Source organism: Malaclemys terrapin, chromosome 4 (assembly GCF_027887155.1).
Source record: "Malaclemys terrapin pileata isolate rMalTer1 chromosome 4, rMalTer1.hap1, whole genome shotgun sequence".
In the NCBI taxonomy this organism is placed as follows: Eukaryota; Metazoa; Chordata; order Testudines; family Emydidae; genus Malaclemys; species Malaclemys terrapin.
This window is the reverse complement of record NC_071508.1, coordinates 59,210,235-59,331,716: the sequence shown is the minus strand read 5'-3', so window position 1 is coordinate 59,331,716 and position 121,482 is coordinate 59,210,235. Positions and strand designations below refer to the sequence as shown.

Here is a 121,482-nt window from a genome sequence, read left to right as displayed (position 1 = left end):
GTAGTCACCCATATCTCTCAAGCATGACAGGACTACAAATAGTCACTTAAATCTTACATAGCACTTTTCAACCATAAATCTCAAAGCACTTTACGAAGGTCAGTAGCGTTATCCCCATTTTACAGACAGGGAAATTGAGGCACAGAGTGGTGATGTGAATTGTCCAAGGTCACCCAGCAGGTCAGTGGCAAAGCAAGGAACAGAATCCAAGGTCTCAGCTCCCAGTCAAGCACCTTATCTACTGAATCACACCACTAGGTGTTTTCCAAACACAGAGGTAGACACTCCCACCACCAAAGAGCACACAGTCTTAGGGTCTCTCTACACTACGGGATTACTCCAAATTTACAGAATTCGATTTTTGGCAACCGATTGTATAAAGTCGAGCGCATGAAGCCACATTAATTCGGCGGTGTGCGTCCATGTACTGAGGCTAGCGTCGACTTCCGGAGTGTTGCACTGGGGGTAGCTATCCAATAGCTATCCCATAGTTCCTTCAGTCTCCCCCGCCCATTGGAATTCTGGGTTGAGATCGCAATGCTTTATGGGGCAAAAAACATTGTCGCTGGTGGTTCTGGATACAGCCTCACCTCTCCCTCCATGAAAGCAACGTCAGACAACCGTTTTGCGCCTTTTTTCCTGGGTGAACACTGTAGACGCCATACCACGGCAAGCATGGAGCCCGCTCAACTCAAGACAGCAGTTATGAACATTGTAAACACCTTGCGCATTATCGTGCAGTTTATGCTGAACCAGGACCTGAAAAACCAGGCGAGGAGGAGTGGGCGATGGCAGCGCAGTGACGAGAGTGATGAGGATATGGACACAGGATTCTCTCAAACTGCGGGCCCCGGCGCTTTGGAAATCATTTGTTAATGGGGCAGGTTCTAGCTGTGGAACACTGATTCTGGGCCCAGGAAACAAGCACAGACTGGTGGGACCACATAGTGTTGTAGGTGTGGGACAATTCCCAGTGGCTGCGAAACTTTCGCATGCATAAGGGCACTTTCATGGAACTTTGTGACTTGCTTTCCCTTGCCCTAAAGCGCCAGAATACCAAGATGAGAGCAGCCCTCACAGTTGAGAAGCGAGTGGCGATAGCCCTGTGGAAGCTTGCAACGCTAGACAGCTACTGGTCAGTCGGGAATCAATTTGGAGTGGGCAAATCTACTGTGGGGGCTGCTGTGATGCAAGTAGCCAAAGCAATCACTGAGCTGCTGCTACCAAAGGTAGTGACTTTGGCAAATGTGCAAGTCATAGCGGATGGCATTGCTGCAATAGGATTCCCTAACTGTGGTGGGGTGATAGATGGAACCCATATCCTTATCTTGGCACCAGGGCAGCCAGTACATAAACCACAAGGGGTACTTTTCAATGGTGCTGCAAGCACTGGTGGATCACAAGGGACGTTTCACCAACATCAACGTGGGATGGCCGGGTAGGATTCACGACGCTTGCATCTTCAGGAACACTAATCTGTTTAAATGGCTGCAGCAAGGGATTTACTTCCCAGACCAGAAAATAACCATTGGGGATGTTGAAATGCCTATAGTTATCCTTGGGGACCCAGCCTACCCCTTAATGCCATGGCTCATGAAGCCATACACAGGCAGCCTGGGCAGTAGTCAGGAGCTGTTCAACTACAGGCTGAGCAAGTGCAGAATGATGGTAGAATGTGCATTTGGATGTTTAAAGGGTCGCTGGCGCATGTTACTGACTCACTCAGACCTCAGCCAAACCAATATTCTCATTGTTATTGCTGCTTGCTGTGTGCTCCACAATCTCTATGAGAGTAAGGGGGGACCTTTATGGCGGGGTGGGAGGCGGAGGCAAAAAATCGCCTGGCCGCTGATTACACGCAGCCAGACACCAGGAAGCGCTGCGCATCAGAGAAGCTTTGAAAACCAGTTTCATGACTGACCAGGCTACGGTGTGAAAGTTCTGTTTGTTTCTCCTTGATGAAAACCCGCCTTCTTGATTGACTCATTCTCTGTAAGCAACCCACCCTCCCCCTTCAATCACAGCTTGCTTTCAAAGGAAATAACGTCACTATCATTTAAAAATCATGTATTCTTTATTAAATTGATTATAAAAAGAGGAAGAGAACTGACAAGGTAGCCCGGGTGGGGTTTGGGAGGAGGATAGGAGGGAGGGAAAAGGCCATTAAAAAAGTTCAAAATAATGACAGCCTTTTACTTGGGCTGTCCACTGGGGTGGAGTGGGAGGGTGCATGGAGCCTCCCCCCCGCGTTCTTACACGTCTGGGTAAGGAGGCTATGGAACATGGTGAGGGGGGAGGGCGGTTATACAGGGGCTGCAGCGGCACTCTGTGATCCTGCTGCTGTTCCTGAAGCTCGACCAGATGCTGGAGCATGTCAGTTTGCTCATGCAGCAGCCCCAACGTTGCATCCCGCCACTCTCATCTTGAGTGTCTCTCCTCTCCTCACGTTGGTCTCTCCTGTCCTCATGTTGGTCCCGCCTGTCCTCATGTTCACTGGCATCTTTTCTGTACTTTGATACCGTGTCCTTCCACTCATTCAGATGAGCTCTTTCATTGCGGGTCGATTCCATGATTTCAGAGAACATTTTGTCTCACGTCCGGGTTTTTTTTGCTGCCTTACCTGAGATAGCCTTCGAGACAGAGGAGGGAGGCTTGAAAAATTTGCAGCTGTGGGAGGGAGGGAAAAAAGGGAGAGAAATATTTAAAAAGATACATTTTACAGAACAATGCTTATACTCTTTCACGGTGAACACCACTATACACATTACATAGCACATGTGATTTCGGTACAAGGTCACATTTTGCATCTTAATATTGAGTGCCTGCAGCTTTGGTGTTAGAGATCACAGATGCAGGTCCGGGCAACAGAATTCAGCTTGCATGCGGCCATGGTAAGCCATTGTCTTTTGGCTTCTGCAGCCTTCCTAAAAGCAGCGCCCTCTTTTCCCACATAACAAGCAAAGCCCATTGAGTGCTGCAGTTTTCCTGTTAACGTGCAGCAGTAGAAACCAAAACTAACCCCCCTCCCATCCAATTCTCTGGGATGATCGCTTTACCCCTCCCCCCACCAGGTGGCTAGTATCAGGGAAGATCCCTGCTAGCCAAACCCGAAAAGCTCAGCACCAATGATCCCTTCCTTCCCCCACCCCTGCACTTGGCTAACTGCAGGGAAGGATTTCTTTTCAGCCACAGGCAAACAGCCCAGTGGGAACGGCCACATCTGTCCCCTTAATTAAATTCCCGTATTTCAACCAGGTTACCATGAACAATATCACTCTCCTGAGGATAACACAGCGAGATAAAGAACGGATGTTGCTTGAATGCCAGCAAACACCGGGACCATACGCTGCCAGGCTTTGTCATGCAATGATACCAGATTACTTGCTACTAGCATGGCGTGGTCAAGTGTCCTACCATGGAGGACGGAATAAGGCTGCACTGCCCAGAAATCTTCTGCAAAGGCTTTTGGAGTATCTCCAGGAGAGCTTCATGGAGATGTCCCTGGAGGATTTCCGCTCCATCCCCAGACACGTTAACAGACTTTTCCAGTAGCTGTACTGGCCGCGAATGCATCCCAAGTCCTCAGGGAAAATTAATCATTAAAAAACACTTGCTTTTAAACCATGTTTTATATTTACAAAAAGTACACTCACCAGAGGTCCCTTCCATGGCCTCATTGTCTGGGATACTGCCTTGGGAGTGTTGGGAGGGTACTTCAGTCAGGCTGAGAAAAAGATCCTGGCTGTTGGAGAGAACAGAGTGCTGTGTGCTCTCCGCAAGCTCGTCTTCCTCCTCCTCATCTTCCCCGTTCGCAGAATCCTCCGGCATGGCTGAGATTACCCCCTCCTCGGAATCCACCATCAGAGGTGGGGTATAGTGATAGCGGCCCCCCCCAGAATTGCATGCAGCTCAGCGTAGAAGCGGCATGTCTGCGGCTCTGCCCCGGACCTTCCCTTTGCTTCTTTGTTTTTTGATAGGCTTGTCTGAGCTCCTTGACTTTCACGCGGCACTGTAGTGAGTCCCTATTGTGGGCTCTCTCCATCATGCCCTTGGAGATTTTTTCAAATGTTTTGGCGTTTCGTCTTTTGGAACGTAGTTCTGCTAGCACAGAATCCTCTCCCCATATAGCTATCAAATCCAGTACCTCCCGAACGGTCCATGCTGGTTCTCTTTTTTGATTTTTGGACTGCATGGTTACCTGTGCTGATGAGCTCTGCGTGGTCACCTGTGCTCTCCACGCTGGGCAAACAGGAAATGAAATTCAAAAGTTTGCGGGCTTTTCCTGTCTACCTGGCCAGTGCATCTGACTTCAGATTGCTGTCCAGAACGATCACAATGGTGCACTGTGGGATAGATCCCGGAGGCCTATACCGTCAAATTGCGGCCACACTAACCCTAATTTGAAATGGCAATGTCAATTTTGGCACTACTCCCCTTGTCGGGGAGGAGTACAGAAATCAATATTAAGAGCCCTTTATGTCGAAGTAAATAGCTTCGTTGTGTGGACAGGTGCAGGGTTAATCCATGTTGCAGGCAGGGGAAGGTGGAAGCCTGTTGGAGGAATGGTGCAATCTCTGGTGCCAGGAGAATGGGAATGGCAGAGGCTGTGATGGTGGCTGCTGCCTGTCTAGATGCCCATGGAACTTGGAGGACGTGGGTGTCCAGGAGGAGAAGTCTGGAAAGGCCCTGTACTCCTGCCTACACACTGCTCCTGTAGCTGCCATGATTTCTCTAGCCACCAGGGAAAACAGGAGTAATAACTTATCTTGCAGCCACCTTCCTGCTTCTAGGTGCATGTAACTGGGTAAAAGTATTCAGAGCCTTGACACAGCACAGTACTATTAGTACCAGTTTTTGAGTAAAGTGCGTAACTGTGACACTACAACAGACTGTCCCCTCTCTCTCACAATAAACTGGCCTTCCTGGCTACTGAAAATATGGTGCAGGATTTGGAGATCATTAGAGGGCACAAACTCTAAGGCAGAGAGTCCCTCCCATAAGAAGGCCTTGCTGCCTCTCCCTGTCCCCCAGGAACAGTCGACCAGAGCAGTCCAATGGATTGCAGCTGCCACCAGGGGGCATAGTGAGGGGTGTTTTCAAAGGTAACTGGACCCTAAATCATTTAGGTCAGTGGTTCTCACTTTTTTTTTTTTTTGCAGACCATTTGAAAATTGCTGAGGGTCTCGGCAGACCATTGAATGATCTTTCCAAATGTTGTTTGGACTGTTAGCTAACTATTGTAAAGGGCTTTGGATAAAAGTGCTATATTAAAAAAATAACTTTTTCTTCTACAAATAAAAGTACACAACTCGTATTTTAATATCAGTAGTCTTACCTTTCTAATGCGATGTATGTTCCCTCTTTCCCCTGCTGCGGCAGCCCCCGAACTAGGGCTGGGAAGAAGGGGGTGTGTCTCCCCCACCATGGCAGCCACAGAGCTGGGGCTGGGAAGGAGGGCCGTCTCTCCCCGGCAGCCGCAGCCCTGGAGCTGGGGAAAGTTGCCTCTATCTCTGGCAGCCGCAGCCCTTCATGTCCCAAATTTCCCCCATCCCACTCTTCTCACCCCACTGCCCCCTATTCCCCCTCAAGGCCACCACCTCACCGTACATGTGCATCTTCTCCAGGGTCCAGGCACCTAATTAGTGGAGCCATGCCTGCGTCGCTCCACTAATTAGGTGGGTGGCCCTTTATTCTCTCGTGTGCTGCCACCCCGACACGCACTTCAGAGGGAATTATCTGTGGACCACCTGAATGGAACTCGTGGACCACAGTTTGATAACCCCTGATTTAGGTCTTCATAGATAATTATCAGCATCCTGAATTGCACCTGGAAGTGAACTGGAAACAAATGAAAGGCAGCAGAGCATGGAGCATCAATGGGATGTGCTCATGCCACCCTGCTCCACTTAGAGGCTGCCAGCCATGATCTTCACTCACTAAGCCTTCTGACTGGTATCCAATGATTGTGGCAAGCAGAATACCTTGCGATAGTCTAGCATGAAAGTGACAAAGCCATGCAGAACTGTGGCAAAGTCTTCATCAGGGGAGAAAGGGTTACATGTTCCAGGCCAGCTGAAGATGATTAAATCCCTTCAGACACTCCCCCTCCCCCCAGCCCAATAATTAAGAGTCCAGGAGCACGGAGTGCTCTCATAAGAGCTCAAGACTGTACCTCCCCAAGAAAAAACACATGACCACAGATCCTAGTGCTCTCCTCCCAACACAAGCAGAGCAGAGCTGCCTGCTGCTACTAGAGGCACAGCAGCTATGACTATGGCGCTATGCTGCAGAATTGCCTCCTATTAGCCCAGGCACAGCCAAGCTGTTTGCAGCTGCAAACGCTGAGCTATGGCAGTCTGGGTATTAAGTTAAGGGTATTATGATCTGGGAGTTGTGATGGGTCACAACGTCAACATGAATCAACAATGCAATTTGCAAAAAAAGCAAATGCAGTTTTGGGTTGCATTAACAGAGGCATAGCATGCAAGTCACTGTGGGAGAGGTGATAGTACCACTCTACTTGGTGCTGGTTAGGCCTCAGCTGGAGTACTGCATCCAGTTTTGGTCACCAATATACAGAAAGAATGTAGAGAAACTGGAAAGGATCCAGAGGTGAGCGACAAAGATGATCAAAAGGGCTGGAATGCAAGCCATGTGAGCAAAGGCTGAAGGAACTGGGTATATTTGGTTTTGAAAAGAGATTAAGGGGGAAACATGATAGTGGTCTTCAAATACTTGAAAGGCTGCCATAAAAAAGATGGAGAATAATTGTTCTTTCTTGACACACAGGGCAGGACAAGAGGCAATGGGTTCAAAACTATAGCATAGCAAATTTAGAGTAGGTCTCAGAAAACCTTCCTAACTGTCCATTGTCCTGCTGTTCTTACAGACTGCCTAGGCAAATCATGGAATTTTCTTCACTGGAAGTTTTCAAGAAGAGGCTGGATAGCCATCTGTCTTGGATGGTTTAGACACAACAAATCCTGCATCTTGGCAGGGGGTTAGAGTAGATGACCCTTGCGGTCCCTTCTAAGCCTATGGTTCTATGATCTAACTGGGACAAGAGCAAAACCCACTTCCAGGATGCGATTGAGCATTACTGTATTTATGCAAATTACTCTCTTGACCTACAACATCATTGATATTCTGTTCCTAGGCAGTTATAGAGTAAAAATGGACTACCAAGCCAAATTGTAACTGGAGATCTTCAGACTCCAATCCAGTTGTGACTCGAACAGGAATCTCCATCTCCAGTTGTGAAAGAAAATTTCATTGTTTCAGCTGCCACCAAGACCCTACTGGCAAGCTAAGGGCCCACTCCTGCATTCCTTGTGCACCTACATACCCACTAACTTCAGCGGGCATTTTTGGTACTCATGGAATAGAGGATCAGACTCTGTATGGGCATGTGACCCAATGGGAATTGTGGGTTCTGCCTATTTCAAAAGGGAGTGGGGTTCAACAAATTCAGAGACTCCAACAAAGCTGTGTCACTTCCAACTACGCTGAGGTGTACCTGAGAGCACAATTTAGCTTGACATACTTATTCATCCAGCTGCCCCGTTAATATAATTAGACTTAGTCATTTTCATTACATCGGAGTTAAGATGTAACTAAAGTGTCTTCATCCTTCTACATGTTTGCTTTGTTTTAAGTTCTGCCATGAGATGGCAGTGCAATACCATGGTGATTGATGTGATCTATATCTGACATCTTCAGACTGCCAAAGACGGGGAAGTGAACTAGTTAAAATAAATGTTTGCAGCACAACACTCCTCCCCCCCCCATATTTAATAAGTTCTTTAAAATACCCCCTGAACTTCCTTACTCTACTGCCTTTGATTAAGCTAGCTGGGAGACACCATTCAAACCAGACGGCAGAGTATGAAAATCTAGTTCATAATTCTCTTAATAGATTCTTCAAATTATTCCATTTTTCCCAATCTCATGTCCTATTAAAGGGCTATTACCTTCAAATTTCCCCCTCATTTAAATTGCCCACTGTGTGGGTACAATGTTTTAAATAGATTTTTAGGAGAATTTTAAATTGTTTTCATAACTGTAGAGAGACCAAGCAATTTGTGATGATACAATATAACCATAAAGCACGCTAACATTTCATAATGAATAACAGTAGCAACAGTTTATTGTACATTTCTTACTGTATGAACCCATGTCAATATATAGACTGATTGATTCAGATCCCTGGGCACAAGGGAGTGCAATTTACAAACCCCTTCACTCACATAGGCAAACAGCTGGAGGAAGGAACTGAGCTGGGTTTTCCTGCAGCTTAACGTTCTACAGTGTTCCATAGACCCGTGGAAGCTACCATGGAGATGTATGCAGCCCACTGCCTGGCTTTGCCAGCCAGCTCTCAACCTCCTGGAGAAAAGGGGTTTGCACAAATGCAACACACTCCAGGAGCACATTGCCTGCCAGCAGAACATAAGCAATGAATCAAGCTCTGTACAGTTTCCCCCATCAATGAAATGCAGCCCCTTCTGGGGAGGAACATGGCAGGCCTTAAGCCACAGGATATCCCACGCGACAGGTTTCAAGACAGGAAGGAAATAACAGCTTTCCAATTGAAATGGAGAGGTATTTAAGAAAAAGTGGAATATAATTACTGGGGCTCGCCAGAAAACAAAAATTCGGTTTTGTAAAAAAAAAAAAAAAACCTGAGGTTTCACAATTTATTTTTCACTTTTCTTTTTCTTTTGTTCTAATGACTTTTGAATTATTATTTCTTTTTGGCAAAACACATGGAGACAGACAGACTGTCGTAGACACACTCCACAACAGCCAATAGCCCAATGGTTAGAGCATTTGCGTGGGATGTGGGAGACCCAGGTTGAAGTCCCTGCTCTCAGTAAGGCAGAGCAGGGACTTGGCAGACCCAAACACCAGGCAATTGGCTATGCTAGGGTTTCTGGGTCCTATAAAAGATTAAGTCAAACCCATACATTTCTGCAAAAAGTTTCATTTTTGACAAATTGGCATTTTCCATTTTTAAAAATTCCCAACCAGCTCTAGTAGTTATCCAGACTGGAACTCAGACAGGACTCCCACATTAACTTGCAAGTAGACCTTCCCACAGGATCCTTCATGACTGAAAATGGCCAGGACTGTGGTTTTATGGCTCCTCCAGCAGCCTAATGGCTCCCCGGCACTGTGGTCAGCATTGGTTTAGTACTGAATCAGAGGAATGATTAGTATCTAATGAATTGCCAGCACCACCTCTTGTAACAACTGGATTTTACTGGGAGGTCCCCCATTCAAGTTCTGAATAGGCCTGTGCGTGCTTAGCACATATCTTATTCATGTTTGTATGGATTCAGGTTTGAAACAAAATGCAAAGACATCTAAAAGCAATCTGTATAGGTGAAAGATCTTGCAGTAAGAGGAGCATAGATGAATATTCACAAGTTATCCTATGGGACTTTATTGGCACGTGAAACAGACACATTTTTACTGAGCGCAGCATTATGTTGATAGCACAATATATGCTGCCAGTTCTACAAGAAAGTAACCAACAGATACCAACTTCCTGCAGAGAAACTGGCTAAAACCGCCAAACAACAGTATTTCTTACATTGAGGGCATACAATGCATCCCTTTTCCTCTAGGAAAGCGCCATAGCAATCCTCCAGAACACTGCAGCTCACAATCACTGCAGAATATCCTAGAGTTGTATGCCACTCCGTACCAGATCATAGTTCCAGAATATCACTAGCTGCACTGTTCCTTGTCCTAATGGAATATACATTGGGTGCATCACTAATTGTAAGGATTGCACAGCTTGCTTTCTTTTTCCTCCCCTCTGTTCTAGAGAGAAGCCATCAAAGGCAAAGCACTTAGTTTTCCTTCAGTAATATTATCACAACTGTTTACACCAATATAAATAATCAAGCAAACTTCTACACGCTCAAACGACTTCTCTTAGAAGGATGACAAGGAGGAAAAAAGACGGCTATAGTTATTTCTTTTTAAATACTTGGGAAGTGCTGAAATATTACAGTGATGCAATAGTCTAAACAGACAGGAGAGTGCCTTTGCATCCCCTGAATAGTAGCTTTCAGTGAGGCTCATATTAGCTCAATACCGCTCCCCAGTACCCAGCCCAAGTAATTGCTGGACACCGAGGAAGTCCACGTGCTGTGGGGGACAGAAGGGACGGGAACCATCTCCCCAGGGCTGGAGTTACAGGCGCCAACTTTCCGATGTGCCAAGGGATGCTCAATGCTCAACCCCGGCTCTGCCACATAGGTGACCAGATGTCCCGATTTTATAGGGACAGTCCTGATTTTTGGGTTTTTTTCATATATAGGATCCTATTACCCCCTCACCCCCTGTCCTGATTATTCGCACTTGCTGTCTGGTCACCCTACTGCCACAGGCCCTGCCCCCACTCCACCCCTGCCCACCCCCTCCACTGAGTGTGTTGTGTCCTCGCTCCTCCCCCATCCCCCCGCCCCCCCCCGGCCAGAGTAGGGTTTGGGAGAGCTGCACGGGCAGCTATGGGGAGCCTGGGTCCCTCCACCTGACCTGGGGGGAGGGGGGCAAGGATACTGGCAGGGGTCTGCTTTTGGCCCCACCCCACCTCAAGGGGGCAGGCTCCCCTGCCTCACTCCAGCTTTGCTGGGGGCAGGCCCTTGGGGGGGAGGGAAGGGGCCTTGAGGGGGTGCTGGCAGGGCCCACAGCCCCCCCCCACTTTTGGGAAGGCTCTGACACCCTTGCTTTAGCCCCTCAAGATATGTCTACACAGCCCATGGAAGTGAGCTTTCCAGGCTAGGTTGGCAAACTTGGCTTAGTGGGGTGTACACTAGTGATATAAAAACGTGCAGACAGTGCTTTGAAGCCATGGCTCAGGGGCTGGAGCTCGGGCTCTGAAGCATAGGAAAAGGGTGTGGGGAGGGGCTGCACCATTGTAGCACTTCAGTGTAGACGCTACCTATGACAATACAAAGGCTTCTCCCATCAATGTAGGTAATCCACCTCCCTGAGAGGCAGTAATAAGGTCAATGGAAGAATTCTTCCAGTGACCTAAAACGGTCTGCACTGGGGGTTAGGCCGGTATAGCTAGAGCTCTCAGGGACATGAAAAATATAGCTGTAGCTATACTCAAGTATATTCCTAGTGTAGACCAGGCCTCAGAATGGTCCATGGTTCTATTATACCAGCTATATCTTCTTGGTTCCTACCCCAGCATGAGGAGCTTCCCATAAGCATGGAGCTGCTAACGGCCATCCTCTGCCACCCCCACAAGAACTCCCTGGGGTACGGGCCTTCCTGGGTGAGAGGAGTTATGGCCAGGAGTTCCTAAACGGACTCTTCCCACTTGTAGGAACAGCCCATAGCTAACAAAGGCAGGAGGAAATTAGGCTGCTCTAACGTAGTTGGGGGCTGAACTAGCCCCAGCAGAGGACAGGCATAAAGGGAACATAAAACTATTTTTGCCCTCCCCTGCTCAGTCTCTGTGCTGAGTTCAGCATTGCTGAGAGGATGAATTTGCCTCCTCCCCCCCCACCATGCCTTTCCATTTTAAGCAAACTAAGAATCACATATGCAAGTGGGTTTGGGGAGTTTCTGGGCAAGTCTTGGTCAACTCTTTACTGCCTCCAGTGGAGGAGCAGATTGATCCATAGGCCGAAGCATTCACTTCATTTCAGGAGAGCTGAGTTTGGATTTTTAATTGAGTGACAGACTCAGGAGGCTCAGCCTCACCTCCAGTTACCCACATCACAAATAATCCTTCTAATTGCACACATCTGGCAGGTGATGTTTGAGAAACCCACACCTAGGACAAGGACATGGAACATGGTCAAGGGTGAGAAGTACTGGCAGAACCATATATGGGGATTTGCAGAACACTGTCCAGAGGAGGCCTCGCTGAAGCCAGAGATATTAGCCCCTCACTTTCATGAGCTGCCAGTTCACATAAAAAGCCTAAGAAAAAAAAGTAGTTGGGAAATAGGAATCCATCAGCAATACAGGCTTAAGTGCTTGAAGGGGAGGAAACAATAATGTCTGCCAATGGCCTATGGCTCCTTTTTCCTTATCTCCAGACTGAGACATGCCTCTCCTCCATTCTTTACTGAGAATTCCCTTTTGATCAACATGATGCAAAACCAAGTTGCCAGTTTTACTTATAAAGTCAATTACTTTTAGGAAATGTAACCTTTCTTCCTGTGTAGCAGGCTTGATGGAGGCTTGTGTTATGTGAAGGGCCCTTACAGGCAGGTAGTCTGGACATAAGGCAGTTGTGGCATCACAAAGCCTCTGCACCCCTCTAATTTAATCTGTGCAGGTTATGGGGTGGTTCCACCGACTATCAACAGGGGTCCAAAGGTGGACACTGCTGGCTAGTGAGAGGATGTGGCCAGGACACCCAGGCAGTGTGTGCTGATTTCACCCATCTCCCAGTGGTGCTCTTATAGAGCCCCTATTTTGTGTGTGCGTTCACACACACACACAAAGGTCAAAGGCCAATTGTCAGTGCAGTACAAACGGAGGGAGACAGGGTCACTGTCTATGTAGTCAAGACAAATAGTAACAGACAACATAAGCAAACTATGTGATCAAAGACTATTTCATGTCCTTCATGGTTTATTGATATTCTCAAAGTATTTTGAGTTCAGGACTGGTTTAGTTACAGATCCGAGACAACTTTCAAAAACAACGATTTTCAAGGACAAAACTCCAGTCACCTGTGAGTGCAGGGTACAAAGAAGCCTAATTTACCCTTGATCTTTGTGCAAACTTCCCATTGATAGCAATGCAATGTTGTTGTAGCCGTGTTGGTCCTAGGGTTTTAGAGAGACAAGGTGGGTGAGGTAATATCTTTTATTGGAACAACTGTTGGAGAGAGAAAGAGCGCAAATGCGCTGGTCTCTCTCACTAACAGAAGTTGGTCCAATAGAAGATACTATCTCACCCACCTTGACTCAGTGACAGCTATGGCGGTTTCCAAGAAGACTGAAGTAGTAAGTAGTCCTGTAGCACCCGTACTCCTAATACCAGGCAAACCCCTACGCTACTATTAAAAAAATGTCAGATCTACTGTGTCCATGAGGAGACAGGGCCTTCATTTTTAAGGGTTTCATCTGTAATAAATTATAAGGAATTCAGTTTGTCTAACTCAGATGGTTGAAGGACTGAGTAAATCCAGATAAAATTGGAATCTGTGGCTGTAGAGAGGCTAAGCATTTCAGACCTGTTGCTGAGAAGGGCAATGGCACCCCCTCTATAAACTGTATGGCTCAAGACTTCTCTTTTCTCACTACATTATTTTTAGGGTAATAACATTAAATACCTTCAAATACATCATTTAAAAGCATGATAGTGTTACTCATGCTTGTAATTCATTCTGAGGGTGGTATTTGCCATGCAGTTGCCTAATAGATCTTGGGTGGCTCAGCCCTCGCACCATGCTAGGGATGAGCAGCATATTCACTCCTAGGCCAGTGCACTGGGTACCATCGGGGCTGGGATCACATGACCCCAAACTGCAATCCAGTAGCACTAACTGCCACACAGATGGCGTGAAGAGGTTCCAGCCCTCAAGGCTGAAGTAGCAGTCACAGCAGGGAGTAGAGAGGCAGGCACTCTGTGTCCGGGTCAAAGGGGAGCATATCTCCTCCTCACCCCATCCCCCTGCGCATCACCTACAGATCATTATTACTTATTTGTATTTCAGTAGTGTCTTGAGGCCATATCCAACCTAGGCACTATATGGCTGCATATTGAGAGACAGCCCCTTCTTTAAAGAGCTACAGTCTAAATAGACAAGACAGACACCAGGTAGGAGGGGAAAACAGTAAAGTGACCAGCCCAAAACTCACACAGCAACTTAGTGGAAAAGCAGAGAATAGAATCCAGGCCTCCTGACTCCCAAGCAAGTGCCCTGTCCACTACCAGACCACACAGCTCTTCCTGAGCAGTTACATCAAGCCTAAACAGTATTGCCAACTCTCATGATTTTAAAATCGCCAGTCTCATGATATTCAGTGTTTAAGTCCCAGCTGCTAGAGTCAAGAGATTGCATATGAACATCGGCTTTAATTTAAAAACAAAACCTGTTTCTAGCCTTCACAGTTGCAGAGAAAAGCTTGAAAACATGAAGCAAGTGCTCTGAAACCAGAAGGTAAAGAAGCCAAAATTTATAATTAAAAAAAAAAAATCATAATTTTGGGGAGAGGGAGGCCAGGGAAGCTGACTCATGACTTTGTACTTCTTGTGGTTGGCAATACTGGTGAAGTGAATTTCACCTAAATGAATGGGGAGGAAAGTGTTCAGAAGAATTTTTAAACTGCAATAAAATTTTTTAAAAACAGTCTATTGACTCAACTTGTGACCTTGGGCAACTCACTAAAACCCTATCTAGCAAAATACTTAAGCACAAGTAGCAGCATTTGAGTCAATAACAGTACTCATATACTTAAAGTTAGCCACATTCTTAAATCTTTTACTGTACTGGGGCTCCAAGGCCTAATCCATGCCTGCTGATGACAGTGGAGATACTTTGACTCCAATAGGCATTTGGACTGGCTCCTTCACCTGTCTGGTTGTTTTCCAATCTATAAAATGGCTGTAATTATATTTCCCCATCTGGAAGGGGGGTTGTGAAGCTTTAGTTAATTAACATTTGTAAAGCACTTTGAGATCCTTGGAAGAAATGAGCTACAGCAATACAAAGTATCACTGGCATAATATTAGTTTAGTACCCCCACCAAAACACGCTTCTCAATGTAGGCCCAGATTCTGTACCATTAGCCTCAATAGGAGCAGGGTCAGGCCCAGAGGCTGTTTGCTAAGTTCCATCCTAAAAGGGACTCTGGCCACAGACTCCAGGGTTTGCCATGGAGATACTGACAGCTTCTTAACCACCAGGGTTGCAAGTGATGTTGCAGGTCTGTAAGTTACTTGGTACTAAGCATCACACTTTCTCTGCCTAGGGCAGGAGAAAAAGCAGGCCCAGTGCCAAGAGTTGGGTGTGCACAGTATTACTTTACAGTATGTAAAGGAGATAAGTAGGCATGTAGAACAAACAATTACACACAGAAGCTATCACAAATGAAACTAACATTCCTGAAAGAACTGCCCAGCAGTGATGGATCAGTGTCTGGAGTTGTAATTTGCCAGAACATAGTCACAGTATTTGCTTTTCAAAAAGCAAAGTGTACAATAACTATCAGGCCTTACCATCCGAAATGTTAGATAAGAGCAGCAAAGTTCTAAGACCAAAAGTCATCTGCACAATTCCTGTTTTTTAACCTTTCCCTCTGGTCCCCCCTACCCTATCTGTTCAGAACATGAATTCGTCAGTCCACAAGTTCAATTAAGCAGCAGCAGCAGCATCTGTGATGCTGTAATTAAAGCTGTGTCAGCACTTCCACTCTGAAACATCACTTTGCTGTGCTTTCAACTCTGCTGTAAAAATTAACTCCAGAACAAAGCTCAATACAAACAAATCTCAGTTGGGGAGACAAAAAATAAAATAGCTTTTCCACCAACATGCACAATTTGTCAGCTCCCATGTCTGTGTTCAGCTGAGTAATGAGATCCAAGTCTCATATATGGGATGTAAGTGAACGTATTGTTTTCCTCACCACTACCACCTTCCCTCCTCCTTAATCTCTTCTTGTTCATCTCTCATTCACGATCACCCCTTCAGCACACGTATATAAAGTTTTGTCTCTGTTAAAGCTTTCCATCTGAAAGTCCATTTACCATCTGTCAGCCATTCAAAATCCCGGATATACAAATGATGGTCCTGATTCTCCAATGTGCTCTGTGTTGTCAACTCCCACTTGCCGCTGAGGAGCAGAGGCCTCAAACCCTTATGCACATGAGCAATCATATTAAGTCAGTTGGGCTGCTCACAGAACTATTTGTATGAGTAACCATGTGAAGGATTAGGCCCTCCAGACATATTCAATTCTCAAGAAAGCTAAGTAGAGGTCTGCAAAAATACTCTAATTTGTCAGCGCCAGAGAATTTTTCTGCAGGTGCAGTAATTAACTTAACCCTTAAGTAAAAGTGAATCACTATCTTGGAGACCATAAATCAGTGTATAGTCCTGTGTATTTCATTTCTAGTATATCTATAATGCTAAGGTTGGAACAACAGTCCTTTAGTTTTCCAAAAAGTATAAGAAACATACTTCCTGTTGCATATTTTTCATTTGCTCACTTTTGGCTGTTAACAATTAGAACTTCACATGGAGAAAAAGTAGTGACACTGAAAAACTACATACGTATTTTGAAGGTCTGCAGGCAAACTACAGTAAATCCTGAAGATTAATTGCAATTCAAGATGCTAATTTTTACATTGCAATGCTTGTCTTTTCCAAAAATGTATCGCTGATAGCCACAACGTAGTAGTATTCACGGTTGATCAAGAAATACAGCTTTAAACCAGCCATAATTTGCCCTCAAAGAGCTATGTGGCTACATCACATTACAGGAAGTGCTATCAACTGTGTGGTAATTAATGTGAAAGAAATGGGTGGTTACATACAACATCTATTTTTTGTTTGTTTTAATTGTTTGCCTTCGAACTCCACAGTAGTGGATTATATATAAATGGTATGTGTCCCCTGGGGCCATATGACTGCAAGCCTCTGTTACTATAGAACATGCTAATTGCCAAGTAGCACAGATCTGGGCATTGTGTTTATTACAGTTTCCAATAAACAGCTCTAATCTTTACAGACATTTTTTCTTTTATTCATTCATATAGTAAAGACAGGACAGAGAAACCTTACAGTTTGATTGGCTAAGGCAGATGAGTAATTATGCATCATTCCTTCAAAGCACTACACATTTTTTCGCTAGTAATCTTACTAATTTCTATAGTCCCTATTGTTATGGCAGCCCCTTATAGGTTTACATTAAATACAGGCATGGCTACCTAGTATCTTAACATTATTATTTGTATTGTTGTGGTGCCTTGGGGTCCCAGTCCTGGAACAGGAACCCATTGTGGTAGGTGCTGTACAAACAGAAAATAAAAGATGGTCCTGGCCCTGAAGTGTTTCTGATCTAATATTACAGCACATGAGGTAGTCAAGGATGAAAAGCAGTTTCAGTTAGAACTGTCTGCACATATTCACCCATTTCAGCTGACACCTTGCAAGCTGTTCAGTATGCATAGAGCTCCACTGACTTCACGGGGGCTCTACATTGGAAGAGAAGGTTCGAGGTCTGGAGAAACAAGTATCGACCCTGCGTTGCATACGAGAAAATGAAGATTTCCTGGACAGACGTCAGGATACACTTCTACAGGCACAACGTTCTGAAGTATCGGAGCAGGTTGCGCAGAGGGGACTGAGGGATGGTGAAGAAAATTGGCAGCACGTGACCTCCAGAAGAAGAAAGAGGAGCGTCCATGTACCAGCAATGGAGATACAGGTGAGCAACCGTTTTCATGTTCTCTCCACAGATACTAATGCAGAGAGTGGAGTAGATGATACATCTCAGGGAAGGGAGCAGAAGGAGACTCCACCGATTGGAAGGCATGAGATGCACTGTCCTAGGGATGGGGGTTCCATGACCACTGCTCCCAAGAGAAGGAGGAGAGTGGTGGTGGTCGGGGACTCCCTCCTCAGGGGGGACTGAGTCATCTATCTGTCGCCCCGACCGAGAAAACCGAGAGGTCTGCTGCTTGCCAGGAGTTAAGATTCACGATGTGATGGAGAGACTACCGAGACTCATCAAGCCCTCGGATCGCTACCTCTTCCTGCTTCTCCACGTGGGCACCAATGATACTGCCAAGAATGACCTTGAGCGGATCACTGCAGACTATGTGACTCTGGGAAGAAGGATAAAGGAGTTTGAGGCACAAGTGGTGTTCTCGTCCATCCTCCCTGTGCAGGGAAAAGGCCTGGGTAGAGACCGTCGAATTGTGGAAGTCAACGAATGGTTACGCAGGTGGTGTCAGAGAGAAGGCTTTGGATTCTTCGACCATTGGATGGTGTTCCAAGAAGGAGTGCTAGGAAGAGACGGGCTCCACCTAACGAAGAGAGGGAAGAATATCTTCGCAAGCAGGCTGGCTAACCTAGTGAGGAAGGCTTTAAACTAGATTCACCGGGGGAAGGAGACTAAAGCCCTGAGGTAAGTGGGGAAATGGGATACCGGGAGGAAACACGAGCAGGAGAGGGCAAGAGGGGACGACTCCTGTCTCAGACTGAGAAAGCGGGACAATCAGCGACTTATCTTCAGTGACTATTAGGGTGACCAGACGTCCCGATTTTATCGGGACTGTCCCGATATTTGCTTCTTTGCCCCGCGTCCAGTGTCCTGATGTTCGGTCGGGACACTGGACAAAAAAAAGCACATTTGCCCTCCACTCCGGTGCTCATGCCCCCCCCCCCGCCCCAACTCTACCCCCTCCTTCCCCCACTGGATCCCTCCCCAAATCCCCGCCCTGGCCCCACCTCTTCCCCAAGCACGCAGCCCGCATTCCCCTCCCTCCCAGGCTTGCACCCCGCTGATCAGCTGTATGGCGGCTGCGCAAGCGCTGGAAGGAGGCCGCCGGACACCAGCGTGCGGTGCTGCATGGGATGTGAGGGGGATGGAGGAAGAAGATTAGGAGAAGTGATGGGTGGAGGGGGGATGGAGGAAGGAGGGTCGGGCATCTACCAGGAGCACGGGAGGAGAAGGAAAAGTTGCCGCGGCTGCTGGGGGCTAGCTGGGCATGGCCCGGGCTGCGTGCAGGGAGCAGCCAGGGCTGGATCTGGCCCGGGTGGGTGATGCGGCTGGAGACACGTGGCGGAGAGGGGCTGCGGGGGCAAGACTTGTCCCAGGTGGGGTGGCCGGCGGACAGGGGCGAGGAGCTGGCCGGGGTTCCTGGAACCCATAAAACTTCCCCGCTGCTGCCAGGGAGCCCTGCGCCTCTCCCACTCGGCTGCACTCCAGCGGCTCGCCCCACCGGGAAGGAGCCGCTGGAGCGCAGCCGAGCAGGAGAGGCGCGGGGCTCCCCGCTGGCAGCGGGACACGCCGCATTTGCCCTGGGCGGGAAGCTCCGCTGGGCCGGGAAAAGCCCTGGCTCCCGCCCTCTGCCCAGCCCGTAGCCCCGGGGAGCCGCTCGGGAGACCGGCCGCTGCTGTGGCTCGGCTATGCCAGTCCCGGCCCCCTGCACGCCTGCGCTGCGCCACCGCCGGGGTCCCCGGCTCCCATGCGCCACCGCCGGGGTCCCCGGCTCCCATGCACCGCCGCTGGCCCGCGCCGAGCCCCCGAGCTCCTGCAGCCACCTCCAGGGGAGAAACAGCTTTGTCCCCGCCCGGTCCCACTACAGGGCTCTGCCTCCTTGCACCCATCCAGCCTGTGCCCTGTCCGGGGCCCCGCCGGAGCCGTACGTCCTCGCCCACCTGGACTCCTGTGCTTCCCAGGCCTCCTCAGTCTCCCCCCGATGCCCTCTTTATCGCCAGCCCCCTCTGCATCGGGGCCACCTTTCGCCCTGGGGTTGGCAGCGCACGCAGCCGGGACGCTGTGTACGAACCGGCAGCACAGCTGCGGCCTTCTAATGCCCCCAGCCCCTGCGAAACTGCCTTTTTTTTTTTTTTTTTGCTCTGCCCCCGTGTCCCGATATTTCATCCCTGTGATCTGGTCACCCTAGTGCCTATACACAAATGCAAGAAGCCTGGGAAACAAACAGGGAGAACTGGAAGTCCTTGCACAGTCAAGGAACTATGATGTCATTGGAATAACAGAGACTTGGTGGGATAACTCACATGACTGGAGTATTGTCATAGATGGATATAAACTGTTCAGGAAGGACAGGCAGGGCAGAAAAGGTGGCGGTATTGCATTGTATGTAAGATAGGAGTATGACTGCTCAGAGCTCCGGTATGAAACTGCACAAAAACCTGAGAGTCTCTGGATTAAGTTTAGAAGTGTGAGCAACAAGGGGGATGTTGTGGTGGGAATCTGCTATAGACCACCAGACCAGGGGGATGAGGTGGACGAGGCTTTCTTCCGGCAACTAGCAGAAGTTACTAGATCGCAGGCCCTGGTTCTCATGGGAGACTTTAATCACCCTGATATCTGCTGGGAGAGCAATACAGCAGTGCACAGACAATCCAGGAAGTTTTTGGAAAGCGTAGGGGACAATTTCCTGGTACAAGTGCTGGAGAAACCAACTAGAGGCAGAGCTCTTCTAGACCTGCTGCTCATAAACCGGGAAGAATCAGTAGGGGGAAGCAAAAGTGGATGGGAACCTGGGAGGCAGTGACCATGAGATGGTCGAGTTCAGGATCCTGACACAAGGAAGAAAGGAAAGCAGCAGAATACGGACCCTGGACTTCAGAAAAGCAGACTGACTCCCTCAGGGAACTGATGGGCAGGATCTCCTGGGAGAATAACATGATGGGGAAAGGAGTCCAGGAGAGCTGGCTGTATTTTAAAGAATCCTTATTGAGGTTGCAGGAAAAAAACATCCCGATGTGTAGAAAGAACAGTAAATATAGCAGGCGACCAGCTTGGCTTAACAGTGAAATCCTTGCTGACCTTAAACACAAAAAAGAAGCTTACAAGAAGTGGAAGATTGGACAAATGGCCAGGGAGGAGTATAAAAATATTGCTCAGGCATGCAAGAGTGAAATCAGGAAAGCCAAATCACACTTGAAGTTGCAGCTAGCAAGAGATGTTAAGAGTAACAAGAAGGGTTTCTTCAAGTATGTTAGCAACAAGAAGAAAGTCAAGGAAAGTGTGGGCCCCTTACTGAATGAGGGAGGCAACCTAGTAACAGAGGATGTGGAAAAAGCTAATGTACTCAATGCTTTTTTTGCCTCTGTCTTCACGAACAAGGTCAGCTCCCAGATTGCTGCACTGGGCAGTACAGCATGGGGAGAAGGTGACCAGCCCTCTGTGGCGAAAGAAGTGGTTCGGGACTATTTAGAAAAATTGGACAAGCACAAGTCCATGGGGCCAGATGCGCTGCATCCGAGGGTGCTAAAGGAGTTGGCGAATGTGATTGCAGAGCCATTGGCCATTATCTTTGAAAACTCATGGCGATCAGGGGAGGTCTCGGATGACTGGAAAAAAGTTAATGTAGTGCCCATCTTTAAAAAAGGGAAGGAGGAGGATCTGGGGAACTACAGGCCAGTCAGCCTCACCTCAGTCCCTGGAAAAGTCAAGGAGCAGGTCCTCAAGGAATCAATTCTGAAGCACTTAGAGGAGAGGAAAGTGATCAGGAACAGTCAGCATGGATTCACCAAGGGCAAGTCATGCCTGACTAACCTAATTGCCTTCTATGAGGACATAACTGACTCTGTGGATGAGAGGAAAGCGTTATTCCTTGACTTTAGCAAAGCTTTTGATACGGTCTCCCACAGTATTCTTGCCAGCAAGTTAAAGAAGTATGGGTTGGATGAATGGATTATAAGGAGGATAGAAAGCTGGCTAGATCGTCGGGCTCAACTGGTAGTTATCAATGGCTCCATGTCTAATTGGCAGCCGGTTTCAAGTGGAGTGCCCCAGGGTTCGGTCCTGGGGCCGGTTTTGTTCAATACCTTCATTAATGATCTGGAGGATGGCGTGGACTGCACACTCAACAAGTTTTCAGATGACACTGAGATAAACTGGGAGGAGTGGTAGATATGCTGGAGGGTAGGGATAGGATACAGAGGGACCTAGACAAATTAGAGGATTGGGCCAAAAGAACCTGAGGAGGTTCAACAAGGACAAGTGCAGAGTCCTGCACTTAGGACGGAAGAATCCCATGCACTGTTACAGACTAGGGCTTGAATGGCTAGGAAGCAGTTCTGCAGAAAAGGACCTAGGGGTTACAGTGGACGAGAAGCTGGATATTCAACAGTGTGCCCTTGTTGCCAAGAAGGCTAACGACATTTTGGGCTGTATAAGTAGGGGCATTGCCAGCAGATCGAGGGACATGATCATTCCCCTCTATTCGACATTGGTGAGGCCTCATCTGGAGTAGTGTGTCCAGTTTTGGGCCCCACACTACAAGAAGGATGTGGAAAAATTGGAAAGAGTCCAGCGGAGGGCAACAACAATGATTAGGGGGCTGGAGCACATGACTTATGAAGAGAGGCTGAGGGAACTGGGATTGTTTAGTCTGCAGAAGAGAAGAATAAGGGGGACTTGATAGCTGCTTTCAACTACCTGAAAGGGGGTTCCAAAGAGGATGGATCTAGACTGTTCTCAGTGGTACCTGATGACAGAACAAGGAGTAATGGTCTCAAGTTGCAGTTGGGGAGGTTTAGGTTGGATATAAGGAAAAACTTTTTCACTAGGAGGGTGGTGAAGCACTGGAATGGGTTACCTAGGGAGGTGGTGGAATCTCCTTCCTTAGAGGTTTTTAAGGTCAGGCTTGACAAAGGCATGGCTGGGATGATTTAGTTGGGAATGGGTCCTGCTTTGAGCAGGGTGTTGGACTAGATGACCTCCTAAGGTCCCTTCCAACCCTGATATTCTATGATTCTATGATAGGTGCAGATGTCCACCCAAGCAGAACAGATTACCTGATCGGGGCCTAAATGCACACGTACAAGAGTTATGTGCGTGGCTTGCTATGTCAAAACGCTCATATTATCAGCCAACACACCAGTGTCATACCTTTCACTTCTTTGTCACACTCTTCAATAGCAAATTTTCATTTGTCACTTCTGGGCAGGTTTGAAAGTAAAGACTTGCAGACATGAATTCAAGAAAAGTAATTTTGAAGTGGTTATGGTGAGTGTGACGCTTTGTACCTCATGGGAACACCCTACACCACAATGTTCATCTTTATAAAATGATTGTGTGGTATCCAATACAAAGTTTGTCATGTTGGGTGTCTTCAGAAGGCTCATGATGCACTGAGCATGGTTTTAGTGATGTTATAGTAATTGTTACAGTAATGTTATTGTAAGGTTATAGATTGTAATTTCATGTATATAGTTATGAGGCTGAAAAATGTATCCTCATGGCTCAAAGCAAGCCCATGCAAAAAACTCTCGAAGAACAGAGAGGCACTTCACATCTCGTCAGGGCATGGATGGGACAAACCCAGCCCAGCCTCACAGGAACAATGGACACTGGCTTAGGCAGGAACAAAAGAATCTGTTAGTCGAGGGAGTCACCGCATTCCTTTGGTCAGTTTGGAACTGTGATGAGGTAATGCTCACCTGACTCTGAAAGGGGAGAGGGGGGCCAAAGCCAAGAGGAAAGAAAGGACATAATAAAAGGGGGAGAAGTTTGCCATGCTCTCTCTCTTCCACCCACATCTACAGACACCACCACCACCAAGCAACTGAAATGCTGATCAAAGGGGAGAGCCTGACTGAAAAATAATCAGCCAGCCTGTGGTGAGAAGTATCTAAGTTTTTAAGGACATTGAAAGTTTTAAAATCAGCTTAGAATGTGTTTTGCTTTTATTTCATTTGACCAAATCTGACTTCTTGTGCTTTGACTTATCACTTAAAATCTACCTTTATAGTTAATAAATCGGTTTGTTTATTCTACCTGAAGCAGTGCGTTTGGTTTGAAGTGTGTCAGAGGCTCCCCTTGGGATAACAAGCCTTTGTCTTTGTTAAATTGACGAACTTAGATAAGCTTGCAGCATCCATAACTGGACACTGCAAGACGGAGGTTCCTATTGTTGTTTCTGGGACCGGAGATATTGGCTAGTGTCATTCGCTTGCAAGTAGCTGGGAGCAGCTTACATGCCAAAGGCTGTGCGTGAACAATCCAGGAGTGGGGGTTCTCAGAGCAGAGTAAGGCCGGCTTCCAGAGTCAAGGATTGGAGTGGCCTAGCAGATCACCTGTCCAGATAACACCAGAGGGGAATGTCACAGTGAGAATTTCAGAAATGAGGTTGCTTTTTTAATTATCTGAGTGTTCAGTTGCCTCTCACATTCAGCTCAGAGGACATTGTTTTTACTGTCTGTGGACAGGCCCATTTTAGACAACCTATCCTATCTTGCCACTGCATATCTAGCTCATCCTCAGGGTGCCGGACAAGAAAAGGTTACTCATTAAACCTGGATGCCAAGCACCTGTGAAGCTACTCGGAGTGAAGGGAGCATCTGTGTTCAGATTCCCCCATTCTGAGTTATATGCCAATGTACAGATCATTGCTGGCACTGTGGGGACTAATTTCTTGCATTTCAACAAAAGTCCAACAAGCAAGAAATAGGATTTTTCCTACTTCCAAAATAAGTTAGAGCAATCTTACCATTTTAAACAAAAACAAAATGTGGATATTTGTCAGTATTGCCTCATTGCTCTGACATTGACTGGTTTTAATAATGCCCTGTAGTCCCAATACTTTTATGGTAAAGGTTAAAGTAAGGATATAATTAGAAGCAGGGTTATTTGACAAGTGTTTCCACCACCTAAAAATAAACAGAAAAAATAAATAAATAAATAGTGGAAGGTGCCTTTATATGCTACAGCTCTGTGTTTCAGTATTTCTGCTCTATCTATGAAGTCTGGTATTTGCCCACTTCAAAAGTATTTTTAGTTTACAAATTCATAGATTTAAATCACACTATTCCTTTCACATTAGCTCCAAACTAATACTGGACATTAGTTTCTAAAAATGATAGCTTAACGATGCTTTTTTTAAAAAAAAAAAGAATAATTCCTTTTCAGTATATATCTAATCCAAATTTGGATCATTACTAGAGAAGCGTTTATAGTACTCGATTGCACAAAATACATTCCGTCAGTAAAATACTCTCAGCAACCTGATTCTCTTTATAATTCCAAGTCACATTCTCTGCTACTTAGCCCATTGTATTTCCAGCCACAGGTTGCTTAGCATCCAGTATTTGCTCTGGAATGTAGAAGTCAGCATGAAAGAGTAACTAATGCATCCGGAAACTGACTTATTAGGCTAAGTGTAGCACATTCCTATTAAAAATGAATGGGCTTGGTTTTAAATGAGGGTCACAAACAGTAAAAATTACCTTGTAGGCTTCTTTTTCCAAATGAAATATTTAACAGAGGAAAACCACAGGTGTCCGTGTCAGAGAGATTCATTGTAGTTTAAAAACTGCAACTGCATATTAAAAACAAGTTAGATTAATTCGCTTGCTACTAAACCTGTGCACTTTAGGTAAGTGCATAGTTTAGAATGGTATTTGTTGTAGCTATGAAGGAAAGAGAAATCTTTCATTTGTTTCCAAGAACAATATTAGTCATATTCCTGCTCAACCAGAAAACCTAAACCATGTTTTATTTAGTTAATAATGTATCTCAGTCACTAAAATATTTACAACCAAAAATGTACTACCTTTTCAGCACAAAATGCCCAATGCTTGGCTCCCCAAATCAGCACAAAAGCCCCAATCTTTAATGTTGAGACAACAAGATTTCAAAAGCTGGCTGAAACAAAGTGCTCCAAAAGAATGCCAAACACAGATTCTGGTGGAGCAAGAGAAAGTAGCTCCAGAAATCTGGACCTTCCACTGAGAAAGTCCTATTGCTGAGAAATGATTAAACCAGAAACCGTGTAGAAGCATCCTGCAAAATGATGTGAGGGAGAATGGTGATCTCTCAGATAGCTGGGTCACAGATAATATAAAGGCTTAAAGTTGAGTGAAGAGCGGAGGCTTCCTTGGCATAAAGGCAGAAGATTACAGTTTGAAATCTCTCCATGGGTCCTCTACTACTGGATTATTTAGCGGGACTGGTATTCAAGTTTCCAGCTGAGAAGAGGTTACATTTAAAGCTTGAGACCCTGCGCAATGGGGAATTTTTGACACAGTGTGCCCTTTTTTTGTCAATTACACTGGTGAAACTCATGGACTTCAGTGGGGTTGCACAGTTTTAACTAACTGCAGAATATACATCACTGTACCGTAGTTATTTATTAGCCAGAAATTTACCACTACAGGTGTATATTGGTGCTTTACACAACACAAAAAGAGCAACTCCCTTAGCTAAACTGCTTAATGCCTATGTTAAACAAACAGGAGACAATAGGGGGTCTTGGGGCAAGAGAGGTTTGAAAGACAAAGCCATACAAAATGATGGGGTTATTTGGAAGGTTCACACCCACCCACATCATCCCAGGAAAGTTACACAGCATTGTTGTTTTTAATATATTTAAAACTATAGTTTAAGCACCTCCTTAAATAATTGGGTTTGTGAAGAGTCTTGAAAAAGGTGGAGGCATAGCAAATGGGTCTTGAAGTGTCACGCCTCCATCGAATCACAATAGGTGTTAAGTCCCCATGTACTAATATATCTAAAAACTTTATGAGAATCAGGAAATAGCCCCTTACTGTACACATACAAGAAAAGAAATTTGTGATTGCTTTATATCATCTATCTGACCTAGTTCCTCCCATACAAGAGTTGACTCTGCTGTGTATAATCCCTCCCCCACCCTTCTTGTATCATTCTCAAATACCACGGCCAGCCGGCCAAGCAGCCTCCCTTCAGGAAGCCCTCCAACTGTCAAGTTTCAAAGAAAACCTCCCAGAGGGGTAGGGGAACAGCAGCTGGAGTTGCCAGCAAGGACTGCAGTGCCCTATCATTAACACTTTAATACAGGCAAGACACCATCTGTTTCACTGCTTCTCCTCCCCTCAGTCCTGAAGCTGAAAGTATTTCTGTAGGATGGACAAAGTGGAAGAAGGGCCCATTGGGTTAGCAATGTTGGAGCACATTTGCTGATATACCTGGGCAGGGTAGGTAAGGGAACAGTTTTAGGGAAAATTAAAAATATACAAGAAATATACTTATCACATGTTTCTTATGGTGTCATTACTTCATTACTATTTCCTCTATATAGGGCAGGAACAACACCTTCCTGTGTATTTGTATAGCTCTGAGCACAATGAAGCTTTTAGGTGCTTCTATATAATACATGCAATAATAAAAGGAACACTGTCAAGATGTATCAGAGGGGTAGCCGTGTTAGTCTGGAACTGTAAAAAGCAACAAAGAGTCCTGTGGCACCTTATAGACTAACAGACATATTGGAGCATGTGCTTTCGTGGGTGAATACCCACTTTGTCAGACGCATGCACCACGAAAGCTTATGCTTCAATATGTCTGTTAGCCTATAATGGGCCACAGGACTCTGTCGCTTTTTACTGTCAAGATGGATAAGCTTCCCCTCATAACTTATCGAGTATCCACCTCACATGCTCACGATTTAACTCACTATTTGTCCTACCTAGAATGGGATCATCACACAATCCAGTCTTTGGGTTTTCATCTTTTTCTTTACCTTTCAAACTCAGTGAGATTTAGAACCTTTCACTAGTTTGAATCTGGATCATGGCTGAAGATTTGTAAATTGTTGCTTGCTGCTGTTACTTGCTCATGTGAAATTAACTGTAGTCTCAGTACAAGCCCTATGCACAAATATAAACACAAGCCATCACTGACAGGATCAGCAGAGAAGCTAAGGCACAAGTGAACATGAAAACAAAAGGGTTCAATATTTGTATCTTGGTCAGAGATGAGACATATTGGCAAGGCAGTGTAGGGAAGTTTGTGCAGTTGCCTATGATGTATCTGTTCTGTACAAAAATAGTTCTCTCTAGTTCTGGTACATTTCATGGAAGCTAAATTTACTTAAGAACCTGGAAAGCAATTCCACTACACTCCTGTTTGAAACTGACTACATTTATGACAACTAGACAACTCTCAGTCAAGATGGAATGATGTTCAATTCCCCTTCTACTGGCTAGACAAACTTAGAAATGAAAAAGAATATAAGAACATTAAAACAGCCATACTGGGTCAGACCAAGGTCCATCTAGCCCAGTATCCGGTCTTCTGACAGTGGCCAGTGCCAGGTGCCCCAGAAGGAATAAAGAGAACAGGTAACACTCCTCTACAGCCAAAATGCTTCTGAAATAAATGTAGTCAAACTTTACTAATTCTGGGTCACTGAGAACAAAAAGGATGCTTAAAATTGTTGATTGGCTCTAGTTTTCAAGATATGCTATTGGGTCAGTATATAAGACCCTTGACTTGGGAATGGCAGAGGACAAGTGAGTTATAAAGGGAAGGGATCTCAATTTAAACCAGAAATGACTAAAATACATCTTTGATTGGATCTATGAATAAACTTATGAGGGTTTGGACAGTACTTGCTTTTTAGGCAAAACAATGAATGATGCAATCTGAAGCTGGTATTGCATCATACATGATATGAATTACATCATGTTATTCCTAGAAGTCATGGATGATGCAATCGTAACAAAGCTTACATCACTCTGAACAAATTGCCCTATATCAGCTCTAGAAATCATACAGTGTCGTGCTCTCTTATTTGTCAGTGTTTGATTTTGCAAGGGGACACATTTCTGTTTAGCCAAAGTGAGCAGAGATGCCTCGTACTTGTGTGAACAGTGCAGATAACTTCTGCTATGTTTGTGGTGAAGTGGCTTTTGCATCACAAAAGTGCAGTATAACCACTATGGTTAAGAAAGCCTATCACCTTTATTTTGGCTGCAAAATTGGAGATCAGGACAAGAGGTGGGCCCCACACATATGCTGCAACACTTGTGCAACAAATCTTCGCCAGTGGTTGAACAGGAAAAGGAAATCTATGCCTTTTGCAGTGCCAATGATTTGGAGAGAGCCAACAGATCATACCAGCAATTGTTACTTCTGCATGGTGCCTCCAGTTGGGAAAGGTGTGTCAAAGAAGAAAAAGTGGACTGTGCGTTATCCAAACAGTCCATCAGCTATACGCCCAGTACACCACGGAGAAGGACTGCCGGTTCCTGATGCACCATAATCATTCTCACTTGAGTCAGACGAGGAAGAGGATGAAACTTCTGGTCCTGAACCATCAATGTCACAGGACCCACATTTTCTCCCATCATCCTCCTCTGAACCACACCTCATAACACAAGGTGAACTGAATGACCTCGTCAGGGATTTGGAACTACCCAAGAGTAAAGCAGAGCTGTTGGGCTCCAGACTACAGCAATGGAAGCTCCTGGCAGGTGATATTAGGGTTTCCATGTTCCGTGACCGTCAAAAGGATCTTGTCCCATTCTTCTTCATGGAAGGTGAGCTTGTAGCCTGCAACAACTTCGATGGTGTGATGGCAGCCCTCAACATAGTTCACGATCCAGATGAGTGGAGACTGTTAATTGATTCATCGAAGACTAGTTTTAAAGCTGTTTTACTGCATAATGGCAATGTTTTGTCATCAATTCCAGTTGGTCATGCAGTCCATATGAAGGAAACCCATGACAACGTGAAACAACTTTTGAGGTGCATAAACTATGACCAACATCAGTGGCAGCTTTGTGGCGATCTAAAGGTTGTTGCTCTCTTGCTTGGTCTGCAGACTGGATACATAAAGTACTGCTGTTTTCTCTGCAAATGAGATAGTCGTGCAAGAGATTCCCACTACATCAAGAAAGATTGGCCACTCCGACAGTCATTGGAGCCTGGGAGGAAAAGTGTTCAGCATCCACCACTTGTTGAATCAAGCAAGATTTTGTTACCACCCTTACACATCAAGCTGGGTCTGATGAAGAACTTTGTCAAGGCCATTGACAAAACACAAGCAGCTTTCAAGTACCTCCGTGGAAAATTCCCAAGGTTAAGTGAAGCTAAGATAAAGGAAGGTGTCTTTGTTGGTCCTCAGATTCGTGAACTTCGAGATGATGCATTTGACCATGCACTGCATGGCAAGGAAAAAAAGACTGCATGGAAAGCCTTCCAGTTAGTGGCAATAAATTTTCTCGGAAACAACCAGGCCAACAACTACAGGTTGTTGGTGGAAAACCTCCTCAAGGCATACAAAAGCCTTGGTTGCAACACGTCACTAAAGATACAAACTTCGGAGCTGTGAGCAACGAGCACGGCGAGCGATTTCACCAGGACATTGCAGCAATGGAGAAACGCTATCAGGGCAAATGGAGCCCATCAATGCTTGCAGACTATTGCTGGACAGTGACAAGAGATGCTCCATTTAATGAAAACAAGAGACAAGCCAAGAAGCGCCGAGTAGACACTGAATAGGACTAAACTATGTACATAATAGTTTTTTGCCTTTTGTTTCATAATCAATTTTATTTATATAACCCTTTTGCTGATTTTTAAAGTGTTACATAAACAGGACAGGTGAAATATTATGTAAAGCAACCTTAAACACATGAAGACCTAGGTTTACAATTTATGATTAAAAACCTATCTACACTATATATATATATATATATATATATATATATATATATATATATATATATATATATATATATATATATATTTATTAGAGAGAGAGAGAGAGAGAGAGATAAAATGTAAAAACTTAACTATCTTAGAAACAATAGCCAGTTGTTTTAATTGTCTTATTTGAATTCAGCACATCAAAAATACATAATAAATAGCACATTTTATCTCTGAAGCAGATGACTTCTCAAAAATTGTAGACCAGTGTAATCATCAAGTGATCCATCCCTTGTCATTCATTCCCAGCTTCTGGCAATTACATGCTTGTTGACCCCTTCAAAGAATTCTAGTAGATTGGTTAGGCATGATTTCCCTTTACAAAAACCATGTTGACTCTTCCAACAAATTATGTTTATCTATTTGTCTGACAATTTTGTTCTTTACTATATTTTCAACCAGTTTGCCTGGTACTGAATTCTGGCTTACTGGCCTGTAATTGCCGGGATCACTTCTGGAGCGCTTTTTTAAAAATTGGCATCACCTTAGCTATCCTCCAGTCATTTGGTACAGAAGCGGATTTAAATGATAGGTTACAAACTACAGTTAGTTCTACAATTTCACATTTGAGTTGCTTCAGAACTCTCGGGTGAATACCATCTGGTTCTGGTGTCTTATTACTGTTTAGTTTATCAATTTGTTCCAAAACCTCCTCTAGTAACACCTCAATCTTGAAAAAAGAACAGGAGTACTTGTGGCACCTTAGAGACTAACAAATTTATTTGAGCATAAGCTTTCGTGGGCTACAGCCCACTTCTTCGGATGCATAGAATGGAACATATATTGAGGAGATATACACACACACACACACACACACACACACACACACACACAGAGCATGAAAAGGTGGGAGTTGTCTTACCAACTCTGAGAGGCCAATTAAGTAAGAGGAAAAAACACTTTTGAAGTGATAATCAAGATAGCCCAGTACAGACAGTTTGATAAGAAGTGTGAGAATACTTACATGAGGAGATAGATTCAATGTTTGTACTGGCTCAGCCATTCCCAGTCTCTGTTCAAACCTAAGCTGATTGTATCTAGTTTGCATATCAATCTTGGACAGTTCCTCAGATTTGTCATCTAAACAGAATGGCTCAGGTTTGGGAATCTCACTCACATCTTCAGCCGTGAAGACCGATGCAAAGAATCCATTTAATTTCTCCGCAATGGCCTTATCGTCCTTGAGTGCTCTTTAACATCTTGATCATCCAGTGGCCCCATTGGTTGTTTAGCGGGCTTCTTGCTTCGGATGTACTTAGATTTTTTGCTATTATTTTTTTTTTGAGTCTTTGGCTAGCTGTTCTTCAAATTCTTTTTGGCCTTCCTAATTATATTTTTACACTTCATTTGCCAGAGAGTTTGTGCTTTTTATTTTCCTCAAGAATTGCCTTTGCTCTTGTGGGTTCCAGGACTAGCTGTTCCAATAAGCAGTCATTTAAGGGGTCAAGAAACTTCATCTCTGCATCCCGTCCTGAGGTGACACGTACCCAGTCAATATGGGGATAGCTGAAATCACCCATTATTATTTTTTTTTTTTATAGCCTCTCATCTCCCTGAGCATTTCACAGTCACTATCACCATCCTGGTCAGGTGGTCAGTAATGCATTTCATCTGTTATAGTCTTATTAGAGCATGGAATTACTATCCACAGAGATTCTATGGTACCGTTTGGTTCATTTAAGATTTTTACTTCATTTGATTCTTTCACATATAGTACCATCCCCCACCAGCATGACACTTTGTCCTTCCGATATATTTTGTACCCTGGTATTACTGTGCCCCATTAATTATCCTCATTTAACCAAGTTTCTGTGATGCCTATTACATCAATAGCCTCATTTAATATGAGGCACTCTAGTTCACCCATCTTAGATAATTTAGACTTCTAGCATTGGTATATAAGCACTTTAAAAACTTGTCACTTTTTAGCTATCCTCTATTACATGATGTAATTGAATGAGACTCTTTCATTTGACTTTTTCTCATCAGATCCTACCTGTATTTTTATCGTCTTCCATCTTCTCCTCTTTACTAGGAAATAGAGAATCTCCATTATAGATCTTCCCCTAAAGGATGCCTCTGTCCGAACTACATGCTCCTCTGCACCAGCCAGCTTTCCCCCAGTTCTTAGTTTAAAAACTGCTCTATGCTGGCACTTAAAATTAAAAAGGTCAATCTGGCTCCATTTTGATTTAATTTAATTTAGCATTTCAGAGAATGCTACCATGGAGGTCCTGGACCTCAAGTCATCTGGTCCACCCCTCTACCAATACAGGATGGTTCCTTCTATGCATTCTCTTTTGTTTCATAGTTATTTATGAGTTCCGAAGCAATAAAGCTTCCACCACTTTCCACAAGAGCCTTTAAATGTAATATTCTGCCTACCAGTAAGATGTTCCTAATATTTAGCCTGAATTGCCCCATTTTATAGTATCACCCATTACTGCCCTTGTACAGTAACTCCTTGCTTAACCTTGTAGTTATGTTCCTGAAAAATGCGACTAAGTGAAATGATGTTAAGTGAATCCAATTTCGCCATAAGAATTAATGTAAATGGTTAGGTTCCAGGGAAATTTTTTTTCACCAGACAAAAAAACTATATATTATATAGATATACACACAGTGTATGTTTTAAACAAGCAATTTAATACTGTTCACAGCTATGATGATTGTGAAGCTTGGTTGAGGTAGTGAAATTAGAGGGTGGAAGAGGGAGGGATATTTCCTAGGGAATGCCTTACTCCTAAATGATGAACTAGCACTCGGCAGAGCCCTCAAGGGTTAACACATTGTTGTTAATGTAGCCTCTCACACAAGGCAGCACGAACATGAGGGAGGGGAGACAGCATAGCAGACAGGGACAGACCCACCCCTTGTGTGTGGGAGAGAGAGAGATGCACACTGCCCCTTTAAGTAAGGTGACCCACTCTTAAGTGCACTGTCTTTTTAAGTGGATCGGGAAGTTGAGCTAGCAGCTGCTGCCCCAAGCTCGCTGTCTCTCCCTCCGTGTCCCCTCCTTGCTCTATATGGAGAAGGGGTAAGGGGGGGTGCAGGAGCAGGGGGACACCCTGACATTAGCCTCCCCCATTCCCAGCAAGCAGGAGTCTCTGAGAGCAGCTCCAAGGCAGAGGGCAGGAGCAGCACATGGCAGTGGGGGGAGGGACAGCTGAACTGCCAATTGATAGCCTGCTGGGCGGGCTGCAGCACATGGAACTTAGGGGAGTGGGGGAGTTGATAGGAGGGCTGCTGGTCCACCCTGGTTACAAGCCCCCACCAGCTAACTGCAACGGGCTGTTCTTCCTGCAAGCAGTGGACAAAGCTGGCAGCTGCCAGATAGCTCAGTGGTTTGAGCATTAGCCTGCTAAACTCAGGGTTGTGGTTCCCTCAAGGATTGAGCTCAATGAGGGAACTGGGGTTAAAACAAACAAAAAAAAAACCTCTCTGGGGATCGGTCCTGCTTTAAGCAGGGGGTTGGACTAGATGGTCTCCTGAGGTCCCTTCCAACCTTGATATTCTATTCTATGTTCCCTAATTGATCAGCAACGAAACAACCTTAACTGGGATGACTAAATGAGGAGTTACTATACCAATCTAAATATTTCCATCTTTCATATGCTTGTAGAGGACTGTTATACTCTCTGCCCCCTTCTCATCACTGCTTACTATATATTTAGCTTTTAATCTTTCCTTATAAAATCAGCCCTGCCCCACACTCCACTTTCTTGCATATTGGAAAAATGAATAAAGGAGAGAGCATGCAGTAAACTGCGAGCCCAGAACTAAACATTATATTCCAGGTGTAATCTCACTAGAGGCATACAGAAAGGGATTGTCTTAGCCAATTACATATTAATATAAGTTGCTGTCCAAAGATCTCTTGACATTACTACTTTCCAGGTTTATCACTCCAATTGATTACATGGGTGTAGGGGAAGTTTTGACCAGATGTATTGGCTTGTATTACCAAAATGAATAATTATTTCTTACTTGCATTCTCTCTCCTATCACTAATGCGCCGAACTAGGATCAAGGGGTCCCTTAGAGATTAAACAATGATACTTCAGGGTTTTTTATTTAATGCCTTACTTGTATCATAACATCAGCAAGTTTTGTACGTTACTGCAATCTTTTAGCTATTTTGCTTATTTTGCACGTGAAGTCCAGTGTACAGTGTCACTGAAGTACTATTAGGAAGATTTATACAGGTCAAGTCCAAACAAGTCAAGTCAACAATGCGTGTGGATGGGACGAAGCAGAGTAGATGGTTGCTATGTCTGTCATCCCTTTCCAGGGAGGCCAAGCACTCACCTAGCAATTCTAGAATATTACAATTCTAGATTTTGTGTCATCTTCAGTTTCACTTTTTTAAAGGGAGAGAGAGACTAGATTAAAACCCCAACATTGTTGGGGTTTTAGTTGTTGCTCGCTAGACTGCTATAGAATGTTCGCTATGATGGTCAGAGAAATGCCACATACTGCACTTTTTAAAAAATGTAAGTTTTTACTATCTGTATCTCTACAGTGCCTACCACAATGAAACCCAACAATAAAAATAAAAATGTTTTCATTTTGGGGAAAATCAGAGTGTCCTAATTACTGCCCTGAGAGGAACAGCCATTCAATTAGTAAGTGAAATTAAATGCCACTGTCAGCAGCCACCATACTAGAAGTTGATAGGATGCAACAGAATTAAGAGAAAAATCCCACACATTGCATTCAAATCACCCTTCGTCATGCTTTAAATTTTACTTCAGTACATTTCTAAACTAATCAGAACTTTTAACCTCAACAATTAGTCATTTTCATTTCCCACAGTAATGCACACAGTTAAAATTGCTCAAAGCTGTCATTGTTTCAGCCCCTCCATATCATGAAAAGACAAGATGGTAGTATAATTACTAATTATCTATCAATATGAGTTACAGTTCTGTTGAAGGGTAGAGAAAGCCAAAGAGACTGCCAACCTCATACCACAAAAAGTAACCAGATAGTGTTGGAGGGAAAATGGGTTTGAGCTTATAAATAAATCCTGAAAGTGGAAGCACAGTTAAAATTTACCTTGAGGGGACAGAGAAATAGAACTGTTGGTGAAGTTAACTAACCTTTTATTTATCCAGTCATCTGAAACAGACAAAAGAAAGAGCAAGCTTCTTCAAACAGACAAAGCCAAAGTAGATGCATTGCAAGAGGCACTATAATAAATTTAAGAAAAGCCTGAAGTTAAAAAGGAAAAAATGAGGCCCTATGAATCCAGTTCACACTCTCCCCTACCCACTACACTGCAGATTTGAAGCAGGAGTGGGTAATTCACACTTACACTGTTCACTGAGCTATTGCATAGCTTCTAGCAAGTCACAAGTACTGTGAACACTTTAATCTTTTCCATATTGAGCAAACATTTTTTAAAAGGACAGCATGAATAGAATATATTTTAAGCATTTGCTGGCATTTTTCTACAGCAGTGTCCTAGCTTTGTTTCTTTATTAAATTATCAGTTTGTCCCTCAGTATCATATGAAGTATGCAAATTTAGTGCTAGTTAATATTTTATCCACACCTCTCATCTCTCCTATATAAAAGGATACGTGTTTCCTTAGATCTGACATTTACTTCAGTTTGACATAACCATCCCTGTAAATTATTGTTAATACTAGATTAGGAATTTATGAAGGAAGGTTATCAAATTTGGTATATCGTTTATAGTTTCCTGCAATACCAATATTTTTCATTTCCTTTTGCATCGTTGTTCCAAAATCTGAGTCTTAGACACAGAGAGAGAGAGAGAGAGAGAGAGAGAGAGAGTGTGAGTGTGTGTGTGTGTGTCAAGAATTAACAAACAAGTCCAACCTATCATGCTTACCAGTGTAATCTTTCAAAGGGCAAGTGAAAACAGGCATGAATGTCGTGCCTTAGCCCTGGTGAGTTATGAACACTGTTTTTGTACAAAGCTAACAGCACTTCCTCCTGCATTCTCCTCAAAAGTTCCAGGTTTTCCGTCTCTGTGGTACAGTGATTGCAATTCACTCATGCAAAATTAAAGCCTACAGCTTATTGCAAAGCCACGGTGTACTGCACATTTGGTTGGAATAAACTTGTGGCGTTAACTAGTATTTCCTTAGGTTTCATATTTTAGGTATATTTTCCTCCTAACCTTCAACCCTTTTACCTGCAAAAGGAAGTATTCATGCACTCAGATATACAGAAATTAACATTACCAACAAAGAGATGGTGATAGTGAGTAACAAACTTCAATATACCCAAAAATTCCTAGCTATGCACTTGAGCAATACCTCATAAAAATCTTAGTCTGTGCTCCGTCCTCTTAAATAAAAAAACAACAGTATGAGAGATACAGAAAGTCTAGTTGGTAATGGTAAGAAAACACAAAATGCATATGTATCTACAAAGAGCTTATCAAGATAGTATAACCTTGAATTCTGTAAATTCTATTTTCAATTAAGTATTCCACACACTTTAACTCAAAACTTGAGAAATTCAGTATATGTAAAGATGCAATAAATATTATAAACGGCATATTTAAGGGATTTGTTTATTTTTGGTTTACAAACAAAGGCACCCAATGTTTCTATCGATGTCTTATAAAAGCTTACAGATTTAACATTTCTTTTAGAGTATCTGTTCCTATGGCAGAAAATCCCATTATAGGAAAAAGCACTTTTCCCTTGGTCCCATATTTTAAATACCAGTATACCCGTTTAATGACCATCTGTTTTCAGACTGCTCTTCCTCCTACTTAACATGTCAGATTTCACTGTTATTTAGTGAGTTACAGGACACATTAACCTTACGGTATCAAAATATAGATCCAGTATGTTCTCATTAATATTTATAGTTCTGGAAACAGAAAACTGCAAACATTAATATGAAAAAAAAAAAAGCAAAAATATAGTGTCCTATATGGAAAAAAGTGCCTTCAGATACAATTTTAATGGCGGATTCATGTGGAATGACAGAATAAATGTACTTAATATGATAAGTCACTATCATGAATTAAACAGGGTGACTGATGAATTTGTGTATGAAACAAAACTAGTAATCTACAGCTAATCATAGTCTCAATTATAAAGAAAAGCCTGGGGTTTTTAAATGGTTAAGTTTACATGGAAAAGATTAGAGATTCTTATGCTCAAAATGATGCAATTACTTCAGTCATTTATTCATTCAGTAGCAGAGATTCCTTTAAAGAGTGCTATGGACAAGAAAAATCAACTCAATGGCTTCATAGTTCTCAGTTGCTCAGTTTAAAGGAATTATCATTAAAGGAACTATGTAAAAAACAAGTTATGGTTACAGAGAGAAAAAGTTGTTTAACTATTAATTTCACAATCTTGATATATTTGGGCCTCTTTCCAAGTTCACCCACATACCAAGAACGGAAAAGGTGGGTCATTAGATTCCAGGCACTTTCTGCAGAAAATCTACATTTCATTAACAGTATATTTTCAAGTCCAATAACAGAAGATGCACAGGGAGGCAGCTATGACAAATACATTAGGAATATTACAGTTAAGTGTAACATTTCGAATCACAAAAGCCACAATTTATTGTAGTTTCAACCACTGTCTGAGGTCTCTCACACTTCATGGTGTGGTCCTAAACCATTATAGTTTTGTATCACTGTAAAGAATATACACACAAGTATCTTTAAAAGGAGGTAAGGTTTTAAGTACTTACTACAGAGTATTTAGCTTCAACAAAGGAAGCTGTTCTCTTTCCAAAATTAGATATACACCCATGTGAAATAAAGTGTTTTCCTTTCAAGTTAGCTTTTCATAAGAACAGCAAAATAAGCTCATTGCACACTTACTTCAAATGGGAAAAGAAACCAAATATGTATATATATTTTATGTAATTTTTGTATGATTAATTCAAAATTTACCTTTCCAGGCATATTCAAAGACACATACTGGATTTAAGTACAGCACAAACTGATCATTTTAATGGGAACATACCATGTAGGTGTGCAGGTCAGTGTGTCAAATAAAAGCAATGTTAAAAATGTTTTAAAATAGAATTGTAGGCAATTGATACACAAAGGGAAATTCATTAAGTGTTGCATTAAAATAGAATTCAGCTGTTTCTTGCAGTTATTCAATGCATATTCCTCCTGCTAAAACAAAATAGACATGCAGAAAAATAGATTTCTTCAATTTTAGCCAAGAGTTTGCTACTAAATATTGTAAACTTAAAAAATTCTTAATTTATTTAAGATGTGTAGGATTCCTCTTCTCCCTACCTCCCCAGTGAAATGCAGGTTTGTGTTGGATCATTTTTAATGTGTTTTTTGCAAGTACGTTAACTTCAATCCTTCACGTAGTAAGAGGATTTTGTTGAGATTATGATTATGGAAGATGGCATACTTTGCTAAACCATTTTTATCTGACGGAGAATATACAATTTGTCTTCGCCAACCAGAACTTAAATATTCTATGAATAATATAAATAGTAGCAAATAATATAGAAATTCCTCTGGAAGAGGTCATTCTTGAACTACTTGTGTAATTATTGTCTCTGTATTCCTGATCTAGCCATCATCTAGGGTGAAGAAATTCAACAGCTTGCATCTCTGTTCTTTTCACGGTTATTGTTCCTTTCCTTTTATTTCTTTTTTCAATAAAAGGACTGATTCTGCTTTCAGACATGCAAATGGTTTTCACTGACTTTAATGGGAGTTTCATGACAGTATATAAGGGCAGAATTAATCAGTGTGTGCATTTTGAAGACTAGATCAGACAACTAGCCTTTCAATTAAGAGAGATGCATTTCTTTTAATGAAGGAGTCTTCATCATATCCTTACAATCTTTGAGGAAGGAAGTGAGGGAAAGGTGATAAAAGTCAAGAACAGAACAACATAAGGAGCTATCAGTAATTTACAAAGATTCACAGTCACTCATATGGGCTTGTAAGGGGACAAAACTAACCTAGGATAATCTCAAATAAATAGGTCTACAAACTGAGTCAATATTTTGTTGTTCTTACTGAATGTGCCTATTTACAGTAAAAATTAAAATCAGAAGTTAATTGTTAAGGCAGATTTCAATCAAATGCATTCCAGAATTGCACAGTTATATTGGCCAATAATCCAAATGTTTCTGCCTAGGCCAAAGAGTTAAACTTGCCGTGGATACATTTTTGTTTGTAATACTAATACATCTGTCTAATGCCAATTTGATCCAGTATTCAACTGTTTTATTCTCTAAGTTTTTATCGAATACACAATTAAACATTACATATACTGTACTGTATATTTCACACTCTGGGTCTAAGAGGATTTCATGTTTTTACAAAAGATGAGATGACTAAGTACATTTTACAGGCTTTGTGCAGTTAGACCACCATATGCATAGATGTCCTAATGCTAAAATTCTTCTCTTCAGTATCTCATAGTACTGGATGCTCTAAAGTAGGAGAGGAACTTGTAACACAGACTAACCACGAAGTACCAGATGTTTCTCGCCATTTGTGATCTTGCAATAAAGATACGCCAGATCAGGATCACAAGGACTGTATTGAAGCCATAACGTATGTTCCTTAACCTGGGAAAGAATTAAAGAAATATAAAAACTGTAAGTGTTGAGAAAACACTGAGCTGTGCACATGAAAGATGCTATAGAAGTGCAACCTCTAATTTATTATGGAATTTAAGGCATTCCACGCTTCTCACACCCCAAGTTGCACTGTAGGCCAAATTAACTGAACGAAGGGGCAGCAGCTCATCTGCAGTCATCTCAGAGGGCTGGGACCAGACTTAATTATTGAGAAAGGGGCTTGGCAGGAACGGAGAGGAAAGCCACATAACTGGGTTAGTAACTGTACTACAGAATAAACTGAAATATAATATGCCAACAGTAAAGGGTACTTATCAAGCAAATTCAAGGCCAACACATGGTCGTTTTCCCATGTATTTTTTAGAAAGGACACTAATCCTTAGTTTCCAGAACATGCACCATTCATTTCTTTAATAGGTTTAGCATACACAGTACTGACTGACTGTGGCTGACAAAAAAAAAAAAAAAAAAAAAAAAAAAAAAAAGTTGTAGGTTTTTCAGCTATGGGAACCCTAGAACTCACCTACAACTTTAGACTTACTCCTTTCGAAGGCAGAATCTCAGACCATTTTAAACGCTTAAAAATATTTAATCTTCTTTGTAATACATCTCTGAAGGTAGGTAGTCTTCAGAGGTGTGAATCCAAGATGGTGGCCCTAAACCATGTAACAGGACTTTGTAGCTTCTCTAATCTGCTGTCATTCGGTTTTTGCTCTTTTTTTATTTAAAATAAGCACAATTAGTATGAGTATTGCAGACATAGCTCAAAAAACAAAATGCAGTCAAATAGACACAATAGAACTACTTCACTCTCTAGATCGGCTGAATCATTTGCCTGTTTGCAGCCTCTTTAAAAAAAAGTTATAACACTATTTGTATCATGTAAAAAGTGTTCTCTTGCTCCCTGACTGGCGAGAGATCTGTTCTTAAGGTAGACCGATGTAATTAAATTGATTCTTCTCTTTACAAAGCTGGATAAACTGCTTGGTGAATTTTAAAACTACTCTGTTGGCCAAACAGATCCTTCTTCACACCAAACAAAAACAAAAACAAAAAGACATTGTGACTCTTACAACTTTTAAGCACTGTAAAAGTTGCACTGAAATCTACATATCAAGAAGATTAAGTTTATGAATTTCCAGAGCGCACATCACTGTAACATCTGGACAAAAATATTTAAATGTTCTCATAATCAGCTGTGTAGGATTTACATATAAAGGTAGTGGGGATTACAATACAACTTTACACGTGGAGATACTATGGGACCTCTATAGTAACACAGAAGAAAAGTTACTGACAAAGGAAGCCATTCAGTTTGTGATAAACAAGTGTTGCTCAGTATCTGAATGTGAGATGCTGAAGATGGTCAAAGCTGCCTTAATGCAAGTGATTTAGTGGCTTTTTGTTTATTTTCACATAGTGGCCAATTCATCTAAGCGCCATAACTGTAGCTACTATATTACTGTGCTTCCAGACACTAGATGACACCAAGTTCTCGTCTCACTCTTCCTTAGTAACTGGCGGCAGAACTGCTCAATAGACAAAGCTCTGGTGATCTTTAACTGGCTCTTCTGCTGTGCAGCTCAGTCTTTTCTTTACCTTACTAGAGACAAGATATAGTAGCATAGGGTTACCATATCTAATAAATAAAAAAAGAGGACCCTCCACGGGCCCTGGCCCCACCCATTTCCCCACCCCTAGCCCCGCCCTAACTCCGCCCCCTCCTCCCTCCCACTCCTAGCCACGGGGAAAGGGCTGCCCCAGCACTACCGGCTTCAGGGTTTGCCGGGCAGCCCCCAGACCCTGCACCCCCGGCCGGCGCTTCCCCAGCGCAGCTGGAGCCCGGGAGGGGAAGCGCCCAGCCGGGGGCGCAGGGTCTGGAGGCTGCCCGGCAAACCGTGAAGCCGGTAGCGCTCGGGCTTTGGGCAGCCCCTATGCCTCCGGACCCTGCGCCCCCAGCCGGGCACTTCCCCTCCCGAGCTCCGGCGGCGCAGGGTCCGGAGGCACGGGGGCTGCCCGAAGCCGGTAGTGCTCGGGCAGCCCGGCTCTTAAACAGAGCCGAAGAGGAGCAGAGCCTCCAGCCGCGGCGGCTCTGCTCCTCCCCGACTCTTCGGCTCTGTTTAAGAGCCGTGCTGCCCGAGCGCTACCGGCTTCGGACAGCCCCGTGCCTCCGGACCCTGCGCCGCCGGAGCCCGGGAGGGGAAGTGCCCGGCTGGGGGCGCAGGGTCTGGACGCACAGGGGCTGCCCGAAGCCGGTAGCGCTCGGGCAGCCCGGCTCTTAAACAGAGCCGAAGAGTCGGGGAGGAGCAGAGACGCCATTTTCCCGGACATGTTCGGCTTTTTGGCAATTCCCCCTGGACGGGGGTTTGACTGCCGAAAAAGCCGGACATGTCTGGGAAAAAGAGGACGTATGATAACCCTATAGTAGCACAATGCTCCTCCCATTCTCTGCCAGAATGGCCAGAAAGGGTAAAAACGGTTTTACTGATTACAACCTGTGTAGAACTGGTATGTTCTGCATGCAGATTGGTCAGACCACTCAGAAATAAAGTAGGCCAACCTCTTTCATTCACTAAGTCCTAACAATTTCACATATTGAAAGGGGTAGAATTCATTGACTACCAAATTTGGACAGTAACCCAGTTGGCACTGTGAAAGCAGATGGAAGGAAGGATCCCAGCCAAAGCTCAGGTACCCAGGAAACAGAAATGAAATTGCTTTGCATGCCATTTTTTCCAAAGCTGGTATTTGCCCACCGACTGCAGTGCAGTTACTGTTTCATGTTATAGCCAAATGTGTCTCTCTTCATGACACTAAATCCAGGTCATTCTCTTACTCCCACACTGCCAAAGCCTATCCATTCTCCATCAAGGGAAACAGTTCTATGCAGTAGTAGTTTATCTGAAGGGCCAATCCTCTGCTAAGCCCCCACATCAGTCCTAGATTCAAGAAGTAGATTCCTTCAAACTCTAGGCAGCTGTATATGCCTAACCAGGCTCTCAGTCCGGACTGAACACCAGACCTGAGAAAAAGGACACTCCAGAGCCCAAACCTCTTTCAGCTCAGAAAGAAAGTTTAATATAGAAAAGTCTACCTCTGACTGAAGCATTCCTAATACTAAACTGGACAGAACAGTTCTCATGGCATTGCCCATTGTATGGAGGCATGGGGGGGGGGGGGGGCGATGTCAGGGGGGTGAGGTGGGAGAACAGAGGAGCTAAAACAGAAGGACTCAGCAGACAGCAGAACCAGTTCAGAGAGTGGCTCCTCTACTCCGAAGTGAGGGAATACAAGACAGACCCTTTCATTTCCACACAGAACCAGTCTTCCAAAGCATTACAACGAACTCTGAGAAGAATGGATTGATCACTTTGTCAGTCAGAGGGGGAATAGATTACTCTATTAGAATTATATTAATAAAGCATGATTAAGCCATAGTACAAGAAGGGACAGCAGTAGACAAGGAAAGAAAAAACAATATGCAGAAAGGGTAATATATGAAGAAAGAACTGAAATGCAAACCTACTTCTTCAAGTGTTTCCTAGCCGCAGGGAGACCAGACATTTCCTCATTCAATACATATTTCTTAGTTCCCATACAGTAGTTCTCCATGTATTCTGCCCAGTGTAACTGTCGAACATCAAAATTAAACACCTACATAAAAAGAGAACCTAATGGTTAAAACTTAAGAGAAAAAAATCATTAACTTTACACTTCAGTCTCATAACACAAGAACAAAAACTGACATGTCACGGTCAGATATCTCCATCACAAAATGACTGCAAGGAAATAATTGTGTCCTGTGCTTTCCCAAAAAAACCCAAAATCCAAAGATCTAGATTTTATTTTCTGGCTCTACCACAGGCTTAATGTGTGACCTTCAGCAAGACCGCTAATGACTCAGTGACTCATTTTTCCCATCTGGAAAATTTCTTAGAAGTGTGTTGCTTTGCTAGTTTGCTTGGTGTTACGGGGTTTGTGGGTATGTCTATATTGCAATTAAAAACCCCTGGCTGCCCATGCCAGCTGACTTGGGCTCACGGGGCTCAAGCTAACAGGTTGTTTAACTGTGATGCAGGCGTTCGGGCTGCAGCCTGGGCTCTAGGACCCTGCACATCTACCCAACAGTGAGCCCGAGTGTAGACAAACTGTCTAAGGAGGCCTAGGCATTTATACTATTGATTTCCATTGTGATGTGTTCAAATTGATGGCATTTACGTTATTCTTTAGTATTATTTAATGCCGCAATAGATTGAATGGTCTAAGATTTTGTTATTTTAGTCCTTCAGCCATTTTCTATGTCACCTATGCAGTTCTTTTAAAACACTTGACTTGTAGAACTTTACATTCTGTATGTATTCTATGTGGTTACCACCTAGGAGTTTCTTCATCACTCTGGTAGCTTTAGGAACTTAATTTTTCAGTGTGGATTTCTGGATTCCGTAATATCAAAATAGTTTGTGATGGCAGTCATGGCAAGTCTCATAAAACACTACAATTTTCTAGAGGTTTTAACCTTACAAATACTACAGATTTCCGATAACAGAACTAGAGAGATCATGACAAGGGCAAAAGTCAAGTAAACAGTTCTGTAAGCTGGAAAAATGTCCTTGGTAATTTATCCAGATTCATAAAGTTGATATTACATATGCTAACTCCTTAGCATCCATGCTGCCAATTCACAAAATAAGCAGCTTCACAGTTCGCTTGGATCACTGGAAAAATATCAGGAAAAATAAACCCCTAGAACTGAGGAGACAGACTCCTCTCTCCTCCTCCCAACAATTTATCTTAACTCAATATTAAAAATATTGAGAAGATAAACATACATTTCAAGACATACCTATAAAATGCAAATGTACTGTCAAACAATCTAGAAATAAAACTTTCTAGTGCCAATATGAATTATGTTTGAAAGCTCTCAAAATTAAAAGTTATGATTTAAAATGTTTAAGATGACATATTTTCATTTCACATCAAGAAAGAAAGTCCATTATTTAACTTTCAATTTGTTCAAAAATTACTTTGGGCACATTCTTCAATTTTAGGAAACTTCTTTATAGGCAAAAGGTTATTTGGTGGCTTTGCAACAATCCAAAGTATATTCCTATTCCCCTTGAAGGTCAGAACAAGAGACTAGCAATCCAGAATTGCTTAGTTAAGGAAGATGATCTGGGATTAAGTTTGAACACACAGATACCAATTGGCTGTTCTGTTCATACTTTTTGATCAAAGTGCACTGTGTCCACTCTCCCATTAAAATCTGCACAGCCTTCTAACTTAAAATCAAAACACCACCACATCTCTAGTTTAATGGAAGAGAAGTAGCTGCACTAGGTTTTGCTAGTTATTTCAGACATTTTACCCTGAGTTTTGGGATGATTTTAACTTTTAATAGGTTTTGGGAACATGATTCCTAATCATTTGCTTTGTCTAGGTTACTTTCATTTAGTGTCACTCAATATTCACAGGATATTTTATATAACATCAATGTTAATCAATGTAATACTGTTTTTATTTTACACTGCTTTACCCACTGCATGTTTATCTTGCTCTTTACTAATAGTTTTAATTAACTTTCAGATTTTGCACCTCACCATTCATTTATGATTGCATACACATGCTCTAATCCACCTTCATCCAGAATGAGCATGCATGCACACACATCCCATCAAAGGAGGAGGAAGGAATAGAAGAACAGAGAGCTCAATTTTTAGTTGAAAAAAGAAATGGGGAAGGAAATCAGTTCAAAGCCTCCAAACCAAAATAAAACATTTTTGACCAATGAAAGTGCTTCCATCTAGGGGTGGGTGGGTGGGTGTGGGTGTGTATATATGTGGATATGAACCTATAAGATTCTGAGGAACAGTATCTTCTGAGGACTTTCAATGGGCTTGTTCAAATGGGATGGTCTTCTAGTGAAGAACAGTATTAGCATCCACAATGCTGGCCACAACTGACCAGGACAAACAGGTTTTAAGCATCATGTCTGCTAACTCAGCTCTTCATAATACCATTTAAACATGATGAAATCATCTAGTAAAGACCAGCCCAAGGGGAGTTGTAGGTGCTCAGCACCAACCAGTATAAAATAATGCTACTTCTGTTCATGATAAATGAGGCTTAGTTACCATTTAATAAAAAAGTGTTTGGAGTTCCTCAGATAAACTCACTATAAAGAGTGCAAATTATTATAATTACGTTTTCCCCCTCTCCGTTGTAGATGCGCTTTTTCAGAGTGCATCTTACCAAGTTTACAAAGTGCTAGATTACGTACTTAAGATACATGTACTCCAAAAAATGTATCCTTGTGGTAGAAGACATTCAACAGGTAAAAGAACCATATATTCCTGCTTTAGCAACATCTTTCACACTATCTGAAGACCACTTGGTAACTCAGGAAGAAGACAAGAAATTTTGCATAATCCCCCCCCCCCCCCTCCCCCCCCCATCAGTGCTGAAGACTGGGGTTAGGTTATGCCAAAACTTTACTTCTAGAGAAAGAACCAGTTGCCATGTTTGGCTTCTTCTGCTGCAGTTTGAGTGTATATAATCACATTAGTGAGAACAAAAAGGCCCAGACACATACTAAACAAAGACAACTGTGTCAGAAGAGACACAGAGCAATTAAAGTTATTTCGTTTTAACTGCACTTTCTGAATTTTGGTCCAAGAGCCTTATTACTGCTATATAAAGCAGTCCTTGAAAGAGATCAACCCAGGGCTGATAAAAAACCTGGAGCTTGTTCTCTTTGTTCCTGGACTTATGTACTTTGTACGAAATGAGTAAACAAGCATATATCTGTGGTCTCAAAGATTGCTGAGATGCTTCTCAAACATTTTCTTGTTTTGGAAAAAGACTGGGATTGTAATAGAAGAGTGACTCCTGATCTTTTTCCAGGCTCTGTCCCTAGAAGCAAGACTGTTTTAAATATTATTGTTGCTAGAAGATTTCAGCATGGTTTCCCCTAAATAATGTGGATGTGGATTTATTTTTTGTCTGAAAACTATATTAAAGCTCAGCTAAGGCATTCACCCACATCACTTATTTTAATCCATGTTAGAAAATAGTTCTTAGACTCAAATTTAGGTTTTTTTTATTTGTTTGGACTAGACTGAACAAGAAAGTATTGAGCCAAGTCATTTATTCAGGCCCTTGCAAAGGTCTGCAATCACTATGACACATCATTGACAAACCTCTAGAAAGTGGCTCCTTCATTAAATTAATCCAAAAGGCATAACTTTACACGCCTATAGGCCAGATTCCTCTATAAAAGCAAATTTTTCTTGGGCATCAGCATACCAGGGAATTTGCCAATTGAGAGAAGTCCAGAGTGCTTATTAATTTTGCACTCCCCAATAGGTCCAACAGGTCCTCTAGTCAGGTTGTGACTATATAGTCTGATATATGTCAGGTTGGGTAATAGCATTTAACCTCCTCCTAAAGTCCACACACAACTTCAAGGTTTTTATCCTTTTTAAGTACCATCACAATAGGAGATGATGCCAAGGGGCTTTTTGATTTAGTAATCACCCCCATATCCAGCATGCTTTCCACTTCCTCCTGAATTTCCTTCTGCATGTCTCTGTTAGCATGATATGCTTTGCTAGGAGAAGGGCATAGCCCTGATTTTCAATGGAATGGACAATCTTGTCAGTTAAACCTGGCTGGTTGGAAAATATCTGTCTGTGATGCTTCAAAAGGGCTAATCTCCCGCTTCTGGATTGGGATCAAACTCTCACACATCTCAGTGCTCTCCAAAAGAATCTCTTCCTTAGTCTCCCTGACCAAATCAATTGAAGGGGCAGTAAATGTTCCCTCATCAGCACAACAAAATCATATTCACTAGCATTCTCCCTTTCATGGTAAGCTTTCAATCTATTGACATGTATAGTTTGTACAGCTCCCCTGCCACAGCACTTCCTTACATCATAAATAACCTTATTCACTTGATCATCTGAAAAGGTCCTTCCCAAAAATCCTGCATTTTGTTTTTCTTCACTGGAATCAACTCTAACACCAAATCTCCTCAGTCAAAAGATCTTTCTTCAGCATGCCTGTCATACCAAGAGGTCTCAAAAGGCTGACCCCCTTTTCAAGGTTCTGCTGCATGAAATCCATCATAGCCTTTAAATTCTCTTTAAAAAGAGTGACTACTCCCCTACAGGCTGGCCTATCTCCTCTGTACTGCCCTCCCAAGAGCTTTGAATAAAATCTAGGGGTATCCCCACATCTCCCATAAAGTAGATTAAAGGGGGCTTCTCGTGGAGTACACAAATCGACGGGAGAGCGCTCTCCCATCGATTTAGCAGGTCTTCACCAGACTCACTAACTCGACACTCGCTGCAACAATTGCAGCAGTGCTGATCTAACAGTAAGTGTAGACATGCCCTAAGTGTCCTGCAAATGGGCAATCATAGGTTAACTGCAGCAACTCCTCTGTATTTCTCAGGTACTATCACCTGTTCGCAAACCTCAACATAAAGCCTCTTCTTCCCTATGGGAGCCACTCTATATAACAAACCTTCTAGATACAAATGCACCCTTTCCTTCCCCAGCTTGGGTATTATTCTGAGCTGCAACACTCTCTTGATCCAGAGAAGGATCAGCTTGTTGTGCCTGCATAAACTCCTTCTGAATCTCATTTAAGTTCAGAGCAGATTCTGGCAAAGCGGTGGAATTTTCCCAATTTCTCCTCTGAAGACAAACTGGTACTCTCAGCAAAGGACTGAGGGTATTCCCCCAGCCTGCCCTCCCTCCTGTCCACAGACAAAGCAAATGAATTAGAGTCACACTCTTTCTGGCTGCAGGCTTGAACATTAACCTGCTTAGACATGGCTAAAATGCATCACTTATTAAAATACAGTTAGGAAGCAAATTCCTGATGCCTACAATGACCTCACCTTTAAAATCCTCCTGTTCAAGGTAGATCTTAGCCAGAGACACGGGTACAGAGAACTCAGCCAAAACCAATATATTTAAACTCTCATCAGGGAGTTTCTTCTTCCCTTACCAAAAACTTTCCTTAACCAAAGAAATTGGGACGCTGTGTCCCTCCAGCCCTTACAATCTATGCCATTTACTTTAGTATCCTTAATAAACTCTTCATTAGCTTCCCAAGATTCAGTCCTAATATAGTTCACTGGGCCATTCACCTCTTCTATTGTTGCCATGGGGCAATGATAGTGGCACTCCCAGTGGGGGTTGTAGGTGTGGATTGTAGGGTGCATACTAGACAGTTTCTCAAAATGTGGCCAGGTACTGTAACTGGGCCTGTTCCCCTGCAGCGTCTGAGGAAGCAGGGCCCTTGGACCCCTGGTCAAAGCTTATGAGCAAAGCTCTCGATTCCTAATCTGAGGCTTTTAATGGGCTATTCCCTTATTTTTACATGACACAAAAGGCTTTGGAAAGTTAAGACCATGATATGACTGATTTACTAATTGTGACTAATCGTTAAGCCTTAAAAAACTCTCAAAAGTTTAAATTTAAACTTAACAGCACTGGCCTTATGATCTAGAAGCCCAATTGACACCAATTGTCACACCATCTGGAGTGACTCATGACTATGCGTGCCAACCTCAGGGTGAGTGTTAAAAAGCAGGGCAGACACCCCAAACTGGTGGTATGTTCTATAATTAGAATTCACCAACCCAGTAACAAATGTGACCTCCTAAAGCACTATAACAGTCTTATCAGGGCGTCACAGACAGTCCCCTTGGGCATTCCAGTCTATCTTGCCACCCAGACATGCTGGACTTAGTGACAGTTGGTTGCAATACACCACAGATCACAAAAGATTCAGGTGTCTCCCAGTCCCAACAGACCAGTCATTTACTCCAGGTCAATTTGTATCTCAGACCCCACACCAAAGCCAATGCTTGTAGCCAATCCTACAGTAAACTAACTATGGATTTGTTAACTAGGAAAAAGAAATGAGCGTGATATTTACAGGTTAAAGCAAACAAACATATACAGAAATGAGTATAGACATATACAGTCTATGATTCCAAATGCTGAAAGTTGTAGCAATCTGTCAGCACTGAATGTCTTTTAGAGCTAACCAATACCAAGCAGCATGGGGATCTCTTGCTTATGTTTAGGAATCTTTGCTCCCAGTGGCGGCTCTATGTTTTTTGCCGCCCCAAACACGGCAGGCAGGTGGCTTTTGGTGACGCACCTGCGGGCGGTCCGCTGGTCACGCGGATTCGGCGGCATGCCTGCGGGAAGTCCGCTGGTGCCATGCCATCGGCATCCCCGCCGCAGAATTGCCACTGAAACCGCGGGACCGGCAGACTTCCCACAGGCATGCTGCTAAAAGCCACCTGCCTACCGCCCTCACAGTGACTGGCAGGCCGCCCCCCCCGCAGTCCATCCTGTCTACAGGACAAGCACTTTACCTTAATCAATGCTTCTTCTATGGTTTGGTGAGCCACACAATTACAGAGGTTTACAATGCAAACACTCAATATAAGTTTATACCATGGGCTACAGAGATAAGAGAGATCAATACATGCAGCATCCTACAAGCATTTCATAAAGTCTAAACAAACACAACACACATGGGTACTGGATTTATAACAATCTTAACCATGTTAACACATAGGGGAACTAGATTGTTTTTCCATCAGGAATTTGTCAGTGTTTAGCTGAAGCCTCAAGTCCTGGCAAGAGCTGGTATCTGGTCTGCCAGCATCACAATAACCACGCATGGTCCTACTTCTCACAGACCACAGTATGGAGCCATTTTTTTACTATCAAAATGGGGGGAAGCTATTTTCATAAATTATTTCAGCAAGCATAGCTCCTTTCCCCTCATCTGAAAAGAGCATAGTTATTTCAAAAAAAAAAAAAAAAAAAAAAAAAAAAAAAAAAAATCAAGTTATGCTGATGCCTAATAATTTAAAAACTGCTTTATCCATATTACACCTTACCACACTGGGGCAAAAAATTTATGATAGGTGTGTGTTTTCAAAGACCATTTCACCTACCTTATACATGGTGTACACAAAAATCAGACAGTTATAGTTAAACTACCAGTTTTTTGTTTTGTTTTTGTTTTTTAAATAGGTGGCCCAACTGGATCACAAAGAAGCATTACTTATTTTAATTAAACTTCCATTACCCAGTCTTAAGTAAATAGATTCACTTCTTTTAAATCCTTAAATGACTGATAAGAAGTGTATTACACAAAGATTACTTGCCTTTTTGTCTTCAGGGCTTAGTTGGTTCATTAGCATATTGACATTCTCAGTATTCCAAATCCAAGAATTGCTTGTAAAGTATTCTATTAACATCATGGCCTTGTGAAGACGGGTTATTGTTTTCATCATCCTATTGTCCAAGGAAAGGGATTTACAGATTACAATAGCAAAAAACAGATCCAAAACCAACATACCTATACCGTCCAAACCACCAATCTCAATTTCCCTATAACACAGTGCATTAATACCAACACAGAAACTCCCAAATCACCCAGCACACCAAGCATGACTACCTGTAACAGATAAATAGACTATTCCTGCATATTTTATATTTTTATTTTTAAATGTACTGGAGATCCAATCTTTGCCAGCTGTTGCAATCTGAAATTTTGATTCAGCAACCTAAAATGGTGTTCTAATGGTTCAACCTTTCAGAGTATTTAGAAAAAAAATATAACAAAAGACGACAGGTATTAGAAGAGCATCTTCCTACTAGCTTTTTTTGCAATTCTAAAACACTAACAGGTTGAAAAGACTTATTATTCATAATACAAATATCAATTCTTATGCATAATAATTTAACTTGATGAAAAGTATTTACAGGCAAATTCTATGGGGTGGCTGATAGGGGACAGGGGGAGAGGAGGAAAAGGAGGAACGTGTATGCAAAGAAGGTATAAAAGATCATATTTGCACTCCCCTAAGCCTAGTGGCAGCTCAAGTTCAGGGGAACTGGCCAAGCTAGAGCAGCCCTATTATGGCTAGAAACAGCCTCAAGTAGCAGAGGATTGACATAGCAAATGCATGACCTGGCCCTGCTGCCAGTCCTTGCCTCTACTTTGCTGGCCATAGAGTGGGGAGTGGTTCAAGGGTCTCTATGCCATGGAGGGTCCCCCTTGCAGAGAGACAATTCATTCCTAGCTGGCAATGCCTACAGAGCAGTGCAAAGCAGCCACTCCAGAAGATCTAGCCCCAAATATGCAGAAATATTCTGTCATCCTTTATTGCCCAACTTAAGCCACTTTGTAAGATATCAGAGGGGTAGCCGTGTTAGTGTGGATCTGTAAAAAGCAACAGTCTCCTGTGGCACCTTTAAAACTAACAGATGTATTGGAGCATAAGCTTTTGTGGGTGAATGCCCACTTCATCAGATGCATGTGTATTCACCCATGAAAGCTTATGCTCCAACACATCTGTTAGTCTTAAAGGTGCCACAGGACACACTGTTGCTTTTTGTAAAATATAACATTTGGAGTACAGTGGGATTCAATTATAAGACTCAATCTGGGCAAATTCCTTGTTGACCAGAAAAGCTGAACATGGATCCATGAAACAATGAGTTTTGCCCAGAATGGAAGTGTGCGTAACAAGCAAGTTCTCTGTCTTGCCAGGACAGCGAATTCTGCTTGGTATTGTAATGCCAAGGCTAGTCAGTCAAGTTATATATGGCTCCAAATGGCACTTATACAACCCAACATCCTTTACCTTACTGGCTCACAAAAGGATCCATTTCTTTCCTGCTTTTGCAGACTCCCAATAAATCATTTCCAGTCCGATCCTTATAACTAAATACACTGATCAGTGTAAACAAGGGGATAGAGCGGAACAAGAAACAAAACCCACCACCAATATGAAACTGCTTTTGGACCATTAACATTTGCTTCAGATAGTTGAATGACCATTCACAGTGAGCAACAAAGATCACTTACAGGTAACTGTTCTTTGAGAGTTGCCTCTGAGCATTCACACTTATAGGTGGGATATGGCGCTCCTTGACATTGAGTCAGGGAACCTCAACCAAAGAAGAGTCCATTGAACTATATGAATGCACCCCTTAGTGAGGTCAATGGCCAACATCAATGTATAAAGGAATTCAGCCATTACCCTCTCCTCCCCCATGCCCTCAGCTTTTTCTCCTGTACCATGGAGCCCCAAAATCTGAAGAGAAGTCTGAGATAGAAGAGAATGTGGGCAGGAAGCATGAATGCACAAAAGAGATTCAAACAATAGTTACTAACAAGTAACTTTCCTCAAAGACTTCTGTGCATTCCCACTTGTGGGAGAATCATGAACTTCCTTATCCACAGGAGCTGAGTAAGAGATCTTGTGCTCCGATTTTTTTTCATGCCCTCAGAATGAGGTGCTAGGAGAAAAAGGAAAAATCCTCTCTTGGAACTGGATACATCTGTTGTCCCTGCAGGAGACTACTGGCAATGAGAAGGGTGTGAGCAAGCTATATACCTGAATTGAGTAGGCACTTTCAGATAGGGAGAAAAAGTCCACCCTTCAGTTTTGGTTGAAAGATATCAAACTTGCAATCCTGCTGCAGTGTGTGCCCCATCCTGTTCAGTGGCTTGTGGAACTGGTGGAGAAACCACTGAAGGTTAAGTGTTTTCATCTGCTGATGTCCCATTAATAGGGAGGTCATTGTCATCATCCTGTCTGAAGCTGAAGCTGCAATTCCAGTAAGGATAATGAAGCAGGTACTGGAACGGGTGGATTTATCAGCAAGGCTGGAGTTCAAGGTGAGGCTACTGGTTGCATAGGTGCCACTGCCAGTAGAAGTGAAAGTTGTGGTGGCAGAAGCAAAGTCACTGGGATTAGGTGCAGAGACCATGCTGATCCCATGTTTGTGCGGTGAGACAGTCTGACAAGCCATATCAAACTGAACTCTTAGGGCTCTCTAAGGCACCCCATAGGGAACCCTACCAACTGGAGGAACCCAAAGTTATTCAGATGAGGAGGTGTGGTGTGGAGATCCTGATAAAGTTCCTCTTCTGGCTCATTGTCAAAGGGAGTGGCCTCACCCAAACCAATCAAATAGTGCACGATGTCTGATTCTCAGTAAATGAATGAACAAGTAGAACTTGGATTAATGCCTTAGGCTGCACTGAGTATTCTAAGACTGCAAATGGGAAAGGGCTCTTCTTTCTTCAGACAAGAGATAAACTAAAATTAGACTAAGCTAAACTAAACAGGGAGTCAATATATGCTAAGCGGAGGTAGCAAGGTTCCTAACGCTCCTTGTTGCAGAAGAGAAGGAACTGAGGTAGATAGGGAATACCCTTCCTTATGTACAATAAGATGTCAGTAGTTTACATCTCTAGGAGACACTAGTGCAGCTCCAGTGGATAAGGCTTTGGTAGAGATTCTGTAATTCAACTTCAGGGGGCACCATCCCCAACCCACAAGTGGGAATTCAGAGGAGACTCAAAGAACATCAAGTTCCACTGTGACGACATTAACAACCTGAAGTGTTCTTTAAAATACATATTTTAGATTGTTGCAAATACAATTGTTAGACACATGTAAATAAACATAACATACACAAATGAGGCAATAGAATAATATGATCAGATAATACTGCATCACACTTTCTCCTAGCAACCATAAAATGGTCAGAAGTTTTCAATACATTTCTTTATCTTAAAGAACTAAATGCCAGCCATGGTTAATGAGGCACACTGAGAGAACGTGCCAATAATTTGTAGAGGTTAGCCAGTGCTACTCATCCCATACTTTCATGAGCACAAAATTAAGTAAAAGAAAAAAACAGAAAATATATTAAATATGAACAAGGATTTTAAAACAGTTGACTAAGCAATTCAAATATGTAAAAAAAAAATCATCAAAAGTACAAGTTTCATTCCAAGTTCCCTTGCTTTATTAAAGTTTTGCACACACACACACACACACAAAAGGTTTCAGAGTAGCAGCCGTGTTAGTCTGTATCCACAAAAAGAACAGGAGTACTTGTGGCACCTTAGAGACTAACAAATTTATTAGAGCATAAGCTTTCGTGGACTACAGCCCACTTCTTCGGATGCATATAGAATGGAACATATATTGAGGATATATATATATACACACATACAGAGAGCATAAACAGGTGGGAGTTGTCTTACCAACTCTGAGAGGCCAATTAATTAAGAGAAAAAAAAAACAACAACTTTTGAAGTGATAATCACTGGATATTATAGGCGATTTGTACCCCACTACAGCCAAATCAACGCCCCGCTGACAGACCTAACCAGAAAGAACCAGCCAAATGCAGTTCAGTGGACTGATGAGTGTCAAAAGACCTTTAACCAGCTTAAGGCAACACTCATGTCTGACCCTGTGCTAAGGGCCCCAGACTTTGACAAACCGTTCCTAGTAACCACAGATGCGTCTGAGCGAGGCATGGGAGCAGTTTTAATGCAGGAAGGACCAGATCAAGAATTCCATCCTGTCGTGTTTCAAAAATAATCTAGGAAACATCTCCACGTTACAAATAGTTCTATGGAAAAATAAGAACTATTTTTCATTAAATAGTGCCTTCATTAAATCATAGCTCTGCTCTGATGTATAAGCCTTTGGATAGTCTTTTATTCCTATTGCTCTCAACTCTTTGTGGGTGTTTGCATATGTATTCTACGTACAGAATGAGTTACTGAAAGAAATCTGCCATCTTAAATAGGGCATAATTTTTGCAGTTTCTTCATATGAGGCATGGAAAGAAAGTGCAGGAGAGAATTGGTAATAAAACAAACATTTATATCCCCCAAACAAAATAAGGACAAAAGATCTCAAGCAATTTCTTAAAGTCCTTATCTGGCTGCTTTTCTGCTAAATTCACTACTTCTATATGTTCCATTAAGCAGACTACTGGTAGGTCCTTGGCCACAAAAAACGCTGTGTAGTTCATCAAACACCTGCAATGTTATGATCATGACTGGAGAACATACCTGTAAAGTTTTAGTGTGCTGTAGAGCATAGTCATATAGAATGGCATATATTCATGCCTAAATACACAGCAAAGAGCTGCATCAAAGGAACCCATAGAAACCTCATAGAAAGGAAAGGCAGATATATGTGGTGCTGGAATGTGCCATGTATCTGTCTCTTATTTTCCTTCATGGGTGCTCAGTATCTGAGTAGTAGGGAATGGTGCAGCTGGGCAATATGCTATGTTCTATGCTATGTAAGGAACTGGGATTGCGTACAAGCTAAATATGCTATACTTCACTGGAACTCCAATATAAGCTGTGGATGCAAGAAGCGGCAATAATTCCCTCTTACTGGCTTTTATACGATACAGAAGGTGTATGCATGCACAGATGGGATGGATGTCAAAAGGGAGACAGCTAAGACATCACTTCAGGTCAAAAACATGGGGATGGGGATTCAATACTCTGGTCACACTAAGGCTTGAGCACCACAAACACCTTTTAAAAACCAAAAACACACACACACACAAAAACCAAAGGAGACAAGTACCAGAGACATGTGATAACAGTTTTAAATGCAAAGCAGTAAGGCCAGGCCAGACCAGGTCAACTACAATGGTGAAGTTGGAATACATCTTACAACCTTCCAGATCATAGACACTGTGCTCTCTCCTCTAAACCAGTTGGCATACAATAATGATTTCACCAGGACTCTTGTAACATTAGCTATAATGATAATTGTTGTGCCATTTGACAGCATGTTCTAAGGTTCAGTTAGGAAGATAACACCAAGAGAACAGACCTGGAGGTGACTGAGGACAGACCTGAATAATCATAGCATTAGTTTCTTTGAAATTGTTTTTTTAAAGCGTCCACTAAGATTTTAAATTTCTCGTTAAATTATGTCCATTTTTTGGCTAAAAATTCCAATACAAGTGTACAACATTTATGCATCAGTTGGAATCCTACATATCTTTCCAACAACTCTGCAGTCTTCACAGATGCATCAGGCTTGGAAGGGAAAGTTTTCATGCCCAATAGAAAAATACACCTCCATTTTCTGAGTAAATGTACTCATGGTTTATAACACATCAACAACGTGCGGGGTGTTTTACAGGCAAGTTAAAATAATCCCTACTCTAGATAACCTGGATTTGAAATAAGATCACATAAAATGATATTTTTACCCCTGGCTACACAACTTATCACTTAATTTTTTATTACAACTACTTCAATCAACAGCTTTTGGATAGATCTCTAAATTCATGACTGCCGTATCTTCCATCTTTCTACAAGGATACTGAGAAGTTTAATGAGTTAGTGTTTGTAAGTGATTTGAAACAGTCAGATAAAAGGTGCTGAATTATTATTTGTAAGGCAGTAATGCCTAGAGGACAGGGCATTATTGTGCACTGTACAAACATACAAGTAAGGCAAGTGCAAAGCATTGTTTAGTTTTTTTGGGGTTTTGTTTTGTTTTGAAATACAAGTGGTCAGATTTCTTCACGCATAGCACATTCTGAGCTAAGGATGTGCTGCCAGTAGCACTGCCAAGGATTATTATTATACCATTTATCAAAAAGCACAGCATTTGTAGAATTATAAAAATCAGATCAGTCTCACATCAATTCCTATAAGAAAAGAAGAATTTAAGAACAGCCATATTGGGTCAGTCCATCAAGCCCAGTATCTTGTTTTTCAACAGTGGCCAGTGCCAGGTGCCCCAGAGGGAATGAACAGAACAGGTAATCAAGTGATCCATTCCCTGTTGCCCATTCCCAGCTTCAGACAAAGAGGCTAGGGACACCATCCTTGTCCATCCTGGCTAATAGCCATTGATGGACCCATCCTCCATGAACTTACCTAGTTCTTTTTTGAACCCTGTCATAATCTTGGCCTTCACAACATCTTCTGGCAAGGAGTTCCACAGATTCACTCTGCATTGTGTGGAAAAAATACTTCCTTTTGTTCGTTTTAAACCTGCTGCCTATTAATTTCATTTGGTGACCCCTAGTTCTTGTGTTATGAGGAGTAAAACAACACTTCCTTATGTACTTTCTCACACCAGTCATGATTTTATAGACCTATAGATACAAAGCCTTCAGTAATACGGTTTGCACAAAATTTGGGGCAAGTATTAAACCTCTCCACCATCCCTACTCCTTCCTGAAGTTTTTGTATGACACTGTAACCTAGGTTAACCTAACAGTTTTAAATTGCTTTTAATTTTTCTAACGTTTCCTCCAGATGCAGAAATTCTGATAAACCAAAAAAAAAAAAAAAACCCGACACCTACTTCTGTTAAGATTTCCCTTTTCCTTTGGCAGTATCATACATCAATTACATGACAAAGCATTGCGGAATAAAAATTATAGTGGATTTCCCATGTATAGTATGTCATTATTTGCATATTAGATACCACAGTTGAACACACACTTCTGAAAATCATTTTAAGTGTGTTAACACTCCAAGACACAGCATAGAAATATCATGCAAAAGACAATGACAAACAAAACACTATTGTGAAGGAGTTACAGGGAGAACAATATTGATGTCAGTTTGACTGTACAGATTTCAGCATGATTGGAAGACTCTGGGCTGCTCTAACTTGTGCCATCTAGTAATGAAAGCCAAAGGCTAGCCAGATGGAGTGGAAAGTTATTAAATGTATACATCATTAATTACTATAAGAAATTATTATTTGTCCTCCGATAGCACATAGAGGCTAGAGCCCCACTGTGTTATGCCTTGTACAAACAAAAAAGAGATGGCTCTTGCTCCGAACATCTGACCATCTAAGAAATGTTACTGCATGTTGATATGTGCAAAAGGGAGTGTTCTCTTCATCTTTTGCCGATACCTTTTATTAAGACAATTCCACGGTCAAGCAGGTCTGGCATATGTTAAATAAATCTTGAAATATTCCTACTGGCCCATTAAGAGTCAATTTTTAAAATGTACTGATGACAAATATTTGTTTTCCCCCATAATAAGATCTAGATTCTGGGATAGTGAATGATTGTCATTTATTATATACACTATTTCAACTCTCCACTATGATGGCAATGTAGTTGGAAAATAAATATTTCCAAAAACAGGCTTGCCATATAAATACAGCAGAGAAGTCTAGAGGATTGTACTGCTTTTGAAGTTTGGAACAATAGAAAGGAAGTAGTAGTTAGACCTCACTTTGTGTAATATAGTTTTTATTTATTATTTAGCTAAAAATTATACCATTTTCCCACTTCAAAAAAGTTAGCCCGATAAAGAAATTAAATATTATAAACTGAATGGAATGTTGAGACAATACAAGTAATTGTCCTGCATATAGGAAATGAAACTGCATCATCCACAACAAAACATAAAAATTGTGTGCCATGTTTGTGGAATTTCTCTCTCCACATTCAGTTTATAATAGCAATAGCAACCTCAGAGCAGGACATTTCTTAGGGCTTAGTGACTGTCTAGCGTTACCAGCCTGAGGCACAGCTCAAAGTCAACTCTTCCCAGACAGTCATTAATCCTCTCGGAATACCCAGCCTGTTGATTGTTATTGCTTATATTAGTAGATCTAAGGGAAAGCTCATGCGATTATCATCTCTACAAGCTTCCACCACCTTTTAGCACTGTCCTCCTTACCACGGTTTCTGACCTGTCAACCTGAGAACAACATCGTGCAATAATGCAGGTAGTATATGGCTGACCGCAGTCCAATACTGATGCAAAAGGGAGTTGGAATGGATATTAACATTGGGGCGCCTTAGTGCTTGTTCTAAAGGATTCATCTTGAAACTCATATTTAGGTAATACTCTGTAGGAAAAATAAGGATCAAAGTATTTTGAATATTTATTATTCCGAGAGAGCCTGTAGTTAGGTCTTGAATTCAAGTTATCCTGACATCACAATGATTATTCAGATCCCAGAACAAAATAAAATACACAGACAATGCATTTTCATTCCTGGCAGGGAGTGAAAAAGTCTTGAATTCAAGGATCTCCTCTTATTTAGAGATGACAACCTTAATAAATAAGCAAAATCTGGAAAATAATTCAATATTAATATGCATTTTCATGTAAACATGGGTTTGTTTAAACATCAGAGGAACAGGTAAGACAGAGCTAGTCACCATTACCTTGGGCTTCTTCCTGTAATCCTGAGGTAGATATCATACAGGAATGCTGGGGCCTTATGGCTTACAGCAATCCAGTAATGATATAAAAGGTGATTGGAGGTTAGATTTACATTGGGCCGTCTGAAGGCCTGTTCGAGAGGATTCCTCTTGAAAGTGGAAATTACATGGTATTCTGAGGAAGAAAAGTTGTGTAATAGGTTTGATAGTAACCATGTAAAATTTAATGGTTTTCAAAGTACATTACAGTACAATACTTACTCTTATTAATGTTACTTCAAATATAAAACTTTCCTAACATTTCTGCCACCACCACCCCCAATCAACTAAAACAAAATTATGCAACTGTTCAACTTGAATTGCTATTGGACTGTCACTCTTTGTCCCAAGAGGTACTCCATACACCCACAACTCTATTGTTTGTTTTTAATATTGTACTTCACTATAGCTTCTCTCTTTCTGTTCCTCTTTCCTACTTAAGGGGGAAAAAACACTATTCAATCTTCTGGTTGTAAATAATTTAAATAAAATAGCTTTGCATGCTATCTATTTAGCAATAATCCTAATCCTAATCTGTTATAGTACACATTATTTTAATTTTCCTTTTAATCATATCATAGGCATTTCTAAACATTTGATCTGCATTTTAAAAGACTGAACAAATGATTCACTTCTTAAACATTTAAAGAAAAAACTTGTATTAGGGTTTTATTCTGCATTTCTTGCACATCCAACATTCACTGAGGTCAACAGGAACTTCAGCTGTAAAAGACATGCAGGATTGGGCCCTTAAGTAATTACATGCACATTTACTTCAGATTTCTAAACATCTCCCATATTTTTCACATTGGTTTCTTGGAGAAAATGTGTTCTTACCACAAAGTAAGAGGAAGTTACTCGCCCTGTGCAGTAACGGACGTTCTTCGAGATGAGTGTCCCTGTGGGTGCTCCACTCCAGGTGTTGGTCCATCCCTGCGCCTTTGCTCGGAGATTTTTGTAGCAGTACTCGTACCGGCCACGCATGCGCAGAGCCTGCCCCCCGCTCTGAGTCTAGCTTAATAGTATACGTGCGCGGCCGATCTCCTCAGTTCCTTCTCTACAACGGAGGCTACCGCAACTCCGAAGTAGAGGGAAGGAGGGTTGGTAGTGAGCACCCACAGGGACACTCATCTCGAAGAACGTCAGTTACTGCACAGGGTGAGTAACCTCCTCTTCTTCGAGAGAGATGTCCCTGTGGGTGCTCTACTCCAGGTGACTTAAAAGCAGTGTGTCTCAAGGAGGTAGGGACTTCGGATCTGATAGGAATGCAGTAGATAGTACAGCTCTGCCCAATCGTGTATCAGAGAGAGGGCCCTGAGTAAGGGCATAGTGCTTAACAAATGTGTGTTCAGAGGACCAACTGGCTGCTTTACAGATGTCAGCCAGGGGAACTTTGAGTAAGAAAGCCACAGAGGCAGCCAGAGATCTAGTGGAGTGAATTCTGATGCCAGCTGGGGGTGTAACCTTCTTCATCTGATAGCACAAATCGGATGCACTGAGAAATCCAGTTTGAAAGTCTCTGGGTAGAAATAGGAGTCCCTTTGGAACGCTCCACGATGGAGACAAAAGGTCTAGAAGAATTTCTAAAAGGTTTGGTTCTATCCAAATAGAAGGACAAGGCCCTGCGTACATCTAATGTATGCACTGTTGCTTCGAACGAGTTTGCATGTGGTTTCGGAAAGAAGGTTGGTAGGTGTATCGGCTCATTAATGTGGAATGAGGAATGCACCTTTGGAAGAAATTTGGGATGTAATCTAAGGGGAACCTTGTCCTTGAAAAATAGCGTATATAGTGGGTCTCCCATAAGAGCTGCTATTTCTCCTGCCCATCTGGCGGAGGTAATTGCCACTAAAAATGCTGTTTTCATCGAAAGGTGTAAAAGTGGCTAGGGGCTCAAATGGTTGTTGAGTTAGGCAAGATAGTACCAAATGAAGGTCCCACGGAGGGGTAGGTGGTTTAATGTCTGGGTATAGGGCTTGGAGTCCCTTGAGGAAATGCTTGGTGATTGGATGAGCAAAAACAGAGGTATCATCAATTCTGTCATGAAAGGTTGTAATAGCAGCTAAATGGACTCGGATGGAGCTGAAAGGCCAGATTGCTTAAGGTCCAATAGGTAGTCAAGTATGAGCAGGAGAGGTAACGACGTGGGAAAAAGTTGTTTAGCTGAACACCAATGTGTGAAACGTTTCCACTTTCGTAGATAGGTGGTGCGAGTAGATTGTGTTCTGCTATGTAGGAGCACTCTTTGAACTTGTTCAGAGCAATCTAGTTCGTTTTGGGAGAACCATGTAGGAACCAGGCTTTGAGGTGAAGCACGGACAGGTTGGGGTGGAGAAATCGGCCGTGTTGCTGTGATAGGAGGTTCGGGATGAGGGGCAACGAAATTGGTGGTCGAATCGACATTCTGGTGAGGAACGGAAACCATGGTTGTCTGGGTCACGACAGGGCAATCAGGATCACCGTGGCATAGTCTGTTCGTATTTTTTATCAAGACCCTGAGAACCGGTATCAGGGGAAAAGCACAGAGTAAGTTCCGGTGCCATGGGATCATGAATGCGTCTCCCAGGGAATGTTTGCCCAGTCCCGCTCTGGAGCAAAAGTCGGGACATTTAGTGTTTTTCGCAGTTGCAAAAAGGTCTATGGTTGGGTGACCCCAAATGCGGAATGTGTTGTGAATGGTTCTCTCGTCTATCTCCCATTCATGATCCCAAGGAAAGCGTCTGCTTAATTCGTCCGCTGTGGTGTTCATCACTCCGGGAAGATAGGCAGCTGATATCCAGATGTTGTTCGCAAGGCACCAATTCCAGAGCGTCATAGCCTCTGTGCAAAGCGAGTGGGAGCGAGCTCCTCTCTGCCTGTTTACATACAACATGCAGGCAGTGTTGTCTGTCATTATGCGTACATGTTGATTCCCGATTAGTGGGAGGAAGTGACGGCACGCATTGTGTATGGCTCGAAGTTCTAGGGGGTCAGGCACGTCGTGGAATGTCGGCACCGCATCCATCGCAGTGCTGAACGGTGCCAGAAGAGAGGCAGGCAGCTGGAAGCCTGAAGCCTTGGCACCGGAGCTTCGCGCCGCCGTAGCAGCCTCAGGTGGTTTTTGCACGGTGCCGGAGGAGCCCGGCTCGTCAAATGTGCTCAAGCGGGGAAGCACAGGGAGGGAGGCTGTAGATCTGCCTGGAGAAATCTTGGGTCTCATGGTTTTCTTTGGTGACAAAAGGTGCCCTTTTTTGGAAGTTTTTTTGTGCTTCTTTGAGGCGGGGGGCCTGTGGCGGATAGCTGAGCCGGAATCAGCACCTGGTCTGAAGCTGACACTAGGGACTTCTGAAGGAGGAGCCGTTTCAGTCTAAGCTCCCTGTCCTTCCGTGCCCTGGAGCCAAGTAGCCTGCAGTGGGCACATCTTTGGGGGATGTGGGTCTCCCCCAAACATTTTATACATTGTGAGTGGCCATCTGATAGAGGGATCGGCTCCTTGCAGCTAGAGCAGCGCTTAAAGCCTGTGGAGCCAGGCATGTCCGAACCAGCTGCGGCTGACAGGAATGAAGAAAAAGAGATAGAAATGGTAACTAACTATGACTAACAACTAATTAACAACTAACTAAATAGAAGGGTAATTGTAACAAGAGGAAAGAAGTTCTTAACGAGTCTGCTGAGCTCCGTCTCAGGCCGGGGACAGTAGAGAAGGAACTAAGGAGACCGGCCATGCATGCGTACTATTAAGCTAGACTCAGAGCGGGGGGCAGGTTCTGCACATGCGTGGCCGGTACGAGTACTGCGACAAAAATCTCCGAGCAAAGGCGCAGGGACGCACCAACACCGGGAGTGGAGCACCCACAGGGACATCTCTCAAAGAAGAAATTGTGATTTAAGTAAAAACCAGTAGTGCTCCAACCAATTTGCTTGGAAGATTAAATGGTTGAAATGGGTGGGTGGGTGGGTGTGTGTGTGTGTGTAAATAAGAAAAAAATTAGTACAGAGAAAATCCTTGGAACTACTTTTAAACTAGCTACAGGGCAGTCTGAAATGATATATAAATATTTGGAACAAATATATTCCAAATAAACCTATTAAAACTTCTGATCATAAAGATAAGAGAACATATGCATTAAAATGTTAGAAATCTTACATTTTCATACAAGGAAGAAAACATTACATGTCTGCAATATTTTAACATTAGAAACAGATTATACTAATTCAAAGTATGTTAAGAGTTGAAAATAGGTGGCCAAATTTAAGGATTATTTTTCTGTATTTGATACCTCATGGAACTACCTAAAGGTAAAAACAATAACTACATCAATCTGACTACTCAAAAGCAAAGTTGCCATCATACCTCTCAAGCGTGCTGCTCTGTGCAAAATCCATCTCACTTTTGGACTATTGTTCTATTATTATTTGTTACTTGTATTACCATAGTGCTTACAAGTCATGGACCAGGACCCCACTGTGGTAGGCACTGTACAAACAGAACAAGAAGTTCTAGATGCGTTTAGCAAGACTGCCGCTAAACCCAGCAGTGAATACCTTGCCAACATCACGGGGTCTCTACTGCTCCCTGTGATCAGTGCTTTACTCACTCTATCCACGAACTGCAGGCAGATTAGGTTGTTGGAACTATTAGGAAAGCTGTAGGACTTCCACATTTTAGCTGAAGGTGGGACTGGGAAGAGCTACTACCAGGAAAATAAACAGTGAATGGAGGGGGAAGAAACAGGGAACAGAGGATAAAATTAAAAAGTGATTGAACACATTGCAAAGTTGAGAGGTATGACAGCTGAATTTCTGATTATAAAAATGCTAACATTTTAAAATCAGTGCTCTCAAGTTACTAAAGTTGATACAAGGGCTTTATAGAAATATACATTATCTAATGGCCACATTTTGGGCCTTTTATTATTCAATAAAAAATTTTCTATTGAAATTTACAGAGAACATAGAAAGAACACAGCATACCAACTTCACCCCAGTGGAAAGGATTGGTGCCACCTGTTGTGCAATTGTACACCATGATGTTTCTTGGTCTGAAAAAAGCATCACACATAATTAAAAATAAATTAAAATTTGGGACACAGTAGCCCAAACCAGAACTATTTATCCAAATCGCTCTTGTCCCCTGAATTCTGGAGTTTGGATAAAGTGGGAGACCAATCTAATCACCTTAATTTTATCTCCGTACTTCAAGCATTTTTCTTCCCAACAGTTATCATAATAACCTCTCTCTCTCTCTCTCATGAAACAAATATTTAAGTTTCAACTCTAATATTCATAATTTAAACTGACAGCCATAAGGATCAGGAAGGAATTTCCCCCTCATCTACATTATTGCACAACTGACTAAACACATTATCAGATACTGGCCATTGGCTTAATGGGCTAATATGGTGAATCCTAAATTCCATAATAGTGTGGGAAAAGCAAACTACAGACTAGCAGTTAATAGATGGTTAGGTTTATAGAAACATCACACAACCACTTTTGGGGCTAATTAAAAATGAACTGCATTGTCACCTGCTATACCTATTAACTCCAGAATACCAAGCTGCAGCCAGTGTTGTGTTGACAACTACATCTACTGGAACAAGATCTGCAACTGCACTGTTGGAGGCTCTCATTGTTCGAAGAATTCCTTTTCCTGCCTTAAATAACAAAAACAGAAGACTCACCAATAAAACATTTCAAGTAATGCGTTTCCTTTCAAAGACAGTTGTATTAAAATGTTTACTTACCGCAATAAAAAGACCACTGGGCCCATTAAAGTTATCAATCCATCCCTATTGTGTAAAAAAAAAAACCACAAAGCAATTTCAGTAGAAGTTTACTGAGTTCAACATATAGTTTGCATTTGACAAACATTTACCGTTACAATTTAAGGAGACAACATTTTACTTCCCCACTCCTACTTTTGTTTCAAATATAAAAGGTGCTTTCAGTTTGCGTACCTGTGACAGAGCATTTAATTAAACAGCTACTACAACTCCAGCAGAAGAACCACACACAATTTAACTAGCTCCTCAAAATGAGCTGCTGTGTATTCATTTCTTATCAAATAAATGGTGGGATTAAAATAATTTTGTAAAACACATTTATAGTTTGAAGGAAGTTTCCTAACAGCAGCTATGAAGTCAAGACATACTTTGACCTGAGCTACTTCTAGTGACCCAGAGAAGTAGATAAACAATTTTGCTGTCCCTTATTAGATTTCCTGCCATTTTCTAGAGTAGGAGTCTCTCAATTTTTAATGCCTACATTCAGTACCAAAAGAAAGGACAATTCTGATTTTGGTGATCTGTAAGAGCTTGAGAAAGCAACTCATCTTGGCCCAGATTTTCTCCTGAATTAGGAAAACAGCCCCAAAACTAGTCACAAGAGGACTAGCCCAGATTGGGAGAAACTTCAGATAGCATTCAGCTGCTAAAGCAACATCTAAAACACTCCCTTTCCTATGGCTGTCATGTAGAGTGGCTACAAACAGGGGGTGCTCCAGGGCATCGCTGTGCTCCGTTAATCCCCAGTTTCTGTTGCAAGTTGAAGGGGAAATGGGTCCGTAAAGGCATCTCCAGGATCAGGAAGCACAAATGTGGCAAAGAAAAAAAAAATAAATAAAAGATCAAGGCTTTAGTCTTGCATCTGTTTTAGTCACTTAGAAGTCATGGGAACTAACTGATGAGAGAAACTTCAGTTCTTTATAGATACACAGCAGCTCACTGAAGTCAAAACTACTTTCCTCAAGGCTACACTATTTAGTCTCCTTATCAGAAAAAGTTTTGGATGAACAGTTAAGTGTGTAAAATATGTGTGTATATAGTGAAAAATATCACTTTAGGATAGCATCATATTCACTCCAATAGTTCGAACTAAATATACTCTTCCTGTGTTTTAACAAATACTTCTTAATTCACTTGATAGGCCGATACAATCCAGAGGTCAGAGTAATTTATCCTTTAAATCTATGGGTTTCTTACACAAAAACTACACACAGAAAGCTGTCAACCAAATGAGGCAGATTTGTAGCTCAGTTTGGTATCCACAAGTGACTAAGTTTCAATTTGGATTTCTATGGACTTCTGAACTAGATCCCTAGCAATATAGGCTATCAAGGATGCATGCATAGGTTACAGGTCAAGAAACATCAATTGTAGAATATTCAATGAGGGAGGCTCAAAAAGACTTACAGGGAAAGGCTCCTTCCAGCTGGCACCAACAATTGACGGACGTATAATGGCTATGTTTAATTTTGCACCTTCCTGCTGCACAACATATTCTGCTAAGGCTTTTGTATATGTGTAAGTATTAGGCCTGTCTCCTATCAGTTTTGGAGTAATGTCCTTCACCAGACCATCATCCATCCACCTACAGAATCAAAAGGACAAAGATTTAATTACTGTACAATTCACTTAAAGGAGTGCATAAGTCTGAAAGAAAGCAGAGAAATTAAAAACAAAACTTATCAAGAAAAATGTTTATGACTGCCTCATTTATTTCAAAGCAACAATCATAAGAAATTGAAGCTGTAAAGTTCAGCAGAAGCAATGTAGACAAAGAATGGCATAAACACAGTAAGGCAAGGAATTTTGCTGTAGTGTTTATTGGCAAGTTTTACAAGTTGCATTAGGAAAAGCTTTGGAAGTAATTTAATACTGCCACTTCAAAGCTCTGTAGTGGCTCTAGTGTCCAATACCAGATCATCAATGAATTTTAAAACCCAATAGCCTGATTTTCAGAGATGCTGAGCACCAATTTCCACTAAAGCTAATAAGCATAGCACCTTTGAAAAACCAGTCCTCAGATAAATCCGAACTTTTGACACTGGTATGCAAGCACATACATGTAGGTTGTACAATAGTGGCGTTCTGCAGATAATTTACACCAAGCTCACTTCTGCAATCTGTACAACTCCCTCAGATTTCACTTATGAGAAACAGTTTCCTTTATTTAGAAGCCAAAGCCTGATCTCATTAGAAGCAAACAATAACAGTTGAACACTACCAGTATTTAGCCCTTAATGCTCACTGTTTAATAAACAGCTCTCAGACTGGAGGTGAGTAAAGTGTGGAAGAACTGTACTGAAAGAAGAGTTTGATGTCAATTTCAGGAGACTAAGGGCTGGTCTATATGAGAAATCTTGCACCAATATGGCTAAATTGATTTAAAACCCACTACACTTAAAACAGATTTTTTTTTAATCACTTATCCCAAAGCAACATGGGTACAAGCATAATTTAAACCTGCAAGTGTATCTAAAAATAAGGGCTTGCACTGGTGTAGCTTATTTAGTAATTCTGGTTAAAGTTTCCTTACACAGACCAACCCCATTATGTTTAGAAATATTGCAATGTGCTCTAGAAATTAAAGTTTATTTTATGAATTGAGTTAAAAATCTGAAGGATTATTTTTGAAGGAGGAAGAATTTACAGGAATTTTTATGAAATGGCAATATAAAAAGAAAATGGATACAAATTGATCTCTGATCAATACAAGATTTGTCAAAAGCAACAGATCACTGCACAAGAAAACCCACAACTGAACGTACTGCACCACCACATTTCCAGAAGTTTATAATTCAACTGAAACACAAAAATTGATAGGATAAAATAAAGTAATATCCAGTAAAATCCCAGAATTTCTTGCAAATTTGGTTTAAAATAAAAGCAAAACATATTTTAATACGTATCAATTCACAATTCATTCTCTCCCATTTTTTTGTAGTGCGTTAATTCATACCATATTTTAAAAAATGGTGAGGGGATAGAGTGCATATTTGATACACAATTAGTGGACTTGGCCCAACAGTTATGGCTAATGATGAGACTACCATCTTCAAGATTTTATATTGCCACTTTTCTGCCTACCCTCTTTTCATTTAATGTTAACATATATAGCTGACATGTAGCAGAAAATGTAAAGTCATTTCCCAATTTTCTTGGCTCTTCCAAGATAAGGTTAAACATATTTGGAAAAACTAACAGTGAGCAAGGTGAAAAACCCTCCTGTAAGCATAGGCTCAAACTGAGAAACATCATGTTAGTTGGTGTGTAATGAAGGCTTGTCTGAGCATAGAAGTATTACCAGTTTAAATTAAATCAATTTTTAAAAAAATCTAAAAAGTCACACCTTTAGTTAAGCCGGTGCAATTGTGTGCGTGAAAGCTTGCTTACACCTACTTAGATCACCTTACAAGGGAGCCTAAAATGGTGTAAGTTACATACTAAACATCTAGAAGGTGAAAACTGAAATAGACCACTTCTTACATCTTGTCTAGACTTGCTGAATATATTAGTATCTATTAAAAAACAAGTTTTAATACCTTTAAAAATCAGTTAGTATTGGCAAAATCAGGGGAGACCATAACCAGTTATCATGTTTTAAAAAGGTATTAAAAACTGTTTATACCAGGTTTTTCATAAATTTTGAGCCAGAGAAGGGACCACTGTATAAAAAAGGCCACAGCACATTTTAAACAGCACTTAAAACATTGAACACTTTTTAGATTACGGGGGGGAAAAAAAGATGTTTAAGGCCTTTTCTGTACAAACTCCTCTTGCTTTACCCTTCTCTTCTGGCTCCTAGGTGTTAGTTACAATTTAGGTCTCTTTACATTTAGTGAATCAAATCCAGATATGATACGCAAGGGTGTATGTAATTCACACTTTGGTAGGTAGGCCTGGATCTACAGAGGGTTAAAAAAGTAAAGGAATCTAAAGGGAACCTAATTTGGTGCATTTTAAATGTTTTTCAGGTTGCGGGGCAGAAAGTTACAGTAAACTACAACTTAGTTTAGCCCATAAAAATCCCTTATCATGCTTTCATATGCAGTGCTCTCCAGCTCATCTTTGCAGAGAGCCCTGAAAAGGTAGCAATCCCGCCACACTTGGGCCCAAATTCTGCCTTGCCATATACACATGCAAACCCTAATATATTTAATGAGAGCTGCACACGCATCGGGTGAATTTCATCCTTATTTTCTAAGCCTTTACTTCATCTGAATGCCTCCCCAGTTTTTCAAACTTAACCTAGTCCTGAAGATCCTTGCACTTTAATAGCATACTGCAAAAATGTGATACCACCCTTCCTTCAGGGGAGGGACTTGGAGAGAAAACCACAAGTAACATTTCTAAGGGAAATTATGGTAGCAAAGGCTTGATAACAGGTGGTTCACAGCCCATCCCCTGCTTACAGATCTTTTGAATGGATGTTTCTCTGCACCATGTCACAGAACAATTGCTGCCAATGTTTTTTGGTCCATTTTCTGTCCATCGTATTTGTTTAGCACCTATTTAGTTTTTTTTTTTTTTTTTTTTTTTTTTAAGAACCAACTTTTATACCTTTTCCTATGTTGTTTTGTGGCCCTGCTTCTGTTTCCCACTCACTAGTAGGGCGCACACAGTTTGAACCAGGACTGCCTCAGTGAGGCTGTTGTGTTCTTGTAGAGTCACTGAGTGCTGCAGGTTCCCTGGTTGCTGCCTTCACTTGCAGCCCAATTTACATTAACTACTCCTGTACCCACATTAGTGCCTGCTGTACATTCAAGCAGCCTTCAAAAAGCTACTCACTTTGACCCACATCCACTAGAGCACATTTGCAGTGTGCACGCATAGGAGCGCATGTTGCACTGCCAGTCAGTCAAATGACCCCATATCCTTTTCCCTTTTTCCAACACCCCCAGTGCTTTTCTCCACATCCCCAAGTTTGTCCTTCAGCTGAATTCTGCAGGCAATTGTCCAGGTTTTCAGACAGTGTTTATATGCAGTAGCAGACCAGCAAAAATTACACTGAGTCCTCCTCTACCAACAATACTCAAGTAACAGTAAAGGAATTGGTTTCTAGCTCTGCATTTCTGAAAAACGATTAATTTTCAACCAATATACAAGTCCCATAGTAGTTATAGATTTGTAAATGTGCTGTTAACTAAGTATCTTGTTCTGGGTGCCAAACAAAGAAAGGGATAAATTATTCTCTAACATACCTACCTATCTATAGTTCCAGTTGATTATACTCTAACATTATCTGAGGAGCACATATGCATGTGCTATAAAGCCAAAATGATAATCTGATCTAATCCATTTGATGTGAGTATTCCAGATATTTTCCAGAAGAGAGTCACACATCAAAAAAGGCCAGAGATTGTGTGACACTTGCTGGCTTAGTATCATAAAGTTGTTAGGTTCCAACCAAACTAGGGGTTGTGGCAGCTGGTGGAATGTAACATACACTTCACTGCAGTGTGGAACTATTTTTTTGTGGCAGTATGTTCCTAAATTTATCTTGCGACATAACAGACACTTCATCTGAAAAATAACATGCATTCTCCTTCCTTCCATGCCATGCAATGCTTTGACTTCTTATGCTTTGAATAAGCAATTTCTACTGTATTTCACACAAAGTGTTTTTATTTACATAGTCCCAACATCTAACACATCAAGAGGTTGCTGAGTTACTTCCACATTTAAATAGTTGTCATGCTGAGAAGTACTTATCTCTAAGCTTCTGAGTACCAGTTTGAGGAACATGGGAGTAACTCCCCTTTATACAGAATGACTCATGGCAACAGGATTACCTAACACTAACATTAAAAATGAAGGAAGTTATTTATTAGAACAAGTACCAAATAAACACAGTATTCATTTGGACATGCATTTGTACACAGGAGAAAGGATTTAAAATTAAAGTGATTTAAGTCACCAATTTTAATTATGGTTTAAATCATTAAGTAGGAAACCTTGATTTAAATTGGTTTTAATCTTGTTTTGCATTTGAATTTTTAGTTATTTACCCTAACAGAATGTTTAGTTTCCTGGTTGATAACCATTAAAATGAGATTTGCAATTAACAATAGCCTTTATAAAAGATTTGTTACTTTTTGATTACCAGGAGGATACATTATATTTAACTCCACATTTTAAGCAACTGTATAGTTTAACATACATTTAGTCTGCCTTAACATGATAAAATAAAGTAAAAATTAAGAAATGCATCATTCACCATTTTCTATTTACTCGATTTTTTTAAATGAACTCCTGACTTGTGTCAAACTCCATTTGGATAGAAAGTAAAATTCAATTAAAATGCACAAATAACATTTTGAAATTATTTATTAAATAAACAACATCAAATGCACTGGATACCCAAGAATGAAGTTTATTAAAACATGTTTTGCATTTAAAACTGATCATTAAAAAAAGAAAAAAGATGGTCTGTAGTTAGTAAATTGAATTGATTCTTGAGGTGACTAGAAACACTTTGGCACTAGGAGATCTCTTCCTTTCATAACTTTCATTTTATGTATAGACTGGAAGAGGGAAAAAAAAAAAAAAGCTTTCCTACCTTTTTTGATTCCCAATCAATCCATTTCTTAATTTTGAATCAATTGGTCATGAAACTGAACTAGTTGCATAAACTGAAATGAAGAAAATATTCTCTCTGCCCTTGCAGAAGAGAATACTACTGTAAAAAAACAGGTTTAGTATTTTAATTAACTGTGATTTCAGGTGTCGAGTGACTATCACCAGTTCAGCAGTATGACTTTCTTTACAGGGTCAGTAGCAAACATTGTACTGCTTAATTTCTCTTTTTTAGATTTGTGATTTTAAAAATATAACAAATTAGGCTTTAACATCAGCGGTAATAATTTCAAAATTAAATGTTTATTTTTAAAAAGGAAAAAAGTAAATTTTTAATACCTTTTTCCCCCACCATGCTTGTACAGCATCTCTCATCTGAGCATTTCAAAGCATTCTACACAAGGCCAAGCATCATAATACCTACCTCACCAATGTAGTATCATGACCAGAATATAGCTGGGGAAACTGAGGCATTGAAAGGCTAACATACATGGTCATGGTCACACAAAGCAGCAGCAGAACCAGAAATACATTTCATCTCTCAATTCAGTCTCATATTCTAATGCTGCCTTCTTTTCACTTTAGATACATATATTTATTCATGAAATCTAAGCACCAGCTTTGAAATATCTAGGCTTCTGGAAACAGACTCATAGTCTTTAAGGTCAGAAGGGACCATTATGATCATCTGGTCTGACCCCCTGCATGCTGCAGGCCACAAAACCGTCCCTACACCTTCCCTGGACTCTGCTGTTGAAGTCCCCAATCCTGTGTTTTAGTGACTTCAATTGGCAGAGACCCTCCTGCTAGTGATCCCTGCCCCATGCTGCGGAGGAAGGCGAAAAACCTCCAGAGGCTCAGCCAATCTACCCTGGAGGAAAATTCCTTCCCGACCCCAAATATGGCGATCAGTAAGACCCCGAGCATGTAGGCAAGAGTCTCTAGCCTGACCCCTGTTAGCCATTATACTATTTACCTACCATTGCTTGGTATTCCTCGGCTACTATGTTTTACCATTAAACCATTCCCTCCATAAACTTATCTAACTTAATCTTAAAACCAGACAGGTCCGTCGCCCCCACCGTTTCCCTCGGAAGGCCGTTCCAATATTTCACCCCTCTGACGGTCAGAAACCTTCGTCTAATTTCAAGCCTGAACTTCCCCACGGCCAGTTTATATCCATTCATTCTCGTGTCCACATTAGTACTAAGCTGGAATAATTCCTCCCCCTCCCTTGTATTTATCCCTCTGATATATTTAAAGACAGCAATAATATCCCCCCCTCAGCCTTCGTTTTGTCAGACTAAACAACCCAAGCTCCTCTAGTCTCCTTTCATACAACAGGTTTTCCATTCCTCTGATCATCCTAGTCGCCCTTCTCTGCGCCCGTTCCAGTTTGAGTTCATCTTTTTTAAACATGGGAGACCAGAACTGCACACACTACTCCAAATGAGGTCTCACCAGCGCCTTATACAACGGAAGCAGGACCTCCTTATCCCTACTAGATATACCTCGCCTAATGCATCCCAAGACCGCATTGGCTTTTTTCACCGCCACGTCACATTGTCAACTCATAGTCATCCTTCGGTCTACAAGGACCCCTAGGTCCTTCTCCTCTTCCGTTACTTCTAACCAATGTGTCCCCAGCTTGTAACTAAAATTGTTATTAGTCATCCCCAAATGCATCACCTTACACTTTTCACTATTAAATTTCATCCTATTTCTGATACTCCAATTCACAAGCTCATTCAAGTCTCCCTGCAGAATATCCCTATCCTCCTCCGAATTTGCAACGTCTCCCACCTTTGTATCATCCGCAAACTTTATCAGCCCACTCCTGCAATTGGTTCCGAGGTCAGTTATAAATAGATTAAATAAAATGGGTCCCAAAACCGAACCTTGAGGCACTCCACTAGTAACCTCCCTCCAACCTGACAGTTCTCCCTTTAATACGACCCGCTGCATTCTCCCCATTAACCGATTCCTTATCCACCTCTGGATTTTCATATCGATCCCCATGTTTTCCAGTTTAACCAATAATTCCTCATGGGGTACAGTATCAAACGCTTTACTGAAATCCAGGTATATTAGGTCCACCGCATTTCCCATATCTAATAAGTCCGTTACTTTCTCAAAGAAGGAGATCAGATTCGTTTGGCACGATCTGCCCTTCGTAAAACCATGTTGTAATTTATCGCAATTGCCATTAACCTCAAGGTCCTCAACTAGTTTCTCTTTCAGAATTTTCTCCAGCACCTTGCACACTACAGATGTTAAACTAACAGGCCTGTAGTTACCCGGATCACTTTTTTTCCCTTTCTTGAAAATAGGAACCACATTAGCTATTCTCCAGTCTAACGGGACCACCCCCGAGTTTACAGATTCATTAAATATTATCGCTAATGGGCCTGCTATTTCCCGCGCCAATTCCTTCAATATTCTCGGATGAAGATCGTCCGGTCCTCCCGACTTAGCCCCATTAAGGTGTTCAAGTTTTGTTTCTACCTCGGATACGGTAATCCCCCATCCTGTATGCCTCTCTGTCACGGTGCTAGTATCCCTAATACCTTCATTGCCCTCATTAAACACCGATGCAAAATATTCATTGAGATATTGCGCCATGCCTAGATTATCTTTAATCTCCTCTCCGGCTATAGTCTTCAGCGGTCCCACTTCTTTCTTCGCTTTCTTCCTATTTATATGGCTGTAAAACCTCTTACTATTGCTTTTAATTCCCCTCGCTAGGTCCAACTCTACACGGCCTTTGGCCTTTCTCACTCTATCTCTACATTCTCTGACTTCACTAAGGTAAGTTTCCTTACTGATCCCTCCCCTCTTCCACTCTTTGTACGCTTTCTGTTTTTTCCTAATCGCCCCTTTGAGTCGGTCGCTCATCCAGCTCGGTCTAAATCTCTTGCTTAGTAATCTTTTTCCCTTTTTTGGGATACAGGCCTCTGACAGCTCATGCATCTTTAACTTAAAGTAATCCCAGGCATTATCTGCCTTAAGATTCATTAATCTGTTTGTCCAATCCACTTCCCTTACCAGTCCCCTTAATTTGTTAAAATTAGCCTTTTTAAAATTATAAACCCTAGTCTTTGATTTAATTGTTACTCCTTCCATGTAGTTTAAACCGGATTAGCTCATGATCACTGGAGCCCAAGTTGTCCCCTACTATCACGTCCTCAACGAGGTCCTCACTACTTACCAGAATCAAATCTAAAATGGCCTCCCCCCTCGTCGGTTCAGCTACCACTTGATGAAGGAATTGGTCAGCAAGCACATCTAGGAACATCTGAGCCCTATTATTGCTACTAGTGTTTGTTCCCCAATCTATATCCGGGAAGTTAAAGTCCCCCATAATTACACAGTTTCTATTAGTATTTACTTCTCTAAACACATTAAATAGTTCCTTATCCATATCCTGGGTCGATCCCGGCGGTCTATAGCACACCCCAAGCACTATCCCCGGAGAGGCTCTAGTAGTCCTTTTACCCAGTGTGAGTATTGCCCAGACGGACTCTGTGTTATCTATTCCATCAACTATTATTTCTTTACAGCTTATTTCACTATTGACATACAATGCCACCCCCCCACCTTTACCTTTGTCCCGGTCTTTCCTAAAGAGTGCATACCCCTCCATACCAGGTTCAAATTCTGTGAAATTCAATTCAGCCCTTAATTCTTTAAGATAGATAATGGAGTATCATTAAAATGTGTTCTATAGAGGACTTTTTCATGGTAACCTAACACTGAGGTCTTACCTATTCTACCTGGGCATTAAACACCCATGGTTTGGGTCTTAAGGAAGAAAGATTTATACAACATCTTGACAACTGTTGTTAATACTAATTATGCAGCTACTTGTGATGCCACAACATATGTTGCTTTACAGAAGACCCTTATCAGTTATAGAAAAGGGTCTTTCCCCAACCAGCTGTTAGTTTTGCCAAGTTTTTCACACATTAAATTAGTTACATGCTAGATTCCTACCAGCCCAACACCTTCTTCCCTGTATAGGAAGTTATAACATTTAAAAAAGTAATTCTACACTTCCAGGTGGAAGCTCCCAAATAGTCAACTTCTATAAACTTATGTGAGGATTAAGCTCATTTCAAGACTCTGATTTTACAGAGGAATTTAGTGCAGAAAGAGTACAGTGATCATTTAGATATGCACCTCTACCTCGATATAACGCTGTCCTTGGGAGCGAAAAAAATCTTACCGCGTTATAGGTGAAATCGTGTTTTATTGAACTTGCTTTGATCCACCGGACTGCGCATCACCACCCCCCCCCGAGAGCACTGCTTTACCACGTTATATCCGAATTCGTGTTATATCAGGTTGCGTTATATCGAGGTAGCAGTGTATTTAGTTTTTTCTAGTTGGTAAAGCTAAATTTCTAGCTTCATAACTCAATTATCCATATCCTGGTCTGTCCTTATGTTATTGGGTTAATACATAGTACTTTTATCTGTAGCTTCAGATTAGCCCAATAATGCATGCAATCAACTTACTTCAAAAAGGATTCACAATCTTTCATTACCTAGGCTTCTAGTTACTTGGACAAAATCCAGCAAAGCTGCAGTAGAAAGCAGTGTCTTATTTCTGCATTTAAGTGCATGCTTGTCTGAACTCTGATCCAATGGCCTTTCAATCAAGTGCTAAACAGACTATCCAACCCCTAACTTTGTCTATGAAGTATTCACAGCACAGTTAATCCATGCTTTCAGATTAATAAAAAAAATCTGAGAATTTCTACAAGTGTTTCTTGATGCTCCAAAAGAAGAAAAATGGCAAATGCCTTCTGTGAAAAAAGTTTCTTCCTACACTATATTTATTATTTCTATTACTTCTGCCATAACAAAGACAGCCTTTTTGAAAGGCTCATATTCTACCCACCATCATCCGCCACTTTACATTTAAGAGATCAAGTTGAGATCCAATTAATTAGAACCTAATCAAAAAAATAAATTTGGACAGTCACCTTAAAGAGAAAAATTGCCACAAAAATTGATAGGGGAGTCAAGGGCAGTTACAGTACTTGAAATTACTTCGAGGAAAGATATCAACTTAATCTTTTTGGATCTACATTTATTGAAGAAGTAAACAGTGAAAATGGTCAAGAAAAACTCAAATGTATCTTCAATATTTGTTACAGTAATCTGAGGTTACTTACTGCAAAAATTACACTGTTGTGAAATTTATTACACTGATGTCCCTTTAATTACTATCCATGGGTATTCTTTATTCTCTTGACTAGAACCAGATTCTCTTTTCTTCCCGACTGAAATCCAGGCTACTAAACCTTACATTTTATTCCAACTCGCTCAAGCTTTTTGTCTATCCTCTGCAGCAGCTTCAGAAGATTAACCCACTAGAACCTAGGACTAGTTACAGTTGGCCAAATGAAATCTTTTGTGCACCTCACAGATGGGCAGCTAATTTTGGCTTGTTTATTGCTTTTCCCACTTGATGCTAGGACTCAAACTTTACTGTATTTGCCACAACTATACCACACATCTGAGTCAGAGGAAATTTACCCTTCATAGTTTTGTTTTATTCACTGAAGTTTGTTGGGCAGGAAGTATAGTGTATTTTCACAGTTGGAAGAGGGCTCTGTCTGTCTGCTCTGGAGATATCCCCTCAGAGGGGTCGGAAAAACAGCAAGGGATTCATGAAGAACAAAGTTTAGTTCTGGCTATTTCTGACATCAAGAGGTTCTAATGCAAGGAGCAAGAGGTTACCCTTCCTTTGCAGTCACACTTGCCCATCACCACCACCATTCGTGGCCAGGCAGACTGCAAACAAAGTTGGCCTCTACAGACTATTTTTATTGTAATACAGTGTTCTGAATCCAGATTCAATTCTTGAGTCCAAATTTGATTTTTTTTTTAAAACTACTTATTTCAAACAAAAAAATAAAACCACTGATCTTTAAATTTCTTTTAAAGAGACGATGCCTTAGTGAATTGGAAACTGAAGTTTAAAACCATGCAACTTTAGAATACTTTAGGAAAACAAAAATTTGTTTGGTTTGAACTTTAAGTTTTGCTAGATTTTATTTTTACATGCTACAGTATAGACATTTAACTTTATACTGAATTGCTAAATAGACACTCTTTTTATTAGAATTGCTTGAGGGGGTTTTATAGGGTTGCCAGTGCTTTAGGAGGTTTTAACTTTTGGCATCTAATTATATGTTTAGTTTGATATATTGAATATTTATTATTTGGCTTTGAGGAGGTAGTACTCTGAATGGAAAAACAAACATTTATCCTAATTCTTGAATAAGTGATCTAAAATAAGTCACAACCTTCCTACACCTTAGTTTCCTCATCTGTAAAATGGAGATCATTGCCTCACCCATGTGTGTAGTTTTTTTTAATATTATGCTTTTCAAAGCCTTTTATCAATGTGTAATAGTACTGGAGAAGAGAACTGCAAGTAGGTGTGGATTATAGTCAAGAAAAGCTATAAAGATTCAAAACATACTCTAAAGAACCTATCAGTTTCTTGGGGTCAACAGGGGGTGGATATATGATTTCTTCAATGTGCTTTCGATTGCAATAAGCATATGCTGTTGAAACATGCATGAACACCTCCAAGTTCTTCATTCGCTGGGCCAAGATGACGAGCTGTTGTGTGGCAATCACATTTAACTGAACAGCATCTCTGTGAAGAAAACAACAAATGAAGATGAGTAAGAGTAAGCATGTCAGAGAATCATAAATTGAGGTAGAAGTCTCATGTGGTCATCTATTCACATCCCCCTACCAATGCAGACATAACATTTTCCCGCATCTTGTCCAGTCGATTTTTAGCTGTCCCTAGTAATGGCTTGCACCACTTTCCTTGTAAGACTGTTCCAGTCTTAGAATCCATAATATGGAAGTTTTTTAGTACTCAGTCTAGTTTTCACTAATTTCATGCCACTGTTTTTAGTTCTATCCCTGTGTACCATCTAAAAACAAATTCCTCTGCTTACATGGCATACACCCTAGTCAAGTTATGAAACTTCTTTATTTTCCTAAAATAAAATCCTTCTCAACTAAAAACAATGGAGTGAAAAATGTTTACATGATAATCTATAATTGCTAGGCTCTCCTGCTTTCTTCACCTCTGACCCTCACGCAAGGTGTCTAACCCAGTATCAACAGATATTCATATATAAACCCACAGAGCCGTCCACATCAGGCAGTTAACACGTCAAGCTGAGCAAGATTTGCCCTGGTCAATACTTCAATGGGAGGTCTCCAAAGACTTCAGGTTGGCAAGTCAATAGGTGATGCTCTCCCTTTTGAGTCAGTGCTCAGGTAATAACCAGATAGGCAGGGGACGGTTGGGGGAAGGATGGGCATTATGCTATCATGGGGGTCTTGTATAGAAGGAAGGCAACCAAAGATACTAAGGTATTGATTGCTTCTTGTCATTAAAATTTCCATGACACTTTCTGAAAGGCTAGGGATGAACCCAACTTTAATTTAGCTAGTATCTGGGCTGTGACTTTCTGGACACACAAATTTCACCTATAAAATTTCACATAAATTAGCTATTCTTTCCAGTTCTATTATATTACTATGGGTTGTTGCCTTCCTCCCCTGAGCTAGTGGCATTTCAGTAATACTGGTGGACTATTTATAAGGTTGTCAAAATTTTGTTGGGATAAAGTGCTATATTAACATCAAATACAAGTTTGAGGGTTTTTTTTTTTTTTTTTTGCTTTAACGTAAGTCGAGTTACACTGAGATGACAGTTTTTCAGTAATGTCATATCAATTTTTCAAACAATCCCTACCCCATTGCAGCAAAAGCACAATCATTTTACAAAATGTTATTACATTTTTTCATAACCTATTTTGGCTTCAACCTTCAGCTCTTTCAAAAGACCAAAAGAATTGACCCATGAAAAATTCCCTGCATTTCTAACTTAGGAAATGGAAAAAGTTCTGAAACAAAGTCCAAACATGTTCTGTGCCTGCTTTTTAGATCAGAAGATGAATAATTTTGATCTTGAGTCAACTCTCTGGGTACAGGAGAGAGATGAGGCAGAGACTCAACAGCAGGGAATTAAGTTCTGACCAAGGGCTTCCTAGGAGGACTTGTCAGCGAAGACTGCCCAAGAGAAATATCAGTTCAGCACACTTCCAGTTGCCCTTCCCAGCCAGCCCCATCCACTTGTGTTCTGCTTTAGGAGATTCCAGACCTGCCAGCAGAGTGGAAATTACAGGAGGCTTGAGTCATTATGTCCCCACTCCAGAAGGATTTTTCACTGCTAAAGGCCTCTGTAAACCTAGCTCTTTAGCTAATTCCTATGTTGGTGACACAAGGGAACTGCCTAATTAAAAGAATTTGTGAAAAGGAAGTATAAAAAGGGGGTTTGCTCATTTTCATCATGTAGCATTCCCAGAGGGCCATGATCAGTATTTGCAGGGACTCGGAAATTAGAATTTCCTAACCCTACCTTTCACTCTTATATAGCCAAGTTTCTTTCCCTCCTCCTTCCTGAAAAGAGATTTCTCATATAGCAACAAAAGTCAAAAATGTACTGTAACATTTCAACATTAAAAAATTTTCTACGAAAAATGGATATACCAAAGCTTACTTTATCTCCTTTGCTTTTGTTAGTCCTTTTCTTCTACAAGAGTCTTTTCCTTAAGCTTTCAGTAGCTGTTTTCCCTCAATCTCTTTAGAAATTTCCTAGTAGTTTTTTCCTCACTCTTCCCCTTTTTATTTCTCTTATTTCTCCCCACACTTCCTCTAATCTGTATTGCTACCCCTTTGCCATTACTTTCTCCTTCCACCTAACCACATATATCTTCTCTTCCCCTGCACCCACCCTTAGCATATATTTGATTCTCTGACCCCAGATTCTGTCAGATGAAGCAAGAGCTAGAATTTTATCCCCATACCTTCAGAATGAGAGCATTTTTGTGCTCAATACACCCTTACCTTCCAAAAAGGCTGACCATCAAATTACATATACGTGTGCACTTTTTTTATGATCTGGTTCATAAAATGGGTGGTGGTTCAGCTCAACTGCCGAGCCAGATGAATCTTGCTCTAGCCCATCCACATCCATTTATTATCCACCAGCTAGACTCATATCAGAAGCCATGGCAGCAGGAGCTCACAAGACACATGAAGGTGCCAAGATCAGTACAAGCAGCAACATTACTTAACTTTCTGTACACCTTGTGCCTGTACCATGCCTGGGATCTGGCACAATCTTCATATTTGTCTTTCCTCAACAATGGCCCTTTATACTTATCCTTTAAATCCTAAGGGTTAAAACCTTCTTGGGGAGTTTCCTCATACAGAGGAAAAAATTAAATTGACCCTATATGCAGTGAAACTCATGAAAAAACAAGGGTTTTTTTTGTTTATAAAATTTTGCAGATAAATGTTATTTTCAAGCTGGTGTCCCCTTGAGGAATACACTAATATAATTCAATTACATTAGTTTTTTTCATATCAAGCTTTATACTCACCTCAGTGTTTCATTGAATCTGACTGTAGCAGCACAATGGAATACAATATTAATGCAGTCTATGAGCTTTTCTTTGTCCTGCTCACTAAGGTCCAGTTCATTCTGCGTAAGTTCACTAGTAACTGCTATTATTTTCTCTTTAAATTCAGGCTGTTCATCTCTTAACCTGTCAAAGAGCTGTTAAAAGAAAATCAGGACTAAAAATAAAAATTCACACAATGATTTCGGATGTAGCAAGAGAAGGGGCAAATATTTTCTGCCTATAACATGGAGTTATACTTCACTCAATCATAATGGATATTAAAAAATGTCATATCACATATCAGTACGAGTTGGGATGAGCAAGTTATTCAACTGGCAAAGCATCCAGTGAATTATGCAGGTCATTCCAAGTTAATGATAAAGCTGAACAGGCATGATGCATTTTTTTTAAACTTTATTTATTGGAACTACTTTTCTGTCCTTAAAGCTAAATTCCTTAAGCTCCCGACAGTCCAAATGCTCAGGGCTCCAACAGAGCCATAGAAAGCTTCTAAAAATTAACTAAAGTAGCTATAATCAACTTACAGTCTATCATCTCTGGCCCATTCAGAGCTAAAAAGCAAAACATTTTACCCTATCTTCCACTGTATAATACTGTAGTCTAGAAGTGAGAGGACTCCAGATATCAGTCTTTAATCCCATGACATTTAGGTCTAGAAGATGTGTTGCTGACTCAAGAATGAACACACCCCAAGGCCTTAAGCCACGTGTCATTCTGGGGAAAGTTTCACAATTAAGAAAGAATGAATAAAAACCCACTTCTCTTGCAGGTAGTTGCAAAAGAGACGGGAGGATTTAAGATTGCTCAATGGGTTGGAATGTCAGAGTAAATCACAGGAAAAACAATTTAGTAGGCAGATGAAAAATGAGGCTGTTAGAGGCACAATAAATGTGTTCATCACATCTGTATTTTATCACATGGATTACCACCATATATCTGGTGTATTACATACAAATACAAAATCCTTGTCTTTTTTTCCTCCATTAGATACCCAGAAAATTTACAGGGGTAACAAACTAACAGTAATGGAAGTTCCACATGCTATGGTTTTAATGTATCAGTACAACAGAACCTTAGCGTTTAGGTCAATATCCCAGTCAGACAGGAAGTTCAGTTTAGATTAACATCTAAACAGAACTTTGAACAGAACACTATCAAAATGTTTTAATCCAACATCACATTAACAAAAATGAAAAGCCTCCAGTTAGGTAGCAGCTACTACTACTGAAAGTGTTGTTTAAAGACTGAGCTTTCAAGGTTGTGCTCCCCATGAAAAGGGGGAATAACTTTACTAAGACACCAAATTTTGCAAAACAAGTAATGGTGAAGTCTATGCTTTTCAAATACTACTTTTTGAGCATATAAAGTGCTACTGGAAATCAGAGTTAAAGATGCCAGATGCTGTGTAGCAAAGAACTTCTCTAGACCAGCGGCAAGGAACCATGCGGCCCATTAGGGTAATCTGATTGCAGGCCGCAAGATATTTTGCTGATGTTGACCGCCCGCAGGCATGGCCCCCCGCTGATCCCAGTGGCCGTGGTTCACCGTTCCCGGCCAATGGGAGCTGCGGGAAGAGGCGGGATGCATGGACGTGCTGGATACCGTTTCCCACAACTCCCACTGGCCAGGAACGGTGAACTGCGGCCACTGGGAGCTGCAGGGGGCCGTGCCTGCAGATGGTCAACGCCAGCAAAATGTCTCACAGCCCGCAACCAGATTACCCTGATTGTCTGCAGGTTGCTCACCACTGCTCTAGGCATAAGTTTGTGCTGAGTTCTTCACATTTACACATACAGTCCTTCACATTTATACAGACACATCAGAAGTTATTTGGTCAATCTGAGACTTCTTCAAGCTTAAAACACAACTGCTATTCTTGTCTATACCATTATATAGGTCAATGCATGGTAGTAGCATAAAGCTGAAAAGAACAATAAAAGACTCCTTAGTTTCTATAACCACACAGCAATTGAAACAGTAAATTAAATCCAATGAAGTGGCTAAGCATCTGACTAGGATTTAAATGCTCCTGAACTCTTGATTCTGTATCCTCCGAAGGAATTGAGAACAACAGCCATGCTTCTGGATTTAACAGAGGTTCTTTGTTCCTCAAAGTTACTGCAATTGGAGTAAGAGAGAAGTTGGCTGAATGCCAATATAGTTACACTGAAGGCATGAACTGATAATAAATCAATCAGTTAAAATGGGGAGGAACTGGTTGAGAATTTGAAAGTGGAAGGCAGTTTAGGTGAAAGTTTTCATGAAATGGTAGAGCTCATGATTGTAAGGAATGGTAGGAGGGAAAACAGCACAATAAAAACAATGAATTTCAAAAAGGCAGATGTTACCTACCAACTCCCTGAGTTTGCTAAGATCCCATGGGAAGCAAGTCTAAGGGGAAAAACAGTTCAAGAGAATTGGCAGTTTTTCAAAGAGACTTTAAGGGCACAAGAGCAAACTACCCCATTGAGTAGGAAAGTATGGCAAGAGACCACTCTGGCTTAACCAGGAGATCTTCAATTTTCTGAAACTCAAAAGAGAGTAATAAGCCTTGTGGAGAGAGGGGAAGCAACAGATGTGGCATATCTTGACTTTAGTAAGGCTTTTGATGCTGTCTCGCATTACCTTCTCATAAACAAACTAGGAAACACAACCTAGATGGAACTACTATAAGGTGGCTGCATAACTGTTTGGAAAACCGTTCCTAGAGAGAGTAGTTATCAGTGGCATATCCAGTGGAGTCCCGCAGGGATCAGTTCTGGGTCAGTTCTGTTCAAGATCTTCATCAATGATTTAGATAATGGCATAGAGAGTACACTTATAAAGTTTGCAGACGATACCAAGCTGGAAGGGGTTGCAAGTGCTTTGGAAGACAGGATTAAAATTCAAAATGATCTGAACAAATTGGAGAAATGGCCTAAGTAAATAGAATGAAATTCAATAAGGACAAATTCAAAGTACTCCACTTAAGAAAGAACAAGCAGTTGCACACACATGTAAAATGGGAAATGACTGCCTACAAAGGAGTACTGCAGAAAGGGATCTGGAGGTCATAGTGGATCACAATCTAAATATGAGTCAACAGTGTAACACTGTTGCAAATAAAGCAAACATCATTCTGGGATGTATTAGAAGGAGTGTTGTAAGCAAGACACGAAAAGTAATTCTTCCTCTATACTCCGCGCTCATTAGGCCTCAACTGAAGTATTGTGTCCAGTTCTAGGCACCATATCTCAGGAAAGATGTGGACAAATTGGAGAAAGTCCAGAGAAGAGCAACAAAAACGATTAAAGGTCTACAAAACATGACTTATGAAGGAAGATTGAAAAAATTGGGTTTGTTTAGTCTGGAGAAGAGAAGACAGAGCAGATATGATAAGAGTTTTCAAGTACATAAAAGGTGTTACAAGGAGGAAGGGAAACATTTTTCCATAACCTCTGAGGATAGGACAAGAAGCAAGGGCAGTTTAGGTTGGACATTACAAAAAACTTCCTGTCAGGGTGGTTAAGCACTGAAATAAATTGCCTAGGGAGCTTGTGGAATGTGCATCATTGGAGATTTTTAAGAGCAGATTAGACAAACACCTGTGTCAAGAATGGTCTAGAATCTAGATAATAGTTAATCCTGCTATGAGTGTAGGGGACTGGACTAGATGACCTCTTGAAGTCCCTTCCAGTCCCATGATTCTTCCCGTAACCCCTCCAACTGTAACGGGGCAGGGAGAGGCTGGAAGCCTGTAGTCACAGAATCATAGAAACAGAATATCAGGGTTGGAAGGGACCTCAGGAGGTCATCTAGTCCAACCCCCTGCTCAAAGCAGGACCAATCCCCAACTAAATCAGCAAAGTGTGCCCAGGAAGCCCCCTTAAGAAGGGGCCTTCAGTCATTCCTCCTGGCTGCCACCAAATTCTTCAGACAGGAAATTCTTTAACAAAATAGTTCATAAACAAGGGAGCCAAGGCTGTTTAGCTGCAAGTACCGTGTAGCCTTCCAGAATGCAGAAGTTGACAGCCAAAACACAAACCTGTGGGATCCAGCAAACTCAAACACCTGTTAAGATAATGCCAGATATACCACATGCCCCACAGAGTCTTAACTCAGGCCCTTCCAATTGCTTCCCTAGGGAGTACCTCAGGGAGATTACAGTTAAAACTGTGTGAATAACTGATTTGTCAGTTTGCTGGCAGTTCTGGAAGATTGAAAGTTGTTCAGTTCAATCTGAACTGAACTCAAAGGTTCAGTGAATTGAAAAAGTTAACATTTCATTTCAAGCTTGTTGTTATTGGTTGTGTCTTGATATAACCTTTAGCCCAGCAGTTACGGCACTCATCTGGGATGTGGGAAACCCAGGTTCAAATCCCCACTCTGGAGCAGGGACTTGAACACAGGACTCCCTGATCCTACCTGAACATCCTAACTACCAGGTTACATGGTATTCTGGGGTGGGTGTCTCGGTCTCTCCTGTTGAAGCTATTTCACTTTGTATAAATACATAGATATACGTTCAGTGAGAGCGTCTATAGCTTCGTGCACTCATCTGGGAGGTGGGAGAGAAAGACACACCTGAATTCTTGTCTCTGCTTCTATTAATATTTAATTGTGCTGTTTCAACATTTCTAAAGTTTTGTTTTGACCACAACAATGCAAACTAGATACAAATTAATGAAATGTTTTATTTAACTGGAATTCACATTTGTGGAGGCAGGGAGGAGAAAAGGGATTCAGACAAAATAAATTTGCCCAACTAATTAGAATACTACATCAATTCCCAAGATATGGACATCAGCAGGGAGGATGAAGAGGAGCAATGCTGGGGAAACTTAAGTTCCTCAGAGCAATTTATCTTAGGGTAGGTCTACACTTACCCGGTAGTTCAGCGGCGAGCGATTGAACTTCTGGGTTCGACTTATTGCGTCTTGTCTGGACGCGATAAGTCGAACCCGGAAGTGCTCGCCGTCGACTGCGGTACTCCAGCTAGACGAGAGGAGTACCGCGGAGTCGACAGGGGAGCCTGCCTGCCGCGTGTGGACCGAGGTAAGTTCGAACTAAGGTACTTCGAACTTCAGCTACGTTATTCACGTAGCTGAAGTTGCGTACCTTAGTTCGAATTAGGGGGTTAGTGTAGACCTGGCCTTAGCTCTCACTATGGGATTCATTGTTCAGGGTGATGTATACCATTTACAGTTAGTAGTCCCTAGAACAGTGGTGTAACAGAAGACAGGAAGGCTTCATGGCAGTGTTTGAACAGGAGTACAAACGTGGAGTTGTGCTGGACACAGAGGAGAGGCCAGGTGGATATTAGGATGAGGTCAAATACTGCTATATTCCCAGCTATTGCTACGTCCAAGCCTCCTGAGGTGCAAGTAAGAACTCTGGCATCCAACCAGGGTTGAGTTGATTTAAATCACTAGTCAGGAAGACTCGATTTAATCATAGATTTCCACATAAAATTGCATTCTTGTATTAAGGTTATAACAACCAACATGTTCTTCACAACTCCGAGATAGTGGAGATAAAAAGAGACCCAGCTGCCATTATAGCTTTTCCTTTCTAGTGAGATAATATTATGGTAGATCTCAAATTAATGAAGGCAACACTCAGAAAGACCTCAACACTTCTGAAATATGCTGCTCTACTGGCCATTAATTACATTTTGGAAAGTCAAAAAAATAGAAAATGCAGAGTTAGTAGTTTGTTTGAGCGCACTTCCAAGATCTCAAATTTCTATGCCAGCTTCTACATTCCGTAAGGCACTGCTAAGCACAAGACTTAACTCCCAGGTAACACCACTGTTTGTTAATGAATTAAGATTTAAGTTCCCCATCCTTTCTCCCCCTTGTAAATGTAATTCTTTGTATCGCTAGCAAAGTCCCTGTCTCCGATACTCAGCCAGCATGCTCCTGGATTCTTCAGTCCATCAACATTGTTCTAGTCGGATAGAAAGACTGGAAAAACAATGCACTCCCTTCTCAGGGGGTGTATTCCCCTCTTGAAGGGAGGAATGCCTCTCCAGCGTTATTTACTTTCATTAGCCCAGAGCACTGGGTACCCAGGGTAGCAAAATATTAACAGTTACTTTGTCAAAGAGAAATCACTCAAATTCCAAATTGAAGAAATTTCATAGTAGGTTCACATTGTAATGTAGATTACTACTAACCAAAATTCATGGGAAATGGGGGGTGCTAGATCTCCACAACTCTATAAAAAAAATTGAGAATATTTTGAAATGTTGGTATAGCTTATTTTGGTAAGTTTAAAGAAATAAGCTATGTTGATAAGCACCTCCACTATACAGTATAATTTTATGCACACTAAGGGGTTGCACCAATTTGACTAATTTCTAAACTACAATAGTTAAGTGGTACAGAAACTGCAGACAAGGGTAATTTAATTTCCCTGTAAACCACACATTTAATTTTACATCTTCGGCAAGATTTTCACACCGTCTTCCAGCTAATTCACCTTGGGGCAGCTCTAATAATAATAACAACTCTACCTAGCTCTTAGAGTGCTTTTCATCAGTAGACCTCAAAGCACTTTACAAAGAAGGGATATGTTTTCCCTATTTTACAGATAGGGTAACTGAGGCACACAGAGCCGAAGTAATTTGCCCCAGGGCATACAGGAGGCAGAGGCTGAATTGGGACTAGAACACAGGTCTCCTGAGTCAGTGTTCAATTCTCTATCCATAAGGCCACGCTACCTCCCTACAGGAGACTACACATTTTATTAGCAGACTGTAAAATACAAGTCATTTACATTACAATCATTTGACATTTCAACACTCCTTTGCACTTTAACACACAAGATAGCTGAATTAAAAACAAGACCTTTTAACAAAGCTGAAAGCGGGTAAGACACTCCACCTGAAATGTACATCCTCTTACCCTCACCGTAAAACCTATCACTGGGCTTTTCACTTGAATGCAAAGCACACAAAAAAGTCATCAGCAGAACTTAAAAAAACAAGCATATAATATGGTATATGACATTCAAAGAATGCGTATCTGTCCGCAAGTTTAAATGGCAGAAAACAAGCTTCATTATGCTCATCTGCTGTATGTGCCCCTCTGTCTCCAGGAGGGAGATGTCTATTTTCCTTTAATTTGTTAAAAGTCAATGCAACCCTGATATTTAGTTATTAATACCACAGCAGTTAGTTATTTGGAAGTTTGTATAGCAAAAAACCTGTTCCAACATGTTCACGGTTGCTCACTATTTCAGAAGTTTCTTTACAATGGGGAAACGAGGTTTGTATCACTTCTTTAGTCAATTAAACACAAAGAGCTTCCAGAGACATACCTTACAGCTGATCATTTCTTCCATTCGTTCTTGAGGCGTCTGACCTGCTTTATGTCTCACCAATATATAAACAGCTTTCACTTTAGGGCAGGACCTCAGTAGCTTTTCCAGAAGCACCTTTCCCATGAAGCCAGTAGCTCCTGTGAGGAGGACATTCTTTCCTTCATAGTATTCAGGGATGGATACCATTATGACCTTAAAGTTTAACAAGAATACATTAGAAAAATGTCACTTTATGCAGGCCTACAGATCTGTACCTCCTTCATTATAATGCAAAGATATGAACATTCAGTCCTGTGGTTGAAAGTAGAAGCTCACTGACCAGATTCTTCATCTATCGGTATCCCCTTCCTTCTTACACAAGTAGGGGTCTTAAGTTTAAGCAAATGCCATAGGTTTTAGAAGCAATTCACAGAATACCTTTTAAATCTTTTACACGATCTGGATCCATGCTACTGGCACAACTCAAGTTCTCCCTCTGCCCCATCCCAATTTCTCCCTTAGTTTCTGGTTATTCAGAACTGGCTCTAAGTATTTAGCCAACAATATTTTATTTTTCATTAAGTGAAATAAGCCACCTGCTTTGCACAGCTAGATAGATGGAGTTTTAAAGAGACTGTACAATATAAACAGAAATTGTATATACCCACTTTAAGTAACCACCCATGGGACCAATAAAAACTGGGTGGCTGCTACAGAAAGTTTAAGGTAAGTTTGTTGTCTGTAGTGTATGTGTTTGTGGTATGCTTGCTGCTGGACTGGTCATGTGGTCTGTTTGTTTGGGGGACAGTGTGCTGAGCCTAGCAACCTGCTAGGCAAGGCTGAGAGCTTCTTAATGAGGCTTTGATCCCCAAGTCCTTTAGCATCCATCAATCCTTAACCGGGGGCAGGGCTACTAAGGAAGACCAGGGCTTTAAAAAGCCCACTCCTAAGCGGCCAGAGGAGCTAGTGAACAGGAGCGGCTAACAGGGGAGTTTTGCAAAGGAGTTCTCCAGGTGAAGGAGGTGCACTTACGTAACCCTTGGAGTAAGTTTGTTTGGGGGTTCGGGGGCAGCTAGATATACTTAACATTCTTTAAACTTAAAGCCAAAACCACCCCAATAAAAACTAAACATCAAAGGAATGAGCTACAGGAGTAAAAAGAGAATGAAGTAGAATCCAGCAACAGAGTGGGGGCTATTCAGTTTATTGCACTGAATAAAGCATGTATGATTTGGGCAGGTAGCCTATATTTGCATTTGGTGCATGGAGCTCCTGCCCCTCAGAGACTGCGTATGGGCTTTGGAGAAAAGAGTGGCTGAACTGGAGGAGCTAAGAGACAGAGAGGTATGTATATGAGACTTTCCAGGACACCGTAGAACGGTCTCACCCCTGGTCTGACAGCCTTTGTGCTGTTGAGGAGGATGAAAGTGTCAGGGAAGGAGAACATCCAGCTGGAGCAGAAAAACGATTCCATAGTTCAGACCCTCCTTCCAGATGATGTCATGGTATCCTCTTGCCCTGAAGATACCTCTCCGGGGGAGGGAACTCCAGTTATTATGAAGATACAGGTAAAGTTATGGGGGATTTGATCATTAGAAACATAAATAGCTGGGTTTTTGATGATTATGTAGTTCTCCTGGTTCCTTGCCTGCCTGGTGCGAAGGTTGCAGCTCTCGAGACATCTAGATAGATTTATGTGTAGTGCTGGTAAGAAACCAGTGGTTGTGGTACACATAGGTACCAATGACATACAGAAGGATAGGAGAGAGGTCCTGGAGGCCAAATTTAGGCTGCTAGGTAAGAGATTGACGTCCAGGACCTCCATGGTAGCATTCTCTGAAATGTTTCCAGTTCCACGTGCAGGGCCAGACAGACAACTAGACTGTGCAGGGTCTAAATGTGTGGATGAGACGATAGCGTAGGGAGGAGGAGTTTAGATTTATTAGGAACTGGGGAAACTTTTGGGAAAGGGGGAACCTATACAGGATGGGCGCCACCTAAACCAAAATGGAACCAGATTGCTGGCACTTAAAATTGAAAAGGTCATAGAGCAGTTTTTAAACTAAGGACTGGTGGAAAGCCGACAGGTACGGAGGAGCATGTAGTTCGGACAGAGACATCCCTTAGGGGAGGATCTATTAATGGAGATTCTCTATGTCCTAGTAAGGAGGAGAGGATGGAAGATGATAAAATACAGGTAGGATCTGGTGAGAAACAGTCAAATGAAAAAAAGAGTCCCATTCAATTACATCATGTAACAGCAGACAGCTAAAAAACGACAAGTTTTTAAAGTGCTTATATACAAATGCTAGAAGATAATAAGAAGATGGGTGAACTAGAATGCCTTGTATTAAATTAGGATATTATATAATTAGCATCACAGAAACTTGGTGGAATGAGAATAATCAATGGGACACAGTGATACCAGAGTATATTGGAAGGACAGAACCAGTTGTGCTGGTGGGAGAGTGGTACTATAAGTATAAAATCAAATTAAGTAAAAATCTTAAAATGAACCAAACTGTACCATGCAATCTCTATGGATAGTAATTCCATGCTCTAATAATAAGACTATAGCAGATGAGATATATTACCAACCACCTGACCAGGATGGTGATAGTGACTGAAATGCTTAGGGAGATTAGAGAGGTTATAAAAATAAAATAAAAACCCTCAATAATAATGGGGGATTTCTACTATCCCCATACTGACTGGGTACATGTCACCTCAGGACAGGCTGCAAAGATGAAGTTTCTTGACACCTTAAATGACTGCTTCTTGGAGCAGCTAGCCCTAGAACCCACAAGAGGAAAGGCAATTCTTGATTTACTCCTAAGTGGAGAGCAGGATCTGGTCCAAGAGGTGAATATAGCTGGAATGCTGGGTAATAGTGACCATAACATAATTAACTTTAACATCCCTGTGGCAGGGAAAACACTACAGTGCTAGGCTGCCATAGTATTTAATTTCAGAAAGAGGAACTACACAAAAATAAGGAAGTTAGTTAAACAGAAATTAAAGGTACAGTGCCAAATGTGAAATCTTTGCAAGCTGCATGGAAACTTTTTAAAGACACCATAATAGAGGCTCAACTTAAATGTACACCTCAAATTAAAAAAAAGTCAGAACCAAAAAAGTGCCACCACGGCTAAACAACAAATTAAAAGCAGCAGTGAGACACAAAAATTAGAATAGCTGAAGAGAAACGCTACTAGGATGATTATGGAGATGGATGGCTTATCTTATGAGGAGAGAGGAAGAGCTCAGCTTGTTTATCTTAGCAAAAAAAGCAGCTGAAAGGGGATATGATTACTTTCCATCAATATATGGGTGCGACAGGTAAACAGCAAGAAAGGTGAAGCGCTATTAAAGCTGAAGGACAACACAGGCACAAGAAGAAACGGGTATAAACTGGCCATGAACAAATTCAGGCTGGAAATTAGAAGAAGGTTCTAACCATCAAACAAGAGTGAGGTTCTGGAACAGGGCCCCCCATAGTTGTTTGCCTACACAACTCCTCAGTTTTAGGAGCAAGCTGGACAAATTGCTGAATTTAACTGTATAATGGGGTTGCTTGTGATGGTAAGGACAGGGCTCAACAGCCCTAGAGGTCCCTCCTGGTTTATAGCTTATTTGCCTAAAGCTCATGCTTCAGGGCTTCAGACAGTTACCTGCAGTAGTCAGGAAAGGATTCCCCTCACTGCCGACAAGAATAAGTTTTGGGGGCAGGGACTGGTCACCTTGGTCTCCTTCCCTCTGAAGCATCAGACACCAGGAAATCAGACAGTGAATAGGGTAGCCTCAGACACTGGTGCCCTTCGGTCTCTCCTATTCTCTGTCTTGGTATAGTCTCCAGTGGGCAGTAATACTGTGGTCTAATTTCAGTTGTTGGGATTAGTGTGTGGGTGCTGGTGGCCGGTGATAAAGGTGGTCACACTAGATGATTTGGTGGTTCCTTCTGACCTTTAATGACTATGACAGTATACCTCCCTGTTGCAGCAGAGTCCCTTATACCAAAAAGAATTCAGCACAAGGAGGGCAGGGGATGTTAGGCTATGTCTACACTGAGCACCTTACAATGGCGCAGCTGTGCTGCTACAGCTGCACTGTTAGATGCTACACTGTGCACCATATGTCACCAGGAGAGAGTTCTCCTGGTGACAAAATAAAGCCACCCTGAACCAGGGGCAGTAGCTTTGTCAGTGGGAGAGTGGTTCCCACCAACAAAGCACTGTCCAAACCAGTGCTTTTTGTTGTCAAAACTTGTCATTCGGGGGGGGGGGGGGTGTTTTTTTGCACCTCTGAGTGACAAGTTTTAACAACGAAAGTGCAGTGTAGACATGGCCTTAAATAAGTACCTGTAAAAACAAGAATTAGTACTTACACCTCAAAGATAATGTAATAATTCCTTACAGTAATCACACTTGTGTATTGGAACATGCATACAAGCCAAAGATTTGGAAAATTCACAAAATTGCACTAAAGAATTCACCAAGAACAGAACAAAACCTGGGGCCTGCTGTGAAAGGTCAAGTGTTACTCCAAACTGCATAGTATTCACAGGATAGCGTGGAAGTGCTTTGCATTTGTTTTCAGAGAGACACGAACCTTTTCAACAATCAAATAAAATTCTTGTTCCTACCTACATACCCACTATCACAATATTTCTCAGTCTTTGTTTACAACAGTTGTAGTCTCACACAAAAATTCAGGACTTGAAAATAGAGGTGGGTGAATTTTGGCCAAAAAACTGTTTTTGTCAAAAAGCAGACTGACTGACCAAAACATTGTGAATGTGTCTAATTTCGCCAAGTTGTTTCATCTGGAAAAGCTAAGCATAAAAAGTTTTTTAAAGTTTGGTTTTGACATACTCTACTGAAAATTTTCTAATTTGTTTATTAAAAAAAAACAAAACAGAAAATTATTTTTAAAAGCTCAAAGTTAAACAGTTCATTTGACCCAAAACTAAATTTTGATTTTTCAGAAGGGCCAGCAATAAATAAATAAAATTTAAGAAGTCAGTTATTCATACAGTTCTATTTGCAAGTGCTATTAGTTTTGGTATGGCTTTTGATTATTTGCAATAATTTAAAGCCAAACAAAGCCAATTCTAGTTCCTTGAGGAAAAATTATTATTCAAGTTCTTAATAGCAAACAGAAACAAGCGAGCTGTATCAATATGTTGACAGCATCAGCTGTTTTATGGACAACATTAACCTTTTGTTACAGCCACGTACTGATTAGCTAGAGATACTTAATAATATAGTACTTTCCTCATAGGTTCACTTAAAAAAAAAATTCTTACAATCAAATCTAGTTGCTTGGATTCAAACAGGGCACAACAGAAATTATTCAGTCTAGTCTCATTCTTTGTGCTCCTGTTATTAAACTAGTTACCAAAGCAACAATTAGAAAATGTCTAATTAATTACCTGTTAGTTTTTCAGCCATTTATTTACAAGCAAAGTTTAAAAAATTGCAATATTTTCCAGGAAATATATGTAACTTTTAAGAGTATCTTAAAACAAAAACCAAGATTTTTTTCTGCTTTGGGTTTAGTTTCTGTAAATCAAGACAAGGAAGTAAAAGTGAACAAAAAAGGAACAAAGTCAGTGAGAGGAGGAATTAAAATTGCAATTAAAACATCTGGATGCATAACATCTGAACTTGGAAAATTCACATCAAAATCCAAACACACAAGGTTGGGCCCATATTCAGATTATGGTATTTAGTATTTAAGTAGTACATTTTTCAACATCCTGTACAGACATCTATCCTCACCACTATACTTGGACGAAAGTAAGTAGTATCCCCCTTTTACAGAGGAAGCCAGAGATTCTTCCACAATGCTACCATAGTAGTCAGGACAGAACCAGATTTAGGATTTACAAGTTCACTCTTTCCAGATGAAAGTTAGAGGCATCCTTGGTCTGGTCTATACTACCCGCCTGAATCGGCGGGTAGAAATCGACCTCTCGGGGATCGATTTATCGCGTCCCGTCGGGACGCGACAATCGATCCCCGAATCGGCGCTCTAACTCCACCAGCAGAGGTGGTAGTAAGCGCCGCCGACAAAAAGCGGCAGAAGTCGATTTTGCCGCCGTCCTCACAACGGGGTAAGTCGGCTGCAATATGTCGAATTCAGCTACGCTATTCACGTAGCTGAATTTGCGTATCTTAAATTGACTCCCCCCTGTAGTGTAGATGTACCCCTTGTTGCAGATGAAGTTTAACTGAGTCAGAAATGGACACAGGGACAGTAGGATGAGGCAAAAGAATAAGCCATTCACGTTATGTGCATTCTAACGTCTGATCAGAATACATTCCAAAGCACAAATCTCACCAGGATGTGACAAGTATGCTGCACCTAGTAGCAGATGGATGAACTATTCTTTATCCAAGGCCTGTGTGTTATGGGGGACTTGCTGTACACTATATAAGGTGCAATACCAAAAGGCTAGCAAGCCCAAGAGACCTAGGGTATTCTTTGGTTTCCTGCTACAAGCTGTTTAGCAGCATACGTTTTAGAAATCACACAGACTACTGATTTTACAAGAAAGCAGTTTAGGATAAGCGTCACATAATACGCACACACCCTTGTTTTGAGTTTCAGCATGCTCATGGTGTGGCTGAAATAAAGACTATTTGACTTTCTTAACTAGCATTTATCCAAGATCACAAAGGAGGAAGCCATAGGGAGAAAGATGACTCTTCAGTTGCCATGTCAGAATCTCAAGAGGCAATCCTCGACATTCATTCCACTGACCCTGACACACAAGGTCAAATTTTAAAGCATCTCTTTACGATTAGTTATAGATGCAGAGAGTACGTTCTGGTGACTAAAGAATTGGGCTAGGAGCAAGGAATATATCTTGAGTTTAATTCCAGATTTTTCACTAACTCCGACTGTGATCTTGGGAAAGTCAACCTTTGTGTTTCTGCTCTTTCAAAATTATTTGGTGAAGTTTAATATACCAGCCAGTCCATTGCTCCTGGACCATAATTACTCCTACTATTTAAGGAGTATATCTTTAAAATAAATACTATAACATGTGGCTTTATATTTTGTTACGATGAAATAATCCATGAATACAGAAATATCTACCTTAACAGGAAGGTTACTTATTAGTACCTAGATTTTATATACACAATTGCCTGTGAAGATCTGCACTACAGAATTTGTGTATTGAGCCATTACAACCAGAAAGTCATTGGTGGGGGGCAAGAGGGGTTTTAGTGCAGATCTACACAAACAGTATATTCAAAGAATTAGTTATTCTCGTAGCTGACCCACACTTCTTACCCAACACTAATGACTACCTTACTAGAACAGCTAATGAAAAGAGGAGGGTTTTAGAGTAGGTAGAAGAAGAGGAACCGAGAATGCCACGAGGTAGACTTTTCTAACTATAATCTGAAGCATTGATCTGCAGTTCCATGACTCATCTGAACCACTGCAAGCAGTAAACTATTAACAAGACATGCATGAGACATGACACTGCCTACTCAAATAGTGAGGAACTGCAGCTTAATTTTCACACAGGAGAAGATCTAGCACTATAGTAATAATTATGCCTGCTTTTCATCTTCAAGATTCTTTACAAACAAACAATCTTCACAATACCCATGAGGTAGGTGACTAAATAATATTCTTAAATCAATTTCAGGCTGTGTAGCAACACTATCAGTATCCTTGATACTGAAGTCATTGTCCAACAATATTCTACAGTGCTTTTCTGCCCATGCTTCCTCAGAGCCTCCTCTTGTATTGAATTATGTGCTAAGTCATTTCTAGCAAGCAGTCCAGCTACCTGAGTAGGCTAGGTTTCAATCCTAGAAGTTTCAGGCAGCAAGGCATACGGCTTGGTAATTATTTGCTAAAGATTCTTATCCAGGAGCAGAGAATGAGAATATGAATTCCTGCACTGTACACATTAAAGGACTATATGAAGCACCTAAAGCCACACCCATACACCTGTGACAGTCCCTGAACAGAACAGCACAGCACTTAAATCCCCAATTGGACAAGTGTTTTGACCAAGTTATCATCTGATACAATTCATACTGGAAAGAACATGGAGCAAGTGACCTTTTGAAATAAGTTCACTTGAAAAGGCAGATGGCAATATTGTCTAATAGTAACTTGAGGCTACGCCCTCATCCTTAATTACTATGAACTTAGCTCTTCACAAACCATACCACCTCTGATAAGGTAGCAGAAAAGAGAAATGACTAGCTCATTGACTTTAATGCAAAGCTGAAAGGGGAAATGACTAATAAAGCACAAGCTTCTTGTCAAGTGACTCATGTCCAACATTCCTGCCTTCACTCCAACATTCCAGACATCTTCTCCTATGGGGTAAGTCTACACTGCAATAAGAGACCCACGGCTGGCCCAGGGCAGCTGACCTGGGCTCATGGGGCTCAGGCTGCAGGGCTATGAAACTGCAGTGTAGATGTTTGGGTTCAGCTATAGCCTGAACTCTGGGACTGCAAGGGGGGAGGGCCCCAATTACATAATTTTATAGCCCTGCACCGTGAGCCCAAGTCAGCTCACCTGGGCCAGCCACAGTTCTTTTATTGCAGTGCAGACATATCCTCAAGCACTTCCATGGCTTTCTCTTATGTTCCCCTTATGCATGACAGTGGGCAAAACACTTTAAAAAAAATACAGCCATTATCTTTTTTTCAAAAATCTCTCCTTAAAACTCCCTTTTGCTGTTGAGCCTATAAAATCCTGCCTATTAATGATTGCTCGGAAGGTGAAGAATTGTAACCATTTATCTTTCTCTTCCTTCCTTCCCTACTTTCTTATTACAAGTTCTACCTCCATCACAACATAAATCTTCAGATGCTTTAATGCTATATCCTCATCCCCAAACCTTTGTACACTTGTGTTTTAGATTCTAAATTATATGGGGGTAAGAAATGTCTTTGTTGCTATTATTTCTAATGTAGTGCCCTTAGGGTTACCATACGTCTGGATTTTCCCGGACATGTCCGGCTTTTTGGTCCTCAAATCCGTCTGGGGGGGAATTGCCAAAAAGCCAAACATGTCCGGGAAAATGCTTTGCTGGCATCCCTGTCCGCTGCGGGGGAATCCGCCTGCAGCTCGCTCCAGACACCTCAGCTCTGTGCAGCTGCCCGAGTGCTACCGGCTTCAGTTTGCCAGGCAGCCCCCAGACCTCCAGACCCTGTGCTCCCGGCCGGGCGCTTCCCCTCCCAAGCTCCGGCTGCACTGGGGAAGCGCCCGGCCGGGGGCGCAGGGTCTGGAGGCTGCCCGGCAAACTGTAAAGCTGGTAGCGCTCGGGCAGCTGTTTCGTGTGGCTGGGAGGGGGGGAAATGCGGGGTGCTCAGGGGAGGGGGCGGGGACTTTGGGGAAGGGGTTGGAATGGGGGCAGAGCCGGGGGCAGGGCCAGGACCCCATGGAGTGTCCTCTTTTTTAAATGTTTTAATATGCTAACCCTAAGTGTCCCGAGGTCTCAAACAAGATTTCAGCCTGTTTGTACAGCACACACTACAAACAAGATTAACATATTTTAGTTTCTCAAAAGAAGCATTTTGTAATGATACATATTTTAGTATACAAGAGATATAGCTTATGGCAGAGTCTGATACTAGAAAAGAAAATGAAAAGAAAAAGACAGCAGAGGTCAAGAAAATTCCCAGGCATGATTGTTTTAGACTGTGGCCATCCAAACCTCTATTTTGTTTTATGAGGTATTACCTATAGTGATTTATCAAGTCTAAAATAACTCAACTGCAATGCTAAAACTTGTACCAGCGCCACTGAGCCAGTAAAAGCCGTAACAGTGCAGCAAATTCAGTTTGTTTTTGTTGCACACGGTATACCATGTCCACAGAGAGTGCTACTTGCAAACATTAAACCAGTGCTTGCTGTCTACGCAGACACTGAACCAAAGCAGAGCAAGCAACACTAATGGATGACATGGTGCTTAGGGATTGCACTTGCTCTGAGCCAGGCTAAGGGTGAGTCAATATCAATGCACTGTACATAGCAACTTTTGCACTGACTGTGTTACAGGAATACTTATGGTTGCAACAGTGCTTGCAAAAATCATATCCTTTAGCATATGCAGGGACTGAAAGCCAGTTCATGAATAATCTGAGGTTATCTGAAGATGGACGGTACTTGTATTAAAGATGTGAATTCCACTGGCTAGCCATGACATTTATTAAAATTTTAAGGAAAAAACTAAGGTTGCCAATTTTAAGGGATTCTTGTTACCTTTTCTTTTTAGACACTCTCACCATCATTGCTTGCAGCAGGTCATCTTTGTCTGAAAAATTCCTTTCAGATTTGGATGAGATACAAAGTGCTAAAAATCACCATTAAGCTAGAAAGAAGTGCTTTTTTCCCCTGGGTTAACCAAATGATTTATATAAACAGCTATTTCTTTTACAAGCATCCAGATATTCCTGATCGCTTCAGTGATGTCAAATCTAGCACTTAAAACACCAAAATTCTTATAAAGTAGCAACTAGTCACTTGGAATCTGGCAGACTGACAGTTGCCATTATTCACAGAACCAGTAACAAGCAAGAGTGGGAAGAGAGATTATGACAGTTTAGAGGATTTAATGCAAATGTTTTTTTAAAGGTTCTTGATTTAAAGCAGAAAGAATTTAAACGGCTGGATGACTAGCTTATTTCTGTACTGTTGTTCATATAAAAGACCAAGACAATTTTTTCTTAACCATGTAGTTCTGTATCCTCCATGGGAAGCTTCTGCTGAACACTTTTGGAGAAGAATTTATGTCAGTATAGTTTAGCCCAGAATTCAGGGCCTGCATTCCATGCTGAAAATTCAGGGATGCTTTGAATAAATTATTCAATGAAAGGTTCCTTCAGCCCATCTCCGATGGACGTTAAAACTCCCCAGACACTTTTAAAAGACAAACAGGGAAAACAATAAGTCCAACTTCTTGGCCAACATTTCCTCTTTCAGAGAAAGGTTCTAGTGTCTAAGGCTGAGCAAGTACTATTGTAGGGCATATAACACTGCTCCACAGCCAAAATGCTTCTGAAATAAATGTAGTCAAACTTTACTAATTCTGGGTCACTGAGAACAAAAAGGATGCTTAAAATTGTTGATTGGCTCTAGTTTTCAAGATATGCTATTGGGTCAGTATATACGACCCTTAACTTGGGAATGGCGGAGGATAAGTGAGTTATAAAGGGAAGGGATCTCAATTTAAACCAGAAATGACTAAAGTACATCTTTGACCGGATCTATGAAGAAATCTATGACTGGGTTTGGACAGTACTTGCTTTTTAGGCAAAACAATGAATGATGCAATCTGAAGCTGGTATTGCGTCATACAGGATATGAATTGCATCATGTTATTCCTAGAAGTCATGGATGATGCAATCATAACGAAGCTTACATCACTCTGCTGAACAAATTGCCCTATATCAGCTCTAGAAATCATACAGTGTCGTGCTCTCTTGTTTGTCAGTGTTTGATTTTGCAAAGGGACACATTTCTGTTTAGCCAAAGTGAGCAGAAATGCCTCGTACTTGTGTGAACAGTGCAGATAACTTCTGCTATGTTTATGGTGAAGTGGCTTTTGCATCACAAAAGCGCAGTATAACCACTATGGTTAAGAAAACCTATCACCTTTATTTTGGCTGCAAAATTGGAGATCAGGACAAGAGGTGGGCCCCACACATATGCTGCAACACTTGTGCAACAAATCTTCGCCAGTGGTTGAACAGGAAAAGGAAATCGATGCCTTTTGCAGTGCCAATGATTTGGAGAGAGCCAACAGATCATACCAGCAATTGTTACTTCTGCATGGTGCCTCCAGTTGGGAAAGGTGTGTCAAAGAAGAAAAAGTGGACTGTGCATTATCCCAACATTCCATCAGCTATTCGCCCAGTACCCCACGGAGAAGGACTGCCAGTTCCTTATGCACCAGAATCACTCTCACTTGAGTCAGACGAGGAAGAGGATGAAACTTCTGGTCCTGAACCATCAATGTCACAGGACCCACATTTTCTCCCATCCTCCTCCTCTGAACCACACCTCATAATACAAGGTGAACTGAATGACCTTGTCAGGGATTTGGAACTACCCAAGAGTAAGGCAGAGCTGTTGGGCTCCAGACTACAGCAGTGGAATCTCCTGGCAGGTGATATTAGGGTTTCCATGTTCCGTGACCGTCAAAAGGATCTTGTCCCATTCTTCTTCATGGAAGGCGAGCTTGTAGCCTGCAACAACATCGATGGTGTGATGGCAGCCCTCAACATCGTTCACGATCCAGATGAGTAGAGACTGTTCATTGATTCATCGAAGACGAGTCTTAAAGCTGTTTTACTGCATAATGGCAATGTTTTGCCATCAATTCCAGTTGGTCATGCAGTCCATGTGAAGGAAACCTATGACAACGTGAAACAACTTTTGAGGTGCATAAACTATGACCAACATCAGTGGCAGCTTTGAAGATTGTTGCTCTCTTGCTTGGTCTGCAGACTGGATACATAAAGTACTGCTGTTTTCTCTGCAAATGAGATAGTCGTGCAAGAGATTCCCACTACATCAAGAAAGATTGGCCACTCCGACAGTCATTGGAGCCTGGGAGGAAAAGTGTTCAGCATCCACCACTTGTTGAATCAAGCAAGATTTTGTTACCACCCTTACACATCAAGCTGGGTCTGATGAAGAACTTTGTCAAGGCCATTGACAAAACACAAGCAGCTTTCAAGTACCTCCGTGGAAAATTCCCAAGACTAAGTGAAGCTAAGATAAAGGAAAGTGTCTTTGTTGGTCCTCAGATTCGTGAACTTCTTCGAGATGATGCATTTGACCATGCACTGCGTGGCAAGGAAAAGACTGCATGGAAAGCCTTCCAGTTAGTGGCAATAAATTTTCTCGGAAACAACAAGGCAGACAACTACAGGTTGTTGGTGGAAAACCTCCTCAAGGCATACAAAAGCCTTGGTTGCAACATGTCACTAAAGATACATTTTTTGCACACTCATCTAGATTTTTTTTCCACCAAACTGCGGAGCAGTGAGCGACGAGCACGGCGAGCGATTTCACCAGGACATTGCAACAATGGAGAAACGCTATCAGGGCAAATGGATCCCATCAATGCTTGCAGACGATTGCTGGACAGTGACAAGAGATGCTCCATTTAATGAATACAAGAGACAAGCCAAGAAGCGCCGAGTAGACACTGAATAGGACTAAACTATGTACATAATAGTTTTTTGCCCTTTGTTTCATAATAAATTTTATTTATATAACCCTTTTGCTGATTTTTAAAGTGTTACATAAACAGGACAGGGGAAATATGTAAAGCAACCATAAACACATGAAAAGACCTAGGTTTACAATTTATGATTAAAACTCTACTATCTACACACACACACATTATATATATATATCTTAGAAACAGTAGCCAGTTGTTTTAATTGTCATATTTGAATTCAGCACGTCAAAATACATAATAAATAGCACATTTTATCTCTGAAGCAGACGACTTCTCAAAAATTGTAGACCAGTGTAATGGCTGCTCGGATTTTCTTCAGTCAGTGCAGCAAATATTTAACTCATTGCTTTGTAACACACAATAAGATCTATGAAACTCTAGATAAGAGATGCTTCAGAAATTCACATTGCTATTTTATAGCAAGTGTTTTGCTGAATCAGAAGGATATTTTCTAGATTTGTCTGGACACAGAGGATTTGGCTGCCTTAGTAACAAAGTTTCAAAGGGAGGATCAGCCCTCTATTGTCTGAGGCTTTCTTTAAATTCTGTATTAAGAGTTTAGCTCCAACAGATGTTCAAGTTTTAGTTTAAGTCCAATAAAAGAAGAGACAAGAGTGGGTATAAGAAAGATGAGAGGGGAAATAAAGGTACATAACGCTAACAAGTGGACCATTTAAGACTAGAAGCATACCTAAAATCGGAGCTGTGGCAAGCACAAGTAGGAGGTGTGACATTCCCGTTATCTAGGCTGGTGATCTGCTAGGTCACGCCAATCCTCGACTCTGGGAGCTAGCCTTAGCTTGCTCTGCTGTGAGAAACCCCACTCCTGGGCTGTTCACGCACAGCCTCTAGCATGTAAGCTGCTCCCAGCTACGTGAGTGAACACTTTTGGTCAGCCGCTGCTTGGACTGTGCAACCGAATGACACTAGTGAATATCTCCGGTCCCAGACACAACCCTAGGAATCTCCGTCTTGCAGCATCCAGTCATGCCCACCAGATACTGCAAACTTATGATTTTGTCAATTTAACAAAGAAATTGATATGTACTAGATCAAGGGGCATCTCTGACATGCTTCAAACCAAGCTCACTGCTTCAGGTAGAACAAACAAACGTTTATTAACTACAAAAGATATAATCACTTAAAATCTAAGTCAAAGCACAACAAGTCAGATTTGGTCAAATGAAATGAAAGCAAAACGCAAAGAATTACCACCCATCAGCCTTAAACCATGTTACCTTGCAAGAACACTAAAACACACAATCTATGCCAGATTGAGGTGTGGTGCTAGACTAACGATTACTGAAGAAACTGAAGGGATTCAAGATAAATTGGCCAGCCAATGCTTTTTCATTAACTTTCCAATGTGGCCAGACAAGGTTATTGCCAGAGGAGTCTGAGCATGGGTTGGGTCACAACATGTTTTGTTGTGGTTGATATTTTGTTCTCACAAAGAGCAGTTAGGTTTCAGAGCGACAGCTGTGTTGTTATTTTTGCTGATATAGACTGAGGAGAACTTGTGGCACCTTATAGACTAACAAATGTATTCGGGCATAAGCTTTCGTGGGCTTAAACCCACTTTATTAGATGCATGGAGTGGAAAATACAGTAGGAAGATTATTTTATATACAAGTACATGAAAAGTTTCAACAGACTTAAAAGTGGCAATTCTTAAAAACAAGCAAACAAACAAAAAAAACACCTTTAAAAACAGACTCCAATGAGAAACTGCAGAACTCGAATTAATTTGCAAACTGGACACCATCAAATTAGGCCTGAATAAGGACTGGGAGTGGATGGGTCACCACACGAATAGGGAAAAAAAAAACTAATTTTCCCATGCTAATTTGCCCCTGTTACGTACACCTTCTTGTTAACTGTTTGAAATGATTACCACCCTGATTACCACTACAAAAGTGATTTTTCATCCTGTTGAGACAAATCAATTAAAGTGGGCTATTATCTACCCACTAGTAATGCAACTCCCATCATTTCATGTACTGCTATATATATCTTCCTACTGTATTTTCCACTCCATACATCTGATGAAGTGGGTTTTAGCCCATGAAAGCTTATGCCCAAATGAATTTGTTAGTCTATAAGGGAAGTTAATGAATCTCAATAATTGGTCCACGTGCTTTCACTAACCTTAGGTCCAGGATCTATTTTATTTGGACAAAACCCACCCAGTATATCCTAAACTTCTGTCAACAGAACTCCCCCAAAGAGGGGTGGCATGTTGTCTTTCTGTTCAATGTTAGTCAATGGATATAACATTAACTGTGAAATAAATATTTATGGTAGGAGAAGAGAATAGAAACTCTTCACAACAATACGTCACCAAGCTGAGGCCATCTGGATCATTTGAGTGGCCCATCATTGATTCTACTAACTGCATTTAGTCAAAGGAACATAATCCTAGGCTTCCTACAACTACAGAATAGCATGTAAAAGTATCTATGCTGTAGTTTTTTAGATTTAGAATGTATCTTCTTCCATTGCATTCTAGCCTTCTTCCCTGCAAGGTCAGCTCATAGGCAAAGTGTAAACCACAGTAATCTGCAGGAGAGATGGCCTAAACCGGTGGTTCTCAAACTTTTGCATTGGCAATCCCTTTCACACAGCAAACCTCTGAGTGCACACACACCCCACACCCCCGCCTCCTTAATAAATTAAAAACATGTTTTTAGGTTTAAACATTATTATAAATTTATAAATGCTGGAGGCAAAGCGTGATTTGGGGGTGGAAGCTAACAGCTCACAACCCCCTGCATAATAACCTTGTGACCCCCTAAGGGGTCACAACCCCCAGTTTGAGAATCCCTGGCCCAAACCATCAATGCACTGATCCAGTAGCTGGACAGTATTTATAATTCCAGCCTTGGAATTCAAATGGATCTGTTTGGTTCTGGATAACCATCAAAACAGGATCTAGGAAGGTCTTGAAGTGAGGCTGATGTAAGCGTTTGCCAGACCATGACAATGTTATCACTACACTCCTACCCAGTCAGACCCTAAAGTTAAGTGTATGCCCACCTAAAAGAAGTCAGAAGCCACCAGAGAATTCCCACAGTTGTCAAAAAGGCCATGACATCCCAAAACAACTCACTCAGCATTGTCAAGAGCAATAAAGGGTTGGTCTCACCAGAATCCCTAAATTAATCTAATCCTGACTAACACATGTCAGAAACAATCCCATTAAGTCAGTTTGAATGGGATACATCCACGTGGCTACACCAGCAAGGTGAACACCTTCCAACAGACTACATGAAGGTGTAGACTAGGCGGGGCAAGTACATTCCCAGGGTTTCTTTCAATTACAACAGGCTAACTAGAGAAAAGTAACTGTGTATTCCCACAATCTGATATGATCAACTAACCTAATATACAATTACTAATGGAAAGAAACCCTGTCTATTTTGTATATTAGTCCAGATCTGTAAATCAGTTTAAGCCAAATTAAAAAAAATATATATGCTCAGCTAGAAGCTGACATGACTAGATGAACTGTAGTCTGATGATCAAGAGGCATAACAGCAATAAGCAAAGTCACTTCCTCAAAGCCTTTTCAATTCCTCCTAAATCCTTGTTCTTCCTCCCCACCTTGACTTGCCTTTAAGAGCTTATTACATACTGACAATTTTTGTCATGGTTTGTACATGAAATACAAGTCATGAATTTTCTAGATACAGTATTATCCTTTTTAGTTTGAGTAAAACACCTATCTGAATGAGGCTGTGAGCACTAGGTTTACGATTCTGAAGCAGCACTGCTACTAACCCTGCTTGCTACATATCTACTTTACTCCTGGGGGAATTCTGCACCAAAAAATTAAAAATTCTGAACACAATATTTTAAAATTCTGCATATTGTATTTGTCAAAACACCACAATATAATCATGCTGGTTTCAATTATTTTGGTAAATTATTTAAAATATAATACAATGGATGGAAAATGCGAGTGAAGAACATTAAAGGAAATCCCCAAACCTCATTTGTCTAATAATGTAGCTAGGTTTGACCCTTTATTTCTAGTTATTAGTCACCAAATATATGCAGCCATATGCTCAGTTTTACATCATAGGCAAATGAAGAGCAAGTGAGGGCTGGTGAATCAAACTCACAATTTATATTGGCTACTGACCATCTCCAGAAAGGTCAGTAGCAAACAGTTCATGGAGCACATTTTGATAGGAAATATTTTCAGTCCAAATGGAATACCCAGACATGCTAATAGCCCATTAAAAGGAATCCACTTTCCCAAAAGTCTTCTCAGAGAGAGCACGTAGACAATGGAGAATACTTGACCAATGTCACAAGCCTAGATCTTTCCAGCAAGCTGGAAGAAACTATAAAGAGGGGAGGTGACATCATGACTTGGCCTCACCTCCTCTCCACCCCCCCCCCCCAAATAGCTCAACACCTGGAAGAAATGTCTGGAGGACAAAGACTTTGAACTTGGGAGGCTGGTTCCGGGTTGGCAGGCAATTCCAGCCTGTGTATTGAGCAACTATACCAGTGGTGGGCAACCTGTGGCCCATCAGGGTAATCTGCAGGCCACGAGACTTCTTGCTGACTTTGACCGCAGGCACGGCCTCCTGCAACTCCCAATGACTGTGGTTTGCCAGCTCCCATTGGCCAGGAGCTGCGGGGGGCCGTGCCTGCAGATGCTCAACGTCAGCAAAATGTCTCGCGGCCCACAATCAGATTACCCCGATGGGCCGCAGGTTGCCCACCAATGAACTATACCATCTGTCAAAGTGAGACACTGCTTGATTCAAATCCTGTTTAGTTTATAAAGCTTAAATAAAATAAATTCAGTCTCTTAGGTAACCAACTTTGATCTCTACACTTACTACTTATAATCACTTAAAATCTATATATCTTTCTGTAGTTAATAAATCTGTTTTAAATTTTATCTAAACATTGCGTTTTGGTTGAAGTGCAAAGGAAATCTCAGCTCAGTTTACAAAGGCTAGTGTGTTCCCCCTCGATGTGGAGGGGACACAGACTAGGTAACGAACTTACACTGGTTAGGTTTCTGACCAGTACAAGATGGTACAGTTCTGAGGTGCAAGACTGGGTAGCTGGAGAGAACTGATTGGAACCTCACTACTGTTGGCTCATGAGTGGCTGGGAGAAGCATTCATGTTATTCAGTTGGGTGTGTCTCCGCCTGTGGATGTCTGTATAAGTGCAGTACCTGCCACAGGTTTGTAACTTGGCAACAGCGTCAGTGTGAGAGCCAGCCCGGATTGGTGGGACAGAGGGCTCAGCAGTCCCAGAGTCCAGGCTGCATCCCAGGAATCTCGTCACAGTACCCATGATGCAAATGAAGTCTAATTGAAAGTTATGGCTGTGCCATTAAGGTCACATTGTTATCAGTTTTCATACCTTCTTTTCTTGCCAATCCATATTTTCCCCCATACTTGCCCTAATAAAATTTGCATCTTGCAAATGCACTGACCTCAAAAACTTGGGCCACTGTTGAGTTGGTCTGGATGAGACTGCTTTTGTCACTGGAACTTTTGGATAGGCATGGCCCTGATGGTGGTACTTGTGTGTGTGTTCAAGTGCAGTCTGGTAGCCAATGAAGACCTTGAACCAGCTATGCTACAAACTCACATTCACCTTAGCCTTTTGACAAACATGTGACCACATATTGTACTAGCTGAAGCTTCCGAGATCAGTCACACTCTATCTATGCCTTCACATGTCCCTTGCTGCTGTTCTTTAATCCCTCTACAGTCAGTCCACCAGCGTCTCCATCTTGTCTGAATTTAATTCTAGATAGCTTTCAGCCAGGTGGGACCCTAAGAGCACTCCAGTGCCAGAAGGCAAAGGACTCCCTAATATGTAGCAGTGAGTTTCAGCTGGCCTGACCACCCCAATACGTCCCAACTCACTGCTGTCCTAATCGGTACCTAAAATGGGTTGTATGCAAATGGTTGACACTACTGATTAATATCATTGTAAATAGTATGTATTATTATATAAAGAATTATGGATACTCACCAATTTTACACTTTAAAGTCTATGACCAAACAAAGGGAGAGATACACATTCTCCCCCAAACAGGAGGGAGACAGTTATCTACCTGTCTCCTCTATAAATTAAGCATGATGGAATCCAAACAATGCAAGCCCAATTTACATATGAAGTAGCAGTGGGAAGGGAAGTCCTCAGAAAGAGAACAGAAGCATGAGGTCATCCAAAGATATAAGGAGAGAGTCAAAAACATCATGGCATCTATCACTGCACCGACACATGGGGCCAGAGCTCTTGCAAGATGAGAAAGATAGGTCCTTCAACCAACAGTGTTGAAGTCTCTGGGGACTCCATATAGGTGAGAAACCCACAGGCAAAGATCTTTCACCAACAAAGTCAGTGGAAACCAGCACGTGAGAGAGAAACTCAGCCATGGCAGGAAAGAGAGATTGTAAGACTCAGACTTTAAGGTCAGAAGGGACCATTATGATCAACTAGTCTGACCTCCTGCACAGCGCAGGCCACGGAATCTCACCCACCCACTCCTGTAACAAACCCCTAACCTATGTCTGAGCTACTGAAGTCCTCAAATCATGGTTTAAAGAACTCAAGGTGCAGAGAATCCTCCATCAAGTGACCCATGCCCCACGCTTGCAGAGGAAGGCGAAAAACCTCCAGGGCCTGTGCCAATGTGCCCTGGAGGAAAATTCCTTCCCGACCCCAAATATGGTGATCAGTTAAATCCTTAGCATGTGTGCAAGACTCACCAGCCACCACCCAGGAAAGAAGTCTCTGTAGTAACTCAGATCCCACCCCATCTAACATCCCATCATAGACCATTGGGCATTTTTACTTGCTAATAATCAAAGATCAATTAATTGCCAAAATTAGGCTATCCCATCATACCATCCCCTCCATAAACTTATCAAGCTTAGTCTTGAATCCAGATAAGTCTTTTGCCCCCACTACTCTCCTTGGAATCAAGTGTCGCTTGTTGAGTTAAGCCTAAGGGCTTGTCAACACACAAAACACTACAGCGACACATTTGCACCACTGTAGAGCTTCAGTATAGACACTACCTAGGCCAACCTGAGGGATTCACCCATCATCATAGGTAATCCACCTCTTCAAGAGGCGGCAACTAGGTTGACAGAAGAATTCTTCCATCAACATAGAGCTAACTACACTGGGATTTAGGTCAGTTTAACTACGCCACTCAGGGATGTGAATTTTTCACCTCCTGACCGACATAGTAAACTAATCTAATTTTCTAGCTTAAACCAGGCCTTAGCCACTAGAAAGCATATTTTACTTTTATTTGCTTGTAACTATTTTGTCTTTATCACTTGTACTTCAAGTCATGTAAAACCTCTTTAGTAATATGCTTGTTTTACTTTCAATCTAAGCCAGCCAACCCAATGATGTGTCTGAACTAAATTGATTGTTAACTCCAGTTAAAGCAACAAGCCCACCACGTTTGCATGTCATGCAAGGACTGGAGGAGTTAAAAGGAGGGACCTCCACATAGAAGGGGGGGAACCCTGGGCAGAAAATAGGCTGTTGAGCTCACCAGCTCCCAGAGAGAGAGAGAGATCTGTCAGCCAACACAGCCTCTACCCCTGAAGAAAGGAGAGCAGAGATCCTCTGGGCTAAGATGGAGAAAGACAGTTATACTGGAGACCCAGTGAACTCTGGAGTGTACTGTGATACTTCCAAGGCTCTCTGAAGTCAAAGAGACCAACTTTCTTACTGAAGCTGCCTAAGGCTCTCGTTTTTCTTTTATGCTTTTATTTAGCCTCATTTGCTGACTCTGGACTGGCTTGTTTGTTTCATCTGGGACCCTGAGAAGGGAAGAAACATTCAGAAAACCTTGAGCAGAGGACAGTATGATGGCCCCTCTACACTGAAATTCTACAGCACCCACAGGGGTGAGGATGTATGTGCACTCCCTATGTAACCCCTAAAGGGGAGCTATGCCAAGGGCCGGTTCATGACAATGCAGTTATTACATTTATGTGTAAGCAAAGATTACATTAAAAACCGTCTCTGCAGTTTCCATTAAATTTACTTACTATTTTCATAGTTTTGAAGCTGGTAAGACCACACCATCCTTTTAAAGCATATATTCTCTTTTCAATAATTGGATTATCACTTCAAAAGTGTTTTTTTTTTTTTTTTCTCTTAATTAATTGGCCTCTCAGAGTTAGTAAGACAACTCCCACCTGTTTATGCTCTCTGTATGTGTGTATATATATCTCCTCATTATATGTTCCATTCTATATGCATCCGAAGAAGTGGGCTGTAGTCCACGAAAGCTTATGCTCTAATAAATTTGTTAGTCTCTAAGGTGCCACAAGAACTCCTGTTCTTCTTTTTGCGGATACAGACTAACACGGCTGTTACTCTGAAACTTGTCATTATGCAAGGCACTGCATTTAGCCGTATGGAATGGAAATCCATCAACCTCATGAAAAAACTCGTACAGATACAGACAGACATCATCTTCCTTTCCAAATGCAAGCAGATGGACATCATACCAAAAGGACTAAAGGTAAAAAATCCATTACAATCTACATATCACACAGACTATGCTGAGAGACTGTGTCACACACTCTCAAAGAAACTGCGAAACCACCTGATCAGCATCCTATACAGCAAACAGGGAAAGATTAAGAATGAGCTTTCAGAACTGGATACTCTCATAAGAAACCAACCTTCCACACAAATTTCCTCATGGATAGACTTTACAAAAACTAGACAAGCCATTTACAAGACAAACTTTGCCTCTCTACAAAGGAAAAAGGACACTAAACTATCTAAACTGCTACATGCCACAAGCAGCCACAACAGTAGTTCCCTTAACCCACCCAGCAATATTGTTAATCTTTCCAGCTATACTCTTAGCCCAGCAGAAGAGTCTGTCCTATCTCGGGGCCTCTCCTTTTGTCCCTCCAGACCCATGAATATGATACAGTTCTGCGGTGACCTAGAATCCTACTTTCGACGTCTCCGACTCAAAGAATATTTCCAACATACCTCTGAACAGCATACTAACCCACAGAATCTTCCCTACCAGCACTACAAAAAAAAGGATTCTGCATGGACTCCTCCGGACGGTCGAAACAACAGACTGGATTTCTACATAGATTGCTTCCGTCGACGTGCAAAGGCTGAAATTGTGGAAAAGCAACATCACTTGCCACATAACCTCAGCCATGCTGAACACAACGCCATCTACAGCCTCAGAAACAACCCTGACATCATAATCAAAAAGGCTGACAAAGGAGGTGCTGTCGTCATCATGAATAAATTGGAATATGACCAGGAGGCTGCTAGACAGCTCTCTAACACCACATTCTACAGGCCATTATCCTCTGATCCCACTGAGGATTACCTAAAGAAACTACACCATCTGCTAAAAAAACTCCCTGACAAAGCACAGGAACAAATCCGTACAGACACATGCCTAGAACCCCGACCAGGGGTATTCTATTTGCTACCCAAGATCCATAAACCTGGATATCCTGGACGCCCCATCATCTCAGGCATTGGCACCCTAACATCAGGCTTGTCTGGTTATGTAGACTCTGTCCTAAGACCCTACGCTACCAGCACTCCCAGCTATCTTCGAGACACCACTGACTTCCTGAGGAAACTACAATCCATCGGTGATCTTCCAGAAAACACCATCCTGGCCACTATGGACGTAGAAGCCCTCTACACCAATATTCCACACAAAGATGGACTACAAGCTATCAGGAACAGTATCCCTGATAATGTCACAGCTAACCTGGTGGCTGAACTTTGTGATTTTGTCCTCACCCACAACTATTTCACATTTGGGGACAATATATACCTTCAAGTCAGCGGCACTGCTATGGGTACCCGCATGGCCCCACAATATGCCAACATTTTTATGGCTGACTTAGAACAACGCTTCCTTAGCTCTCGTCCCCTAACGCCCCTACTCTACTTGCGCTACATTGATGACATCTTCATCATCTGGACCCATGGAAAAGAAGCCCTTGAGGAATTGCACCATGATTTCAATAATTTCCATCCCACCATCAACCTCAGCCTAGATCAATCCACACAAGCGGTCCATTTCCTGGACACTACTGTGCTAATAAGCGATGGTCACATCAATACCACCCTATACCGGAAACCTACTGACCGCTACACTTACCTACATGCCTCCAGCTTCCATCCAGGACACACCACACGATCCATTGTCTACAGCCAAGCTCTAAGATATAACCGCATTTGCTCCAATCCCTCGGATAGAGACAAGCACCTACAAGATCTCTATCAAGCATTCTTAAAACTACAATACCCACCTGCTGAAGTGAAAAAACAGATTGACAGAGCCAGACGGGTACCCAGAAGTCACCTCCTACAAGACAGGCCCAACAAAGAAAATAACAGAACACCACTAGCTGTCACCTTCAGCCCCCAACTAAAACCTCTCCAGCGCATCATCAGAGATCTACAACCTATCCTGAAAGATGATCCTTTACTCTCACAGATCTTGGGAGACAGACCTGTCCTCGCTTACAGACAACCCCCCAACCTAAAGCAAATACTCACCAGCAACCACACATCACTGAACAAAACCACTAACCCAGGAACCTATCCTTGTAACAAACCCCGATGCCAACTCTGTCCACATATCTATTCAAGTGACATCATCATAGGACCTAATCACATCAGCCATACCATCAGGGGCTCGTTCACCTGCACATCTACCAATGTGATCTATGCCATCATGTGCCAGCAATGCCCCTCTGCCATGTACATTGGCCAAACCGGACAGTCTCTACGCAAAAGAATTAATGGACACAAATCTGACATCAGGAATCAAAATACTCAAAAAACAGTGGGAGAACACTTTAACCTGTCTGGTCATTCAGTGACAGACCTGCGGGTGGCTATATTACAACAGAAAAACTTCAAAAACAGACTCCAAAGAGAGACTGCAGAGCTAGAATTGATATGCAAACTAGACACAATCAACTCCGGTTTGAATAAGGACTGGGAATGGCTGAGCCATTACAAACGTTGACTATCTCCCCTTGTAAGTACTCTCACACTTCTTATCACACTGTCTGTACTCGGCTAGCTTGATTATCACTTCAAAAGTGTTTTTTTTTTTTTTTTTTTCTCTTAATTAATTGGCCTCTCAGAGTTAGTAAGACAACTCCCACCTGTTTATGCTCTCTGTATGTGTGTATATATATCTCCTCATTATATGTTCCATTCTATATGCATCCGAAGAAGTGGGCTGTAGTCCACGAAAGCTTATGCTCTAATAAATTTGTTAGTCTCTAAGGTGCCACAAGTACTCCTGTTCTTCTTTTTGCGGATACAGACTAACACGGCTGTTACTCTGAAACTTTTCAATAAGAATGTGATGGTTCATTTAATTGTCCCACAAAAAGGTACAGCATAAAAATATTCAGGTGGCAAGTAAACAAGTTATATAAAATATATGAATTCCTTCTCTGACTCACCATCCTCCCAAAAATATTAGATTGCTTTCCCCTTTGACAGAGCCATGCAGAACCAGTGCAAGCACGTTGCTGGGGTCTCCAACCCAAAGACCCACGTCTAACAATTAGAACAATTACTTAGAAAATGATGCCCCTTCCCCAAAAAGAACTAAATATGCAGGTACCACGTTAATAAGAGTGGTATCACACCTGAATTGAACAGCTACAACTTTGACAGCAGCACTGGATTTTTTGGAACCTTACCTTCAGGTATTGTTTGCCTGAGATAATACTTCCTCAAAACTTGTTTCTGAAGTATTAAAGACAACACTAGAGCAAAAATTGACAGCCTGTTCTCCTTAAACAGTATCTGTATGTCTTGATGACAAACAGAATACTAACCACTAGCAAGTAGGAAACATTCACTAGTAAGTGTGGGCCCCCTAAAGCATCTTTCTACATAATTTGGACTATGTTGAAAATTAAGTTTATAGCCTTCGTGATTGTGAAGATAGCCTTCCAAATGTGAATGCAGTGTAAGTGATACAGTACTGCTTTTCTTTGCTCACAAAGAAGTCCTATTCTTCTGCTTCTACTCAGATAGCTTTTCCAAGCAGCTTCAGAATCAAACCAACAATGCTAGTAAACGTCACAGCTGTTACCCAGAGCCAGGGAAAAGCTGTGAAACTTACAGTGTCAGTTTCACACTTCAGATGCTCAGAAAGGCTATTAAACTGCAGCAGAATCAAGAACTAGAATTATTCACATAGAGAAGCCTAGAAAACAGCAAATGAAAGAGCGCACTCTGCTTACAGCAGCCAAGAGACTGGATAGACATGCCCCCTCTACAGCTAGGAAGCTCTGTAGTGGGAAAGCGAGAGAGTTCCTTTGCCTTTTCAGGAGACAGAGGTAAATGGTGGTACCTCAAGTTTACAAGAGGTGTATCAGCCTCTGCTTACCAAAGATAACGGGTGTTACCATTGTAGGGCTTGAAAAATTTATGAACACATCCAGAAAACCAAACCCATTACTGTCCCACAATGTTCAGGGCCACCCAGAGGATTCAGGGGGTCTGGGGTCTTCGGCGGCAGGGGTCCTTCCGCTCCGGGTCTTCGGGGCACTTCGGCGGCAGGTCCCAAAGCGAGTGAAGGACCTGCCACCGAACTGCCACCAAAGACCCAGAGCAGAAGGAACCCTTGCTGCCAAATTGCCGCCGAAGACCCGGAGCCGAAGAAGCTCTCACCGATGAATTGCCGCTGAAGACCCAGAGCGGAAGCAGCTCCGGGTGTCTTTGGCGGCACTGAAGGACCTGCCGCCGAAAATCCGCCGAAAACTCTCGTGGGGGCCCGGGGCAAATTGCCCCACTTGCCCCCCCCCCCCTCCCCGTCTGGGAGGCCCTGACAATGTTCAAGTCTCCCCATCACTCCCCAATACTAAATGACTAGAACTGGGACAGGAAGGTTTTTCCATCTTTAGAGAAAATGATTTTAAATGTAAACAGCTATACCTTGAAGTATCAATCACTTCTGACAATTAAGTATTAGAATAATAAAAATCAATTGTTTGACATCTGTTCTTTTCAACGTAATGCTAAAAATATATACATTTTCTCCCTAACACCTCAATCTGGCTCTATAATCTTAAAAAAAAAGCATACAATTATTAATCACTGGAAAACCAGTTTCTCCTATGTGTACAAAAGCTTTTTGAGGGGAAAAAAGTAGTATAGGTCAAAGCCCCATTAAAGATCAAACAAACATAAGGAAGAATTGTAACAAGGTTTCTCACTCTTAAAGCTCGTGACCAGCTATTGCAGTACACAGAGTAACACTGCATATTACTTTAGCCCCCTGCATTCATAGTTCAGACACAATATGGATGGCAGAGATTAATGAAATAAAGCACTGATTAAGATTACATTTTATGCCAGAATCTCTTATTTTAATTGTTACTATTAACATGCTTAAGAATGCATACACACATGAACCTTTCACCAAAGCATTTCATGCTGCTCAGGTTTCAGAAAGGTTCTGTTTCACCAATTTCTAGCTAGCTTACTAGGACTAGGAGTTCACCATTAACTTCTAATGTATTAGGGGATTCACAGTAAGTGCAATTAAAAAACCTCCCCAAAAGATACCAACTGCACAAAGGCAACTAGGCTTTAAAATGTTGTACATAATAGGTGCCAGCACTTTCGTCAAGCCTCAGGCCACACCTACACTACAGGGGAGGTTTGATCTTCTTCCTCTGATGCATCAGTGATAGCCACGACTGAAGATAGGACATTGAACAAGGATGGCCAGGGCTCTGAAGTAGCACCAAGCATTCTCTGTCTTGGGTGCTTGGCTGGCTGGGTCTTACTCACATGTTCATGGTCTAACTCATCACAATATACAGGGTCAGGAAGGAATTTTTTCCCTGGTCAAACTGGCAGTGACTTTGGGTTTTTTTGCCTTCCTCTACAGTGTGTGGGTTCTGCTCACTTGCTAGTATTATCTGAGTATATCTCAGATAATTATTTCCCTATCATTGTGGGGCCTTGAGCACCAATGCATCTTGGTCCCTCCTATTCTCTACCAGTGGCATGTAATAGTTTAGCCCCTTGTGGGCTGTAATACCTTGATTTAATTTCAATTGTTGGAATTAGCATGTGGGTGCTGGTGGCTATGATATCTAGGTGGTCAGCCTGAGTATCTGGCCTTAAACTCTATGACCAGACCTCAGGCAAGAAAGTCCCCCTTTGTTCCCACTCAGCAAGAGCTGTCAATACAGCACTTCAGAGTTCCACCTCCATCAGCTTCTGGCCTATGGCAATCTAAAGCCCTGGGACATCAGAGTGCTTATAACCCTATCTATGTCTTTTCCCACTCGTGTGGAACCACTGGACAGAAAAGTTTTCAGATGAGGAAATGGTCGTTTTTAATCCCCATCCTCTCAAAGACTCTTGGATTGCAGGAAGTGAGCTTGTGTCCCCTTCCTTTAATGCTACTCTCTGCTTCCCATTCAGTAGCCGCTACTTCTAGGAGCTTCCCTTCCCTCATAGCTGTTTTAATGCTGCTATGATAAGAGCAGTAAGCTACACTGGGGGTGGGGAGGGAAGAACAGGACAGAATGCCTCTGAGAAGTGGTTGCCAGGCAGGGAGCAGAGAGCTGCCTTGTAGGGAAGGAAGGTATTTTACTCCATGCAAGGAGGCCCAACCAATAAGAAAACACTAGTAAGAGAAAAAGTAGGAAGTATATGATGATGAACTAAGGGTAGAGTGGGTGTGTTGCTCTTTGCAATACCCCTCTTCAAGACTACTGGGAGGAGGTAAGGGGGGAAAAATCCCCCTTCCAAAAGAGACTGAAGTCCAAGAAATGCACAAGCTGGGAGAAATCATTTAACAGAGGCAAGAGTTCCACTGCTATCAGGGCATGTAGTCCTACATATGCAAATACAGCAACATTATAGTGTCACATTATAGGGAACAGAGCCATCAATCCACATAGCACAAAAAAGTGTACCTAAAACAAGGTAGTTAACGTCTAGGACGAACACACCCATAGCATTATGATGAATGCAACTATAAAGCTCATACAATTTGAGGAGGAATCTGTGTTGATCCCCTTCCTGTCAGACAGAAAACCCCAGTACTGCCCCTGTACCTGAGACAGCCTCAGCCCGTTACTCCTTGGCAATGCTGCCCCCGTCCTTCCCCAGCGCCAGAAGCGTCCTCTCCCCCCCCCCCCCCCGCCCAGGACCCGAGTAGTCCCCGCACCTCCCCCGCCCCCCAGCCCAACACTCCCCTCCCGACACCGCAACAACTGCCCTACCCAGAGACAGCCCCCTCCCGCGGCAGCCCCCTCCGCGCTTCCGCCCCCTCCCCCAAGACACCAGGGCTCCCATCCCCACAGGGAGCTCCCCGCCCGCCCGGGCCCGCTCACGGCGGCGCCCCGTACCCTTGTGCTGCCGCTAGCCCCGCTGAGCCTGAATGTCCTCCGCGTCGGATGCTCTCAGCGGCAGCCGGCTACTTCCAGCCCCGCCCGTCGCTTCTCACCCTGCCGCCCCGAGCTGCCTGCTTCCCAGAAACCCAATAGGACCTGGAAGAACAGCTATCATTGGCCGCTGTGCGGCACGTGCTATCCACCTTCCTATTGGCTCCCATGCACGCCACTCTCCGAGCGAAATGCGCCGTTGATTGGTAGATTCTCGGAGCAATCCGTAGCGAGACACCTGCCCGCGGGCTGAGGTCGGAGAGAAGCCAATAGAGGGCGGACGGGCGAGCGACGGGCTGCGGGCGGGGGGAGGGGCGTCGTTGGTTGTCCGGTAGCGGCCGCCTAGCGGCCGCGTGACGTGCCCTTACGGGCAGCTGTAAGCGGCTGAGCCGAAGCCCCTCGGCGCTTTGCTGGGGGGAGGGCGCCCGCCGCTGAGCCAGCCGTTACCGCTCCCCCAGCGCCCCCACAGTTCCGCATTGCGCCCCGTCCCACCAACCGCCCCCCTCCTGCCACAGAGCCACAGCGTGCCGCAGAACCTCATCGCCAGCCATCCACGCCACTGACCCAACCTCGCACCATCCACTCTGCCGACCCAAGCTCGCACCATGGCCCTGACAACTTTACCACAGCCCCAAAAGCCTCCGCTACAACTCAGCCCCAAGCCGGCACCCTGCCATTGCACACAGTCCTCCCACCCCATCCACACACAGCCAGTCCCACCAGCCTACCTGCCACAAGATAACTTCCTACCGCCACTTCATGGCCCTGCCGTTCTCCCCACAATCCCAGCTAGGGCTGCCAGGTGTCCAGTTTTCGACCAGAACGCCCATGGAAAAGGGGCCCTGGTGGCTGTTAAAAGTCCGGTCAATGGCGCACCAGGACAAGGCAGGCTCCCTGCCTGCTGTGCTCTGCGTGGCTCCCGGAAGCAGCAGCATGTCCTCCCTCCAGCTCCTACTCATGAGGGCACCCAGGGGGCTCTTCATGCTGTCCCTGCCCCAAGCACCACCCCCGCAGCTCCCATTGGCCAGGAACCACAGCCAATGGGAGCTGCAGGGGCAGCACCTGTGGATGGGGCAGCACACACAGCTGCCTGGCCACACCTCCCTGCAGGAGCCGAGCTGGAGGGGGACATGCTGCTGCTTCCGGGAGCTGCTTGAGGTGCCAGAGCCTACACCACGATCCCCTCCCATGCCCCAACCCCCTACCCCAGCCCTGATCCCCCCTCCTGAACCCCAAATCCCCCATCCCTGGCCCCACACCAAAGCCTGCACCCCAAGCCCAGAGCCCCCTCCCACACACTGAACCCCTCATTTCTGGCCCCATCCTGGAACCGGCAACCCTGTCCCACACCCCAACCCTCTGCCTCAGCCCGGAGCCCCCTTCCAAACCCCTCATCCCTGGACCCACCCCAGAGCCTGCACCCCTTCCCGCATCCCAACCCACTGCCTCAACCCGGAGCACCCTCCCACACCCTGAACACCTCATTTCTGGCCCCACTCCAGAGCCTGCACCCCCAGCCAGAGCCCTCACACACACCCCGCACCCCAAGCCCCTGAGTCAGCCCAGTGAAAATGAGCGAGTGAGTGAGTGAGGGTGAGGAGAGCAATTGATGGGGGTGGGAATGAAGTGAGCGGGGGATGGGGCCTCAGGAAAGGGGCGGGGCGAGGACTCTGCTGAGGGGCGGGGTAGGGGGCAGGTCAAGGGTGTTCGGTTTTGTGCGAGTAGAAAGTTGGCAACCCTAATCCCAGCCCGCCTGCCATCGCACCATAACCCTGCCATTATGTCATAGCCCTGCACAATGGAGCCACTGTTCTGGTACACTCCAAGGTTCCAGCACCTCCTCTTGCACCATTATTCCATTTTACAGAACCGTGGTCTTGCCATCATGTCACACACCATACCATTCACCATAAAACACTTCTCACTACTGCACCGTGACCCTGTGGATCACATCATGGATCCACATCCAAACACCACCAGACTGTCCATTCTGTGCACCCTTAGTTTGGCCCTCTAGCATATTTGTAATGTAATGCAAGTTTTAATTACATGATCAGATTACTATTCTTTTCCAACAGGACCCTGCTTCATTCAGGGTTTACCTAATTATTATCTATTAAAAAAAAATGTCCTCATTGTTCACTGTGTGGTCCGGGCCTTATTTATTGCACACTATACAAACACTGCTCTAAACACAGTATTAAATTTTCTCATGGACCTTTCTATGACGCTTAGCACTAGGGATTTTTTCAACAAAACATATTTCCATCTGAAGTCTTTGCTCTGCCTGAACAGCCCAGGTAACTAGCATAACCACTGAACTGTTGGCTATTCTGGGGTGGTTTCTCTCCTTTTCAGTTTTGTTCTGATGCAGGATCAGAACAAATTTTGAAATCTCTAACTATTTTGCTAAATGGAATTCTTCTTTTCTAGCCTGCTGTACTCATCACTACAGTGTCTGCGTACTTTTCACACTCCATTTTACACACAGGGAACTGAGGCACAAAAATATTAAGGTAAAAATTTCCACTAATTTTGGGTGCGCAATGAGGAAAATTCTGCCCTGTTACACCAGAATAACTCAGTGTTTACACTGGTGTAACTGCGAGCCTAATTTGGCCCACTGTGTATGACAGCGTCAAATTATTTTTGCAGTTTTTATATTAGTTTCCCTTTAACACCTTATTTCTCTCCCTCTTGAGATAGGCAAACAGTGTAGGATTCATTTAATGTGGGTCACAAACTGAAACTTTCATTGTCCCTTTGCAGAGATTAGCACGTACAGACTTTGAATTCCTGTGGCACTTGTCAAAGATCTAGACAAGAGTACTTTTTTGGGAAGGAGGGAGGGCTTTCTAGAAACAGTATCCTCTTCTATACTTCTCATGAGGCAGCGTTCATGTTGGATTGCTCTATTTTGATCTTTAAGGCCCAAATGAGATTTCAACATGAATGCTCACCCATGAGAAATATTGAGGTGGCTGCTGTTTCCAGAAAATTCTACACCAAAAAGTTCTGTCTCCTAGGAATTAAGTTAAAGCAAACTACCAAACTGGGATGGAAGAAATCATCTCTATGAGGCACATACTCAGTGAACACAGTCTTCAGGACAACCCAAAAAAGGCAAAAGCTATTTTTCAGCTGGAAACCCCGTATGACAAAGTAGCACTTGACCAATCCATTGAGATGATCACATATATGTGTATATTCACCCAAATTTGTCAAACTCTACTCCCACTATTTCCTGACAGTCAATTGATATTGGATTTAGTGCAACTGCAAAATTTCCAGGAATTAAAACATTGATTGCCACAAGTGCCTCTCCTGAAGTATTTTGATATAAACAACCCTGTTAATCTCACCCTGGATGCAAGGTCATAGACTTACACACACTCAGTCTAGACAGACTCTTGACTTTCCTCCCTCCCAGCCCTACCCAGTCTGAACAACCTGGTTCTTCTCCTACATTCTTTCCCTAGGCCTCTTTCTTTTCTGGCCAGCCATCCTCAACTCTGAAACCTTCATTGTCCCTTTGCAGAGATTAGCACGTACAGACTTTGAAATCCGGTGGCACTTGTCAAAGTTTACACCTCTACTTTTTGCTGCTGCCACTCTTGTCTCTAGTATGACTTCTGAGTGCTGCTTACCCACCTGGTCCACAGTCCCAGAGTCCTCCACAAGACAGCCTGGTATTGTGTTCAGTACACCTGACAAGCACACCGTACCATTTACTTTGGTTAGTCCTAGAGAATGTGCTGAAGTGCATACAGAAAATATATGTTTTTTTTTTTCTAAGCACCAGCTTGGGGCAGAGTGCTTTCAGCCCCA

The 121,482-nt window shown here is 42.2% G+C and overlaps 1 protein-coding gene across 2 annotated transcripts; it reads right to left on the bottom strand.

The window, feature by feature from the left end:
- Positions 1 to 36,694: 36,694 nt before the first annotated feature.
- FAR1 (fatty acyl-CoA reductase 1) lies at positions 36,695 to 117,731 on the bottom strand. 2 transcript variants are annotated; one of them, XM_054025796.1, is made up of 12 exons: positions 117,619 to 117,731; positions 88,982 to 89,176; positions 81,638 to 81,813; positions 78,643 to 78,822; positions 66,982 to 67,159; positions 65,536 to 65,580; positions 65,318 to 65,445; positions 64,763 to 64,830; positions 59,774 to 59,945; positions 50,932 to 51,061; positions 43,257 to 43,384; positions 36,695 to 39,718 (listed from the first exon to the last, which is right to left on the bottom strand). In XM_054025796.1, exons 2-12 carry the CDS (start codon positions 89,168 to 89,170, stop codon positions 39,556 to 39,558), a joined length of 1,557 nt encoding a protein of 518 aa, XP_053881771.1. In that variant the 5' UTR covers positions 89,171 to 89,176; positions 117,619 to 117,731; the 3' UTR covers positions 36,695 to 39,555. The 2 variants fall into 2 exon arrangements, with proteins under 2 accessions (XP_053881771.1, XP_053881772.1); XM_054025797.1 differs by having other exon boundaries at positions 65,327 to 65,445.
- Positions 117,732 to 121,482: the final 3,751 nt, after the last annotated feature.

Coding starts and splice junctions, on each gene's coding strand:
- FAR1 (XM_054025796.1), bottom strand. CDS start 89,170: ATGGTATCCATCCCTGAATACTATGAAGGAAAGAATGTCCTCCTCACA. Junction 67,160..78,642: donor AAACTGATAGGTTCTTTAGA/GTATGTTTTGAA, acceptor TTGATTCTGTAG/GTGGATGGATGATGGTCTGG. Junction 51,062..59,773: donor ATTACAGGAAGAAGCCCAAG/GTAATGGTGACT, acceptor CTTGGACAATAG/GATGATGAAAACAATAACCC.